The sequence below is a fragment of the Paramormyrops kingsleyae genome, chromosome 13 (assembly GCF_048594095.1).
Source record: "Paramormyrops kingsleyae isolate MSU_618 chromosome 13, PKINGS_0.4, whole genome shotgun sequence".
NCBI lineage: Eukaryota > Metazoa > Chordata > Actinopteri > Osteoglossiformes > Mormyridae > Paramormyrops > Paramormyrops kingsleyae.
This window is the reverse complement of record NC_132809.1, coordinates 23,673,787-23,817,965: the sequence shown is the minus strand read 5'-3', so window position 1 is coordinate 23,817,965 and position 144,179 is coordinate 23,673,787. Positions and strand designations below refer to the sequence as shown.

General features: G+C 43.8%; 1 protein-coding gene and 2 long non-coding RNA genes across 3 annotated transcripts; 2 read left to right on the top strand and 1 right to left on the bottom strand.

Moving 5' to 3' along the window:
* Positions 1–38,040: 38,040 nt before the first annotated feature.
* Positions 38,041–39,709, bottom strand: c2cd4a (C2 calcium dependent domain containing 4A). Its single transcript, XM_023811218.2, has 2 exons — positions 39,624–39,709; positions 38,041–39,475 (listed from the first exon to the last, which is right to left on the bottom strand). Exon 2 carries the CDS (start codon positions 39,442–39,444, stop codon positions 38,134–38,136), a length of 1,311 nt encoding a protein of 436 aa, XP_023666986.1. The 5' UTR covers positions 39,445–39,475; positions 39,624–39,709; the 3' UTR covers positions 38,041–38,133.
* A 16,882-nt stretch (positions 39,710–56,591) lies between these two features.
* Positions 56,592–143,413, top strand: LOC140578209 (uncharacterized). Its single transcript, XR_011982300.1, has 5 exons — positions 56,592–56,660; positions 57,185–57,319; positions 121,595–121,762; positions 134,806–135,061; positions 140,494–143,413. It is a non-coding gene; the product is annotated as an uncharacterized lncRNA (long non-coding RNA).
* LOC140578210 (uncharacterized) lies at positions 95,771–98,194 on the top strand. Its single transcript, XR_011982301.1, has 3 exons — positions 95,771–95,945; positions 96,995–97,115; positions 97,498–98,194. It is a non-coding gene; the product is annotated as an uncharacterized lncRNA (long non-coding RNA).
* Positions 143,414–144,179: the final 766 nt, after the last annotated feature.

The window sequence follows — 144,179 nt, the reverse complement described above, 5'->3', positions numbered from 1 at the left end:
GCCCCCATGCCGATAATAAGAAGGCTGGTGTGTCGAGCCCTGGTGGAATAGTCACATCTCTATTGGCCTCCAACTTAACCCCCCATGAATGCATCATGTGCACTGGATAGATGGCCTCTAGGTTCCCACTCGTGTGTGTGTGGATGTGCACACATATCATTGGTGAGCAAGATGGGATGTGCAAAAATAAACACTTCATTGTACATTTACAAATGGAAAATAAAGCAGCATTTCATTTATGTTAAGCAGCACCATGGTTTGTTTGTTGATAAAAAATAAAATTCCTTTGAATGTAAACATAATTATAGTTAACTTTAATTTGAGCAATTTAGATTTTAAACTAGTGCTAAAAATCACCCCACCCAGGGTGTCCCCTGCCTTGTGCCCTCTGCTTCCTGGGATGGGTTGCAGGTCTCGCCGTGACCCTGTACTACATGGGGTTATTGCAGATACACGGATGGTTCTTGTGGTCAGATTCATCAAGGCTTTTATAATATGAGCATTTCCATAAGCCAAAGCTATGAACATGGTACAGTAAATGACAGATGTTCTGCTGGTTTGCTAGTAAAATGACTTCATAGATTTATAGCGATTTGATGCTGACTCTTCATTACAAGGTGAACCACAAGCTTTTGTGTATCTTCCACAATGGCATTATACACTGATGTTGTATCTGTTCGCTGTTACAGTCACAATGTTAGGGAGCAACATGGAGGCCTACAGATATTTGGCTTAAAGGCAAATGTTTATTAATCAGAAATGTATTTCACGCTCAGTAAACACCAGCTTCTAAAAGATTTACTTTGCAAACATATTAAAATCTCCAATAGTGTTGCTTCTTTGATAGTTGCTACAGTAGCTATGGATGCTACTGTATGTTGCCTAGAGATTCATTTCTGTTGGAGTAAATGTTGGTGCATGACAGGCGGCATTTGGAAGCCTGGAGGCAGGGATACAAGATTTATGTAGTTATAAAATATACCTAAGAAGTGGTGAGAATCCATCCATCCATCCATCCATTTTGAACATGGTCATGCGGAACCTGAAGCCCATTGCTGGCAGCATAAAGACTGATTTATACCTCTTTGTTGGCGTAGACATGTACCCAACTCCATAGCCTATACCTCCCCACATATGTAATTGCACGTCGCAGCGATGCAGACCATAACAACTGTGATTGGTCTGCTTGGCAGCATGTCATTCCTCCTACACAAATGTTTTGTTGTTGTTTGTTTCCAGCTGGGGGGGGGAATTTAGTGTGGGACACGTTGTGTTTAGCTCATTTCCAGCCTGCTGCTTTACCACGGTTCACGCCAGGGCAGCATGATATCGGAAAACTTCAAATATCATGAAGTGCTTTTTCTGCAATAAAAAATGTGATATTTATGAAGCAAAAAACAGTTCAAGATAAATATATTTATCACAAACCTGTCTATGAGTGACTTAAATAGCGAGGATGAAAATGATTATGACTGACTTGGAAAGTGCATGCAGAAGCAGTGCCAGTAAACTTTAAACTGATTTTTAAACATATACTAGATAATCTTGAAAAGGAGCAAAATTGTTTTAGCAAAACTTAAACCCCCCCCGTGCTCAGCCAGCCCACGTTTTGGCGGCGTCATTGCAGAACAACACAGACACACCAGCACACAAGTATAAAAGCACATGACGGTGTAAGCCACTTGCGTAGGTGACGGTGTAAGCCACTTGCGTAGGTGACGGTGTAAACCACTTGCGTAGGTGACGGCGTAAGCCACTTGCGTAGGTGACGGCGTAAGCCACTTGCGTAGGTGACGGTGTAAGCCCTGCGTAGGTGACGGTGTAAACCACTTGCGTAGGTGACGGTGTAAGCCCTGCGTAGGTGACGGTGTAAGCCACTTGCGTAGGTGACGGTGTAAACCACTTGCGTAGGTGACGGTGTAAACCACTTGCGTAGGTGACGGTGTAAGCCCTGCGTAGGTGACGGTGTAAGCCACTTGCGTAGGTGACGGCGTAAGCCACTTGCGTAGGTGACGGTGTAAGCCCTGCGTAGGTGACGGTGTAAACCACTTGCGTAGGTGACGGCGTAAGCCACTTGCGTAGGTGACGGTGTAAGCCACTTGCGTAGGTGACGGTGTAAACCACTTGCGTAGGTGACGGTGTAAGCCCTGCGTAGGTGACGGTGTAAACCACTTGCGTAGGTGACGGTGTAAGCCCTGCGTAGGTGACGGTGTAAGCCACTTGCGTAGGTGACGGTGTAAACCACTTGCGTAGGTGACGGTGTAAACCACTTGCGTAGGTGACGGTGTAAGCCCTGCGTAGGTGACGGTGTAAGCCACTTGCGTAGGTGACGGCGTAAGCCACTTGCGTAGGTGACGGTGTAAGCCCTGCGTAGGTGACGGTGTAAACCACTTGCGTAGGTGACGGCGTAAGCCACTTGCGTAGGTGACGGTGTAAGCCACTTGCGTAGGTGACGGTGTAAACCACTTGCGTAGGTGACGGTGTAAGCCCTGCGTAGATGACGGTGTAAACCACTTGCGTAGGTGACGGCGTAAGCCACTTGCGTAGGTGACGGTGTAAACCACTTGCGTAGGTGACGGTGTAAGCCCTGCGTAGGTGACGGTGTAAGCCACTTGTGTAGGTGACGGTGTAAACCACTTGCGTAGGTGACGGTGTAAGCCCTGCGTAGGTGACGGCGTAAGCCACTTGCGTAGGTGACGGCGTAAGCCACTTGCGTAGGTGACGGCGTAAACCACTTGCGTAGGTGACGGTGTAAGCCCTGCGTAGGTGACGGTGTAAGCCACTTGCGTAGGTGACGGCGTAAGCCACTTGCGTAGGTGACGGTGTAAGCCCTGCGTAGGTGACGGTGTAAACCACTTGCGTAGGTGACGGCGTAAGCCACTTGCGTAGGTGACGGCGTAAGCCACTTGCGTAGGTGACGGTGTAAACCACTTGCGTAGGTGACGGTGTAAGCCCTGCGTAGATGACGGTGTAAGCCACTTGCGTAGGTGACGGTGTAAACCACTTGCGTAGGTGACGGTGTAAGCCCTGCGTAGGTGACGGTGTAAGCCACTTGCGTAGGTGACGGTGTAAACCACTTGCGTAGGTGACGGTGTAAGCCCTGCGTAGGTGACGGTGTAAGCCACTTGCGTAGGTGACGGTGTAAGCCCTGCGTAGGTGACGGTGTAAGCCACTTGCGTAGGTGACGGTGTAAGCCCTGCGTAGGTGACGGTGTAAACCACTTGCGTAGATGACGGTGTAAGCCCTGCGTAGGTGACGGTGTAAGCCACTTGCGTAGGTGACGGCGTAAGCCACTTGCGTAGGTGACGGTGTAAGCCCTGCGTAGGTGACGGTGTAAACCACTTGCGTAGATGACGGTGTAAGCCCTGCGTAGGTGACAGTGTAAACCACTTGCGTAGATGACGGTGTAAGCCCTGCGTAGGTGACGGTGTAAGCCACTTGCGTAGGTGACGGTGTAAGCCCTGCGTAGGTGACGGTGTAAACCACTTGCGTAGGTGACGGTGTAAGCCCTGCGTAGGTGACGGTGTAAACCACTTGCGTAGGTGACGGTGTAAGCCCTGCGTAGGTGACGGTGTAAGCCACTTGCGTAGGTGACGGTGTAAGCCACTTGCGTAGGTGACGGTGTAAGCCACTTGCGTAGGTGACGACGTAAGCTCTGCGTACAGTAGGCTCCACACAGAAGTATGAATGAGCCTTAAGAACTGGGGTACATCCTGGATTGTATGCCATTATAATTATGTAAATATAATTGTTTTAAAAAGCACTGTCAGGACCTCCATCATTTTAACCACAGGCCAGTTGTGGTTACATCCCATAACCTGTGAATCTGTACTTGATACGCTGGTGGAAGTCAGATGGATGAAAATGATCTGAAATTACCTGAATAAATGTAAAAATCACTGTTCCTATTACAGTAATAACAAAGCATCTTCTGATGGTTCCTTCTGATTGTCAGCCTATGCATGATTGTTTTAATTGTTTTGTAATTTAATTTAGTTTTATTATTTATTTTATTCATTTTACTTGTCTTATTGTATTTTCAATTAATTCCGCAGTGTTTATTATTGAGTTTCACTATACACACTTTCCAATTGTATTTGTTTTATATGTTGTGGTCTGTACTGCACTTTGGCCAGCTTTTGTTGTTTAAATGTGGTCTATAAATAAAGTAACTTGACTTTTGTATTCCATAGTCAATCTGTCAATATTTGTTTGCTGTTTGTTTTTCTCACGAGTTCCCATGACATGAACCTATGATTTATCAACACTACTTGCTGGACTTTATTGTAGTCTATATTATCTAGTTGGAGTCTGTCTCAGGTAGCACAGGGCACTAGGCTGGGGTCCACCCTGGATGAGATAGCAGGGTGATGTGAGAAATCCTTTGAAATATATTGCAGATTCCAAGTTATTTATATTTTTTTTAATGAAATGGGGTGGTCCCTGTTTTGTTTGTTTGTTTGGGGTGGTCTTCCTCCTGTAGATGTGCATTCTCCTGACTTCTCACAGAGGACCAACGTTCACCGAAGATATCAGCTGCATCTGCATAAGTACGTTAGTGTCTTATTTTCAAAACGATCTGTGGCATCAGCACACACTGACGAATATTATTCTAGCAAAAATCAAGCCACGTCAGGTTAGAAGATATTAGCAGTTGTGCATCGTATGCAGTCATCACCGCCCCAAGGAAACCGCTATTGGACAGCGCAGTGGTGATGAGGACAGACACCCCACGCCAAGTGAGACTCGCACTATTCTGGAAGTGTATTCTGGTCTGGGTCCCGTTGTGACAGGTTTATTCTGCAAAACTCAGGATGTCACATGCAGAATAGCAATACAAGCAAAACAGATCACACTTATCCACCTGAACCTCCTACACTAAACATCTCCATTTATGATTTACACATCCTTCAGAATGTGCAATGACACCCAGCTACACATTTAGCCCGTTCCTTTGCTTTTTCCACATAGGTAGAACTCTGAGAATAAAAAGGGGGCGGGTCCTTCGTCCGCAGTCACCTGACCCGCAGCGACCGCTCTAGGCGTGCTTGGTACCTGTGACCTTATCAACGACCAGGAGCTTAATCCCACCTCGTGCCTGGTGGACTGAAATGCACATGCAGTGCACCATAAATAAACACTGAATATCATACATAAAAAACCTCCAGTGGACAATGACATTTAAGATCGCCCAGTTACACCTGTTCAAGTACGACAGGTTATGAAAGCTACATCCACACAGTGCGTGTCGGACATATATTATTTACCCATCTCCCTCGAACAGCCAACGGGAAAAAAAAAACATGATCGCCGAACACTGGTGTTTCTTGTAAACAGGCAGAGGGTTATCTGGTAACATATATAGCTTCCTCTCTCCTCAACTTTCCTTTGGGGACTGTGAAGCGCAGGATTCAGCTGTGGGAAGGCACTATGCAAGAGGTCATCTTCAGAATCACAGGGAAAGGGGTTCGAGTCCATCTTCCGGACAGCGACCCGGGGAACACGTGGGATCCAAGCAGAATAAAACCTACATGAAGCTCACAGTGAAGAAAGAGGGGGATAGGAGAGGAATGCGGATAAGAGATGCTACAGCTCTTAGCTGGGGCTTCAGCAAACTCAGTTCACAGCTGTCAGGGAGAGAGGATGCAGGCTGAATTTTTAAGCGAGAAAAGCCCATCTGTCAGATGGGGACGTGTCACCAATGGAGTTGCAACGGGGAAAAAAATATGCACGCCAGAGCCTCTGTGACTCACCAAGATGCTTCTATTATTTCAATAATATTGTCACTCCATTCAAACCTCAAAATTACTGGCTGGGTCACCTGATGGAGTGCAGTCCCTGCTCAAACCAAGCGGCACGGCAGAAAGCTTACAAAAGCCATCTCTGATCCAATGAAAATATGAACTGCAGCTGTTTTTGTACAAGATGAGAAATATCATCGCCGCCCTTCAGATTGCCTACCCCGCCCACAGAGCAAAGATTAAGATCAAATTTTTTTTATTATTATTTTCATTTTAAAATACTAATACATTATTCAGCCCAACATAATTCTCTAAAACCAAAGTCACATTCTAGCCCACATTTTCAAATACATAGGTAAGGTACACTTTTATTTGCAATTTTCAAGACTGGATAAACTACACGTCCTATGGGAAGAGCTGACCAAACTGCGGTCGCTGAACTAAGACAAGATTTACATTCCTTCTTGCCAAGGGTGAGAGCTCATAAAGAAATGTGTTTGACCAGGGGGAGAGGCCTCCAAAACGCTTATAATGCCGAGGGAAACCACGTTAGTGTGTGTGTGAGACCATGAATTTACAATTCGAGTTTGTTTATCCATGAAAGTAAAACTTCGAATTTGATTTGTGTTTGATTAGCATCCAGTGACTGTCGGGATTTAACCTAGAACATGTTTGTGTAATTTGTTTGGGTGTTTTAAGCGATTTATGTCTGATCACTTGTGCTATTTTCAAATAGGGGTGCAGGATAAATGGCTATGTCACTGCCCCCTTTCTGCATTTCAATTGAACACCCCCCCCCGCCATTGACTTTCTGCTGGCACCAGCCTTGGTTAGAGCCAGGCTAAGCAGGACTGGTGAAAAGAAGCAAGAACACTGTAATCTTGGGAAGGATGTGCAAATAGAGACCCAGATGTGTCTGTCATTACTGATAACAATAAAGTTGAGCTGGATCATAAGAAATGGCACATCGCCCATGACTTGGCAGGACTCGATATCACCCAGCTTACCTCAGGTAAGCAGAGACAATTACAGTGGAATCGTTTACCCGCTAAGCAACCAAACCTGTTACATTCCAGACATGCAATCCCAGACAAAGACTAACCGCTTATCATTCGCTTATGTCAGGGGTGGGGCCTTAGGGCCACTGGTCAAAGTTGAAAGGTAATTGGCCCCTGGCGTGCCCTTTCCCCTGTCACTCATTGATTCAAAACATATCATTGGCTAAGGTAGGCCCCTCTGTATGAAATATGGCCTCTCTAATACCCCCCACCTTAACAAATCGTCGATTCACTAGAATAACTCCTGGCTTGCATGTTTGTCATCCTCTTCATATGGTCTTATAGCATACAAACATCATTCATTGTTTTTAAAATGCAACAGCCACATAAACAAGCATTATGGGAATAATTCAAATTTATGTTAGATGCTAGCTAAATGAAAAACACAGTTGGCTTTAGCCATGATAGTCCTGAAAAGGGGCAATTTTTCAATGTCGGGTGGGGGGTGTATTAATGAGCAGCAATCTGAGGCTATAACAGGTTTTGGTAGCTTTTATATAATCAACAAACAGATTAAAATGCTGAGCACTAGATGGCCACAATAATATTCCTTCAGCCATGTTTTGACAACCACAGGTTCTCATTTCCCTTGTTTACACAGACAGTATTGTCAGAAAGCATGTAGGCGAGGCGTTGGCGAGAACGGGAGGCTTTTAAAGAGCATGCGAACCGTGCAGCAGGACCTTCAGCTGTGACACAAACATGACTGTATTTCATTAATATGTCTTTGAACAGCGCACAGCGTTTGGGCCTGGGGCGTTTCTGGGGCCTAGTTTGGGGCATTTTCAGAGCAGCATCATATAGTGGCGAGTGTGATGCCTGACCACAGAGCTTTAAATCATTTTAATTGGAAATCCTGAACTTCAGGATGTCAGCACAACCATTTCCTGTATTTCCACAATCTTGACTGAGTCCATTTTCATAATCAGGCATTGAAAACAAGACTATAAAGTCATTCAGGTCATAGCAGTTACACGCCACACAGGATATGACGCTATAACATTGCTGTTACAGATAAGACTTTGCTCTAAAGTGATTGATAAACGTACGTTTTATGGTCAATATTATCTGCCATCCATCCTAATGCATGTCGTATGAGCATGCTCAAGAAACACTTGTATTAAATATTACATGATAGCCATTCAGAATTCAGCAAGCGGGCAAAGTCGTTAACCTCTGTGTGATATTACATTTTTGTTTGTTTTGCATTTCTTGAAAAGTAGGTTAATTACTAGGTAGCCTACTCACCAGATCTCCATGGCCGTGTTGCTAGATAATGTTCTTCCCTTTGTCAGATGCAATAAAACTCCCAAAATGCACAATACATATTGCTAAAAACTAATTGCCAAATGATGAGCAGTAATGACTTTCATTGCTTTTAGCGTTCAGTCCCTTTTAGGACCTTCAGCAGCCGTATTCACATATTCGCCGTATTGTTATTACTATTACACTGATACGACAGTGGACATACATATGGAAGTCCTCCAGAATGTCCTGTGAGTTTTCAGAATTCCCAGTGGTATGCTCATTGCGGCGATGCCCGAGTCCATGAGGGACATAACGGCTCACGGGGAATCTGAGGCACACCAGCGGAGGCGATCAGCACCACGCAGGTCACCAGTAACTGTGGTTTCCACACGGCTGGTAGGCCATAATTGCCCCAAGACCATCCTGGGAAGAAGGCAAGGAGGAAAGGGCAAGCCAGTTATGCACATGTGCTTGCTGTATGCGAATTCTGGAGTACGACAGCCCTGAAGGGACTGCTGCTTCCTGCCTGACCCCCTTTCTCTGTACTTTTCCCTCCCCCTTAATAAAGCACACATGGGGTATGCGTCTGCCCCCTGTGCCCCATTGCCCACCCCATTCCATCTTGTTGCAGGTTGCCCTCTTTTTCTTACCATCATTTCCAAGCGTTGTGATCAGCCTGGTCTTCATATACCAGAAAAACTTACTTCAGTATGGCCATTTGCAGTGTTGTTAGTGAGGCATTATGTGTGACTGTAATTCCACTACTTTTGGCGGTAATGAAATAATGAAACTAATTACCTTCTCAAATCAAACATCACAATTAAACAATTGGTAGTTGTTGCCTTTGTCTTGTATGAAAATATTCATAAACAAATGCAGCCCGTTCCCCCAATATTTTGTTTATGATCTAATGTCATCCGACCTTATGGTGGTGCAATGAATGGGTGATATTAGGTACAGTGATTTATACAATTTCACAATTCGCATTGTGTCTCGCATTGTGTAACAGCAGCAACACTAAAACCATATAACTACCCAGACAGCACACATGCATAGGCACGATGTCTCTGTGATGATTTAAAATCCATTAGCAAAGCATCTCTATGTCACAGAGACATCGCTACTGAATATTGATTCAACGTTCCCTCAATGTCTGTGCAATGTATTTCAACAGCAACAGGATGTGATGAGATCACTATGCAAAGATTAGCTTACTCCCCAAATAGGCTACATATACAGTACTATAGCAGAGGTGGGGAACCTGATCCATGGAGGGCCGGTGTGGGTGCTGGTTTTTGGGGTGGCCTCTCAGTCAGCCAGTAATAAAGCGGCGGCAGTTCCCACTGTGATTGGCTGACTGAGAGGCCATCCCAAAAACCTGCACCGGCTCTCTATGGAACAGGTTCCCCACCCCTGCTACAGTATATAGGGTAGATTTCTTCTGTTTATCCCACATACCGTTTCTAAATAAAACACAATCATTTAACAACATACAGATCTTAAACCAATGTCCTGGCAACCTATATGTGCTGTCTGGTTGTGTATGCATTAATAACAGATTTGAAATAATTAAAAAGTTAGCAATTACATTACTTTTATATGCAGTGATTGGTAATTTAATAAATTTGAATGAAATAACTACATTTAGTAACTGTAACTACTAATTTTCATTCTAAAAGGTCTTCATCAAACTTCATCAAAGTTGAGAGGTGTCAGTACTCTTCCAGACCAGATTCATTTTCCAGCTTTCAGGTCTATAAAGAACCTCAGAAAGCCACAATTTACAAAACATAAACTGAGTCAGAACAACAGCTGTGAGGCCATCTGCTCTGTTTCGTTACTACAGCAAGACACTATATGTACTAGTAATTTAGTGGGGGATAATCCACTAAAATGCTTTAATGCACATGTTAATTTGATACTAAGGTACTGATAATATACAATCTGATTCTTACACTTTTTAAATGCATCATAAATGGTCTATTCTGCTGTAACTACGACGCTGTTAGTGTTTGACGCTAACAATTTCACGCCGGGAACAATTGAGACTCTCCGCGATCCACCACTGATGTGAAAAAAAGAGGTGCATTGGAGTGAATGGAGCTGATGCAAATCTCTCTTTGCACCTGCTACGGAGTAGGGACTAAAAATGGGTTCTGGAACTGCCTCCAAGGAACTAAAATTTGGCCAAGTTCCTGCTGTGGAAGCGTGACAAAAGGTCCTGGTTCCTGAAAAAGGTTCCTGTGGTGAGAAAGTGACAAATAATTTATTAATTTATTATTACTTATTATAGTAGAAGCAGATGATTGGGTGGGTTTATGCAAAAAGTGGGTGGAAGAGAGAGTTAGCAACACGTAACATTAACCAGGAACAGCCTATTAATGGTAAATTCTGTTCTCATAGTGCTATTGCATCCAGCATTGTTGAATTGTAGAAAAAGGGCTTTGATGATTTTGTTTGTTTTTTGGTTTTTTTTTTGCACAGTGGCTGGAGTTAAATATTAGTTAAACAGAATATTGGAGCGTGTGATCTCCATAAACTCCCTAGGTTTGCAAGCTTTTCCTTGTTTCTTATTCTTAATAAACCAAACATTAAGCTTCCCACTGGTGTGGTCTTTGTGAAAATGTGTAAATGCAGTGTTTGAATATGATTACCTTACTTTATTTTTGCAATCTTTAGTTACAGTGAGATTTCTCCAGCTGACTTTTTTTTTTGTCTCCTCTACATGTTGCGGAAAACCGCACTTTATACTCCTTTCTCTGAGCGATTGGAGCATCGCAACACGGAGGAAAGGGCAACTGCTCAGCATGCGATGTTTGAGTTTATTAGTGATAAAGTGATTTGGATTATTTAGGTCCTCAGTTACCATAGGATTGCTGAAACTGCCACGAATGAAAGAAATGTTAGAACATTTAATCTGATTGGAATCCTGAAATGTTTCTTCCCTTTCCCTCCCTCTGAATATGTCAATGAACATTAGGATACGATTGCTTTTGACTACCATACAAGTTTAAGAACATTACTTAAAAAAATAATAATAATTCAAAGCAATAAACAGCAGCAGCTCGCTCTGTAGAACCAGACAAGCCTAAAATATGTCAGCCATGCAGGTAACCCTATAGCCATTAATAATACCAAATTTTACTTTTTATTAAACAAATTGATGTAACTACATACATATATAGGTGTGCTATATAAAAATTGTAAATCAATGCATTTATTGACTATTAATCACCAAAAATAGCTGTCCTGTCTCAGTTTATTTAATGCATTCAAATGGCCCGCCAAACACTTCCTGGAACTATTTGAAGTCTACATGAACCACGTGACGATCAAGCATTTTGAGCTTCCTGTGATGTGATTCACAATCTACACGGCTCTGGTTGGGCATAGGACCACCCACCCCGGCCCAGCCACAGCTACACCCCCGAAAGAGTGGCACCTGTTGAAACCCGTCTCCTTACCATAGCTTTCTCAAATGATAGTGGTGGGGGGGATAGGTTGTCTGAGAGACTCATGGAGATGCACCTATGCTTGCTTACAGCAGGTGGGTAGACGTCACCAAAACACTAAATTATGTATTGTGTTTTTCTGTTTGCAACATAAATGTTCGTGATTTGAACAGCAAAGCAATATTACATTATTTATGCAACTTTGTCAATGGCTACAATAATAGCCAGGACTGCTAAGCTAAGGATGAGTTAGCAAAGTCTAAATTACTGTGTTTTGGTACTTTAGCAACTTCATAATGTAACAGGTTATAATATAATTGGTTATGAACAGCTTTGTCATATTTATTTAGTTAGTTAGTTTTTCATGGTTAATTTCTTTAGCTTGATTTTGCCAATAAGCTAATGTTATTGAAAAATTTTGTCAATACATATAGTTCATTTTGCCATGCCATTATGCCTGGCTTCCACAGCAGTTCCGGAAACATTCAAACTGCTTTATGTAGATTGCCCATTGTTGCCCATTTGAGTGTATCGCCTGACGGGCTGGCATCCTGTCCTACTTGCCTTGCTTCCTGTGTTACCTGTGATGGCCCCCTTGCTCACCTTGAGTCTGTCCTGAACATGGGAATAAGTATTGACTGTGTGTGCTGTTTATTTCAATCTCTCTGACAATAAAAATACAGTCAGTGAGCTCCCCCAACTGTTTGACGCTGTCCCTGAACATTTCATATATTCTCTGTCAATGTAACTGTATTTACCTTGCAGTGCACATGTAATAAACATTATTTCAGAAAGAGGCCAGATATTTACCAGAAATATATGTTACGGTTAATCATAATGACTATGATTAGCAGATGTCTATAATTCGATGGTTGTTTCATATTTCTTCATATAGTGAGAAATTTTCTATGCTTGTTTACATTTACTGCCATACATCCAGAAAGTGATAAGGACATCACGTACATGGTTCCACCTACTTCATCACATTTTCTTCCTGTCAAACCACCCAGTAACCTTTTGATACACCCACTACTCCGTCCTGCAGAGACTAATATCTCGGCACAATTTGGGTTAAGAGCCTTACTCAAGGATCCAAATGTGAAATCAGTCTTTGGACCCCAGAGTCTAAACCGCCAAACTTCCAATCACGGGTACAAGGTCTAACCTACACAGCCACACATTGGCCCGATGGTACTGCAGAGGTACGATTGATTTGTTTATACAAAAGACAGAATTGTATCGAAACTTTACCTCCTGTCTGTGTGATCTGATTCGTCATAGACACAATCTGAATACTGAGCTGCAAGTTGAAACTCTTCTCTGTCTGAAAGAACAAAATGTGTCAGAGGGAAAAAAGTACTGCAGCCTCACTTTGCAGAATATCAGAGTAAAACACAGATCTGTGAGCAAGAGTCATGCTTGGAAAGATAAGCAAACAAGTTTACCAAGTACTGGCTCCAATGTTTGTCTTCTTGCTTGCTGTGTGTTGGAGACAGAAAGGTTGTTCGAGAATTCCTAATGCAAACGAGTGTTTAGCAAACATGCTTACCTAGGTTGGGTTTCCAGGGAACTTTAATGTTGGTTTTCACTGATAAAAGCAGCATGAATGGAAAGCATGGCTGATGTATTCTACTCTTGAGTGGTGTCTAATCTTCGGGTATCTAGAATCTTCATTGAAGAGGCTGAATTTGAATATCTGATGGAAATCCCTTTGTCTAATACTACTTTTGAGGCAATTGAAGGTCAAAAGGTTCTAAAATATCTTAGGACCCTTCTTCAGCTTACATGAAGAGAAGTAGATTATTGTTTGGGTCTATTCTGGGCTTCTATGCCTGCAATAGCTAAAGAGGCTTTCAGCTGAATTAAATGCATCATGTAGAGTTCCACACATGAATCTGATCCTGGCTGATTCTATAACCGTAACAATTAATTCAACACAGGTTACTGCATAATGATTATTTAATTCATTTCAATGAGAGTGCTTCACATGTTATGTCTTGCACTACATTACTTGCCATGAATATCCACAAGAAGTTAGTTCAGAGAGAACTAACAAAGAGACGCATCCTCATTATCTACCAGAATATAGACATGGATTCGATGTGAAATTTTTCACTAATCCACACTATACTTAAGCAGACAAACTGTAATCCACACTGATTTGTGTTACAAATAATGCTCCACAACACAGCTGTGTTACAGTGTAAAAGTTTTGCTAAATATACAAAGAATTGTGTTGTAAGTGACATGTGTTATACATGAATGATTTTCTATTAGAGCAATTTTAGACCAGTTTTTATCCAAATATAGTATGGGATATACTTGGCTTAGAGAAAACTCACTCTATATTGCTTAAACTGGCATAATAATTCCCTTGATTAGCACAATGACCCTGTTTACATTTGGTTTTAAAATGTGTCTTGGGCAATCGGATCACAAGTGGGTAAAGCTACATTACAAGTGTAAACGACCATCAAGATGTATTGTATTCCAATCAATCTAAATATTTTCCAAGGTGGTTTGGGACGCATTTGACCACATATATTTTGTAGTACGTCCTGATGCATTCCGACCAGGGACATCGCAATAACTGTACGTGAGGCCATTTTGGCCTTCTAGCAAAAGTGACGTAGGCAGTAACAGAATCTGAACACAAGTGGTCACACAGATGTAAATAGTAGAGTGTAAACAAGACCAATAAACCTGGACCTTTGATATACACTGTAAGGTCCACAGCAGAGAAATTTCTAATCATATATCCTGTACACAATGCGAGTCAATTGCTGGACACACATGCTAAAGGCAATTTAGACACACCAGAGACTACATACACAAAACAGAGGTTGGTTATGAAGCAACAGTGTTACCCACAACACCACCCATGCCTTATATAGTGCTGTGCCCAAAATGTATTCTGATGCTGCTGCGACTCAGGCATGATTGTTACTTTTTGTTTCCTGCAGGGGGAGCTGCTGCACTTGAAACATTGTCTGAAAACATGATTCATTTATCTTCCTGTGCACAAATAAAGATGTATCTTGGATCTAGTACCAGAATATTATATGGTGAAATAAAAGTCTGCATATAAATTGTAAGCTACTACTTTGCTATAAACTGGTTTTTATTGTTTTTAAGGCTCTATAATGCGATTTTATTACACTACAAATGAAATATGTTGTTGCTCCTAGGAAAAAAAACCATTATAAACTGAAAAAAGAAGGGCATCAGCAAATATCTGGGTCTTCACTAGTTTTAGGAATTGAGTTTTTGTGTCTGTGTGTCAAATTGTTCAATGCAGCCATGAAATACTTTGTTTTTAGAAGCGGCACTGCGTTTAACAATTAGATGGTCAGTGAATTCAAATGGAAGCAGTGCAGAATGGTTCAGCTCACAAACACGTTACAGGGGTTCAGTACGATAGACAGGCATGCTAACTGCCCCCTACAGAGAGGAGATAAGTGGCCGTGGTTTACTGTGTGCGTACTGTAGGTGCATGCATGTGTCCAGGCTATTCACCACTGTTTAGCATGTAGGCTCTAAAGTGGGTCAGTTGGTACATGTGCAGCCACGATGTGTCACTGGATCCAGTGAGCCAGCTGTAAATGAACCAGCTGGGCCTCAAGGCCTCTGTACACCCAACACCTCTATAAACCCAAGATATCCTGACTTAGATGTAGCACGACCTCCTGTCATCTTCACACACCTCCAGCTTGCTAAACTTATCCAACTCCACCCTAAAGAATCAAGCTGATAACTTAACAAATCTCAACAACATTAAAAACTATGATTTTAGAAATTAAAGGGTGAAAATGAAACATTATTTGACCTAAACAGCAACACTTAAGGACTAAAGAGTTACCACAAAACAGTGTTGCAAATATATATTTCTCCATTAAAGAAAGTAAAAACATGTTTATGATTTTTAAGAAAGCATAACTATACCTCCGTGATAAGACACAGAATTAAAGGCAGAGTTTTACTGTAATTGTTATATTATACTGAGCAGCTGTTTCATTAAAGATGTCTTCCTCCTTCCCTAAAAATATTTTTTTTCCCAATACAGCCAGCGTGCGTGCAAAAAAGCACCTGAAACTCTAGTTTATTTTGTAAATTTGATCTTGCAAGTGTAGCAAATAAAATATTTCTACCAAAAATGGTTTTGTGATGCTGGGAGTTCTATCAATCACGGAAGCATATCCCGAAGTTCAATCGATTTGCCATGTTTATCAAGTATAGCTTAAAAAGTTGACAGACAGGTCCCTTTCCCTAGAGCAAAGAGTGGCTGGTTAACATTTATTCAAGATGAGGTTTTATATGAGCAGAAATGTTCATATAGTGCATGAACAGCCAAGAGGAACCACAGGCAGACTCAGCAGTCCTGCTCACATAATAAAGGGCAGTTTCCTTTGGCTATATAAGGGTTAGACTACTTCATCTCCTTTGTAATAAAACCATCATCCACTTACTGTGCTTGTCCCATATTACTTTTATGGCCCGTTAATCCTGCACTTTACCTTATAGTCTGGTACAGAGAACGAGGAAATAGTTTGCAATCAGCCAGGGGTCATTATTAAATGCACACACAAAGCATCACATGACACTGTTAGCAAAGTTGCAAAGTCTGTCCACAATCCACTATAAGACAATACACACACAGCATCTGCAGTGAAAACATCATTTATTCTACCAGGGCTTAATTTAAGGCAGAAACAGAATCTCCCTTAACACAAAACTGGGCAGCGTGAACAAACTGCCTCATCATTACACTTTTCATGTAGTCAAAGCCCTTGATGGCATTTGATGCAAAAATTACAGTGTTTATATTATGCAGACAGCTTTAAGTAGCACACTCCATACTGGATTATTTTTCAGGTCTAGAAAAACACATTAAGGGACTGATTCTTTTTGAGGTATGAACCAGTCGGTTTCATCAAATGAAAGGAAAGGCTTCCAAGTTCACTGTAAGATTATATGAAATCAAAAACAGATGGTTCTCTGCATTACCAGTAGTGCAACATCTGGCAAATTGAAATGCAATGAAACTATCAGCAATTCTAATTTCCATTTCTCTTCCCATCTTTTCCACACTGGTGTAGGTAGAACGAAAGATAAGCAGGGTTTTTGAATATAATGAAAAAGGAACACTAACTCATGTGGGTGTCTCTAGATAAAAGAATCACCCAGATAAAAGGCAGAATTTCCATGGTTTCCCATGTAATTTGACTATGTTGTCATGGAGATGCAAGGGAACCCTTACGAGAGACCAATGGGAGACAATCCATCCTTTCATATGCTGATGACTTGCTCATTTGTGCTGACGCACTAAGCTAATAGTCTTTAAAATCCTGCTCTTTAATGTCTCAATCCTGCTTTGTGCTTACTATTAGGAAGGCTCATGTGAAAAGTAAGGTATATTTGATCCACAAATAAAAAGGCTCACGATTAAAGGCTGGAGAAACATTTTAAATCAATCATAGACAAATATAAATATTGATTCTTTGGGTCTAGTTACAATATCTCCTAAGGTTTTTCATTTTCGGTTTCAATTTATTTGCATAAAATGCACTTGCCAACACAGCTGCCCCAGAGCAGTTCATAGATATACATACAGTATACTGACAAACACAGAACACTACGGAAGCAGCAGAGGAGAGAAGCAAAGAACCCCTTAGGTTGAACTAGCATTGGAAAAACTCTCTGGGCGTCCAAGGTCGGCTGACTTTCCAGAACTCCTTGGCATGCTACCCAATGATCCAGTTAGGTGTCCAGACATCGGCAGGTGAGTAGGTGCTGTTCAGCTGGCCCAGTTCCAGTGCCTGCCATTCCAAGACTGAGGCCTTAACAAAGTTTGCAGCTCAGGAAATACTGAGGTAGGAACCTTGAAATCTGAGAATCAGGAACATTTTGAGGAATCATGATGGCGAACAGCAATACACTGGAGCAATATATTATAGCAATGAAACTGGAGCATAAATAGAATAACTGTAATTGGAGAAAGGAATCTGACCATATCCATAACAACAGAGATAAATGTGTTTGTTCTTAGCTTAGGTTTATTTTATAAAGTTGCAATCACACAGACCTGTTTCTTTTCAGATTCTGAAAACTTTTGGCCTCTTAATCAATGAATGTTACATTTACATATAGCTCCTTTCAAGACACCCAAAGTGCTTTACAGAGCCAATGGGAAGCCAGTTCAACCACCACCACTGTGTAGCCCCAACCTGGATGATGCAACGGCAGCCATTCTGCACCAGTAGGCTCACCACACTGTAGCTAAGGTGGTGAAGAGGCCTGATACGGTCACCAGTTAGATATAGAGGATGATTAGGCCACAGTGAGCAATTTAGCCAGGGCATCACATGCCACCCCTACTCTTGCCCAGGGATCTTCTATTTCCTCAGAGTGTCAGTTATACGTCTCATCTGAAGGACAGTAGAGTGTCTCTGTCATCGCACTGGGGCACTGGGATCCACACAGACCACAGGATGGGCTAACAAGTTGGGATATACTGTATGTTACCATGAACAACCAAAGCACCAGTGTCCAAAGGTGATATACAATGAATTGCAGAGCTTGAATCTGGGTTCTATGTGCAGAACACCAGCTACTTCAAGCCACAAAGGACAATTTAGAGATAATCGTGATAACAAAACACACAATGCAAACAAAGGGGAAACATATAAACTTCACACACTCAGAGCTCATTCAAACTCATTTGGAAAAACAACTTTAGATGTTTTAGGAATCACAAACTTTCAAGTGAGTAAATAGAGTAGAAGTTTTAGAGTGTAAAGTCTCTATATTATAAATGTATTTTTTTGCATTTTGGCCACAGTTGTGGCCAGGATTTTTTAAATATGGAGGTCAAAAGTGTGAGCCCTTCCTAAGTGCCCTGTAATGGATCGTGGTTATTGGAGTTGCAGAAAAAATACTGAAGCCCTGACCTCAGGGTCCTCAGTAGTAGGTGCAGACATGGTTTTCATCTGTTTGCTCCGAGTTTAGGTCTCCTGCCCCCCACCTGTCCCTTGACAAATACAACATAGAGCACATAAAAGTCCAGTATTCCAACCAAAGATGAATTCTAAGGTCTGAAGGTAAATCTTCCGTGTCACAGTATGGATGAGTGGCAGCCAAATCCCTTATTTACCTCCCTAGCTATTGTACAGTACAGTATGTGTTTGTTCTGTCCCACAACCATGTGATCTGATTTAAATTGCAATGGCTGGTACAGCACGTACAAAGCAGATCATTCGTCTCTGTATGCTAGTGCAGACCTTTTATAGTTCATTACAGAGATTATACATACCTCAGTTTACATCTATACCTGTTAAATATGTATAGATTTCAATAAATATGGTTTTAATATTGCGTCATAAGGAGCTCCTTTCTGCCCTGAAGACCTAGGCTTCTGAATGTCTTCCTGTAGTCCTTCTGGAGAGAAACCTGCAGGTACATGGAGAACCACAAGAATCTTTCTGTTTGTTCAGCATGAGCTGTTTGAGTAATGGTGACTGAGACAACATTACATAACATCCAGTTGCTCTATTAGCCCGGCCATCTGCATGCATCACACTTCATAAATTTAATAGGTGAGGTAGACCAAGGAGCTGAATGCCACCTCGGCTTTACAGGGGCCTTGAAACAACAGCCAGCAGACTATCCCAAGTAATGGACAATATTAGAGAGCCCAGGGCTGGCAGAAATCCTTGTGGGGACCCCAAGGTCCAGGGCCAATTTTAATCCCAGTCCAGCCCAGCCTAAACCCACAATGTACAGCCAAGAAATGTCATCCATCTCACCAAACACCTTACAGATCATTGTACGGGATTGGTTAACGTTATACAAAAAGAATGTGAGTCTTTGTGACTAAGCCCATTAAACTTTGAATGACCTTTTCTATGGATGTTGGGAGATCATGGCTATATTGGAGAGACAATCAGATGACAGGGATTATTTCCACCTCCCTCAGAAATTTCGGTATATTTCTTGACTCATTAATCCTTCTCCAACCTGTTGTATTCTTACTAGCTAGTATGCATATCCACCAATATTTTATACTTGCCCAGTACAGGGTCACTGTGAGCTTGGAGACTGCCACAGTAAATGGGGGCAGTGATGGCTTAATGGTTAGGGAAGTGCACTTGTAGTTGACAGGTTGTGGGTTTGGATCCCCGACCAGCAAGGCACCACTGAGGTACTGTGAGCAAGGTACCCTACCCACCCCCCCCCCCCACCCCCCAAAGCACTGCTCCCTGGGTGCTGAATTAGCTGCTCTCTGTTATGTCACATATGGGTTAAATGCAGAGTACACATTTCATTGTGGTGTGTCTACAATGGTAATTAATCACTAAGTTCTAAAAACAGGTCATGAGGTCACTGTGGAAAAGGTGCCAGTTCATTAGAGGCTGAATGTTCACACACACTAGGGCTGTCACTTTTTAACCGATGTGAAAAATTCAAATTCAAACTAATAATTAATCCATACGAATTTTAATCTGTCACTGTAGCCTAAAAGCACATTAGACCATTTGTTGTAATTGTGTTGTTTGCCATTTATGGAACCCCTAAAAGGTCAGGGTGGGAAAATATTTTTTGTGATCCCACTACATCTGGTGGCAAGGATAAACCTAAATAATACTGACATGTCCTGCAAAGTGTGCTTTAAGCATTAAACTGGGGGGGCAATGTACAGCATGTAACTTTACTGGAGTCATAGGTATTCAAATATATTCAGACAAATTGTGTGAAATTTGAAATTCATTTGAAATTAACTTGATTTTTTTTAAAAAAAGTGATAGCCCTACCACACACCATGAACAATATGGAGACTGTGTGTCTTAGGAATTCTATGCATGGAGCTGCAGAGGTGGGAACTGAAGCCCCAAACCAAACCCTAGGCAGACAGCAGGTTTATTTGGTCTTTGGGCTGATTCCAGCTGTGCTGTATCCCTGTACGGATTTCCTCTCTGGGATCTCCAGGGATCTCGTTCTCCTGGGAAGCCCCAACTGTTTTATATTCTTCTACAGCCCCAGGTGCATGAGGTGCTATTGCTGGCCACATCCTCCTACATATGATGCTGTCCAGTAATTTCCCTCGGAATATTAGCATTGAACATCTTAGAAAATTCTAACATCGTTTTTTCAGTCGCTCCCTCAGTAACTAACCAGTTTAATGTTTAAATGTCAAGGAGACACTTCTTCATTATGATAATGTGGCTGTTGAGTAAGACTCCAAATAGCTGGTCACACATCACTATCTAATTGCATAACTGAACTCTGTGCAGAGGTGTAGGTACATCATCAATCCATCCATCCAATCACCCATTGCCTGCTTTTCCTGGTCAGGGTCATGGGTAGGTACTTCATAATGAAATGTTTTTATTTCACCATTCAATATATTTAAAAGGCATATGTCATTTATTCAGTGTTAATTTTGGCAGCAAATTTTCATACTTTCATTCAAAGTCTTTTGACTAAAATGTAATTTAGTTTCAGTCATAATTTAGTCATCTAAATTTATTTTAGTTTTAGTCTAGTTTTAGTTGACTAAATATCGTAAGATTACAGTTGATTACAACTACAGTTGATTTAGTCGACTAAAATTAAAAGTGCAAAGTGTAATGTTTAAAGTTTCCCTTCGATTTCTGAAAGTCATTATGTTCACCAAGATGAAATGAAACCAATGTTAAGGAATGGTATTAAGGTCTGACTGTGCAGTACACAAAGACACACATTTCCCTCTTATTTGAAACACAAACATGTGTTTATTTACCCAGAAACTGAGTACTGTAAAATCAGTAGTGCCATTAGTGCAAAAATAAAATCACTTTAAAGAAAAAGTGCATAGGCTATAATGCCACCAGGCATGAATATTAAAATAGAAATATTAAAATAAATATTTGTAGATGTAGTTTATAGGTGATTTCATGTTCGTTGACGTTTCCACTTTTTAAGAACTGTATAAAGTAATGTTATTTGTTATATAAATCAACTCAGGGGAAAAAAAAATGTACGTTTAATTTTTATTTAGTTATCATCTTGTTTTAGCCTGAAAATAAAGGTCGTTGGCGATAACTATGACGAAAATTTTTCGTCAACAAAATGAACACTGCTTTTACAGTGTATCCCATGGGCCAGCATGAGGCTAGTGGAAAACTTGCTTGTGTCTTTAGAGAAGCTATTAGGAAAGTGTCAGCTGGTAGCTCCCACTGTGGTGCTTTGTGCCACTAGGCTAACCATAAAATGAATGAACCTCTTACAATTTACCAAAGGAGAATACTGACTGGAATGTATAAACTGAGGAATTAATTATAGGCACCTCATCAGGATTCAGCAGTAGATCCACATCTTATGGATTCCCAAAGTTCCTGTGAAATGCATACAACAAACAAAAATGCGCACATCGGTGTCAAATTATCAGCATTTTATCGTGTATTAACTGATAATTAGGACACAACAAAGCACAGAATATGCGCCTGTTTTTAGGACTAAGATAGCAAGTGATAGCTGTACACTTAGCATGTGCGTATATCTATAGATATACTCTGAAAGGCTCCAACGAAAGATAATAGCCATTGTGCTATTCAGTTTATTTTCATGGGTTCTTAGCCACAGTTCTGCACTCAAATGAGGTTAAGCTAGAGAAACACCTCACAGTTAACGTAAGTGACAAGGATACGTACAAATAAACAGCACTAAAGCTCCATCGTTTTCTTGTTGGAAAACCAGCTTAATACATAAAACATGGCACGTCTGTGGATGTACTTTGTTCTTTAAACGAGAAAAAATAAATAGGTAATATATACTGCATGGCACTATGGTTGCTATGTAGAGATTACGACAGTTTATCCCTATGTCCATGTTTGTTCCTGTTCTGCTGTCACAATCCCTGAAAATGTGCCTGGGCTTAAACACAGCGCACACAGATAAACCCTTATTTTTGATACATGATATATTTAGCAATAAATAACAACGCAGCTACCACAATTTGGTAGTAATTGCAGTTGCACAAATTCTGCTCTACGTTTTGTAATAATATACAGCATAATCAGAGGCGTTGCTAGGATCTTAAAATATCTAGGGCTTAGGTCAGAGACCTAATCTGTCTGATGGTTCTCAAACTGAGAGCATGGTTGTTAAAATATATGAGTTAAACAAATCATTCAAGGCTCATTCAGATTCATTCAAGACTTCAGCCTGAATGCCTCAGACTCATGACACATCTGAGAATAATCATATGTTCAACATAATAATGTGTTAATTAATGCATAGTAATAAGAACAGACTACCATAATTCAAAGAGGCCTTTATATTTCCTAAGTGTACCATTTTGGTTCCAAAGTATTAGATTTGAATTGTCCTCCATCTGCACCAACCAACACTGATAACATTTGTACAGTAAAAATTACCGAGGTTAACTAGGTTGAGAGTGATCAGGTTGTAATCATATCAACAGCTTAAATGTCATTTCAGCTCCCTTTGACTAACAGCTGGTTCGGATCTCGCGGTGAGACCCAAAAACCTTGCTCACACCTTAGGGTAAAAATGGGGTGTGTGTGGACTGGGAACGTGGAAACATAGGGGCCCCGCCTGTATTATATCATCACGACTTTTCCCAGTGGACACAATGTTCTCCTTAGGAAAATGTGTGAGAGAACGCGACGCTGATGAATAGCTGGAACATGCAGAGCAGGGCCATTATACAGTGTGTGACCCGTAGCTCACAGCTGGCAAATTGGTCCGCTAATTTACAGAGGAACCTTGTCATTTAATCATGACCGGAGCCCTGGCGAAACCTTAGGTGATAAAGTGTCCTGGATTCTCTGTGTTCAGAGCCAACACAAAGACTGGAGGCAAACACAGACAGCCGTCTGTAATTACATGACAGCTGTTCTCTGTGATGTTCCCCCTCCGTCCCCCTGATCTCCACAGATCCAGAGTCTGGCTGTCAGGAGGGGTCCATGTGTTGTCCAGTTCTGTCTGTCGATTTATTCCCTGTTTTGCCAGCAGGTGTCAGTAGTCATCCTGTTCTACTCCCTGTGTTCCCCTAAGTTTATCCGTTTATTTCCACCTGCGCAAAGCGTGACAAAAAGTGGTTCTCAGACTTTATCTGTTGTGACCCCCCAGTCTCCATATTGTTCATGGTGTTGTGACCCCCCAAGCAGTTCACATTTCATTGCCTACCCCTGGGCAGGGTTGCACATGACTTGTATGCAAGTACCCATTTGCCGTACGGAGCAATTGTCGTAGCAACGTAAATCTGTATTTATATTATGTGCATTTGCGCTACTATGACAAGAAATTACCAGGCATATTTTAACCTTTATGTGAATAATTTGTATTTCTTTCACGGTATAATGGTTAAAATGCACACATATTTATATAACAGACATTGGAAAAAAATGTCTGTACTGCTGTTCTGTTCTTGTATTTCTTACCTGGTTTGTTTAGACCCCTCTCAGTTTGTTTTGTTCCAGAGTATTTTGAGTTGAGTTTAAAAATAAAGTTCCCTGAGCTCAAAAGCTGCATCGTGGACCATCATCCATGCCCAGATGTAACACTGGCATGAGCTGCGCTGAGTTAGAGAGCTGATCAGTTTTCATAGAAAAGGAGATGTTCAGCACACAAGGTCTCATGCAGAAATTAATGTGATGCCAGCCGATGTTTAAGACCTAAGAGAAATGCCAAATAAGTACAAAAATATAAGGTTAAGCTCACAAGCTCTTCTTTAATTTGCTTGCCAAAAGCTTGCCAACATGGAGCAGCAATTTATCTTGTTCTTCATATGTTACATGCACTGGAAATTCATATCATGGGAAAGGGAACTTCTCTGATCAATACCTTTGTGCATGGTTCTCACTGACTGCTGCATAGTGCAAACCGGACATTCCCTATAAGCCGGTACCAATCATGCAGCAGGAACCGGAAAGTCTTTAGTCACGAAAATGAGGGCAATAAACCTAATATGAGAGTTTTAACTCAACGTCGGAAGAAATCTCAATTTCTGTATAACACTGTTTTAGTAACGATATACTTTCAGATATTCTGAGCAAATCCTTCTAGGTTAAACATCTGACCACATCTGCACCATAGACACAGAAAGAGGTGTGTATGGTCTGACAGTACCAGCTCCCGCTGGCAGGGGGAGTGCCAGTCAACACATCAGGCCAGGTAATGTGCAATTAGACAGAATGATTTAGTGCTGTACTGGTACCTGGCTGTTTGAAATGACAGTGTCCCAACCTGCAACACTAAGTGATGATGTAACTCTTAATCTGAGTGTCAGTAGTTTTTTGTTTTGTTATGCAAATACATATCCAATGATGAAATACGTCATTGCAAAGAACAATGTACTTTTTTATATTCACATTTACATTAGCCTAATCTTTTTTGAAGTTTAACAATTTATACAGGCCAGTATTAACAGAACAATTCAGACTATTACTACTATGGTCCACATTCATACCCTCTATGCTAACACTACCTGCAATATATGGTTGGAATAGTTATTGATCCGATAATCCCAAGCTTCTACAAAGACTCCAGAGTGAAAAAGGAAAGATGGGTTTGTATTTCTATATACTACACTGCATGCCGTCGATGGCTTTACGTCTGAATAATCTGAATGTACATTTTCACAGTGTAAATGATCACATGTACGGTCCCTCAGGGTCTTTGGTTATGATGATAGTACCAATTACGAGGACAAATAAAGTATGAGGAGTTCCTGTAAAAATAAAAACTGTTTTCGTGTAAGGAAATACAGTTAAGATCCCCGTGGGTTTCCTGCAAAAGTCCAAAGTCATAAATATAGTGTCACTAAATATTCATGTCCATAAATTGCCAATAGGCAATCATCTGACCCAGGGTGTGTCATTCTTGGAAATGGCTTCACACACTGTATCTGTGTGCTGGGTAAACAGTTATGGAAAATGGATGAATCTAGGATAGCAAATATTATTTTCTTCTGCTCAAGATATTCACCACGTGCAAACTCTTATTTTATTTTTTATTTTTATTTCTTTATAAGTAATACATCCCCGTGATTCCTGTTAACTGTGATAAATCATGATTTCAGAACCCACCTTAGTGTCCCTCGCATTAAACTTCTGCTCTGCAAATGTCATGGTGGTATAATAATACAGACAGAGATCTGCTCTCTCTGCATTTCTCTTCAATTTTTCACATAAAAAAAAACTTAAATTTCAAAGAATTTCATCCTTCTTTCTATTGCTGAAGGAGATTAAAAAAACAAATGAAGCAATGTATGCTTGCTCATGAAAGCACACATACATTTCCATGGAGCTCCTAAGAAACTTGTTGAGGATGATGATGATGGAAGAGGAAGGCACTGGTATTCGGCTCTACAATTAAGATAAGATGGATAAGGTAAGATCAACACAAAGAGCAGTGAAATGTCAATTAGCAGCATTCATTCAGCAGTACAATATATATAATATATACAGACGGGGTGATACATATAGACACGACTGTACACATAAATACACAATATTCAATGAAGCATGAGAATAGAAGTATATGCACAGTATTTGTGGAACAGTGCAAAAAGGTAACAGTGCAACATAATAAAGTGGTGCAAATAGCAAAATGAAATATGATTGGATCCAAGGATGCTATTGCACATTGGTCTGGGGGAGGTACATCATTTAGAAATAGAAGAGGTACGAGGGGAGGGGGGTAGTCGGACAACAGCTTTTTTTTTTAGCCTTGTATGGGAATGGGCGGTCTGACCAGTAGTGGCCTGATGGTTAGGGAAGCGCACTTATAATCAGAAGATTGCTGGTTTGAATCCCTGACCAGCAAGGTACTGCTCCCTGTGTGCTGAATTAGCTGCCCCCTGCTATGTCATGATGTCACATATGGGTTAAATGCAGACATATTACATCATTATGCACTGTGAGCTGTGGTGTGTCAACAATGACTAATCACTTCACCTTATCTTACCTATTTGCCTGATGGTAAAATCGCACATAAACGATACCTGAGGTGGGGTCAGTCTTTGGTGATGCCGAGGGCCTCCTTGTAGTAGCGGCTGACATTGTTTTCTTCCAGGTATGGCAGTTTCACACCATAGATGCACCATGTTGTCTTTACCACCCGCTGTAGGTTTATTCGCTTGACAGCAGGGCAACCAGAATGCCCACTGTAGTGCAGTAACTGAAGTCTGTGATCATTTCTTTTTAATTTTCATTGAGTGACAAGTTGTTGTCCACATACCATTTAAAGGCAAAAAGGTAGTCCGGAATGGTAAAATCAATTAAAATGCAACAAATCTAATAACTGGCCACCCCCCACTGCCTGTTTTGTTAGGATTTCTTAGCTTTTGTTAGTTTATGCATAAATATTACATGGAATTTCTGTTCACTTTATTGCATAAGTCAATCTAAGTCATAAGAATGACAGTCCTGGTATAATAATTACAGGAAAAAAACAATTGACCTCAGTCATATGTGTGGACTGGCATTTACCGTAATACTGCCACCATGCTCTAAGGTCATCATGCCCTTTACTGTTCTAGTATTGGTTATGATTTCGGAAGAGGGAGGGGCATGTCTGTCACCTGACCTTTGTTCCTGGAATGACTGGTGTGTTGTGGTGAGTTCCTGTTTGTTTCCTCTTCTGCTGAAAAGCCTTCTTTATGCTGGCGTTTGCTTTCACGTTTCCCGTCTTTCCCACCTCATATGTCATGTGATTATGCTCACTATTCTGATTGGAGCGATTCTCACACCATCCATCTTCTAGATTCCAACATCCTGTTTACCTCCATAAAGAAGGGGATCTCCATTGTAGGCTGCTGGTTCTGGCTGTGGTTCAACTGTCTTAGTTCCAGTATAAGGAGACGTCCAAAATATATTTGCCAAATAGAACTGACTGCAACGATTCAATATTTAGCAATCTGGGTTTGTCATTTGTTCCAGTCCATAAAGGGACACATAGACCAACTCTGTTTTTGCAAATACACCTTCATTTTTGTTTGGAGACTAGATGAGATAGGAAATTCTCATTTTAGTAAAATAAATGACATAATAAATAAAGAAATGTCTTGGGTGTTTCTGAAAATAGTTAACATCTGATCAAGCTCTCCGTCTGTAGACATGAATGTCCCTCATTGCAAGAACAACACGCATCAACAAGCAGCATTCAGGCACAAGCTGTTTATTTCCATGGCGCACTCCAAGGTATTAATGAGCGCACATCAGAATCCCTATTCAACACTTACCGCTTGGTAAACTGATATGGCTTGGAGGACCAATGGCAAGCCTTCTTTAATGTTTAATTACTCGCGTCAGCAACTCACTGGGGTTCTCCCAGTCAAGGAAAACACCCTTTTTCACAAGGTTTGTGCATGATAGGTATAAATGAAGAGAGGCATTTATTTGAGAAAAAGTCACATAATATTGATGTTTTTTTCACAAAACCTATTCATTCTACCCTAAATAGTTGTCATCCTATGACAAGCAAATGAATACTGTACTTAGCTCTTCTCTATTTGCTGTGTAGTTTTGGATGGCAGAAAGATGTATATATTACATTAACTGGAAAATATACTGTCTTCTGAGAAATGTTGTTCTTTTTATATATGAAAAAATATGTTTTGTTAAAATAAAATGTAATACTGTGAGATGGAGGCTGAGATGATGGAAAGGACTGTGCATATTCATTTAATCTGTTCCCCATGTATGTGCTATACGATTTAGTATTTTTTTATTATCCCTGCTTTAGAGTAATCGTGCTTAGACTCAGTTAATCCTTGTGCCATCAACATTATTCTCTAAGGGTTAGATTGAAAATGTTTAATATCTTATTATGTTTTGTTACTTATGTTACGTTGTGTTTGCTTTGTATAACAGATAATGTGTTTGGGCATTTGTTCCTTATCTATGGGTGTCCAGACAAAGCTTCAGAGAGTTCACTTAACAGAGAGGTGAGTGTAATGATGGTTAAGATAAGCATTCAGAACTGTTTTGCTTGGAAAGTGAAATAAAGAAAAGTCAGTGTATCTCCACTGTAGTCTGGCTCCCTTTATCCAGGACTCTGGAGGCTTGGGGGAGCATTGAATCAACAAAATATCAGTTACATTATTTTAAGCCCAGACCCTTCTTCCATGTCTTGTGTTTTCCTACCCCTTTCCTGACCAGACTGTTTCTTATACATAGGCTTTGCATGGCCCTATATAACATGAAGGACAGTTTACTGTGTAAAATTATATTGTATGAAAATTGCTCATGCTGTAATGATGAACAAGGCACCTTCCCTCTGCCATGTGAAAAACTGGTAGCCTGTTTTTGAAGAATACCTTTTTGGAACAATATGAATAAATACATAAAAGAGAATAGGCATGTTTTGTCCCTTCTTACACCTGCCATAAAGACAGCTTTCCCAGCAAGACAAACACATGGAGGCCTCTCACTCAGTGCCAAATTAAACTATGCATCAGGTTAGCAGAAGTGGGGATTACCTGAGCTTCATTCATGTCCATTTTGATTACTGTTGCCAGCCCTGGATGTCCTGCAGTTGCATCACAGCTGAGAAAAACCTATAATAATTGACACAATGTAGACAAGACATTAGACACTCTTATGTGTGTTTGTGCAGGTACACACAGTGGTTTTGTTTTGTTTGGAAAGTTTAGAATATATATTTTTTGTTAAATACTTATGAAATACTTATTATAAACTGGATACTTGGTCAGGACAACTAATCGCATAATAATGATTGAATTGTTATTAATGATTATCTCAGAGATAGCTTTGTTTCAGATACACCTTTGTACATAAATTTGGTCTGGATATACAGGGGGTCCTCGGGTTACAACGTCTTGACATACGATGTTTCAAGTTCACAATGCTCACTACCAAAATTCGGGTTACGTCACCGTCGTAGGAACGGAACTGTGCCGTAACCCAAGGACCTCCTGTAGAAGGAGAGTAACATTGAAACATTTCCTTCAGGTAATCCATGCATATCAATACAAAACTCCTGTATCTGCATTTCACCTCATCAGATGGTGGTGACGCAACCTGCTTGAGGCCATGTCGGCGCAGGTGCAGCTTGGGTACAGCTCAGATAATTTGCAATAGAAAAACGCCAGTTTGCAAGTTGGCTTGGGTACAGCTTGGTTCTTGGTGGCAGTGGAAAAGCACCATATGGTTCCCTAACCCTTCTTAGCATTCAGAGAGGGGATTAAATCTAATATTTAAAATGTATTTTTTCTTCTGCGAATAGTAATTTGGATAATCATGAAAACTGAAGCAGCAATCACCCATCCTCTGAGGCCACTGTCACTCTTGAAGCCTGACTCTGTTCTTTTTTGGTTTTCTATGGTATTCTGGCTCATGGCTCATGGCATGGTATTGGTATTCTACCAGCAATAGTAGGTCTAAGATCACCAGCCAGTTCTAAGCAAATAGGCTAGTCTGTGCTTATTGATATACTATTTCCTTCTGCCCACCAAGGAAAGTTAGACTACACTGTGACTTTAAATTTAAAAACGTCCCTCAGGGTGTTATTGTGTTTGAGTGCGTGTGGATGTACGTGATCCATGTTGGATTGGTGCACCACTGCCACACCCACTATTTCACTTCCAATAGGTCCCAGACTGCAACCCGGCCCAGGGTACGTGGTTGGAGGACTGATGTACAAAGCTATTCTTGGAAATTCTCGCCCTTTTTAGAATAGTCCAATCATTCTCAGAAATCTAGCTCCTGTGCATCACGATAAAAGGCATATCGTATGAGGATATACGTATCTACTCATGTGGTTCATTGGTTACAAATGCAAGTTTTGAATCAATATTTACAAAATTACGGAACAATTCTCAGTTTAAACTCTCCCAGTAGTTGATCACCTCTAGGGTTGTTAACAAGCCTCCAAGGTCCAGGTTAGTAAAGATGACCCCTATTCACATGAGGCTCAGTTTTTATTGAAAGTGCTGAGCATACAATAATCTCCAATTAGCAGATCTATAGCCTCCTTTATGCACATAATCTGTGACCAACACAGAGTGTAGAGGGCAGCAGCTGGTAGTGTTAAGAGCCGTGAGCTGCTCGTTTGTTGTTGTTTTGTATGTTTTCCTTTTCTCCTCCTTTTCTGTCATATTGCCAGGTGGATTATCAATGAGCCCAGCGTGAAGTTGTGTATAGAGGATCAAAAGTAAAACAAGCAATAAAAAGGCTGACCAACTGGCATTGAGGGGGCACTGCTGACATACAGTAGCAGTGATCTGTGATTCATGGGTGTAAATAAGCTCTGCTGACGTAGTTGTGCTCTGTGTTTCATGGGTATAAATTAACTCTGCTGACGTAGTTGTGCTCTGTGTTTCATGGGTATAAATTAACTCTGCTGACGTAGTTGTGCTCTGTGTTTTATGGGTATAAATGAACTCTGCTGACGTAGTTGTGCTCTGTGTTTCATGGGTATAAATGAACTCTGCTGACGTAGTTGTACTCTGTGTTTTATGGGTATAAATGAACTCTGCTGACGTAGTTGTGCTCTGTGTTTCATGGGTATAAATTAACTCTGCTGATGTAGTTGTACTCTGTGTTTTATGGGTATAAATGAACTCTGCTGTTGTAGCTGTACTCTGTGTTTCATGGGTATAAATGAACTCTGCTGACGTAGTTGTACTCTGTGTTTTATGGGTATAAATGAACAGCTTTCCCAGCAAGACAAACACATGGAGGCCTCTCACTCAGTGCCAAATTAAACTATGCATCAGGTTAGCAGAAGTGGGGATTACCTGAGCTTCATTCATGTCCATTTTGATTACTGTTGCCAGCCCTGGATGTCCTGCAGTTGCATCACAGCTGAGAAAAAGCTATAATAATTGACACAATGTGGACAAGACATTAGACACTCTTATGTGTGTTTGTGCAGGTACACACAGTGGTTTTGTTTTGTTTGGAAAGTTTAGAATATATATTTTTTGTTAAATACTTATGAAATACTTATTATAAACTGGATACTTGGTCAGGACAACTAATCGCATAATAATGATTGAATTGTTATTAATGATTATCTCAGAGATAGCTTTGTTTCAGATACACCTTTGTACATAAATTTGGTCTGGATATACAGGGGGTCCTCGGGTTACAACGTCTTGACATACGATGTTTCAAGTTCACAATGCTCACTACCAAAATTCGGGTTACGTCACCGTCGTAGGAACGGAACTGTGCCGTAACCCAAGGACCTCCTGTAGAAGGAGAGTAACATTGAAACATTTCCTTCAGGTAATCCATGCATATCAATACAAAACTCCTGTATCTGCATTTCACCTCATCAGATGGTGGTGACGCAACCTGCTTGAGGCCATGTCGGCGCAGGTGCAGCTTGGGTACAGCTCAGATAATTTGCAATAGAAAAACGCCAGTTTGCAAGTTGGCTTGGGTACAGCTTGGTTCTTGGTGGCAGTGGAAAAGCACCATATGGTTCCCTAACCCTTCTTAGCATTCAGAGAGGGGATTAAATCTAATATTTAAAATGTATTTTTTCTTCTGCGAATAGTAATTTGGATAATCATGAAAACTGAAGCAGCAATCACCCATCCTCTGAGGCCACTGTCACTCTTGAAGCCTGACTCTGTTCTTTTTTGGTTTTCTATGGTATTCTGGCTCATGGCTCATGGCATGGTATTGGTATTCTACCAGCAATAGTAGGTCTAAGATCACCAGCCAGTTCTAAGCAAATAGGCTAGTCTGTGCTTATTGATATACTATTTCCTTCTGCCCACCAAGGAAAGTTAGACTACACTGTGACTTTAAATTTAAAAACGTCCCTCAGGGTGTTATTGTGTTTGAGTGCGTGTGGATGTACGTGATCCATGTTGGATTGGTGCACCACTGCCACACCCACTATTTCACTTCCAATAGGTCCCAGACTGCAACCCGGCCCAGGGTACGTGGTTGGAGGACTGATGTACAAAGCTATTCTTGGAAATTCTCGCCCTTTTTAGAATAGTCCAATCATTCTCAGAAATCTAGCTCCTGTGCATCACGATAAAAGGCATATCGTATGAGGATATACGTATCTACTCATGTGGTTCATTGGTTACAAATGCAAGTTTTGAATCAATATTTACAAAATTACGGAACAATTCTCAGTTTAAACTCTCCCAGTAGTTGATCACCTCTAGGGTTGTTAACAAGCCTCCAAGGTCCAGGTTAGTAAAGATGACCCCTATTCACATGAGGCTCAGTTTTTATTGAAAGTGCTGAGCATACAATAATCTCCAATTAGCAGATCTATAGCCTCCTTTATGCACATAATCTGTGACCAACACAGAGTGTAGAGGGCAGCAGCTGGTAGTGTTAAGAGCCGTGAGCTGCTCGTTTGTTGTTGTTTTGTATGTTTTCCTTTTCTCCTCCTTTTCTGTCATATTGCCAGGTGGATTATCAATGAGCCCAGCGTGAAGTTGTGTATAGAGGATCAAAAGTAAAACAAGCAATAAAAAGGCTGACCAACTGGCATTGAGGGGGCACTGCTGACATACAGTAGCAGTGATCTGTGATTCATGGGTGTAAATAAGCTCTGCTGACGTAGTTGTGCTCTGTGTTTCATGGGTATAAATTAACTCTGCTGACGTAGTTGTGCTCTGTGTTTCATGGGTATAAATTAACTCTGCTGACGTAGTTGTGCTCTGTGTTTTATGGGTATAAATGAACTCTGCTGACGTAGTTGTGCTCTGTGTTTCATGGGTATAAATGAACTCTGCTGACGTAGTTGTACTCTGTGTTTTATGGGTATAAATGAACTCTGCTGACGTAGTTGTGCTCTGTGTTTCATGGGTATAAATTAACTCTGCTGATGTAGTTGTACTCTGTGTTTTATGGGTATAAATGAACTCTGCTGTTGTAGCTGTACTCTGTGTTTCATGGGTATAAATGAACTCTGCTGACGTAGTTGTACTCTGTGTTTTATGGGTATAAATGAACTCTGCTGACGTAGTTGTGCTCTGTGTTTTATGGGTATAAATTAACTCTGCTGACGTAGTTGTGCTCTGTGTTTCATGGGTATATATGTGTGTTTTGTATTTCATGGGTATAAATGAATGCTGCTGATATACTTGCGTGCTGTTTTATATTATGTTGAATTGTTGTCTTTTTCTTGAAATCTTTATTTTGTGAATCTGTTATAATACTCTATTGCCTTCATTCATAAAACTTACAAAGGAGCCTATTAGTTTGAATCCTATATTAAAGTATCTACCGAATGAGTTATTTTATTGAAAAAACCTTGTTGATTAAATGGTACTGCTGTCTAACTCAAAATGTTCCATTAACTATTCTAAATTAGCTAACGGAAGTCTTTTCCTGTGCTGAGAATACCACCTGCTTTTCTTGTTAAATGACCTGTGAAATTACTTCCACTGCACATGAAATTGTCCTTCATTAATTACTTTTGCATGTACAGTGCACGTCCTTGCAATCTGTACTTGGGCTTTTTCAGATTTTATTATTTTCACATGCAAACCCATTTGTTGCCTGTTATTACATCAAAACCTACGTGTATCACTTCTGCTGTCACCCCAAATGCATATTTTGTAGTTAATCGTTGCAATTTATCTTACAAGTAAAACGTTTTAAGTGCAGTCCATTTCAAATGCATTTCTGCCTTAAGTGAGAATTTATTCTGTCATTAATGGGTCATTTTGGCTATAATGTGTTATGCCTTTTACACTTTTGATGAATATTCATAGTCATGTACATAATGCTTTATGAATGCATTATTATTTACAATACGATGCCTTCGTAACTTAGCAGCAAATCATTCACTACTCATACAAATCATGAATAAATATAGTAGCTACTTGAGGTAAAAGATGTGCTATTATTCAGTAATGATGAACAAACAGAACATATGTATATCACTTTTTGCGTTATTCATTATTTGTTCCTTCAGTACGTTAACAGATACAGTAACATATATAGTAACTGCTTGAAATAAATGATTCATCATGATTCATTAATGAAGAATGATCATGTGATCGATATTTCACTTTTTGTGTTATTCATTATTTTTTCTCTCAGTACTTCACAAAGGTTTATTTATAGATTAATATATATAGTAATTAGCACAGTAGCAGATCACATTAACATAAAAATGACCATCCATCTTTTTATAACTACTCGTCTTATTCAGGGCTGCAGGGGGTCCAAACCTATGAGGAACCAAGCTGGAGACTCAAACCCGGGTCCCTGGAGTGTGAAGCAACAGCGCTAACCACTGCACCACCAAGCCACCTCATGAGCATTATTTCTCATTTGCACAAGTACATTGGAATTCTTCTCCACACCTTGTGGTGTGTCTGTGTGTGTGTGTGTGTGTGTGTGTGGGGGGGGGGGGGGGGTTCACACTACACGGTCAGCCAACACCCCTGGGGCTGGGGGTTAAGGGCCCAAGGTTAACCTCAAGGTTACACAGACGCATGACTGTTCTGCTGAACTCAGGCCTTAAACTGGCAATCCTCTGATCAGAGGCGCAGAAACGTAGTGTTGAGCTGAGCCACTCACTGCAACCTATTAATGAATTGAGACAGATCATTTATTTTAAGCAGTTACTGTATTTGGTTATTATGGCTGTTAATTCTATAAATCTTTGTGAACTACTGAAAGTACGAATAATGAGTTACACAAAAAATGCTATACTGATCTCATGTCTGTTCATCATTAATGAATTGTAGCGCTTTTTTTTCACAAGTAGTGACTATATTTGTTTATGATTTGTCCTTGAGTAGTAAATGATTTACTGCTAAGTTATTAAGGAACCTTATTGTAAAGTGTTATCATTATTTGTTATGAATGTGTTTATAAATGACTAGAAACATGGCCTTAAGTAAAGTGTTACCAAACTGTCATCAGAAGAGACCAAATTTATGGTCTGAATGTAGCACCTAATCCCTGTGAGAGCCCTCTCACACTCGCTCTGTATCACTCTCCCTAAAGGCCTGATTTATATCTTAATCAGTAACAAGCTGCTGATTACCCACCCTGAACATTTGCCCCCCACGCCATCTCACAGACAGACAGCACTGCTGTTTTGAGGCTTAATGTCTACTAAACTCTCCTCCCCTATTTGTCTTGTCTGAACTTATTGTTGCCCAGGCAACACGCCAGACTCTCTCATCCCAGATACATTTCTCCCACTGCAAAGAGAAAGTGAAATGCTATTGTTCCTGAGATCCCCTTAAAAGCTAGGGCTGAATTAGGAGGGCAGAGGCAGTGATAAATGTTACTTGGTCGACTCTGGCTCCAATGAAATTGGTTGCTGTTGCCCGGCAACTTCAGCGGCCGTCAAAATCAGACTGAGGGGTTTTATCTGTTTATGACGGGTGCGCTGAACAAATTTGCCCTTGCTGTTTGTTTTCTTAATGGCCTGGGATGGCCTCCAAGCCTATCGCACGAGAGCGTCACCCCTCTCAAAGTGGTCTGACCCCCCCCCCCGAAGGGGATTTTTGGTTTTACCACACAGCAAATCCAGGCAGAAACATACAGGGAATTTGGTTCGTGTAAAGAGTTATCTTTTGGCCGGAGAAGGTGCCCCCCCCCCCCCCACTCAGAAAGGACAGCTGTCTTATTTGCAGATGTTTATCAGTTAGACTCATCAGGAAACTTCAGTATTACATGTAGGGTAATTCATACATAAGCACTTTGTGTGTGTGTGTGTGTGCATTAGGTTTATATTACTTTGTGGGGACCAAATGACTCCCAAAATGTAATAAAAACCTGTCATTTTGACGTTGTGGGAACCAGTTTTTGGGATCTGTGAATGCAATCATCCTTCCATCCATCCATTTTCTGAAACTGCTTATCCATCTCAGGGTGAAAGGGGGTCCGGAGCCTATCCCAGAGGCGACAGGCACCAGGCAGGGAACAACCCAGGACTGGGCACCAGCCCATCACAGGACACACTCACACATCACACACTCACAGACCATTCACTCACACACCATTCATTCACACACCACACACTCACACATCATTCACTTACACACCACACACTCACACATCATTCACTCACACACCACACACTTACACACCAAACACTCACAGACCATTCACTCACACACCAAACACTCACAGACCATTCACTCACACACCATTCACTCACACACCATTCACTCACACACCACACACTCACACATCATTCACTCACCCAGCACTCACCCACACACACCTATGGGCCATTTGACAACCCCAAGTATCCTCAGCACGTTTTTGGACTGTGGGGGGAGACCGGAGTACCCGAAGGAAACCCCATGATGACACGGGGAGAACATGCAAACTCCATAAACATGGAACCCGGGTTCCAGAGAGGCAACAGTACTGTCCATTAATGAAGTACTCAATGTATTTTACTCAAAGTGCAGTCCAACACTGCTGGAGATACGTCCGCAGATGATCTGCATCGGCTGCCAAAACATTCACTTAGGTGCCCTTTGCTGCTGCTGCCGCACTGTACGTTTGAGTCATGGCAGTTCCCGGATGCTCTACTGTCCTCCACATTTGCGCATCTTGTCTAATTTATCCACGTGAGCAATGCTGTTTTTTCATAAGAGCACCTGTATTAGTCACTGACAAAAGAGAACCAACATTACGTCATAAGGAGACGTCATTGACCCCCCCTCGCTGGCTGTTATTTTCTCATTCATTACAAACCTGTTGAATAACATTAATAAAAATAATTAAAAAAAAAATACTGAAAAGCAGCCATTGTGGTTGTGCTGTAGGGTCCTCCCTTCACCCTTATTGTGAGCGTGATTTTAAACATACTGTGTATCTGCAGGCCTGCACTGTTTGGTTAATGATACACGGTGACGGCATAATTACGTTTGCTGTACACTGACATGATTTGAAATCCAAACAATTAGGGATTAAAACCGCGAGCTCATGTTTCACGTTGCCACGGTTATTTTTAATCTCGGCAAAGGTCAGGAGGAAACGGCGGCAAGTTAGGGACACTCACAGGTTTCCCGAACCCCACACCTGTCAGAATACAATTATATGTGATTCAGTGAGGGAAAGTGCCGTTGGGTAAGTAGCAGGAATCCTGCGTGAGCTCACCTTCAGGAAGGAGCATTCAGCTACGTCCTACCTGTTGTGTACCTACAAGGGCACTAAGCTCACAATGGTCCAAGCCTGCAAAAACAGGACTGTTGATAATTAACCCCCTCGATCGGTTGCTTAAATTGAAAAGTGTCCTTATGGTTAAATATTGATCCGTAAAATCCAATATTAGTGTAGCAATCATGTGACAGTGAGCTTTTTCACTATAGAAAATGTTGCTACATAAAATCAAAATTTGTTGCATGTCATTTAAAAAAAAAAAAACCTCACTGTGTTCCTATGCATCACAAACTTGTATAGCTGAGGTTATATTTAATTTTCTTGTTCCTTCACAACACGGTGTTTAGGAAACATAACACACATCAGCAGGATCTGCCTCCCTGTAATGTAACCCTATTAGAAACAGCATCATTAAACACAAACAGAGGAAATGAAAGTGTGTTTTACAGTTTATTGGAAAAATACATTTTGACAGTATAAAAATATAAATAAATTCTCATAGGTACGAGTGTGTGTTTTTAAATAGAACATTCCAGACTGTATATGATTACAGGGTCACGATGCTGGACAGGGGTATCTCACAGTGTCCCAGGGTATAGTCTCTTTTCATGGACATTTTATTGATCACCTTGAAGCGAAGGGACCTGCAGTAGAGGTCGTCTTCAGAAACGCCGTCGAAGAAGAATTCCTCATTGAAGATGGGGTTCCGGCTCTTCCGGATGACCGTGCTGCGCTGTTTTTGGACCCTCCCAGGCAGGAGAGAGAGGCTGACTGTACAGCTGATGCCTCGGGGGTTCACTGAGGGGGTGTACAGGCCCTCTGCGCTGATGAGGCGAACGCGGAACCGGCGGTTCTCAGCGCTGTATTCGGCGGACAGCCGGAGGGCACCATCCCGGCCCAGGGGGACGCGACTTTCTCTCAGTACTCGGTCCCTGTAGAGCTCCAACTCTGTGGGGAAGATGACAGGAGGAGCTAGGCTGAAGGTCTGGTCAACTGGGCCCTCCGACGCTCTCCGCAGGACGTTGGGGCTGTTGTCCGTGGAGCTACCCTCGTCAGTGGACAACGAGTCGTTGCGAAACGCAGCGGTCCTCCTAGGACCCCTGCACACCAGCTTCTCACGGCTCAGGGCCTTGAAGAGGGATCCCCGGGGACATGGTCGCACCAGGAGCGGGGAGCTGAAGGGGGACGACTCCGCTGAAGAGGTGGTGTCACTGTCCAGGGTGCCCTGCCTGCCCAGCATCAGTCCTCGGGGAGAGAGCTTGGAGGTCAGGCCACCGAGCCTGGCCAAGGAGCCTGTGGTGAGCAGCTTGACCTGGGACCTGCCTGCGGGGGGGGGCGTGAACGGGAGGCTGTAGATAGCTGGATCACTGTGGAACAGCGACTCCTTCCTCCTGGTGTGTGGGCTCTCTAGTAAGGTACAAAAGCCGTAACAGGTGTGTGCCTTTGGGAGATGAGGGAGTGAGAGGGCAGCCTGGCTCTGGGGGTCTGCGTTGGTGCTGTCCTCATCGCTGTACCCATTGTCCTGGGGAGCCTCATCCACAGCCTCCACCTGGATGATATGTGAGCTGAACACATCCCTCATTGGCAGGTCTCGTGGAGCCCTGCACTTAAGACCATAACCTGGCTTGACAGTGTCGCCCCCCCGCTCTTCATGCTGGGAGCTGATCTTCGGAGGTATGCAAAACTCAGGAATGGTGTCTGGGGTGATAACATTCGGACATAAGGGGGTCTTCTTGCCCTTTTCGGGAGACGGTCTCTCCCCAAACATGCCGTCACCCAGCTTGAAGCTGTACTCTGCTATGGAGAGCGACAGGTTTGTTCGTTCCACAGAGACGCGGATCTTCTCAAACACCCACATGGAAGCTGGACTGGGCCAAGACTCCAGAGATCTGTAAAATCAGTAAGAAATAAATGATAGGCACTTTCAAGACCACAAAGACAGGAAAAGAAGTTTCACAAAATAATTAAAAAAAATATTCAGAATTTAAAATATCCATCCATAAGGACGTGGGAAAACAAATGTTTAAGCAAACTTACCGTAATGGCTTACAGCAAATCCCGCACTCTGTCTGTATCTGGATTATAGCTGGTATTCTCTCCTCTTACTGGTCTGGCTCTTATGTGAGGTGGGAGGTGGGACAGACCATTTAAATACACCCCAGCTTGTGGGTGGGGGCACACAGGCCCTCCACACAGATCCTCCTTCTGCCCTGAGCTATTCATTGAACTGGATATGGCCAACTGAGAACTGGCACCCTCTGGTGGCAGAACCTGCGAATGCAATGGAAAAAAACTGGGAACTTCAATGGTAGATAGGCCTAAAAACATGGATAAGTGTGAAAAGGATGATTCAGATTTTCCATAGGGTCCCATTGTGGCTTGGTGGGAAGTTTAAATCAGTGTTAAATCCGAATTGAGGGGGATAAAAGCTTAAGGACCACCCATAAGAGAGAAAATATGTGCTTGGGGGGTCTCCCTTAATGACCATGTTAGGAGATTCAGTGCCACTCTAACTGGCACCAGCCCCCCCCCCCAAAAAAAACAGACTGCTTCAAAATAAATAAAAAAACATTTTTTATTATTATTTTCTTTCACTGTGCTTTTTGTTCCTTAAAATTCCATAATATTCTGTTTTTAAGATGTGAAAAGTTCAGTTAAGCATAAAGAGTCACATTCACCTGGTTGGTTGCAACAAAACCTTGGCTTGGATTTTTACTTTCCAGACCTGAACCTAAATATTTTTTTCTGCGCTGTCCTATTGAAGCAGTGATACTTAAAATGTACTACATTTCCCAGCTGTAAGCAGTATAACGCTATTCGACAGCTTCAGAGGGTGCAGGGACTGCCTATAAGAGACATGGTGCAAGCAGGCCCTTTAAAAATTAACGCAAATGAGCCGCATGTGGCTTGTGAGCCGCAGGTTGCTGACCCCTGACCTAGCACTACCCTCATCAACCTCTGAAAAAGAGGTTTTTCGGGGGTTGCGGGGGCGTTACAGAGCCCAAAGGGGATCCTGGACCATTTGTAAATGCCAAAAGTTGTTGTGACAGCAGTTTCCCCTACGTCCGTTTCATCCATAGTGACCCAGAAAGAGCCTGAAGTGAAATTCAACGGTGAGAACAGCTGGGCATTACCTAAAGCCTCCAAGGATTCTTCCACTCTTGGGGGAGGGTAAGCATCTTGGCACGTGACCTGGTCCAGCTTTCGGTAATCACAGCAGGAGCGTACACTGCCATCTTTTTTAATTACAATAACAGCTATGGAAACCCAAAGGCTGCAGCTCTCCCTGAGAGTTCCCTGGGACACAAGGTTCATCTTGAATTCTTAAAACACAGGAGGTGGCACCCTACGATGCCTCTGCGTAACAGGGGAAGCGCCACCTGGAGCAATGTTATGCGTGACACTAGAAACGTCCCCATAATCAGAGTCACCCTTTGAGAACATATCATAGTGCTTTGTTAGCAGATTCCTGAGCTTCTGGTACTGAGATGGCATGAGCTCCTCAAGATTTACCTGAACTGGAACTGGTAACTGCCTAGTGCTACACTTAGTGGCTTATGCCTGGTCCTGCTGCACAGCCCTGACATACAGGACTCCTTCTTTCTCCTCAAACTCCACAAGCTTTCTTGGGACAACTTCTTGTGGCCTTTAAACTGTGGCTGCTCTGGATCGGGGCATCAGCCTCACCCGTCTCTCACTGAAATTTAATACTCAAATTGGGATCTTGCCATCTGCTACCAAAGCAAGAACGTTGGCAACAAGGAGTCTGTAGGTTCAGGAGTGGCCTCAACCAACACCTGCCCTTTTGCTTTCAGAGGTAGTCGGCATCGGCCCTCTAAGTCCTGTTCACTGAACGGGGGGACAGTAACTGCTTGTCTCCTTGCCACTTTCACAAAGTACATCCTGTCTGCAGAACCCAAGGCTTCGGTCTCCATTTTAATGCTTGCTAACACTCTCTAGACTTCTCTAGGGGGAACCATATCTGTCCATCCTTCTTATAAACATGCACTTCTTTGGGAGTGTCTTCCCCAAGCACTCTATTTCGGCTTCCAAACAACCTAGAACTAGGATATCAAATATGTTTGCTGCAGTGTGTCGAACCCAGTTAGCCGAAGAGAGCTCCAGCTCTCCAAAGTGACTCTTAAAGTGTGATTCACTAATGATCGTCACTTCTGACCAAGTGTCCAGAAGGCAATTAGTCCTGATACCAGCTATCTTCACTTCTATAGCCAAACAATCTCCAAATGTACTTCCTCTTAGAGTTTTAGGGACATCATCCACGGTCCACCTGGCTGACTTCTAATCATGGGTTGGCCTGGATCTTCTTGCTCAGTGGTCTCTGGATTTCTTGCTGCAGCACTTGCTGCCTGGGCTGCTCCTTTGTGAAGGTAAGTTCCACTGGTGCTTCCTCTGTTCTGTAGGACAGGAAGCACCCCTACTGATTAGGCTTCTATTTCTGGGAGCTCGTCTGTACTCATGATGGCGACTCTGCCCTCCGGTGACTGACGCCGACCGGCCGACCATCGGCTGGACTACGGACCTTGCCAGCCGCCTCAGCCACCTCATTAAAGTCGCCACCATCCTGTCTTCCCTCCAACCATCAATAACTAGGACGTCTCTGTGCTGCCTTGGATCCTGTTCCTCAATGGCTTTTTCCCTATAATGAAACCGGTTTCCCTTCTACTGATCTGCATCAGTGTCCATCTGGTGGGTTCCATCACAATTTGCTTGCGTCAGCTTAGCAGACACAAACAGTTACCCTACTGTACATCACTTACCTGCACTGTTACAGCTCCGTCAAACATTCGATGTTGGAATGTATTATTAAGTGGGCATTCAATCTGTTTTCCCAGAAATTTTAACTGAATTAAGAGGCAACTTAAATCGTCGCATGAATGCTTGCAGCACATTGACCTGGGGAGAGGATGAATCGGAGAATTCCAGTTCATCCTGGCTTTCTTGGGTCATCAAATAGACTTTTACTGATTTATCCCATGCTATGGCAACAGACTTGCTGTTGGTAACCCAGTGAACTGTACATCCCCAAGGATCAAGGATATCATTATTGTCCCCAAGGGGCAAATTGTTGTACAGTCAGCAGTATCCACACACACACACACACACACACATCCATGCAGCACAGAACCGTAGCCCCATGAAGCATATGGAATAAGGCAGAGGACACCCACCACTGGACACACAATGAATAATTTAGAGGCTCTAATACATATAATGAGCATGTTTTTGGAGGGTAGGAACATATTTTAAAGTTTTTCCTGCTGTAACTGTGTAAATGCTGCCCCTGTGTGGATATAAGAGGAACAACCAGATCACAGACCTTACTGAGCACAGCCAGTATCAGTTAATAAACTACCCCATTCTTCATGGAAATGAAAGGTAACCATTTCATAGTTTTTGACCACTGAGCCTAGCGCCCTGATATTTATGCTGAAATTCAGATATTCATGGTTCTCTGTTCTTGTTTTAAAATGAAAGGGCATATGCAGGGGGGAAGATTACTGCACACAATTACAAAGGAACTTTATTGCATTTTTTTCTTTGCGATAGTAGGGTCAGACTGTCCCAGGAGCAATTGAATGTTAAGGGCTTCGCTGAAGGGCTCAATGGTGAAATCTCTCTGCCAAACCAAGGATTTGAACTGGCAACCTTCTGATTGCTTTGAACAAAAAAAAGGCACAGCATCCTAAGTTCTTAAACGCATTACACATTACATTTTAATTGATTAACATAAAAACAGGGCTGTTGATAATTAACTAGATTAATTAGATTATGTTCAACTACAGGTATGGAAAAAAAATCCCTTCACCTCTTAATTAATTAAATTAATTTCTTTCTTAAAAATGTATACACTTGCATTAAAAAATAGTTAATTATTTTGTTGGTCTGCATTACGAGCTGCAAAAATATATTTTTAGAAAACTAAACTTTTTACTAACTCTAATTGGCCTCAGCAAGTCTTTAGACTGTTGGGGGAAACTAGAGGAAATCCCATAACGACATGGGGAGAACATGCAAACTCCACACACATATGACCCAGGCGGAGACTTGAACCCAGGTCCCAGAGGTGTGAAGCAACAGTGCTAACCACTGCACCACCATGTCACCCCCTATCTCCTTTTTTTCAGAACAATTTTGCAAACTTGCATGCATCCATTTTCAAACAGCTAATGCAGTAGAGGGACAACTGGGGGTTGGGGGAGGATGGATTGTAACCCAGGCATCATAGGGCACCTGGGTCTGGATGCTAGTTTAGCACAAAATATGGGCAATTAAGAGACGCCAGGCTGGCTGCTTGGTTTTGGACTGCAGAGGAGAACTTGGAGGAAACAAGTGAAACATATGGAGAACATGAAACAATCAAAAGTCATCATGTGATGGGTGGGAACATCACAGGGAATTCCAGATATTCTATTGAAGAGTCTATGATAATATTCTTATTGACCAATCAGAGGCCTGGCTGGCAATGGCGGTCTTGGTGAATTTGGAAAAATGACAACTGGCGGAGGTGTCAAGGTGGAGACTGACGTCACAAGTGATTTGTTAACCATGCCATTTAATGAGTGGCCAAGTGATTTGTTAACCATGCCCCCCAGTTAATAGATGGCCACCCACGATCTCATCCCTGAGGTGTGGTGGGTGCGGCAATGTGCTGTGATCAGCGCAGACTCCTTACCCCCAGCCCCCCTCTCTCTCACGCACGCACACACATACACACACACACACACACACAACTGATAAGAGGTGATAGTGTCAGTATATTCGCGAATATCCTTGTACTTTTACCGTGATTAGCTATTCATCTGGGCTTATAATGGCAAACATGACCAGTGGACAGGTCTTCATTGCTGATTTCAGATCCAGTTCTAGTACAGTTTAATTCTGTTACAACAATTTGATCACAAAAATTAATTTACGCTTTAAGTTTAGGTTTTATTTCTGATTCAGACTGAAATTACTACCACAACCCTTTACACCACAAGAGGCCAGTGCAACCTAGTTAAACAACTGTATCCAAAACAATTCTGTCCATAATTGAGATAATTGAGCTACAGTATATAAGGGTTTATTTGTACTATTCTCTTTGTTTTATAATAATTATTTATAAAGACATCAAAACTATAAAATAACATATATGGAATTATGCACTGACCAAAAAAAAAAGAGTTTGTTGGAGGGGGGGATGGCAGCTCTCTGGGTTGGGAAGGTTGCTGGTTCAAGTCCCAAGGTCAGCAGAGTGACACCATCATTGGGCCTTTGAGAAAGACCCTTAACCCCAGTTGCTCTAGGGACTGGCTGATCCCACTGTTTCTCCGGCAGTTTTTGATGCTTTTCCAGCTGTCGTGGAGGAGGTCCCACATATGCTGAGCTCTAATTGGCCACTTTTCTTTCACTCTTTGGTCAAACTTGTCCAAAAAAATTTCTACTGTGTTTAGGTCAGCTGACCAGCTCATGTGATGCAGCACATGTAATTCAACACGCACGCGCGCACACACACACACACACACACTGTCACGGTTCGCGGGTGAGCGAGTAGGGAAGCAGGCGAGCAAGCCAGGACTTCAGGTAAAGCTGGGTTTAATGCACAAGACACGGACATCGACGGACAATACAATGACAAGTCTGGGGAAGACTGACTCAGACGAGGACTAAATACAAAAGACAAGCTAGACTTAATAGGACACAGGTGATCACAATAGGGCTGAACACGAGGTAACGAGGTGGGCGTGGCACACATCAGGAGCGGACGGAGCGGGGCGTGACATAACCCCCCCCCAAAGGCGCGCACACCGGGCGCGCCCGAGAGGAGGCGACGGACGAGACGGAACAGGACCTGGAAGACAAAAGCAAAAACATCAAGGAGACACCGGAAACAGGACAGAGACACAGAACAGAAACAAGGCCCAACAGAAAGACAGGACCTGACAAAGAACAGGAAACGCAGACAGGCAGACAGAGAAAGGAGACACAGAGGGGACAGAAAACGGAGGAACCACAGGGCGAGGAGCGAACACAGGAGACACCGAGGGACGAGGAGCAAAGACAGGAGGGAAAAAGGGACCAGAAGGGAACGAAGGAGACACAGAGGGCAGAGGAGCAGAGACAGGAGGCAGAAAGGGAAAGGGAGGAGGAGCAAGGGGAGCACGAGGGAGCCCAGGCGGGCGACAGGCAGCGGCCGGAGGGGCCGCAGGGGAGAGGGAGGAGGGAGCAGGAGGGGACCACCCAGGGGCCAAGGGAACGGGACGAGGGAGTGACGGAGGGGACACGGAGGGAGCAGGAGGGAACACCCGGGAAGGCAGGCAGGAGGGGGAAGCCGCGGCAGGCGGAGGCGCAGCCGGAGCCGGCGAAGGCGCCTTCCGACGCCCAGCCGGAGCAGGGGGGCCTGGAGGCGACCGACAAGGACCCGGAGGCGGGACCGAGGACCGGCACCGAGGATCCAGGGGGGGACCCGGAGGGGACCGCCGACCCCGAGCCGGAGGACCCGCAGGCAGCCACCGAGCCACAGCCAGGGGCCGAACGGGCGAGCCAGGGGGCAGGGCGGGCGGGACCCGGGCCCTACGCCTATGTCCCCGTCCCTTGCTGGAGACGGAGAGGCGGGGTCCTGGGGGGCGTCGGCCTTGCCGGGGTACTGGCGAGGGTGTCAGGGCCTCAGGCAGGGCCGCGGGCAGGACGGGAGAGGCGGCCTCAGGCAGGGCCGCGGGCATGACGGGAGAGGCGGCCTCAGACAGGGCCGCGGGCAGGACTGGAGGGGCGGCCTCAGACGGGGCCGCGGGCAGGTAGCCAGCAGGAGGCGCCTCGGCGGGCACCTCAGGAAAAGAGGAGGCAGCTGCAGGCGTGCGACCAGCAGGGGCCGCCTGGGCAGGTGCCTCGGGCGTCCGGTCAGCAGGGGGCGCCTCGGCGGGCGCCGCCAGCCCGCTACCAGCAGGGAGCGCCTCAGCGGGTGCCGCCATCACACGGCCAACAGGGGGCGCACCCGCAGCCACCTCAGGCAATTCGGGAGCCGGCAGGACAGGCGAGACAGGCAGGTCAAGAGCCGGCAGGACAGGCGAGACAGGCAGTTCAGGAGCCAGCAGGACAGGCGAGACAGGCAGTTCAGGAGCCAGCAGGACAGGCGAGACAGGCAGTTCCAGTGCCGGCAGGACGGGCGCCGCTGTCACGTGGTCAGCAGGGGGCGCCTCGGCGGGCGCCACCAGCACGCGGCCAGAAGGGGGCGCCTCGGCGGGCGCCACCAGCACGTGGCCAGCAGGGGGCGCCTCGGCGGGCGCCACCAGCACGCGGCCAGCAGGGGGCGCCTCGGCGGGCGCCACCAGCACGTGGCCAGCAGGGGGCGCCTCGGCGGGCTCGGCCTCCACGCGGCCGGCAGGGGGCGCCGCGGCGGTTAGTGCAGCAGGCAGAGCGGGGCCAGCCACAGGGACTGCAGGCAAACCAGGCAGGACAGGCGGGTCAAGCAGGACAGGCGGGACCGCTGGCAAAGCGGCAGTAGCTGCAGCAAGCGGTGCCGCGGGCAGAGCGGCAGAAGCTGCAGCAGGCAGGAAAGGCAGTGCCGCTGGCAAAGCGGCGGAAGCTGCAGCAGGCGGTGCCGCAGGCAGAGCGGCGGCAGCTGCAGCAGGGAGGACAGGCAGGACGGGCAGGTCGGGCGGTGCTGCTGGCTGATCGGCGGCGGCAGCAGGCAGCGCAGCCGCGGGCAGATCGGCGGCGGCAGCAGGCAGCGCAACCGTGGGCAGATCGGCGGCGGCAGCAGGCGGCGTGGCCGGCAGGTCCGGATCGGTCGGATCCGGAGGAGGCAGTGCGGCCGGTAGGTTCGGCACGGGCGGCAGGAGGGGCGCCGAGCGAGAAGGCGTGGTCCCTTTAAGGGCTTTGGGGAGCCGAGGAATGCCGTCTCTCATGGCGCGAATTCCGCCTAAACCCAGGCGCTCCGGCCGATAAAAATAAGCCTCCAGCGGAGGTGGCTTCTCCGCATGGAAGCCGGCCAGGCCAGCAGTAGCGATGTCGTCCCAGGCAGGGAGAAGAGAGCAGGCTCTTATGAAGAGCGTCGGGGCGGCGTTTGCCCCTTTTCCCCTTCGCCTCTTCTTTCGCCGTGCGGGACCGGTAGGAGGGGGCGGAGTTACCGCCGTGCAGGCGAGAGGCTGGAGCCGCTTCTCTCTTACCCGGCGGCCGAGCTGCTGCAGGAGGGAGCGTACTTCCGCCATGTTACGCTCCTCTGTTCGAGGGTTTACTCCCTGGAGGAGCTCCTCGCTCCGTTTGACCAGAGCGTAGCAGCCGGGATCCTCTTGGACCTCCGGCAGCTCTCGCCAAAACGCGACCTCATGCAGCAGGACGAGCCAGAGGTCCTCGCCCTGCTGCGTTGCGTTGTAAAGGAGACTTGTCATTCTGTCACGGTTCGCGGGTGAGCGAGTAGGGAAGCAGGCGAGCAAGCCAGGACTTCAGGTAAAGCTGGGTTTAATGCACAAGACACGGACATCGACGGACAATACAATGACAAGTCTGGGGAAGACTGACTCAGACGAGGACTAAATACAAAAGACAAGCTAGACTTAATAGGACACAGGTGATCACAATAGGGCTGAACACGAGGTAACGAGGTGGGCGTGGCACACATCAGGAGCGGACGGAGCGGGGCGTGACACACACATAATGTTCACATATTATTATTATTATCTTAAACATTACCTAATCATTTACAAAACCTGAATAAGACATTTAAAAGCCTGCAGTTCATGATGAACAAATCATTCACAAATTCTTAATAAGACATTTATAAGCATTTAGTTAAGAGCTAACTAATCATTTGCTGCATTAAAGTTAAAGAAAGTAGAAACCTATTTGCATAAATATTTAAACCTCTGTGCATGCTTCTGAGTTCCAGATTTAGGCAGATGCCAATGTATCCACAAATGATAGAGGTTACCTATTTGAACATAACTGATCAGAATTAGGTATTACCTATGATCGAGTGGTTAAAGCAAATATCTCCTACTGATATAAAATTACTTTCTAAGGGTCATTATCCAGGTTGTGAAATAAAATAGAAAATTTTGACTAAAGAGACAATGTGATTAAGATCAAAGCATCTGAGACCATTCCTCTTTACAGAATCTCTCCAAATCATACAGGGTCCTAGGCCCTCTCCTTAGTGGGGTTAAGGTCAGGGGACTGAGATGGCCATGGCAGTAGCTTGATTCTGTGGTCAGCTAACCATTTTTGTGTTGATATACATAATTTAAACCCCTTAAAAAAACATTGTAATATATACATAACTCACATACACACACACATACACAGGTTTGTAATTATATCTTTGTGGGGACTCTCCATTCATTTCTATTGGGAAAACTCTAATCCCAACTTAATACCAAGCCCTAACCATAGCCACAAGTATCCACACAAAATATGAGAGTTTTGACACTTTGGTTTTTCATTGCATTCACAGTTCTTTGTGGGGGTTAGAAAAATCAAAAGAAGGAGATCGCGGATTCAAGTAGCAGAAATGAATTTCCTTTCAGAGTGTCTGGGCTCAGCCTTAGAAATGGGGTGAGGAGCTCAGACATTCAGGAGGGGCTCACAGTAGAGCCACTGCTCCTCTGCATCGAAAGGAGCCAGTTGAGGTGGTTTGGGCATCTATCTAAGATACCTCCTGGATGACTGTCTGGGGAGGTGTTTTGGGCATGTCCAACTGGGAGGAGGCCCCGGGGCAGACCCAGGACACACTGAAGAGATAATTTCTCTCAGATGGGCTGGAAATGCGTTAATATTCCCCCAGAGGTGGTGGCTAGGGACCTCTGCTCAAGCTACTCCCTCCACAACTTGCAGAAAATGAAAAATCAATTAAATCAGAATTCACGATTCTGGAATGAAATCTCTAGTAGGGAAGGAGCCTGAGCTGGTGCACGAGGTTGTGAGGTTCCAACTAGATATAGTCGGGCTCACCTCAACGCACAGCTTGGGCTCTGGAACCAGTCTCCTTGAGGGGAGTTGGACCCTTTTCCACTCTGGAGTTGCTCGCGGGGAGAGGCGTCAAGCAGGGGTGGGCATACTTATTGCCCACTTGCTGGGTGCCAGTACATTGGGGTTTATCGCAGTGGACGAGAGGGTAGACTCCCTTCCCCTTCTGGTAAGGGGACGGGTCCTGACTGAGTCTTTGGAAGGGGTGCTGGAGGGCGCTCCTCCTGGGGACTCTCTTGTTCTGCTGGGGGACTTCAATGCTCATGTGGGCAATGACAGTGAGACCTGGAGGGCCATAATTGGGAGGAACGGCCCTATCGAGTGGTGTTTTGTTATTGGACTTCTGTGCTTGTCACGGACTGTCCGTAATGAACACCATGTTCAAACATAAGGGTGTCCATATGTGCACTTGGCACCAGGACACCCTAGGCTGCAGTTCGATGATCAACTTTGTGGTCGAGTCACCGAACTTGCGGCCACATGTATTGCACACTCGGGTGAGGAGAGGGGTGGAGTTGTCAACCGATCACCACCTGGTGGTGGGTTGGCTCCACTGGTGGGGGAGGAAGCCAGTCAGGCCTGGATGGCCCAAGCGTATAGTGAGGGTCTGCTAGGAACGTCTGGCAGAATCCCCTGTCAGAAGAAGCTTCAACTCCTACCTCCGGCAGAACTTCGCCCATGTCCCAGGACCAGAGCTGTGGCCGTAAGGCGGTCGATGCCTGTCACGGCGGTAATCCCTGAACCCACTGGTGGACAACGGCGGTGATGGATGCTGTCAAGCTGAAGAAGGAGTCCTATCAGGCCTTTTTGGCCTGTGGGACTCCAGAGGCAGCTGATGAGTGGGGTGGGGGGCAAGTGGAACGAGGCTTCGGCGGTCGCTGAAGCAAAAACTCAGTTGTGGAAGGAGTTTGGCAAGGCCATGGAGAACGACTTCCGCATGGCTTCGCGAAGATTCTGCTCCACCGTCTGGTGGCTCAGTGTGGGAAAGTGGTGCAGCATCAAACTGTTTATAGTAGGGATGAGGTGCTGCTGACCACAGCTCAAGACGTTGTGAGTCAATGGAAGGAATACTTCAAAGACCTCCTCAATCCCACCGACAAGCCTTCCAATGAGGAAGCAGAGTCTGGGGACTTTGGAGTGGACTCCCCTATCTCTGGGGCGGAGGTCGCCTCGGTGCCCCTTGGTGGCCGGGGCCCCGGGGTTAGATGATATCTGCCCAGAGTTCCTCAAGGCTCTGGTTGTTGCAGGGCTGTCTTGGTTGACACGCATCTGCAGCATTGCGTGGACTTCGGGGGCAGTGCCTCTGGATTGGCAGACCGGGCTGGTGGTCGCCCTCTTCAAGGGGGACCGGAGGGTGTATTCCAACAATAGGGGATCATACTCCTCAGCCTCCCTGTTAAGGTCTATTCGGGGGTCCTGGAGAGGAGGGTCCGCCAGATTATCGAACCTCAGATTCAGGAGGAGCAGTGTGGTTTTCACCCTGGCTGTGGAACAGTGGACCAGCTCTATAGTCTCGGCAGGGCCCTGGAGGGTGCGTGGGAGTTTGCCTAACCAGTCTACATGTGCTTTGTGGACTTGGAGAAGGCATTCGACCGTGTCCCTCGGGGAGTCCTGTGTGGAGTGCTCTGGGAGTATGGGGTGCCGGGCTTCCTTATAAGGGCTGTTCGGTCCCTGTACGACCGGTGTCGGAGCTTGATCCACATTATTGGCAGTAAGTTGGACTCGTTTCTGGTGAGGGTTGGACTCCGCCAGGGCTGCCCTTTGTCACAGATTCTGTTCACAACTTTTATGGACAGAATTTCTAGGCGCAGTCAGGGCGTTGAGGGTGTCTGGTTTGGTGACCTCAGTATTATGACAAAGAGACACCAGAGACGGAAACACAAGACCCAGGAACACAAAAGGGGACAACGGAGGGACAACACCAGGGGGCACACAGGGACCAGAAGGGAACAAAGGCACAGGGGGACGAAGAGCAAACACCGGGGGCACAAAGGCAAGGGGCAAAAAGGCACAAGGCAGGGGGAAAAGGGGAGCCAGAGGGAACCCTGGAAGGTGAGAGGCGGAAGCTGCAGGGGCAGCAGGCGACCATGAGGCCAGAGCAGGAGGGACCCTCAGCGAGTGCAAGGAGGGAGCAGGAGGGAACGTCGGAGGGGGCGAGGAGGAAGGCAGAGGGACCAACGTAGGTGGCAAAGAGGAAGGTGAAGGGGACACTGGCGGAGGGGAGGAGGGAACAGAAGCTGTGGCAGGCGAAGGTGTAGCCAATGCCGGCCAAGGTATAGGCAACCGAGGAGTGGCAGATGGGGGACCCGCAGGCAACCGACGAGGTGCCAAGGGCAGTATCGCAGCTGGCCGACAAAGCGCCGCAGGCGGGACCGCAGGCAATCACTGAGCCGAAGCCAGGGGGACCCGCAGGCAACCACTGAGCTGGAGCCAGGGGGACTGAAGGCAAGCCAGGGGGCAGAGTGGGCGGTACCAGACCCCGGCGCTGGTGTCCTCTCCCTTTCTGGGAGACCGAGAGGCGGGAGCCTGGCCGGGATCTGCCACGCTGGGCTGGTGGCTGGGGTACTCCACCGGAGGGGTCCAATGGGGCCATCAGGGAAATCTTCGAGGGGTCCCACTCGAGCTCCTCCTCCACCAAGGGGGAAGGAGCGGTGGTCCTATAGTCCGGGACCTCTTCTGGGACAGGAACTGGGGCTATGGGAGCTGGGGGCATGGGAGCAGGATCCGGGATCAGGGGCCTCCTCGGGGACAGTGGCTGGGGGCACGAGAGCAGAGTCTGGGAGATCAAGGGCAGGGACTAGAACGGGTGGAGCAGGAATTTCAGGGGGCAGAGCAGGAACCCCCGGCATAGGAGCCTCAGGGGCAGAGCAGGAACCACCAGCACAGGAACCTCGGGGGGCAGAGCAGGAATTGGCGGCACAGGAACCTCAGGTGGCGCAGCAGGAACCGCTGGCACAGGAACTACGGGGGACGGAGTTGGGCTTTGCGCCATGACAGCGGGCGCCACCCGTTTGAGGAACCTGGAGACCCGCAGGATGGCATCCCGAATGGACCTGGCCCCATTTACAGCCAGGCACGTCCCCAAAAATGGGCAAGCTGCCAGTGCTGGCAGCGAAGCGGCAGGCAGACAAGCTTCGGGCGTCTGCTCGGGCGAAGTGGCAGCAGTGACGTCAGGCACGATCACTGCCGGATCAAGAATCAGGAGGAATTCTTCCCAATACACAGCAGGGCAGGCAGTGGAGACTGAGACGGCCCCTAGGAAGACCTCCGGCGTCTCCTGTCTTCTGCTTTTTCTTTTTCCCTGCTGTCGGGGGCACTTCGGCAGCTCAGACAGTGGACCCTAGGAGAGTCCACTGTCTAGGGCTACCTGCTGCATATTCGCCTCCGCCACCCCTCTTCTGAGCCGCTGTAAGTTTTTGCGCACCTCTTTCGCATGGTGTGCATCCTCGAATGGGGACATATGCTCCAGCATATCCCTGGTATGAGCAGCCAGAGCGAGAGCCGCGGGGACCTCCTGGACCTCAGGCTGTTGCAGCTAATAGATTACCTCATTAGTGAGGTCCAAGTATTCCGCCTTGCTAAGGTGAGGCGTCTTGTTCATCTTGTTCGGGGCAGATGAGGGGAGGATCAGACGAGCGGGGCATGACAATTCCAATTAATTCCAAAATAAATCAAATAAAAGCATACCCATATTACAAAGGTCAAACATGAAATGCAATGAAAAAATCCGTTAAAATAATATGAACAGGAAGACATTTTTATATTTTGTTTAGTCACAGTCTACTTTGAAAGTTTATTATTAATAAGCAAAGACAAGTTATTTGTGCAGAACATTTCACATGGATGCTATTGAAAGAATTTTACGGAGATCAAATAAATACAGAATAACATTATACAGTAAGAATGACACGCGAATTCAACCTAGAAGGCTCCCCTTTGGCTATATGGATTGACCCAGGAACAATGAACGATGAACGCGGTGTAAAGCAACAGCATAAACCACTGTACCACTGTGCCACTATATTAGCCACTTGTAACATTTACATAACTTATGCATTTAGTCAGTTTGTTTCCCCAGTCCGGTCATTGTATTGTCCGTCTGCGTTTTGCCTGCCTTACCTGTAATTAAACCCCATATTCCCCGATACCCTGACGTCTGCACCTTTGTCTCCGTTCCGTCCCTGCTCGGCACAACAATATTATTATGATTAAACATATTAATGGTTAATTATTAATATTAAATTAATGAATAAGAAATCTTTATTTTTAAATGTATTTTATTATATAATAATGATTACTGTTACTGTGTATCATTGTCTAGATGTGCCAATTATTGCGCCAATAGTTCATCACTTATGTTAAATGAAAGGGCTTACAAGCTCCATTTAGGGCTATTTGTGTTTAAATTTTTTAAGATATTGCTGAGTGTTTAAAGCGCTTAAATTGTTTTAGTCATTTTCCTTTCAAATGTTGTTGTGAATTATTTGCATATGTGATACAAATGAAGCAGTTTTGTCTTATATTGGAAAAAGGTAAATCCTTTAGTTTGTTATTAGGCCTGTTACTTTATCATTTGACTGACTTACCATTATGTGAGTGGTTATCATACAGTATATTTAAGACTTCAGAATATTTTGTTGAGTCTTTTGTTTGGTTTCACAGTTGTTTTGTGTCTTGTTAAGGCACTGGTGGGTTTAAGTATGGGTGACATGGGCAGCTGGCCTGGGTGGCATCTTGCCGGTGGTGGCACAGGGCATCCGCACAAAAAAGTTTTGTGGTGACGTTTGCGTGATCGGTTTTCTATTGCTGATTTTTATGGCATGTTATTGAGATTACGAGAGGGGGCAGGGGTGGGTTGACCACAGGTAAAATCAGTAAAATTAGTAAAATCAGTTTTAAATTTATCATTATTTATTTACATTATTCCAAAATTCTTAATAAAAGTGACAGTGTAGAGTGGTGTTTTTTTTGGCTGGGGGTGGCTTGGGGGGGAGGCGGGGAGGTTTGCACAGGACTCCACACGAGCTAGAAACACCATTGTGTTAAGCAGTACAAAAAATGTTGCTGTTATGTTTGGCCATTTGAGGACGTGTGTTTGTGATGGAACAGGCTGATACATAACAAAATATGTGAAATGTATTTTTGTTTTTTAAATACAAAATACTGTAGTTTATTTTGATACTTTGCTGGATGGCTGTATTTTGTAGTTTATTTTGATACACTTACAAATATGATATTTTATATCAAAATACATTTTCTTGTATTTTTACCCATCTCTGGAAGCTGTTCCAGGCATGACCCCCTGGATGGTGGCCCCGGGGCAGACCCAGGACATGCTGGTGGGGCTGTACCTCCCAGCTGACTGGAGAAGGTCTGGGGATCCTCCAGAAGGAGCTAGTTTGTTAGCTAAGGAAAGGATGGCTGGAGACCCTCACTGGGAAGAGTTTTGCAAAGAAGACAATGTATTAAAAATTCAAATAGCATTTTTAACCAGTCTACATTTTCTGTTGATTTACATACCAGTAGCAACTCATTGGGGGCAATGTTGACATTTAACTGATATTATTACAATTTAAAATGATATTCAGGGTGGGAGTCCAGTCAAAGTCAGCAGCGTGCCAGGAGAAAGCTTGAAACAGCTGTGTGGGATGGTGTGATATGACTGATCTCCCAGAATGCCGTGGGAAAGCAATGGAACGTGGTCCAACCCAATGTTGTTCAATTGCCACCCACCCAGTTTATAGTTTACAAATGGTGCTGTTCAGAACCTGTCAAAAGAACAACTGATTATTGCATTATATATTATTAAATAATCAAAACTAAGAATACATTTCATTTCATTCCCGCTTTACATTTGACATAGCAGCTGAAATGTTTCTAAGAAGCAGTGATGGTCTGAGGATGAAGGAAAAGTGATGAAACCCCTGTGCACCTTGAGCGCTATACTTGGTCAACCTTCAGACCCATGGATGAGCTAGCTCAGTTATTCAACTCACGGTCCTCGAGGTCCAAGCACTGCTGGTTTTCCAGCCTTCCTTTACCTGTCAGTCAGGTGTGAAGCCTCTGACCAATCAGAATCAGTAATTATTAAACAACTACCTGGGAGAACTGAAAACACGGCCTGGATTTGGAATCGAGGTCCAGAGTTGAAGAACCCTGAGCTAGCTGCTATTTTAGCCCCCTCAGCCTGACATCATGTACAGCAGGACTACGGCTTGGCCAGTCTTCCTAATTTATTAAATCTCACATCAGTTATCTAATTCATATTACTGTGACCTGCTCCGTTGATATTATCTTCATAAGGCCACCTATCTGACTGCAACAGTGATCAACTAAGCAGGCTTAATCCAAAAATACAATTTGAACATCAGGCATACATACATTGTAAGACACTCATAAAACACTGTACAATGTTTTGAGACACAAATTCATCTTGTCAAGTGTTGACTGCCAGAGGAAACCACAGAACCCGCAAGAAAAGTATGGAACATAGGGAGGATATATATGTATATTACACACACACAGACACAGGTGGTGCGATTCGACCCCTAAAACTGAGGTCATTATGCCATCCAGTCCTAAATTACCTTAGACGTATAAGTCAGTTCTGAAAATATTTTAAGGGGTTGGTACCTAATGGGAATGCTGGTAGGGGGTCTGGTTGTAAAATATTGTACACCCAGGGCGACTAAGGTATAGCGAGCATCTAAGGACTAGGAGACTTGTTCGCTGGAAGAGAACACGCTCTTTAGTGTAGTCCTTGGATTGTAATACTCAACGAGCACCGAAACCATATACTGTATATATATTTATACACATACACGAACGCTCGCAAGGAATGCCGGTGTTCTGTCAAGTTGAGCTACTTTGTCGAGGTAGGCTACCGTAGTGCTAATCGATAGCCCTAACCCTAACTCTTACCTAACCCCCCAAAAAACCCTAAAACCCTTCCTTTAACCCTAACCCTAACCCATAAAACCTAACCCTAATCCCAAAACGGTGAAACTGCACATGCGCAGAAAGGCTCGATAGCACGTCTCGATAGGTAGCTCAACTCGTCAGAACACCGGCGCTACAATGCGTTATTGACCAGCACACTGACTACGTCCGATGGTAACATGTTTTATTGGGATAAATGTTTTATTGGTTCAATCAATGAACATGCTACACATAGCCATGCATACAGCACCGATAAAATAACATACGAACCTTAAGTTACGTATTAAAATTTTAAGTACGGTGTCTCATAGTGAACAAAAGCAATAAGGTTAATTAATACAACTTGGTGATCTACCCTGGTATTGCCAGTATTCATATGGTTATTGTTTAAAATAAAAGTACAGTATGTTCATGTTCCTATAACCTGTACTTCAAACCATGCATAACGTGTATGAGTGTGTATCCAATGTTACAATGCCCTGGAGTATAAAAAGGCAATTATTTCTTATATTATGTTTTCCCTACAAGACTATACTTGGACAAGCGGTTGAAAGACACACGGACATTATCTGCCCAGTGTAAAAACAAAAAAAGAAATTCGAAGCAGACATGCCCTTCGCGCCTAAATGTTATTTCAGCGAACTACAGTAAGCAGTAGTCTGTGAGTTATGACGCATATTCCTGTTTTTGCGACGCAGATATATGTCGTCACGCACAAACCCTCCCTAACACTGTTAGGTCGAGGGTATTTCCATAAGGAGGGGTTGGACTCCAGAGAGGCAGGGCTGGAGCTGGGGTTGCTCACTTGCGGTGAAGCGGCAGCATGCTCACAGGTAGGAATTCTAGTTATCTTTACGGTGCATGTGATGTCTGAATTGCGGAAAGTCACTTTGAACTCAACCGCTTGTGCTACAATATTGCCCAGATGCTCGCGTCACGGCTTTGGTTTAAATTCAGGCATTTATAAATTGTAGATTTCAGCTGTCGATGGTTTGATTGGTACTTCAGCATAGGTGCGTGGGTTTTTTGTGTGCGTGGTGAAGAAGACTGGTTTCTATCTAAAATATTTTTTTCCGCAAAAGTATAATGGCACGTTTGTTCCGGAAAATGTTACTCGTGGACGTATTTACCGTTAATGAAAATATCGGAACAAACTTGGGAAAAATAAACCCCCGGGAGGTAAATAAAAGATAAGGCTATCTTCTTAATTGCTAGTAAAGTCTTTTAACCGATTGCTTGGGTTGAACAGTGGATGACAGTTTGCAATAATATACATGAGATAAGAGGTGATACTGGATGACTTAATTCTCCGCTTTCTGTTACCCATTAAATCAAAATCCCATCAGTCAGTTTGAACCCATTATTGTGCATATTTGCTTTTTCCTAATAAAGTTGAGCAGTCATTATGTGATAGTTAAGTGTTCATAATGGGAATTAAAATCCGCCATATTTTAATGTATTGTGGCTGTTCAGTCACATACTGTATTATATTTTACTATAAACTTTGCATATTAAGCTATATGCCCATGTCTATAAAAATACATGCATAATATATATGACAGTGCATTTAATGTCTCCGTGTATTTTTTCCCAGTCTGTTTTTTTCCCCCGAAAGACGGACTTTATGTGGATTTGTACTTACCGGACTTTTTATAGGAAAGCGAAAATTTTTATAGGGAAAAATGCAGAAAATTTGCCGGGATCTTCTGGGAGCTTTCGATTATATCGATTGGACGTTAAATATGCAATACTTATATATTATTTATGGAAGTTATTATAGCTCTAAACAAATAGCACCGAAACAGTAACGGTAAGTAAAATTAAAGTACAGGAACGCCCGTGGTGAGTTAGACCGTCAGCCTGAGCTTTGAAGGGTGCTGTGGATGTACGGAGTCCCTCTCTTCCCTTAATCTATATGCAGAAATATGCGCCGTTTCTTCGGAAGGAAACGAGCCGATCGAGCGAGGAAGCCGTGAGATTGTGACTCCTGTCAGGGAGCGGGGAAGGCGGCTGACATCGCTGTTCCTGCCCGGCGGAGTCGCCGCAGCTCTAACGCCTGTTTTACTGTGAATCAGGGATGCTGACCGACCGCGCCGCTTCCGGGGGTTTTCGCCGGTCTTCTAACCTCAACTGCCTATATTACTGCTTAAGAGTTATAGGTATTATCGTAGGATTATGTTTTTATTTGGATTCGCTACTTAGTAGATAAAGTTTTTCCTAACAAAGTCAGCTAAAGTAAATAAGTATATCTATAATCAGAAACCGATATGCTTTGTCCAAGAAGTACCAATGTGCTTTAACAGATGATTAATGTATGATTAATGGACACAACTGTATAGCTATAGTATTCCCCCGATTTATACACAGAAATAATCAAGATGTATGTTTGAATGGGAATAATAGGGCACAAGCAGTGCAATGCCGTGGTTTCGTGAACTAATTTGGTTGTTTCATTCTTAATAAAATACATATTTTTTATTTTCAATTTAATTTTAAACAGGTTATTGAAGTCCATCTTGTTATATAAAGAGAACTTTTTGGTTAAAATCGTAGGCCTATTAATCACCTATACTAAAAGGGCAGGAAATATTAAATATAACCCATTAATATATTCATAGCATCAGTGCTGCATACAGTAGTTATGGGCCTGCGTACATACAGTAGCTCGCTGATGATGCGCGACTCTGCTATTGCCTAACAGTATTAACTAATGGAAAAACTCAGATTAAATTCGGTTGTTTTAATGTATGTATTTATGCATTTGTGTATTTAGGTGTAGCTGATTGGCTTATAGAACTGGGTTAGCCATTGACCTGGCCTTGTTGATGGTCAGACAGAATGATGCAGGTGGGCGTGTGACACGAAGAGACGCATTTTTGAATTAGCTCGGCCAGTTGATCGTTATAGTGGTTTTTATGTCAGCACGGGCCATCTATAATGCATCACACAGGAGATGGAAGTTCCTCTAGGAACTCTTTCAGCCTGGAATATAATATTTTAGCAGCACGTAAAGAGCTCGAAATGGAGGAGGGCAGGCGTTAAAAAAGGACGTTTATTGAATTGTGCGGTATTTATTGATTCAGCATGTAGGCTCATAGCTCTTCTCAGCATTGCTCTGTTATTACATTGCATCGTTTACTTTCTCAATAGAGGCTTTTATTCGGACTCACGCTGCTTGCCGTTGTCCGCTGACGTGAGGTAATGAAGCGGAAAGCGTTGCGCATTTTCCCCCGAAGTCTGCAGGTTTTGATCAGACGGGCCGCGCCTCACGCCGTGCTGTCATTCGCATCAGTTATGCATGTTGCACAAACGCCGCTGGTTTGCACTTAAATCGCTGTACGTTATTCTTGGAACAGAAATACTAACAAGAGCACTTGTCGGAGTTTCATTCTCACGTACCTCGGGTGTTTCCTTCGCCTCAGCCTCCTGAACACAGAGGTCCTTTCGTGTGTCCCAGTGCTCTTGGAGGAAGGTTGGATCTCTTGATGTGGTCTCTGAGGGCCATCGGGTGTGAGGTGAGGCTACAGACCATTACCTGGATAACCACTCAACACTGTCCTGGAGCCACCTTGGAGCTTAACCCCCAAGCGAGGCTGACATCCATGGAAGCCATTAGAACAATCAGAGTCCTCTATTGGGTTTAGATTAGTGGGTGTAAATACACTGCTTCACAAGCGGAAATTGCTTGTAAATGAAGAATGTTAAACCACGAGACCCCTTTTATTAGAGTTTTTTTTCTGGTGTAAATCCATGGTTATTTATTCATAATTACACAAACTTTTAAAATGTTTTTTCCCCCACATTTCCAAGTGAGCATGCGGAAATGTATGTTAACAACTGGAAAATAACATCCCTCTCTCTGAATTCAGACATCAGTTTGCAAAAAACTGAAGTTGGCTTAACGCACCAGTGTTAAGGTTGCTAGGTGGTGATGTCATACGTAATTTATGCAGCAAACTGCAAAAATGCAACGAACCAATGACAAAATTTTTATTACAAATTATTATCAGCCTTATCGATGAGTTGTCGCAGAAGTATCAGAAGTGTCTTGTGACATGCTTTGGGTGCAGTGTGGGTCCTCTGCCACCAGGGGGTGAACTTCTTGAAAGGTCAGTGGAGAACAGATGTGCTAGTGCAGCGATTCTCAGCTCATGGATCACAACCCAAATTTGGGTTGCAGCAAGTTCTGAAAGGGTCACGAGGCAGAGTTGAAAATGTAGCATTTTAGAACCAGCTAGCTCCTATCCTGATCCACAATCAGATTTTCCAGCCCCAATACTAGAATTAATCTATATAAACATGTATTAGATCTGCAACTACATAGTTCAAAACTAGTGAACACTCAACCAATCCGTGAAGCCAAACCACAGATGCTTAATTTAAAATTCACTCGCACATCCAATCAGATTTGTGCAATAGGCATTGATTGGCTTAAATTGCAGAGTCCACTGTGTGCTTGATCATAGTGTTAATTTAGACCTATACTTGATATAGGGTCAGAACTGAGCTGGCATGGTAACAATTGGGTCACGGTGCAAAAAAGGTTGAGAACCACTGGATCATGGTGAGGCAGGACATCAGAGTGTGGGGGAAAAAATGTGTACTTGGGTCTAGACCTCAGCTCCAGACTGGATATGAGAGCAGGGCTGTACAGTGGCCATGCTTTTGGGCCATTACAGAGGCCTTCCCAGGAAGCTTGGGACATGAGACAATCTGGACTGGATACCAGCAAATCAAACCATCTTACTCATTCATATGCCACTGTGTATCATTTAGAAACATGCATTCATCTAGGCATGTGGTTTTAGACAGCCAGAGGATACTGGGGAACCCGGAGGAAACCCATGTAAACATCGATGGGGCACGCAAGCTACATACAGAACGCAAGCTACATACAGAGACGTTGATGCTCTACAGTGACACCTGCTGGGCCGCCTCGCTTTATCGTGTTTTTAGGAAAAGAGGGAATTTTCTACATGCCACATTGAATGAGGTTTGGTGTTCTGGTTGTGATACCCCTACTTGTGTATTTTGTTGAAATCGGGCCGTAATGGGGATGGTCTTCTGCTGTTTGGCTGATTAGCCCCCAGAGACCCTCCTCTGAGTTAGTTAGCAGACGGCTTCGGTCATTGTGGCACCCCGCTGGAGCTGACGGCGGCCAGGCACTCGCAAGGGAATGACGGCCGATCAATGTGACCGCTACCTGAAACCAGACAGCATCCAGCTATTTGTTAATTCACCCAAGAATTCGTCGTTCATTGATTAATGAGTGGGACCCTAGGTGTCACCTGGTTGTGAGGCTGTGGGGGGCCGATGTGGCCATCGCCCCCTAGCTGTGCTGGCTTTCAGAGCACAGGTCACTGCTGGACTCTCGTCTTGTGCTTGAAATGAAGCTTAAGGTAAATAAGAATAAAATTCATCCACTCATGCCATTGGTGCCAGACTGACTGGAAGATGCTGCAGTTTCCTGACTTTTTTGTTCATTGTAGCTTGCTTATTAATGGTATGCTTCAAATATGAAAATATGAAAATGTCATTAAAGGTATAATTACCATAATTCCTTCATTTAAAATCCATCTTCCAACCACTTAACCAGCATACAGTCATATGCGCGCGCGCACACACACACACACACACACACACACACACAGCTTGCCAAGCCCTGGAGGTTAAAGTTCACTTAAGGTTGATTCAGTGCCACATTGAAGTTTTGAGTGATTTTGGTCCTTTAGGTAGCAAATAAATAAAAATACAAGAAGCTAAACGTTATTATGTGCGTAACTTTGCAAAGCTTTGTCCTAATTACTGTACATATCACAGAGTTTAATCTAGCCTGTGAAGGAAGTTCAGAGTTTTGTTTTAGGAATTTGTTGGCGTTGTGCATCAGGTACATCTGAATGTAAGAGTAAATATTTAAAGTAATATTTAAATATTCATATGAATGAAGCATGTAACGTGTAACAGTTTCCCCAGTGGTGCAGTTTCAAAATATTGACAAAACCAGAGGTTTTTAACCTTTCGTGTAGCAGAGACCCCACCCCCACCAACTGAACACAGTAGATTTAGGGACCCCTACTGTATAAAACTAATAACTAAGGACAGCAGTGAGGTGTAATATATCCAAACGAGGGGGGAGGGGGGTCTCAATGAATAATTGCACTATGAACAGGGGAGCGTCCACCATAAATATATCTCTACCGGAATTGTGGAGGGGGGGGGGGTTTCCTCGTGAACATTTTTCCCATTGCATGCATGTTATTATTTTAAGAAGCTGTTCTTTGGACCCTCAGGGGGGTCACAGATCCTCATCCCCAAGCCCCTTACCTGTATAGATCGATATGTTTATATAGTGATTTTTGTCTTTTTTTTTTGGTTTCAAATTGTGACTCGAAGAAGAATCTTTATTGTCACTGCACATTGAGCAGTGAAATGTCATTTAGCAGTATAGGTACAATATGTACAGACAGGGACAATAAATGTGGAGTCAGACATGGATACACATAGGAATTTACGAAGAAGCATGAGAGCAGAGATGTATGTACAGTGGCCAGGCTGCAGCTGGGGTTAGGTGAGCAGTGACTGTTGGGGCCGAGTAACACTGTAATTTGAGTGGAGTAATTCTGTTTTCGGTGCACTGTGCAGCCTGCCGTGACAGGACAGCGCTCGTCGTCCAAGACCGACTCCTTGTAGTGCCCCAATGTACTGTACACGTACTGTATATAAGTAAATGAAAAAATGAAATTAACATAATTGATCCTATTTCTAAATAGTTTAATGTGAGCTACTCAGTGGCTCCCTGTGAGCTATAGGAGGCGAGCACTGGTGACCACTGTGCGAACGGCATCTCTCGCTTTTAGCTGTGAATTCTGGGAATCTCTGCCATTTCAGACCCAAAGCTCTTCTATCGTTTGCGACCAGGAAGGAATGCTATTGGTCTCTATTAAAGATTTTTTTTTCTCACACTGTTCTCTCATTTAAGTATCAAAATACTGCATGTGTTACCGCAATTAAAGAAATAATATCACATTATGACTTAACGTGCTGCATTAACATGTTATTTTTAGGTTGAGCTGTAAAATTTAATCATGACATACCCTGTTAAGTCCTTTGTCATACCAATGTGCTCACTCGTGCCTTATATAAAATTCCACAAGGTTATGGTTTAGGTACATTTCTGAATGAAACAGCCTATATAGTAAATGCATGTCACAAGGTCGGCTTGAGCAAAGGCAGTGTTACTTACAGTACAGGTGTTGTTACACGCCGTTGGTATTTTAGGAAAAAAGTTAGACCCAGGTAACATTATATTGGGTATTATCAAGATCAACAAATTGCAAGTCATTTCCTTTTAAAAATGTTGTTTTCCCTAAGTTTTCAGTTTTCAAAAGCTTATTTGAAGGGATGCCTTGAGATTCCATCCTTTAGCCGAAGCTGTCCTTTGTAGGGAAGGGACCCAGATCTCCCTGTCTGGACTTGAATCTGCTTCATGGGTGCATTCATAAAGATTATATTATTATAGACACTGCATCACATTGAGCGTGCTTACTTGAAGAATTTTTTTTCTCTCCACTCGAGATGGTAAATCTCCCATGACTGGAGTTCCTTGGGATGCGATTGGTCTTGGTTGTGGTTTCTGTGGACCTGTCAGGAGTCGGGAAATACGGCTGTGCTCGGGGACGGCAGTGTTCTGGGACAGAGCTGAAAAACACTCTGGGGTTCTGTCTTTATGCTCTGTACTCGGGATTAACTTTGAGAAGGAAAGGTGAACGTGGAGAGGGATTTAAGAATCTCCGGATTTAAGGATCTCTCCCTCTGGTAAAATGTCAGACGCAGCTGGACTGGACAGGAGCTCAGCAGCCCAGACAAACTCAGACGGAGTCTGATGAAGTGTGTTTGAAAAGAAGGCTCACAGTACCTGCTATTGTAATGTTGTTTCTGAGTAAATCCCACCGTTTTTTCATTTCACATTAAATAACATTGAATAAAAGTAGGTCCTGGCAGGTGAAAATTAGCCTAGGTTACATTTAATAGCTCTAAATGTTTCTTTTTAATACCAAATAATGACACACAATTCTGAGTCGTTATCTTTAGTTTTTGAGAGTAACCCCTGACCTGATGAATGGGGACCTCACTTTCATTTCCTTGGCGGTTTTCCGCCATTTATTGGGAGTTTTCTTATGAATCTCATGAAAAACGTAGCTTTTCAAGCTTTATTTTGGTACCTAGTTAAGTGGGGTTTTCTGTTGGCTTCTACGAAAAAATATTTTTGTTTGAGTCATTGCATTTCAGTAGATAATCCAAACGTGGGTTTTTAAAGATAATGACAAGGCATAGGTTGGCAGAAAGTGTAAGGAATACACAAAAGTGTAAAATATTTTCATGGGCAAATTTTTTTTAAATGTGACATTTCTGGGCAGAGAAATCATATGTGGAATCTGAAGCGTTTTGGCCTGTTCATTATACTTGTTACACCGGTACCTATTAAATGGTGTTTGGTTGAGGGTGGTCACTGCCCGACCTACCCAGGCAGATTATTGAATTCTGATATGTTGGTCCATCAAACATAGTTTTTTAATTATTATTATTCCCCTCATAGGTTTTGGTGGCACTGCAGTGTGTAGTTGCTGTGGCGATCTGCTCACCAGCGACCTTTCGTTACGCTGGTGTCTGATCCCGGTAACGGAAGATGCCAGGGAGGCTCGCTGCCGTCAGCCGAAGCCTGATTGGGAGAAGGATCCCCGAGAGCATGTTACAGTGCAGATCGGGGCCGTCCGTGTTCCTGTCGGCATTCGTTTGTTTGAATACGGCCCACGTTGTATCTCATATTTAATTCCCCTTGATGCTTTGATATGAAGATTAGTGTACTCTTTTCTTTTTTTTTCAAACAATGAAAGAGAATATTAAATGTTATTAACATATCATATTCTTAATGACACTTAAGTGCTGTGAATACACTTTGAGGTTGCATTTATAGCTTGGTACACTTTTTTTTTTTTTCTCCCCTTCACCACACCACTTTTTAAAGTTTGAACTGTGTTCCAAAATAACTTCCGTCCCATCCAGGGTGTCCCCCCCTGCCCAGTGCCCAGTGCTTCCTGGGAGCAGCTGCAGGCTCACTGTGGCTCTGCACTGGGAAAATGGTCGGGGAAAATGGAAATTCTAAAATAGCTCTAAATGCCCCCCCCTGCACTCCACAGAACAGACTCTAGTTTCCTGTTGTGTACAATGCTGTGGTGTTGAGGTGCCCAGTACCATGTATGTACAATGTTCATGTCAAGTCAGCTTAGTTGATGCCTCTACTAGATCTTCACCACACATCGAGGTTGATGTACACGTCCACGCCAGTGCTTAGACAGGATGCACTGCTGTTTTTGAATTCATTTAGCTGATTACACTCTTTATTAATGTATGCGGCTTTTATCAGAGCAGCTCTGATCGACTTAAAGCGACAGTCCTTGTGCGTGGCGTGTCAGGCTTCAGGTCTGAAACTTCCACCATACCTGTTGTTCGTGTCTCTTCTCCATCGGTCGCCATATTCTGCTTCTTTCCCTCGGGCTGACACCTGAAGAACGTGGATCGTTAATAAAACCGCAGCGGCTTGGGTGAGGAGGGAGAGGATGCTGTTGGCTCTGGCCTGAAACATGACGCAGGAGTATGACTTTATTGGATAGTGCTCCAGTGCAGCTAATGGTTTCAGGCGGGAATGCAGATGTTCGTCTTTTTACTCTGACTTTAACCTTGGACACTGTTTTTTTTCTTAGTATATGATTTATAGAAAGTGAATTGACTTTTCTCGTTAAGGGAAATCCGGGTCATTTTTATCTTTGTTTATCTGTTTACCTGTGCTGGGATTCGAGAGCTGCAGTTTTCATTCTCGTCCTCCGTGTTACACTGCTCGTGTAAAGACATGCCTTCTATTCACAGTACTTGGAATATTTCCATCCCTTATCTACTTGCATTCAGGGGTCAGGGGGTCATAGCGTCTGGTTTTTGCAGGTGAATGCCAGATCCAGTCTGCAGTTGCCGTCGGATGTTATGGTGTCGGGCGATTCTTGGAGTGCCCTGATATCTACCCCCTCCAGTTCCGACTTCCCCTTTCTCCAAGAGGCAGCCTGCAGAATTTACACTCTGCCTGGCCTTTCGTTCTTCAGATCATCCTCTGAAGCTATGCCGACCATACTGAGTCTACCCTCATGCTCTTTGTATCCGAAGGACAGTCTCTTCTTACTGTTTGACATAGTACCAGAGTGCCTTCATCATTACTTACCATCATTCTCATAAGACAAATTTAATAAAGGCAAATTATGTCCTGAATGTGAAAGGAGAGATTTTCCCAGTGCTTCTCTCAGCTGCGTGCTGATGCAGTCTCTGAGAAGGTGGATGATTATCAGAACATAATTAAGACCAATATAAACCTGGCGTTTGGCATGATTACACAGCAGCTTTTGGAAGCAGGGTTGCAGTGGGAGGGTGGGGCTGTGTCAGGGATGGGGATGTGGTAGGAGGGTGGGGCTGTGTCAGGGATGGGGATGTGTCAGGGGTGGGGATGTGGTAGGAGGGTGGGGCTGTGTCAGGGATGGGGATGTGTCAGGGATGGGGATATGGTAGGAGGGTGGGGCTGTGTCAGGGATGGGGATGTGGTAGGAGGGTGGGGCTGTGTCAGGGATGGGGATGTGGTAGGAGGGTGGGGCCATGATGAGGGTGGAGCTGCCAGAGGAGGGTGGGGCAGTAGCAGGGATGGGGGTGTGACAGGAAGGTGGGGCCTAAATAGGGGGTGTGGCCATGGAAGTGGGTGGGGTTGTAACAGAAAGGCCGGCCGTCAGTTCTGAAATCCACTGCAGCAGCATGACCAACCAGGTCATGGTCCTTAGTCTGACAGCACCTTAGATGTGGAGTAGTGAGTTAGAGCCAAAGAATTATAGAGCTGTCTGCAAGGAGACAGAATGTGTACCATCTCAGGTAGGAAAAATGGATTTTATTTATTTTTCTCATCTCCAGAAATGTTTTTGCTGCACAGCTGGGATTTACTGTTGGACTGTAATGCTGTCAGCGTTAGATTTACGATTGGTCAAATTGAAGTGTACTGTTTGATGATTATGCCACATGTCCTACTTTGAAGCTTCTGCTGGACCGTGACCTTGAAGAATGTCCTTGTTTAACCTGATTTCCATCAGTTACTTTTAATACTTAGGGTTATGGTAAAAGTAAACTGATTCGGACCCGCTGAAGCCTGTTTAGTGTTTCTCTTTGTGGAGGTGAGGCGCCGTCCAGGTCCTGCTGGGATCGGGCACCTGCGACCTTGATGTGGAGCACGCTGGTGTCCCGAACCCGGAGCCCACCTGCATCTTAGCAGGATGTTCGGAGATGTTATTTCTGTGAGCGACCAGCCCATTTTAGCATCATCTAAGCAGGGGTTCAGATCCGCTTCAGGATGACGTACCTCAGTTTTCGGTTCCTCGATATTTAATTATGTATGTTTTAAAGTATTTTGCCTGAGAGATTAAATGTTTGTTTCTTTGTGTTTGGTGTATTTTAGAAAAGAACAGAATATTCTGAAAAATTAAACATTGAAATAAATATGCACATTTACCCACAAGGGACATTTAAAGGGGGCGGCGATTTTGCCTCACACTTCCAGGACTGGGGGCTGCAATCCCGCCCTCAGCTCTCTCCGTGTGCCATTTGCGTTTTGCCTGTCCGCTGATGTGGGTTTTCTCCAGATACTCCTACTTATCCATATTGTGTGTCCGTATGTTCACTGGCCAGGTGGCGAGGTAGTTGTTTCATTATTACATTATGATGATGTTCATTGCCAGCCTCTCGGCCAGTGATGGGGGAGAGCTGCCCCCCCACGCAGGATGGTGACGCGAGAGCTCTGCTCACAATAGAGGTCTTACCAGGAGAAAGCGCTGAGTTCTGGGGGCTGCAGGGGACGAGGCCGCAGAGCACAAACTCTGGAGATAACCTGATTTTCTGGCATTGCTGAATCCCTGACCAGGATAAGCGGACAGATGATAGATGGACGGAGTGAGGACTGGTATCAGATGTTGTGCCACTAAGCATTTTGGCGACCAGCGGACCACGTGCGGCCCTGTGCGTCCTCAGGGTCGAAACGCTAGCTGGCGTGGTCACGTTGTTGTTTTTGTTTTTCCTGTACCCCATAGAGAAGTTTTCCATCAGCCTAAAGACAAACGCAAATGCAGTGCAGTTGTTGTGTGGGTTTTGGGGCTGTCATTCTGGGGGCTGGGCAGCTCTAATCCCCAGGATAATAGGCTCTGTGTGTCCTGGGGTCTCTCGCTGCCGTATGGCCAGCTTATGGCCCGCAGCTGGGCTCCATGCAGCCAGTTCCGGGCTGTTCTCTCACGGTCCTGCGCTTCCAGATGTGGCGGCACGTCGTGCGTGCAGTGCTCGAGTCTGCCGGCCGCTCGCGGCTGACGCACAGCTGGGCTTCGCTCGGCACATGTGCCAGAATCCCCGGGGGGGGGGGGGGCTAGGATCAGGCAGGCGGGTCTGCTTGACTGACCCGCCCCCCTAGGGGTCTCGCCACCTTGGCAGAGCCGGGAAGGAGGCGGGGGGGGGGGGGGAGGCAGATGTGTGCCAGCTGGAGGGGATTAGCAGAGTTTACCGCTGCTCGTGTATCACAGCTCTGGGGAGGCAAATTGAGTTTTGCTTTTTAATTAATTTCGGGGGACGATTGTGGCGGCCCGCTTCTACGGCCCCGGTGAGGCCTCTGCTTGCAGTGGCTTCCTCAGGCCTGACATTTACAGGGAAATGCTTGTGGCGCCTTTTTGGGTCTCACCTTAGCTCAGACACATGCTGGAAGGAAGGACATTACTACCTCTATGTTGTAGTAGATGGTTTAATTTTTATTCTTAATAAAAAGAAACTGGAGTGAGCTTGTGTCAGTCTGAAGACACAACCTGTTTATTCAGAATTTTAAAAATGTTCAGCTTAAGTAGCAGAAAAAAAACAGAAAGAGACTGAATCCTGACAGAGAGAAATCTGGCAGGGTGTCCCATTGGCTTTGAGCAAACAGTCACATGACCTGGGGATCTGATGTGCAAATAGGTGTATGGGGATAATAGAGTGGATTGAAAATTTAGGTTTCTATTTTGGCATCTTTCTAGGCAGAGAGAAAAGCAGGACAGTATATATATTATAAGATTGACTAAACTGATTGGGAAAATGACGTAGACAAAACGAATTAATTTGCTGGTCACTGGGAATCTGTGCACTGGATGAGTGGCGATCTAGAAGCACCAATCCCAGAGGCTAGATGTATGAAATTCTGGAAGCCCTCATCCCAAAAGCTGGATTTATTGCTTTCAGGAAACCCCCGTGCCGGAAGCTGGGTGTGTGGCATTCCAGAAGCCCCCGTGCCGGAAGCTATGTGTGTAGCATTCCGGTAACCCCCGTGCCGGAAGCTGGGTGTGAGGCATTCCGGAAACCCCCGTGCCGGATGCTGGGTGTGTGGCATTCCGGAAACCCCCGTGCCGGAAGCTGGGTATATGGTATTTCCTGCCTTTAAAAAGAGTCATCCCTTTCTCCTGTAAGGATGTCAAGTCTGGCATTAGATAACACTCTTCTTTTATAATCTGGTGCATAATTTTGTAGGATGATCTCGATGAAAGGTGATTCTCCCCATTGGTATCATCTTTGAGAACATTCCCGTTAACTTTGAAGTTATTTCTGACGCACTGGATGTTCCTGGCTGCTGCTTCCTTGTGGATTTCGTTCCAAGAACTGTGGAATAGCAGGACGTGCCCACAGCGAGGGCAGATCCTCGTCCTCGCTGCCTCTGGCAGATGGGAGATCCCACCCAGCAGCGAGCCAGCATCCGCCGGGGGTCCAGTAATATCTGTGAGGAGCTTGGACCCGGATCAGGTGTGATAGCGGCTCCCTAGAAAGTCTCCCTCTCACACCTCAGCATATTTTTGTCACTCCAGATCAGAGACGAGCGCATTTAATTCCTTCTAAGCACGTTTGTCTGATGAGGACTGTTACCCCTAATTTACCGCTGCAGGCAAGGGTTGTAGTTTGAAGTTAATTAAGAAATGAGTGGTTAAGTAAATTTTAAGAGGGGTCAACAGTGCAGGCTGTTATCCTGAATGCTCTCACAACAGAGGCAAGCAAAAGTCCTTCAGGATTTACTGAAATTATGCAATAATTGGATGCGGTCCCCCATGCCACGCCGCAATTTCATTTTCTTTTTTTTAACTTCCCTTCTCTGTGGTGTCACCGGACTGCTTTCCAAACATGCTTCAGACTGGGCCGTCCACATCTGGCCCCCAGATGTAATGGGGCAGCCTCGCGTAACGCAGGGCAGCATATTAAAGTCTGAGTCATTTCCTGAGCTTAAAAGCTGGAGCTTATTCTGTCGCATTTCAGTGTGCGCTCTGCAGCCCCGTCTGAGCCAACAGTGACAAGTGCTTCTGAGTAATGCACTGGCGTTACTGGGTTTAATAGTGTGTACTGGGCAACTTGTTTTGGTCTGTACTACTATGTGTCTGTGTGTGTGTGCGTGAGAGAGAGAGAGAAGCCCACATTAACTCTGCCTCCTCTGCCTTCTGAAGACTGCGATCTTGAGTCACGAACACAAAACCTCAAAACTATAACGGAAGTTGCAAGGTGCATCCTTTTATATGAAGGTGAAACCTGCAGCACCTATTGCTGCCACATCAGGCACCTAGAAACGTTTAACATCAGATGCCTTCTTGGCATCAGTTGGATGGACCGCATCCCCTACATCGACATCCTTGAACGCACCAGTACCCCCAGCATGGAGGCTGCATGGGCCCAGACACCGCTCCGCTGGGTGGGCCATGTCATCCGCAGACCTGGGGCTCGTTTGCCGTGACAGGTGCTTCAGGGCCGGCTTCCGGCTTCCAAAAGGAGAGCAGGAAGTCAAACCATGCGTTACAAAGACCAGCCGAAAGTCACGCCGAAGAAATGTAATGTCAAGCCTGGGGACTTCGAGGAGGTAGCAGCCGGAGGTGGGTTCGTTTTTTATTTTTGATAATTTTTATGTTTTTGATTTTTTAAATTCTCACTTTTTGTGCTTGCTGGGCCCTTGTTCGTGCTCTTTCCGTACCACCCAGCAAGCATCTGACTAGCAATGGAAGAAATACAGCCAAAGCTCGCAAATGTCTCCTAATTACACGTATGACTAATATTTTCACAACTTTGGGTCAGGTTCAGCTTTTAGATTTACTGGTACTTTTCGGGCCGAGTCAGGTTTGCTCCCTAGGTCTCAGGTACAGGCAGAGCTTTAATTTCAGGTCCGTACAGGACTCCAGTTGCGGCTGACAGACATGCACGGCTCGCTTGTGCCAACAAAGGGTCAGTCATCTAGAGGAATCATCTGTCACTGAAGAATCAATCTGCGTGGCCTGTGAGCGCGGCTCCGCGGGCCGCAGCGGCCGCCTCTGTCAGACTCGCACCTCGCACCTGCTGGGAAGGCTCGTCATCCTCGTTTGCGATGGGGTGCGAACCAGCGAAGCTTGTTGGGTATTAAGTGTCTCCTGGACAGGATGGGTGTGCCTGAGACCTGTTTGTGTATCATTCGGTGTGAATCTGTTTGTTAGTGTTTATGTGAAGCCTGAAGCCTGTTGTTTTGACCTTGTGGGGACATGTGTTCAGGCTCCACAAGAGGAAACTCAGTTTTATAAGAATCCAGTTTTATACTGCAATCAAAAAACTAAAAATGCCAAAAGTCTTGTACTTGTCTTGTGTTTGATTACTCGAGGTTAAGGTCAGGGCTGGGTTGTGGTTAAGGTTGTCATTGTTTGGATTAGGATTTTTCCCCATAGAAATGAATTGAGAGTCCCAACAAAGATATGAATATTTGGTAACACTTTACATTAACTCCACCTTCATCAGGTATTCATTATGCATTCATAGAAAATTCAGTGCACCCTCATAATGCATGAATAGAACATTCATAACAGCATGAAAGTATACCTTAAGATCCTAACATACCTTAATAGCTAGTTATAGCTATATGATTACAGTATATGATTTATATGATTATAATGTTTATTGTCATATGTTTGTTATTAATGTATATTAAAGCTGTTAAGGCAGGGGTCTCCAACTCCGGTCCTGGTTTTCTATCCTACCTGGCTTCTGATGAGCCACAGCTGTTCCTGGTATTTACCTGAGAACAGGTGCGGCTCATCAGAAGCCAGGTAGGATAGAAAACCTACTGGACGGTAGCTCTCCAGGACCGGAGTTGGAGACCCCTGTGTTAAGGTGTGTTATAATGCTAAGACAGGGGTCTCCAACGCCAGTCCTGGATATCCCCAGTCCTGCACACTTTTGGGCTTCCCTTCATTTAACACACCGGATTCTATCTCTCTGCTAATTACCACCTATTTCCTCAGTTGAATCAGGTTTGGTGGAACAGGGAAAGAACTTAGCTGCTCAGGACCGGCGTTGTTAAACCTCCTGTGTTAAGGTGCACTTACATGCTGCTTAGGAATGTTCTAAGAATGCACTGTAAATGCATTATGAAGGTGCAGTTAAAGTGTGACCGAATATATAATGTGTGTGCGTGTTTGTCTTGGCCGTGCTGACTTTGTGCCAGTTAGAAACCGCAGTGTTTTTCCAGAAGCACACTAAAAGGCACAGTCTGCATTTGCATAATTTCACATTTCGTTTTGGAGCAGTGGGTCAGACTTGTGCCTGAGGTTAAATGGACGTCTGAACCCTCACTAACGAGCGGATGGCGCCTTTCAGTGTTTAAGTAAATCTAAATCTAAGTCGTGCTTGGAGTCATAAGGGAAGAATCGCGCGTGTCGAGAGGCAGGGTCTGCGCTTTGGGCCCCAGAAAGGCTGGTCTGCTCGCTCTCGGCCGGCTCCCCGCCTGCGCTGGCGGTCTGCGGGTCTCCGTGTTAATGAGCCACACGGAGACACCCGTAGGGACGGCGCTAATGGAGAAACTCGCCATCCTCCCACCCTGCGAAATGGTGGATGAGTCTCGCGTCGTGTCCATATGGAGAGTTCAGCTAAGTCACTGTCTTGGTTGGAGGAAGAGCTGTCCTCCTGTTTTACGCATCTGGGGTGGGGTGCAGAGGGGCGAACATCACGGGCTCCCCAGTCCCCCTGTAAGGTTCAGCCTTACAGCCGAAGCCTCGTTCTGGGAATGGCTGAGCTCAAAGATGTCGGCCGGAGGTTTGCTGCCCTTGGAGACCAACACTCGCCATATTTCCATTTCCTCACATTTCAACTGGGGAGAAAACGGATCCTCAGTGTCATTCGGGTTCCGTTTTTACATTTTCAGTTCATTGCAGCATTTGGTTTAAAAGTTTTCTAAATCTTTCCTTCTATGGCTTTCCGTTTGCTTCCTAGTCACCTTTCATTACTTTAATACTTCATTAATAATTTTAATAATAATGTTGCTTTTTTGTTTTTCCTTCCATAGACAGTGTTGGTTTCTAAGGAAACAGAATTGATCCCCCTTTGTGACTGGATACATCGTCTTATATATACAGTACAGTCAGCAAGAGTGTTTTGGTTACTTTTACTGTTGTGCACTTGCTGAAGATTTATCAGAAGAAGGAGGGTAATGTAGGATGTTCTGCAGTAGGGGAAATCATGTCATGATTCCTTGTGGCACTTTGCATTTACAGGCAGTCCCTGGGTTATGGATGAGATCCATTCCCTGTCTGTCTTTAAGTCAAATTTGTAAGTCAGAACAGGAACATACAGTCATCAGTTAGTCAAATGTCTGTCTTAGTGTCTAGTATATATTTTAACTTTCTATGCATATAAAACACTTAAACACTTCCAAATACACAAAAATATCTTGAACATAATAATACAGTACATAATAATAGTAATACAAAAATATCAGATGTAACTACATATGCCATTATACTGCAGCTCGAGCCGACGGACCACTGAAGCCATGCAGTGTTTTCACGAACGTCACAAAGTAGCGCATGTATTCATTATCATGAACCATTGTATTTAACCAGAATTTTTAATATAATAGGCTTTATGGCAGTTCATTCACAAGTCATTAATAACCCACGGACTGCCTGTACTAGTGATGACGTAACAGGTAGGGCCAGATATTTATACTTTATATGATGTTTGTTTATCAGTGAGGATGTTAAATATTGTATAGTACAGACACTCCTCACTTAACATCCAGCCTGTTTACTGGCCACCCGGACCTATGACCGGCTCTCCAACCAATCAGTGCTGTACGCTGTATGAGAACTTTGGTCGTGGAAACGGCAGAGTGGCCTCTCAGTATCGAGCATCTCATCCTGCATCATTTAAAAATATGCAAAATGTTATACAGTATATGGTGCAAAGTGACATTGAAACAATATCTAAAGATGGCTGACACAAACCCACTACCAGTACAGTATGCCTGAAATATCAGTAAAGGGAGGCTCCTTGCTTATCGACCAATTCGCTTAACAACCTCGTCGTAGGAGCGGACCTTGGCTGTTAAATGAGGAGCGTCTGTATTTACTTCTGCTGTTATAATTCACCTTAGAGTGAACCTGGCAAATGCAAAGGCCACATGCCTTTAAAATTAATTACTGTCACTTAGATGCTACCATGGTGTTGATAGTCTTACTTTAAAGTGGAAAACGGTATTTTCTGCAAAAAACCAGTTGCAGTCCTGCTTATACCTGTTTGTTTAGGTGACAAACTTCATGTTGCAAGAAGGACAAAATCAACCACCCGGAAGCAGTATTCTTGGTAAGAAATATTGTTCTAATTTCAAAACTGACAGCTGTACATCATTTTGACTTTAAACTGTCTTGTATACTTAAATATTTTAGCTAGAATCTTTTTTCCCTTTTATTTGCAATTCAAGTGCTGCTGTAGGTCGTTAATTATTTAAATTTGATATCACTCATTAAAATGCGCGTCTCAGAAATACAGTTTTACTTAAGCATCCAGGAGGCAAGAATTCGTGTGGGGGGGGGGGGGGGTGCTTTAAGTGACTCAAATGTCTGAATTTAATCTTTCTGAGAAGCCGGTACTGAGAGGGTCCTCGTTCTGTAGATGCCTCTGCTTTGTCTAACACAAGTTTTTTCTGGTCACTGTAAAACAATCTAAACTGCACTTTCACTGTATTTTTTCCATGAAGTGAATAAGGCCTTTAACATACAGATATATTCTGCGACAATCACTACAGCTGGGACACTGAACGGAGTCACGTGACCTGGGGACAGGCCACAGGGAACAGGTTTACTGGGGGCCCTGGGTGGGGACAGGGGTCCAAATAAAATAAGAGGTGCTGGCGTGGGAGGCAGAAGCAGCAGGTGGGGGTGTACACGGAAATTAATTTTAGGTGAGGGTCACAGAGAGACTAAAGCCAATCGGAAAACAGTCGTTACCACCTAACGCCCTAGGATTGCACTAGGATTGGGCAATTAATCAAATTTTAATTTCTGCTTTGGCTTCCAACGATTATCAAAACAAAATAATCAAGGTAACAATGCTTATTGTGCCGCATTTCGTTTCACTGTGAGGCTCCTATTTTGTCTTATGTTATAAATCCTGTGTAACCCTTTCAAGCCACTCTTTGATTCTCAGTTGAAATACATCTTTATACTTAGGAAATCCATTGTTAGAAAGACACTTTTTTTTTTTATTCAATAAACGCACAATATTTCCACAGTCAGTGAGTAATCATGTTAAATAATCGTAATCTCAATATTGACCAAAATAGTTTTAATTGATTATACCCCCTCGAATATTCATTTCTAGCTACAGGTATGGTGTACACAATATGTAAATCACACAGATTTCTGTTTTCAACTGTGAGATCTTCATGTGCGTATTATTGTTAAAAGCTGTACCCATTCTGGATGGTCTTAAAGATGAAATCTGACTTGTATTTATTGTCTTTCTCATTTTGCCGTTTGCTAAATATTGGAAGCCACTAACACACGATCAACAGATAGGCATACTCAACACAAACTGTGCTGTCTATAGTCCTCAGTCACGTGACTGGCTGGGAAACCTGGAGGGCAAAAACCCTTCCAACATGGCGGACAACAGTGAGCACTCCATAGACCTGCAGCAGAGGTCAGTTAATTTTCCGTCTGTTACAAGAAAGGAATATTCATATCACCTATCAACAGAAAAAAACAAAGATATGAGAACAAACTGCAACTTTTGGGCACTTACGATCCCCTCACAGCACCCACCTCTTTGGCCGATGTCTACAAACACTATATGGACAAAAGTATTGGGACACCCCTCTTAATCATTGAATTCAGGTGTTTCATTCAGACCCATTGCCACAGATGTGTAAAATCAAGCACCTAGCCATGCAGTCAGGTTTACAAACGTGTGAAAGAATGGGATGTTCTGAAGAGTTCAGTGAATTCAAGCATGGTACTGACATAGGATGCCACCTTTGCAATAAGTCAGTTTTGTGAAATTTCTTCCCTGCTAGATATTCCATGGTCCACTGTAAGTGGTATCATTGCAAAGTGGCAGAGTGTAGGAACAAGAGAAGCTCAGACACGAAGAGTCAGACCACATAAAGTAACAGAGCGGGGTCGCTGAGATGCATTGTACCCAAAAGTCACCTACAGAGTCTATCTACAGAGTTCCAAACTTCCCCTGAAAATAACCATTAACCCCAGCGTAAACACTGTGCCGGGAGTTTCATGGAATGGAGTTCCATGACTGGGCAGTTGCATGCAAGCCTCTCATCACCCCTGGACTCTGGAGCAGTGGAAATGTGTTCTGTGGAGTGACAAATCACACTTCCGGCAGTCTGATGGAACAGTTTCAGTTTGGCGGATGCCAGAAGAACATTACTTGCTTGACTGCATTGTGCCAACTATAAAGTTGGTGGAGGAGGTATAGTATGGGGTCGTTTGTCAGGGGCTGGGCTAGGCCCCTTAGTTCCAGTGAAAGAAATTCCTAATGTTTCAGCATATCAGTGGACAGTTCTATGGTTCTAACTTTGTGGGAGCAATTTGGGGAAGGTCCTTTTCTGTTCCAGCATGACTGTGCAAGGAAGGTCCAGAAACACATGGTTGGGTGAGTTTGGTGTGGAAGAACTTGACTGGCCTGCACAGACCCCTGACCTCAACCCCATCAGACACCTTTGGGATGACCTCGAACGGAGAGTGCGAACCAGGCCATCACATCCAGCATCAGTGTTTGATCTCACAAATGCCCTTTTGGATGAATGGGCAAAAATTCCCACAGACACACCCAAAATCTTGTGGAAAGCCTTCCCAGAAGAGTGGCAGCTGTTATAGCTGCAAAGGGGGACCAACTCCATACTGAAGCCTATGGATTTAGAATGGGATGCCAGAAAAGTTGGGCACGTGCCCCAATACTTTTGCCTGTATATCTTGGGGAGAATCCCTCCTCTTACACTGCATTCAGCATGAAAGCTTACAAAAGCACAGACAGTTATACATCTGTTTATGTCCAACATATTACATTAAATGCTTTAATAATTTTTTTTTGCTTTTCTGCATTGGAAAATTTGATAGCCGGTATACTTTTATTTAATATTGCCAGTGTCGACAGTGAAACTTGGCAGGACTTATTAGCAGAATAACGTTACACCATTTTTTTTATTCTGTGGAAAACGAAAGATCGATCTGCTGTCCAGTTTTAATAATGAATTATATACATGTCGTTGGTCAAATAAAATAAATAAAAGGCTTCTGTTTGATCTGTCAGTCCCCCCCAACAATAACTAGCAAAACGACTTGTTTGGCTTCCATTGTTTTGGGGGGGGGGGGGGGGGGGGGGTAGTTTTCATTTAGTTTAAATTTACATATTAAGTTTACCCTACATGCTTTCTGTCTCCCATGCTCATTTAGCATAAAGGCCCCAGTTCCTGTTGTCTGGTGTGAGAGCAATACACAAAAGTAGCCAGGAGCTACAAAACTGCCCAGGAACTCGGAACCAGGACCAGGTTCCTGAATTTTGGTGTGAAACTCCCTTTGACAATAATGATGACACTCTATGGAAATTCCCCCGTTACCCATCTCATCTTGCTTTCCATGACACACAAACACATATTTAGGTGAGAGCAAGCTTGCCAATGACAGACGGCCACCTGCAGCAGCACCCATGAAGCTGGGGGTTAAGGGTCTTGCTTAAGGGTCCACAGACATGACTATTCTGCCAAGGCTGGGCTCAAACTGGCGACCTTCTGATCACGGGCACTGAGGCTTAGCCCACGAGCCACACACTGGCTGCCTTTGATGGTTGTCATTCTTTCATCCCCTCCCTGGAATGGATGCATGTCTAATAGCACGAACACACAATCTCTTCCTGTTTGATTTTTCTTTCTCGGAGGGGATTCTGTAGAAGCATAACCCAGGCATGTCTCTACATCAGTATATGTAACATCACATCCAATTGAACATCAACTATTTGGCATTTTGGCCAAACAAATGTGGTAAAAAAAACAAGTGGTGGCCATCGTATATGTGTGTGTGTGTGTGTGTGTGTGTGTGTGTGTATTACAGTAAAAAGAGCTCTCTTATTGGCAGTTGTGTATCAGAACTGAAAAAATGTGGATCGGCCCATCACTAATAATAATTTTGCATACATAATTTTAGTAAGTGACTTTGGGCTTGAATCCCACCTCTGTGGAGATTGCATGTACTCTATCTTCTTTAGTTTCCTCCCATGGTCACCAAACTTTTTGAAACTGAGAGCTACTTCACGGGTACCGAGTGATACGAAGGGCTACCAGTTTAAGTTTAGGTCCTATTCTTCGTGTATAATAAACATGTTTTAAATGCTTTTTTTTTAAAGATATTGTAATTTTCAAATCTATGTAAATGCAAATGTGATTAAAGAAGAATAGCAACAGGATAAAATTAAATTTTAGACGCTGCTCACTGGTGAGTTGTGCAATTTTTTTTAGAACAGGTCTGCGGGCGACTCATGCGGTCCTTGGGGGCATCCTGATGCCCGCGGGCACCATGTTGGTGACTCCTGGTCTAAAGACATGTCATCAGGCTGATTGGCATATCCCCCCCCCCACCCATCATCCTGAGCCGGATAAGCGGTTGGGAGATGGATGGATTTTAGGAGTTTTAGAAGTTTGTTACCCTTGTTCAGGCATGTCCCTCCTGACTGTGTCCTTATACCGTAACTGCTAACAAAAGCACACTATGGTAATATGTCAATAAATTTGGTCCCATGTGGCACATTTTTGCAAACAAAGCAAAGGGGGTGGGGGGGGGGATGCAGCTGAAATCAGGAAAAATACAATTTTCCTTGATCTCTCCATCAAAGGCCACCAGGTAATTCCACAGGGGAATGGTGCTTGGAAATATACACACAACAGAGCTGAACTTTGATATCCCCTTACTTTACTGGGATTGCAGTGATATTGCTGTATAATCGAGGTCATTACTAGCGTATTTTCTTAAACCTCATTTCTTTCTGGGCTTTCGGTTTCTCTGTTAGACTTTTTGTGTTTCTGGGACCTGGAATTTTCCATACACATTTATAGTCGAAGTTCACACCTTAAAATTACAGAAAAAAAAATCTCAAAGGAAGGAAAACCCCACAGCATATTTCCTGCAGTTGTACTGTAAACTTCATGTTGAGAATAATCCCAGACTTTGTAAGTGTGTCCCCCGTCACTGGAGCGAATTGTCAAAGCCTGAACACATGATTTTTATGACGTTTCTAGGAAACATTGAAGAGCTGCAGTTTGCTGACTGCTTAGCTGTGTTACTGAAGATTAGTCAGCCAGCAGTGAAGCATAATTAAGCCAGAGCGGGAATAAGCAGGAAATGTCTCTGTGTGAATTAATTCGCAGAGTCTGTCTCGAGAACCATTTGATGCATGTCTGATTGGGAGGGAGGCATGCTTTCTTATTTATTTTTAATAAATGTATTAATTTCTCTGATCCTGATGGTGTTAGATGAGAATAGTAGCATTCACAGCATCTCTATGGATCATTGTGAACAAGATTAAAAATGCGTTTCTGGTCTTTCCTTAATAGAACCTTCCCTGGCTGCAAAATTCAAATAATTCCAAACCGCGTTCGTATATCGAGTACCCAACCGCCTGGAACTCACAAGGCAGGGGGTGTTATTTATGCTGTCTTAGTTTCATGGTGAACACAGTAGTATAGGAATGAATAGGAATGTCTGAATGACCTATGAGATGACTGACTTAACCTTGTCAGCCACCAAATGTAAATCAAATTTTCATATCACATTTAATGCCTTGTAAACCAATCAATTTAGTTGAAAACCAGCCTGTATTTTGACTGTTGTGTCTGAACCTCTCTGTGCAAAGTGACATCATCTCCGGTAGGGATCACTGCCTCTAACAGAATTCTTGTGCATATTTGAGGGTAACAAGCATTCGATTGGTGCTGGACTTCACCGTGTTCTTCAAACTGCCGTTATGACCTTCTCTCCTACAGTAGCTAGAAGCGCTTGACTTTCTGTTCATAAATCCCGGGGGTTAGCATGTTAGCCTGACATGATCGGGAACCCAAGGTGAAGCGAGAGACTTGAAGATTAACACACTCCCCCAACACCAACTGGTTTCCTGTAAACTGATGAAGGGGGGGGGAGAAACCAGCCACAATCTCCATTCTCTTTAATGAGATTATCAAAATGTGCCTAATTAATTCTCCAGCTCTCTACTGTTGCATCATCTGTTGTGCTTTTCTTTGATTTACTTTTGAAAGTCGCGTTGTAAGTGTCCTTCAGTAAAATTAAATTTGAAATAGAACGCCATCGGAACAGTGAAGTATGAGATGAAGCGACTTTCGGGGACCTGCTGCCGTGGGCCAGTGAGGTGGTGGCTGAGCGGGGGCCACGTCTCACACGCCTCCCCAGCCTCGTAACGTCCAGCTGGCCCTAATTAACTCATCCTGCCATTCATATGATGAACAGCTGTGTTAAAAAAAATGTTATAGGCAGGCATAGGCAAAGTTTTCCATTTCTCACAGTTAGGTCCTTTTCAATCACACTTATGCCAGAACATGAACTGGAATCACTGTGTTTAAACTGGTAATTCCTTCCAGGCCACGTCTAAAGCTGCTCCCTAGAATAACTTAGTAAAGCTTCAGCTTTGTCGGATACACTGACGCACCAGCTGGGCACTTTCACCTTTCACTTGAGCGCTTTCCCTTTGTGCTGCTGAAATGGGACTATCGATGACTGTGCATATTAGAGCCATCTTTCTGTAATAACTCTGGTCATAGTCAGTCCTTTGGGCAGCTCCGTTTTGCATTCCTCCTATGATGGACAGCTTTGGGAGCAGATCTCTGTACAGTCAGGAAAGACTCTCTGGCTCCTTTCCACAGTGTGTGTAATACCTGCAGCATCACAGGGCAGGATGCCCAGAGTGCTACAGTACATTAATCACTCCTGGGCAGCTTGGTGCCAGGGCACTGCAGAGCGGGGATGCCTGGAGATGGAGGACCTGCAGGTACTCCAAAGTGGACTGTATGCACACCTGGTCTGGTGGACCCAACCCACTCTGCGGCAGCCGACTTCCTGCCGAGAACCGAATCGCTATCCAAGGGAACCAATCGGAAGTTCTCCTTGATTCCGCAGGATGACTTCACTGTTGTAGCGGGCTGGTCTGTTTACAGCGAGGCTCTTTTTTTCTGGGCAGTTGGTAAGTTTGGAAAGAGACTCGGGGGAGAAGACTCTGATTCTCAACCCACAGACCTGACTGTTGGTGTGCAGCCTCGTTAGCTTGCCCACTCGAGACGAGAAATGTGCACCAGTTACTGTGCTGTCATGTTTAAGTAACAATTGCTCATTCTTAAGTGAGTAGAATATGGCTGGGCAACATGACCTAAAATCAGTATTGTGATGTCTTTAACATTTACCTCGATAACGATAAATTCACATTATAATTTTTTTTTTACCCTGAACGATTTAGAATATAATCGCAGTTCCCTGAAAATTAAGGCCTTGTACTGTACCACAGCTTTGGTAAATTCTGGTCCCGAGATGTCACGTGGTTGTTGGCTATTTTCACATAACCGCACGGGTATCTCCGGCAGTCTAATAACAGCTCTATATTAATGCATTCTAATGTTTTATTAAACATGCTAATATAAAAACCTGTGACTTTTTACTCCTAAATAAGCAGTCATTCGAAATGCAAGCACCTGTCTGTTTACAGTTTACATGGTAACTTAACAGACTTGCCTGTTGAGTAGCCTGACCAGATGTTCTATCCTTATAGGGGCTGTATTTTTACGAGCACATTTGAACTTTAATAAATGCTTATTGAAATAATGTTCTTCTAAAAAATGAATCGTGACTAGTTTATTCAATTTTTTTTTTGTTCATTAGCCACGGTATGAAGCGGGATAAACCACTTTGAGCTGTGTGGTTAAATGAAAATAATTAACGACAACTTGGTGTATCGTGGCCCAACGCAAAGCTAACCACCCCCCCTCGCTGTGGTATATCCCTTATGTATTACGCAACATGAGCATGTTCTTCGCTGTGAAGTATTTAATGGCCTCAGTTATCTTGAATGAATGTTTCATACTGAATGGCATTACTAAATGCTTGCATCACAAACAGCTGCTTAGTGGAATTAATTTGGCTATGGGTACAATTATCAGTTTCTCTCTCTCAGCCACATCGCTGTGTGGAATATGTTGCTTTTATGTTGGCGTAGCTTTATATCTGGCACACACCCGGCATGCCGATCTGGGTTTGAGGGCAAAGAGTACAACCTGGATGATGTGGAAGCACGTGGCTGAATATGGCATATGGGTGTTGTAGTTTTTAAGGGGACAGTGAATGCCATGGAATGGGAGGATGAAAGCGAATAGTAGGGGAAGTAATTACATAGAATACTTATACATCACAGCAAAATTAGGTCAGTAAGCACCATTTCTCATCAGCACTGATAAATTCTCTCTATACCCTTCAGCCCTACTGTACAGTGTGGTTGGTAGCCGAGGTGGAAAGTCCAGGTTCAGAAAGTACAAATCCAGACCAAGATTTTGATTCAACCAACCACTTGAGTATAAAGAGTCAGACTCCCAGAGTACTCAACTGATCGGTTGGAACAAAATCTTGGTCTGGATTTGTACTTTCTGGACCCAAACTTTCCACCTCTGGGAAACCAGATATTATGACCATGGAGGATGTCTGATAGGGTTCCCTCAAAATCTGCCACATCTCAAAAGTTGTTTTCACCTGTGAGTGAGCTGGCAAATTGACGAAGAGCATCAATAGTGAGGAATTACCAGAAAGGAAAGGTAGCACCGACACCTGTAATTCAGGCTTCCCCTGCGCATCTGATCAGTGTTACACCTGAAAGTGATTCCTAGCAAAAAGTCTCAGGCAAGCTTTAACAGGGAACTACAGTCGTGATGCAGAGTCCCCACAGAACACTATGAATTGGCAAGAGCTACGTCCTGTCATGCAAGTCAAGGTTGCCATTTAAAAAGCGCTGCTGTGAGCCATTCTCTGGGCTGTTGCCACCACCGTCTCTCCGATGTCCTCCGGTAGGTATTTTCCCTTCATCTCCATGCCGGTTTCATCGGCTGGCATCTGTCCGAATCCATGGTGCAGTGCATCTGTTTCCTGAAACGCTTCAGCGTTACAATCAAAGCATCCTGTTGGCGAGTATTTGTTAATTTAAAAATTGATGAATTGGGTGCAGAAGTGTCTGGTTAATGCCTCTCTCTCTCCCCCTTCGCCACTTACTGATGAGTAACTTACTAATGAGTAACGTATAACGTGAATCAATTAATCTGTTATTTCCGTGGTTGTCTATGGTCCCTTAACAAGGAGAGATTAACAGGCAGAGTTATCCATTACTGTGGTACTTACTTGAGGATTTATAATTTTTAATTAGCTGATTAGTCTAATTAATCTGGCTGTAATATACTTTCACGGTATTTATAATATGGGTTTCCTGCCAAAAAAGCACTTTGAATTTGCAGTTTGAGTGTGACCGCTGTTCTCGGGCTTTGGGAGAGTCTGAATCAGCAGTTGCATTAAGCTCTGCAGCAGTGCTGTATTCTAAAGGGAGCCACTGTCCGTCTCTGTAACACTGTACACAGGCCACATGCTCCTGGGCCCCTGGGTCACTGGGATCTTTCAAGCTACTTTTAGGTTATTTTTTTTATTGCTCACATGCAGTCATGCTCTGTCAGGGTCGGTGCCACCTGACCCATCCCCTGTGTCTTATCCCCGTTTGGGCCACAGACATTGGCGGTCATCCTGCTTTTCCCCTCGCTGTCTTTTTAGCCCTAGCAGGCCTTCCCTGCTCCCCAGGTCGCCGATTCGCTCAGTGGGTTGACTGTGCGGCTTTGAGACTGCAACCCACCCCCCCCCCCGGGTCATGGATTCAAGGCTGGCTAGAGACCAGCCTCATCTGTTTCTTCAGTTTTTCTTTTTTTTCCCTGTTTGTTATTGACCCTTCATAATCCTTTTATTTTGTGTTGTGTTCTATTTTGTTATTAAACCCATTTTGTCTGCTATGGGAGGTATTTTCTGCAAAAAATAAAATTAAAATGAAAATGATAAAAAGAAAATACAATCTCCACTTTGCCATTTACTTCCCAAAGTCTGTGCGTAAAAATCCTGCACAAATTAAAATTAAAATGAAATAGCACTATTTGCATTTTAATTTTCCACTCATGTATGAGTCAGATGTGAAAAATTGAAAAATAAAATTAAAAACCCTTTTTGTCTTTTCATTTTCCAATTTGACTTTTCATTTCCTACTTTGGCTTTTCATTTTCAAGTTCGCTACATGCAAATATATGTTAATCGGAGCTGGGCGGTGGGCGGAGCTACTGATCACTGCTGCGCTTCTCAGTGTGTTTGCCAATTCCTTTCTTCTTGTGTTTCTTGCCCGTGTCGATATGCCGCATCGCGATATACTCAATACTACAACATACGGTGAAATGCTTGCTCTGCAGACCTGCTACTGTAAGTCTCACGCATTTTGGGGGAGTCTTATACACTTGAAATGATTCTCCCACATTCCTGCAAGCCCTTTGTTTTCTTGCACATGCATGCTTAAGTTTTGCCCTAAAAAAAATTGTTTTGCAGTTTTAATTAATTTCTGTATCATGGCTACAAAGTATCATCTACCAGTTGAAATCAGCAGAAAAAAAAATGGCCTGAAATCAACCAGCTTCAAACAAAAATCTTCAGAAGTAGAAAATATTTGGAAATTTCAGAAGCTCCAGCATGGCCACCTCCAAAAAGCCAATTCAACCAGCCCCCCCGCAAACTGGCACAACTCCCTTGGCAGGTCTGGTTCTGCCAGATTCACCGACTGCAATATAAAATAGGGAAAATATAAAAAGAAATATACAGAATGTAATAAAGTATGCTAAACATAAAAATATAAAATACCAAAGCAAAAAAAAAAAACAAACAATAAGATAAAAAAACAATAACGCCGCAGTGTGATATGTTGCAAGAGGATTTACATTTGGTTTTATGTGCAGAACCTTACGGAAATGCATGCATACGGACATGGTGGTTAAATGCAGATTTCCAGTTCTCTAGTTCTCTGGTTTCAAGTTATTGACCTGGTGATGTTAACTACTGTATGAAAACAGATTAAAACTAGCGTTTACAAAAACAGCAAAAGAAAAATATACAAATTTAGTTCATACTGGTAAGAGATTTTAGTGAAAAGCTCTGATCACTCTCGACCAACATTCTGAAATTGCCCAACCTGAAACAATGCAAAACAAACTACACTGATATGGAAAGGTGAGCTCTGTGCTTAAGAAAAGGCTATTTACCTTCTGTCTAATGTGCTACTTGTATAGTCTAAAGTGTGTTTAATTATGAGGAGACAGAAGTTGTGGACCAGATGGTTTGAAGGACTCACTTGGGATTGTGAAGCCACAGTCCATATTACACTATGGTGAAAATGTTAAAGACGTGTTTAATAATCAAGCCTGTGGTGCTGGTTTAGAAGTGGAGGTTTTCCTATTTGACATAATTTTACAGCGATGTAAATTGAGGGGAAACATTGGTAGTAATTATGCAATGCACAAGTACCATGACAGCTGAGAACAGCCCCCTAATTGTGACAGTAGGTAAATGTTTAGAATGACAGTATGTGTTGGGAATTGTAGTCCTCAGGAAAGGCTGAACAGCTGTGTTAAGGTGACCCAGCTCCTGAAGAGAACTACAGAAGGATCTATGTTGTTGGCCTTTAGCATCTGGGTGTTACATGAGGTAGAGGGGTGGAGTGAAGGTGAAGCGGGTATTGAACTCTCTCTCTGTCTCTCTCTCTCATATACTGATGGTGCCAAGGTATTAGAGGCCCAAATCCTGTGGTAAATAGCTTGTGTGTGTGTTTGTGTGCCTATGTCACCAAATATGTATCTAGGGACAGTTACTGATGTAATGCTGTCACTGTAGGGACCCTAGACAATGTAGTACCAGGTACAGTGCAAACTGTGCTGCTTTAATACTGATAATTGCCTTTTTGTCGCCTACTTGTTATTTAAGGCACAGCCGTATCTTGGCAGCTTAAAAAACAGCTCAGATCAGATCCTTTCCAGTCCTTGGACCGCAGTGTGAGACTCTGGGAATATCTTAGAGACTCTTTAGCCCTGGGGCACTTCTAGGTCGACCTGGGGTGAAAGATTCTGCAGGAGGTTCCCATTTCAATAGGAGCATGACAGACGTGGACTGCGAAACCCTTTCATGTTGTTCGTCCAGACCTAAGACAGTGTGAACATTCCTTTGATCAAGGTCACATTTCCTGTGTATGTTTTTAAATTGGCTTTTAAGATGTGATCTGTTGAATTATACTGAGTGACAAACTGAAACTTTTTGTCTGGGTTTTATCTGTTATGTCTGGTTATTGCTTGCTGCAATTTTAATACATATATGACCTTGCTTTCACCTGCGTCTGTGTCTGTGTGTCTCGGGGAGAGCAGGATGATGTAGGCGAAAGAAGAATTTCCCCATTAATGAAATGTCATCATCATGAAATCTGTTTATGGAGTGGGTACAGATTAGTGTGAATATCTGAATATATTATAACATTTGAAGTTGTTCGAATTCGAGATGCTGATGAATGAAGTCCTTGATCCTCTTGTCAGAATAGTACCTGCAGACCATTGTTTCCATGGCATTTAAAGATGGGGACTTAGCTACTTAATCACTTCAAATAAACAAATAGTGTCCAATCTGTTATTATCACCCCTAATTAGCCTTAAGCCTTGTAATCACATATTTACATCTTCACATTTGACTGACATTTTGTGCAGGATGTACCCCAGCCTTTTGCCCTGAGCTACCTGGTATAGGCTCCCCCCCCCCCCCCCCCCCTCCAACACTGACCAGGATTAATGGTGAGAGGCCGCACGAACGATCCCCACATTGAATTAATGAATACACATCTTTCACTGAAATACCTGCTGTTGTGAATCAAAGTGATGTTTGTGCCGTCTGGTGTCTCTGTGCAGAAGAAGGGAAAACAAACGGGAAGGGGGGGGCGGTCCTGGGGGGGGGGTAGAGTAAATCAATCCAGAAACTCCTCTCCAGAAACAGTGATGGCTTCTTCAGCACGGTAATTGCAGGCAGACTCCCAATCAGCATAGAGGTGATCTCTCAGGCGTTCAATAGGTATTGGATGATGAAGCAAAGGCAACTTTTTAAATTGTCCCCGTTTTAATTAGGGACTAGCTCTTTGATCGCATTCCTTTTGTTTACCTCACATGTCGATGAAAACGAACTTTCTAGTGCAAATGAAGAAGGTGGTATTTCATGTGATAGTTGTAGCTTTTTTTAGGTTTATAGAAAAATGTCATTCCCTTTATTGCTGTGGTTGCTGTACACTCATGGAAAATAATAATTACACTTTATTGATCTCTCATGGGGAAATTCTCTTTTTGCCTATCCATCTTGCATTCCACGTCACTCATGTAGGTGAGAACTGCGGGTTAAGAGCCTTACCCAAGGGCCCACCGACATGTGACTGTTCCGCCAAGGCTGGGCTTGAATCAGCGACCTTCCAATCACAGGCATAAAGGCTTAGCCCACTGTGCCACACTCCTTTTTTTCAGTGTCGCAGTAAAATAGAAAATTACACTGGAATTTTGTCCCTTCCAGAACATTCAGCCAAAATGCACACACCTGCAGAGTATAGAGAGCAGGGGCCCAGTTTGCACTCGCAGTCATGGAGACAGGAGGGGACAGCGGTACGGGACATGTGACTTGTGTTTGTGAAAATGTGCATGTTGAGTGAAACGTTGCATCTCCAGTAGAATTACACCGTTGAAGACGAGCCGCGGTGAGCCATCAGGGAGTGTCTGGAAGCGGGTACTGCATGTAGGATCACGTCCGTGCAATAGTGACCGCGTGCATCCTGCTTTCCCATGAAGCCTCTGCATGCAGTGGAGTTTGAACAGTACTTTGCATTTGATTCCTGAGATCTGTCGGCATGCCCACCCCCCCCCAACACTTCCCGCTCTGTTACTGTCACAACATGTTTTATTGCAGCGTGTGTTTTATAAACAGTAATCTGTGCTTTATTAGGCATGATTCCCTTTGTTATTCTGTATTTTTTTTTCCGGCTGTGCACTTCTGCAGATATTCTGCAGAGGTTTATCAGAGAATTTCTCACTAAAACTACTGCTAAACGCTTCTCTTGCTGGATTTAACTATTTGTTTCCTGGCTTGTATCGTCCCTTCTGTAATATATAAGATGCATTTTGCTATAAAAATTATCTAAGCTGTTAACACAGGTCATTGCAACCACAGGCGTAATGGTAGTTTCTTTTAAAAAGAAGTTGGATTACCTCAGCCCTAATGATGGTCCATTAAAAAACAAAATCCCTGAACCAATCAGATTCCAGGATTTATCCTCCACAGTTTAGCTTTATTGGCCCAGCTGCAGGGACTGGCCAGTCAATGAATCATTTACCAGTGCAGGTGAGCAACATAACTCTCCACTAGGAGGTGCTAAAATTCATTTATTTTATAGCATTAGGCCAATCTCTTTATGCATACATAAGAAACATGAAAGAAAACAGTGATTATTCCTTTATTTGCTAATATAAGGGGCTAATATCCCAAACCCAAAGCATAATTCATTGAAAATTTCCCATCAGTGCTCTGAGTATCCTGAGGTACTAGTTTCATATTTGAAAGGAAACAAAATGTAGTTGCTTAATGTGTGTTTTTTTCTGTAACAACCTGTTTTGAGTTCCCTGCCGTTGGTCAGCCAGAAATGACCTTGCTGTGAGAAGCTTGTGTTAGTTTCCCCCAACACAATAATCAGCACAGTGTTGGGTAGTAACCTGTCAAGTTAGCATTAAAGGTGCTTAATTTGAAGACAATGAGTTAGTATTGTAATGCTGTCTGTTTTGTATATTTCCCTTTGTTTTAAGAGTGCAAACATGCATATAAATTCTTGCCTGTGTTTCTCCTTATTTGCAAGCCTTTGTTCTCTCCTGCAGTCAGACAAGTTTACATTCAGTCCATAAATCGTTTTGTGGGATTTTACACATATACAAGTCTGGTGCATCTTTTGAGACATTTCACTCAAATGTTTACTGTTCTCTAATTTTTGGGGGAAAGCAAGGCAGTTATTTAGGTAGAAACCTGAAATGTATGAATTTATGTTCTATATTTTTCGGGAAAGCCTATAGAGAGAAGCTTGGAACTGGTACCAGTCCAAACTGTTGTTGCCACGGAAACCTGTGGAGCTGGATTATAGAACAGCCTGTATAGGATGGTGTAGGAGCATCCTTAGGGTGGCGCGGTCTGCGACCGGCAGCTCTCAGGACCTGTCTGCTTGTATGCGAGAGAGAAACCCTGGTACTGTACTTTTGCAATAAATTCCAACTTACCGATCATTTCACTTTTTTAATGTTTGTTAAATGACATCGATTTTTGTAGCAATATCCTAAATGGTACTCAGTTTATCTGTTTTTAATGACATGTTTTTCACATAAAATGAGAATTTCAATTTAAGAAAATGTAATAAAATATATAATGTATATAATATAAACTGTAGGAAAGCCAGGTGCAGACATATTTGTGCTCGTAAAGCAGCAACGGCACTGTACATTATGGGAATTATTCCATAACAGTGATGATCATTAGAAACATTGTGCGTCAGGTTCATATAACCCTGTGTGATTCTTCTTTACCACACTGCCTGTCACTTTACTGCAAAAACTAAACTCTTTGATGCCCTTCCCACCGGATTCCCGATTCTCAGTCGAAAGCTAAACAAACAGCTTGCTACAGTCATTCACTGACGCACGTTTATGAAGCAACGCAAATGATTAAAAATATGTCTTGTTGTCAAAACCGAGTTTGCTCTTCCTTATTCTTTAACTGATTGTATTGAGTGTTTTTTCCCTCCCCATGGCTATATCTCGAGAGGTTGGTCACTCCAGAGTCCCTGTGAGATTCTCTGGCGTCTGCCTGAGACCAGCGGCTTGATGATGTTGAATCCAGCTGTTTCAGCTCTTGCCCCTTAAATCCCCTTATATAGATAAGTTGGCTGAGGTCTCTGACCGACACACTCTGCCTCTTCTCTGGGGAATATATATATTTTTTCCTCCATCTTTTCTCTACCTTGCCTTCTTTGTCCTCCATTACTGTTAAGCAAGGTTTTTAACCACTTAGAAAACAAATATGAAATGTACTTCAATATGCACTCAGCAAGGCAACAGCCCCTAATTGTGAACGCCAAGCCAGAGATGTGAGGAGAGTAGATCTTTCAGATAAGCTCTATGCCTGTGACATCACTGAGTGTCATTTTACCTGGGCTGTTACCGTGGAAACACATGTAAACACTAGACACTAACAATAAGAATACGATTTTCCTTGAGTAATTCATGTCTTTTTCTCTAAGCAGTTCAATTGTTATTGAGGAGCCCCTTTTAAGGCAGTCAGATGATGAAAATATGGATGCATTGGCTGCCACATTTTTGTCTGAAATATCTACACCCTAAAATGCAGGATAGGTGTGCAGACACTGTAGAGAAAAGGACCTGCAGAGGTAGGGAGCAGATGCAAGGGCAAACAGGAAGTAATGTACCAGATGAACTGAATATCGGGTATCTGGTCCATTAAAACAAAGGGTACATGGATTCAAAGCCAGCAGACCGCAGACTTAATTTCTCCTCTAACTCCCATCCAGTTCACCACTCGAATTGCGTGGGTCTTAACCAGTCCCCCATACAGTATATGCACCTGTACTCCTAGTTGATATGAGCAGCCTCAGTTGTAGCAAGGTCAGAGTTTGGGTATTGACGTCCTGCAAAGGCAAACTCCTCACCCTAAGGATCTGTGCATGTAACCGTTTGCTCGAGTCCAGCTGTGACTCTTTTTTTTCCACCTTTATCAAGATGCCCTGGGCGCTTTGAAGTTGAGCCACGGAATCTGTTTGCCACGGTGCCCTCAGTGGACAGGAGTTTCCTGACGTGTTCCAGTAGTACGTTCATGTATGAAATGGCCAACCCGCTGCATTTGACATTGCAGATGATAGGCTGACAGATGGCAGGCTTTGATTGAGGAGCAGGCATACAGTCTAAGCGCCACTGCCGTCATCGGGTGTTTGGTGTCGTCACCGTGCAAAGTGGCAGGTTGAAATGAGCCCAGCAAAATCAAACTGTAAGGAATGGTTGTTGTCTCCCAGAGGACATTTTGTGCTGGGGGGAGGGGTCAGGAAATCTGATTATGGGCCCCACAATATTAATATCTTGTTGTATTATAAAGATTTAGTGGCAGGAAATGCAAGTTTGCGCATGAATTTACATGTAATATCTACTATATGTATATCATACTGTATATGGATTGTCATCATTTAAAGCCAAATTGCTTCCCTGCTAGTACATGTTTTATACTGCTGTAGTTAACCTCCGTTATTTCACCCCTGCCCCCTTTTCTGCGAGAGCCTCTGCCTTTTCCAGGCTGCAATTGTACGTAAGAAATCGTTCTTAATGACTTGCCTGATTAAATAAAGGTTAACAAAAAACAGGGAGCAAACAGCAGGGGCAACAAACCAAAACGATGTGGATATTTGCATTCAGCAGTCTTTCAGTGACAGAACTGTAAACAAATTGCACGCAATATGAATCAAGACAAATTCCAATGAAAGTTTATAACATTTTAACTAAAATTGCAATCTAAATAGTTTGTAATGAACATCTGATGTAAGTCTTTCGATTACGGCCACCAGTAACGACTGGATTAATCTATGGATTAATCAATCTTTTTACCAATTGGTCGATTAATCTAAAACGATTAATTTTCCTACAGAAAATCAAATCGACGGTTTAACTGTTATTGCAGCGCTTCAGATAATGGATGCCGAATTTTTGCCACTATACAGACATTATTTTCGCCCACAATTCAATAAGCAGCATAGTAGTATGTCTAAAATATTAATGAGATGCATATTTCGATGCCCAAAAGGTAGTAATTAAGCTGTATATAAATTCGGCGTGTCCTTATGCTTATTAAATTTGGTTAGTGGAGCACACCACAAGCGATTGTTTTGGTAAATCATGGAAGCAATAAGCACTGAAATCGCCCAGTAGCCACAGCATCCTTTAAAAGAGGAGATATTGTGGTTAAACTAGGTAGAAAGACATTGGTGGTGTGACGGTACTCTTTGTAGATTATTAATATATTATTATATTTGTTAAAAAATACAAGGACAAAAGATATTAAAATGCTATCTGTGTCAATGGAAATTTATAAATATGAATAAGACAGGTGGTTTTGTCTATCTGGCGGCCCATCCCATCATCCAGAATTTCGCCTGTGTGGTTTGTCTTCAGGCACTCGTACATAACACTGGAGCCGATGTGGTATGCCATCGAGCGTTACAGTGTTCAAACCACCATTTTGTTTTGTGATAATTAGAACGGCTCCCATAATTACGCAGTGATATTGAAGAAAAACATTTGTTATAATGAAGTGAAAGGTCATTTCATAAAAAATAATTTTTTTTAAACCATGTGTGGATTTAAAATATCGATGACGACGCATTTTCAGCGTCGACGTCATCTATTACGTCGACTCATCGCGGCAGCCCGAGTTTCGTCACTAAAAAGATAAACTCGAGATCAGAAGGGGCCCCTAGAGATCGGGGCCCTGGGTTTTCCGCATGGTTAGCATGGGTAAAATGACAGGAGATCTACTGGAACCATTTAAAATTTTCTATTCCATGTGTGTTTGGGGACAGTTTCTCCAACCATTTTAAGCTTTCAACAATTACTTATACAGTTCTTCCCAAGATCTTTTACTGTTTAAAATATTGCACTAGTTTTATGTAGCCACAAGGACTTTTATTAGTGTTTTTAAAGTTTTGGCACTCTCTTTGAACAGATGGATTCTTAACAATATATTTTTTTTTCCAAGAACTGACTTTGGCCTTATGTAGAAAATGGACTAAATGCACAAAACTGCTCAGAATAGTAATAAATTATTTATGAACTTAATGTATGAGCAAGAATTCAACGATAAAGATTAAACACGACAGCGAAGATTAAACTCTCTTTTCATCTTTCCACTCTTTGTCATGTTTGTCATGTTTATTAGTATTTAATGTTAATTTTAAGGTTGTATGCAGCATTCTGGGCTTCCATTGTCATTTTGATGCTAGGATCTATTTTTCAAGTCAATCCTGGGAGGGGAAAAGCAAAAAAAAATGTGTGTTAAATAATAACCCACAGGCTCCGTTTGCTGTTAGTTGTGTAAATGTTGCATAGATACTTGTGCAGAAAATAAAGATATAACCCTAGGATTATATTCCTTTCTTTAGACCACAATGTTGTTCTTATACCAATATTTTTTTCCATGATATATTATTTTGTGTTGTTTAAGACTCATGAAATCACAGGGGACTGACTTCGAGCTACTGGCCTGAGGTCTCAGCTCTACGCAACCTAGAAAACTGATGGCCTTATCGTAGGGCGTGTAGGACATGAGTATGCACTGTGCACGTACATTGCCTTACAAAACCTGGACAGAGGTGTTGACCATTCAACAATACTGACCTTCTAGTTTTGCAGTGACTTATGTGTAGTTTTTGTGTGAGTGTTTTTGGACTTGTCGTGCCGGGACATGAATATTCAGCTTGAAAGTAGACGTCTTTCTTCTCCAGTGTGGTGTTATTTTGGTGATGTGCTGTGTGTTTTATTTGTACTAAGCCTAGCACTTTCCCAGAAGGTATGTGACAGATCTCCAGGCCTGACATAATTTTGTTTTCTGAGATCTCTTTCTCATTCTGCTGATAACTGTCCTTCTCAGCTGACGGCATGATTTCATCAAACAGACTGGTCTTGTGTCTGTCGTACCAGACTTTTTTTTTTCCATTTTGGATTTAGCTGTGGTCCCAGGCTTCCAGCGATGTTTACAGTCTTGCCAGTCTTTATATAATCTTTAGCTTTTTTGCCTTTTTTCATAGTTCGTTCCCCATATAGTACCTTGGTCTTCAGTTCTGCTACCTGGCTAATCAGCATTATCTGTTTATGCAGGTAATCAGAGCTGGATTCTAAATCTGTCCTGGTAGAGCTTATTCTTGTGGTGATCTATCAGAAAAGCAGAACCTACCCAATACAGGTTCGTATGGATGTATATTTAAAAATAATTACATTTTATATTTATGTTCTATACTCACTTGTCCTGTGCAAGATTGTGAGGGTCTAGAGCCTATCCCAGAAGCTACAGACGCAAGTTACCCAGGACACAGCGCCAGTCACACATACCACACACATACCATTCACACCTATGGACAATTTGGCAACCCCAGTTCATCTTAGCATGTTTTGCACCGTGGGGAGAACCCAGAGGAAATCCCACGACAGCACTGGGAGAACCTGCAAACGCTACACTCGAACCCTGGTCCCAGAGGTGCTAACCACTGCACCACCAGTGCCACCGTCAATACAGATATGAAGGCAACTATATACTTTCATAAATTTTGTAATTACAGAGCTTCTTGTTTGTGAAAAATAATTCCATTAACACTTTAATTTAAGACTGCTGAATGGCAGACAACCCGTGGGGGTGAATACTTTCTGACGCCACTTTACATGAGTGATCTGGCACAGTGGTGCATCTCAGTAATATTCACTGTAACATTTTCACTTCCATTTCAGTCATACTCTGTGCTGCCCTGTCAAACTTTTGCAAGTGTGATTGTTATGCTCGTTCACTTTCATGTACAATATTATATTTAATAATGCAGAAAAGATGACATTTAAAAATACAAAGGAAAACCTCTAATGTGAATTTCAGCTTTGAACACATTAGGGACAGTTGCCGCCTTTTTCTTAGTGTTTATTTTCCCTGGAATGCTGAATAGATGCTGTGTGTTCAGTCAGGCTTGGAGAGGAGCTCTGCTTCTCATCTCACCAGAGACCAGCGAACCAGGGGCTTTTCTGAACCCGACATTGTTATCAGGAAACACTATCTGAGCTGTAATGCTTAGAGAAGGAGGGAGGGACATGTGCTGGCTTTTTTTCTGGAAAAGGTACAGTAGGAGCAAACATGATAATAAGGAGTATAATGGGGGGGGAGGGGGGGTAATTCACGCTAAGCCCCACCACTATCTCTTGAACAGTTCACTCTATATTTCTTCCATCCTGGAGCCTGAGGATGTCTGTTGCTTCACAGCTGAGCCCTGCCAGCTCTGCCGTCCTCTGTCCAGGTCCCTCTCTCTGCCGACCTCTGTCTAGGTCCCTCTCCCTGCTGGCTATGCTACACTCTGTCCAGGTCCCTCTCTCTGCTGGGTCTCCAATCCTCTGTCTAGGTCCCTCTCCCTGCTGGCTATGCTACACTCTGTCCAGGTCCCTCTCTCTGCTGGGTCTCCAATCCTCTGTCTAGGTCCCTCTCCCTGCTGGCTATGCTACACTCTGTCCAGGTCCCTCTCTCTGCCATCCTCTGTCCAGGTCCCACTCCCTACTGGCTCTGCCATCCTCTGTCCAGGTCCCACTCCCTGCCGGGTCTCCAATCCTCTGTCTAGGTCCCTCACCCTGCCAGCACGACAGCTGGCTCCTTACCCCAGTCGTTCATCATTAATTAAGAGGGAGATTGAGATACAGATTTAAAAAAATAACAAAAAAGAATCTGATCTGCTCATGGCTGCCTCTCAGCACCTTGTCAGGTCTTCTGATCAAAGGTCACAGCATCACGGATCTCCTCCTACTGAAGGACATGTGGAGATCGTCAAGGGTTTCATCTCCCACTGGCAGCATTCAGGCTGGAAAGACGCTACCTCCTGTCTGAGGAGATAATGATGTTTAAAAGTGCACTGTCTGTCTTGTAATTTTATTATCCTGTTTTCTTCTTCGTTTCCATGGGTTACCACACATTATACGGTACATCACAAACTGTCCTTCTACTGATAATAGTGTGCTTTTATACCAGAAAACAAATCATTTAATTCATTGACTTGTTCTGCCAGAATCCATATTCTAGCCTAGCTAACATTATAACTTAAGAAAGGGATATGTGTTAAAATATTTTTGGCTGTTAAATTGGGACTCTAACTCGCTGATGCTGCTATCGTAACGTTCCCAGATCGCACCTGCAGAAAGATAAAAACAGGATCTGAAATATAGATGATCAAAGATGAGAGACGCAGAATAAGATGAGGAAATACAGAAGGGTTCTGGCTGGGATGTGGGAAGACAACTGACAGGTGTGTAAAGAAACATCCACAAATGGGGAGCTTCGGTGTTTAAGTATCACTGCTTGATGTGTATGAGCTGAATCCAACATGGTTTAGTGGAAGACGAAAGAACTGGGAATGCAGTGGATGGCCAGCCACTTGTCCAGCTGGTTAATACTGGGAAGGAAGGGGATGATATCAATTCCCTGTACCCAGTCTTAGACGTAAACATGACAAAAGGCTGGGAAATAATAGCATGATAATAAATGATCAGCAGTAAATTATACATTTTATTATGATTATTCTCATTACTGTTATTGTCGTTAATAACAACATCAATAATAATGATGATAATTCATGCATTCATTGTGTTGTCTTTTTTTTGTCCATTTCCATATTGTTAAATTGAAAGAAGGAAAAGGTGCTGGAACCCCTAGAAGTCAGCTGTTGCGGATCCCATGTCCTGGAAATGACTGCAGAATTGACGATAGACCAGCTAAGGAGGAGAAGCTTGGAAATCAGTAATTAAGCAAATCCGACATCTTAACTAGCTTAGAGGATGGAATGGAATTATGGAGATGCTGACTCCCCTTCCAATAGCAAAACTCAGCCTTCGGCAGCCGTATGCGGAATCGACGCAGGAGCCGCCCCGTAACCAAAAAACCGGGTCTTTGGACCCCTGGTGTGCGGGACTACGTGTTACTGTCGAGTTATAAGCTGATCTGTTGAAGGACGCAGCTCATGTCTGTGTTCTCATGGGGAAGAAACAACCCTGCTGGATCAGGTGTCGTATTCCTGGCTTTTTGGACCTGCATGGGGATGGGTGCCAAGGAGACGTGATTGTACAGAAATACTGCCCGTATGTGCAGAAGATCCTTGCGCTAAACTACTTCTCAGCAGCAGTGAGGTATTCGAAACGGCATCCTCTCTCTGAGACTCTGTAAAGTCTGTAGGAAATTTAGGTGCACTCTTAAGTTTGTATTTTAAAGAGAAATAATTTTCCTCACTGAAATTTTCTGGAAGCTAACAGTCCTTTCTGTTCTCAAAAAAAAAATTTTTTGGGATGACCTCTCAATCAGGCAATAATAAAGCTGTGATTTCAACTGTTATTAGCTGACTCAGAAATGATCAGGTTCCTCACCCTGGCTAAGACGCTGCAGTACCCATTCACTGTGTACTGTATGTCCCAGTAACTACGTAGGGGTCCCTGGGGGGGGAGGCACCTTAAGCAATCAAGGAGAACATTCTAGCTTGTGGAGCACTCCTAGAATTATCTGACCACCCCCATGATGTCATATTTTCGTTTAGACACGCGGCCAATTGAATTTTTCTAGCTAAATCCAGAAATCCTGCTCTGTGGTGTTTTGTGGTAGTAATTAGCAGGACGCTGAAGGGACAAGGCGCGGCAAATTGAGCGTGGCGAGATAGTGCTCTGGGTTGGTGCAGACACGGCCAAGGGCTGACCAGAGACGAGGAGTCATGCCTCATTAAGCACTCGAATGGCATGTCTCGTTGCTGTCGCCATCGCCTCCTGCTGGAGCACCATGTTACTACTCCGTTCAGCTAAGGCAATGTTTCCCAACCCGGTCCTTGGGGACCCCCAGACAGTCCACATTTTTTCTCCTTCCCAGCTTCCAACCAATCAAGAACTCAGAATACCTGGCGTGGGTATGTTTGGGAGCCGGGAGAAAACAAAAATATGGACTGTCTGGGATCCCTGAGGACTGGGTTGGGAAACACTGAGCTAAGGCATTTATCACAGGATGTGTAACTGCCGCACCATGGTAGGGAAGTTATAGGTCGTGCAGGGAAGTTGACGAAATTCTTACCTATACAGCACATCTGCTATATACGTAAGAAGCTTTACTCAGCCTGCAAGTACACAGTAAGGATACACTGCACACTAAGCATTTCACACAGCGTCTTGGAAAGAAGTACAGCTATAATGGGGTGGTTGTTGGTTAAGAGCATTTCTTGCCACCGCATGGGAGGTACAGTACAGTTCAGGCAGGTGGTAGAACTGTGGGGAAAGTGGACAGAGCAGAGAGCCTCAAAGCCCACAAGAGAATGACGTTAGGATGGGATGGTGAGTAATGGGGGCGTTATGTGCATAATGCACAGTGAGTTGGAGATGATGTGTTACAGACACACGTGGGTTAGACCACCTGGACCGGTAATGATGAAGGGCCTGGTTTTTATGGACATTTGGAAAGCGGGGTTATGGGACATGCAGGGAAGGGCCAGTTCCTGGGGTTCTGACATGACGGGATAGGGAGGGGGTAGCAGGCCTAAAACCTCGACAAAAGATGTGAGGTTTAGGAAATTTACCTGGCAGCGACCAGGATAATCAGATGCCATTTGGCCAAACTGTCAGCATACGATTGGCATCAAAGGAGATGACCGGTTCCTGTAAGGAGTGGAAGTGTGGGGTTAGCAGGAGAACACAGAGCCTGTAAGGACACGCGCAGATGCCCAGGTGGGACCTTTGTGGTTCCATATCAGTAGAGCCCTAGGGATAGTGCTGCGTGATATGGACCAGGAAAGTGTTGTCAGGTCAGGATAAGTCAGATTGAGGAGCTCGTACTGGTACAGCAGTGCCCAACACACAACGAAACAGGATCCCGGTTGGCTTCTCCCCCAGGCCGACATGCGGTGCAGTCCCACCCTCTGGAAAAGGCCATCTAACTGCCTCAGCCAGATGTTACATTGCCGTCCCCTTGGCCTGGTCCAGCCGCTCAGGTCCTCAGCTATCAGGATCCTGCAAGCCGGATCACATACAGGGAAATAATAATAATAATTGATACTTTATTAATCCCCGTGGGGAAATTGTCTTTACGCCTCCCTCAATTTGCTCTTTGCCGAGTAAGTTGTCCGCGAAGGTCAGCCACCTGTAGCGGCGCCCAGGGAGCTGGGGGTTAAGGGCCTTGCTCAAGGACCCCCAGACATGCTTAACGCACCACATGTCTTGTTCTGAAAATATGTTGATATACCGTAAACGTTCAATGTACTGCTCAGGCCTAATTGGGAATTAGATAAATCTGTTCAAGTTACGGATGAAAGTGCATCTGTGGAGGAGGGGGGTCATTATGGAGCAAAAAGATATAGGAACATTACAGTTTGTAAAGGTGAAGAAGAAGAATCCAGCAGGTATTACTTATGGGTCAAAGTGCCAGTTCTTTGAAATAACGAGTATTACAGATCAATTGCTTAGTCTCTTATAAAGGGTGGGGGGGTTTGCTGGTGTCCAGAGCTGTGGAATGGAAGCAGTGGCAGCCAACAAGGTGAGTGAGGACAAGAGAGATCCTGTGTGAGAAGAGAGCCGGGCTTCTGGCATGCAGTGTGCGTGTCGAGTAGGAAGCCACCTGCAAACATGGAGGACAAGCCAATGAAATAGACCATCAGTACTAAAGGCGTGTAGATGGAGTGTCAAGTGAAGTCAACGATGTTTCTGCTTCCAGGGAAACGTCCGCGCTTACTCCAGGTGGGTAGGAGTTGCTGACCTAGAGGAGACTTATGAGACATGTTCTTTACATTGTTAGCCTCAGCGTGTAACTTTAGATTCCTCCAAACCAATTTTCTGCATGTCTATCCAAGAATAACAAGCCAGCCTTACTTGCGCTGCTATAATCTACGCCACCCTTGGCACTTCTCGGATGCAGGCCACTTCCTAATTTAAGCCGTGTGAGTCCCCGTGACTGGGTCGGGCAGACACACTCGTCTCTCCCAGTGCGTTTTGTGTGTCAGCGTGATGCGCTCTAATAAGACAGCAACTTTTTGATTGCTTTCGTACAACCAGAATTTTTTTTTTTCATCCCGCCATTGAACTCTGGTTTTTTCTATTCGCAATGATTCCTTGCGGTTTGCAGAATCATTTTAAATTAACACTTCAAACAAATGAATGCCGGCAAGCTCCGTTACTATGGGATTATGGCTGGTGGTTTCCATAGAGAAGACCAAGAACAAGGGCTGATTTTCTGCCTGTCCAATAGAAGCATGTGATTAATGCCTTGTCTCTGCTGTCATAAGGTAGATCTTGTGTTCACTTTATTAATAATGATGTCGCTCACGAGAATGTTCTAAGTAGCAAATTCTGGCTTTTAGCATATCTAATTTATTCAGCTACAGTGCAGTATTTGTAGACAGTATTAAAATATTAGAATTTGTCCGCATTAAAGAAATGTGCTGTATCATCACCTAGTGAGAGTGTTGAATCAATAAACTGAATTTAGAGTTTTTAAATGAATTTAGGGCAATGCCAGCGGCCCTTTCCTCATATGGCTCATTAAGGCTTCTAGGACGTTTGCTCATGCTGTAGACAGAATTGCTTCTGCTGTTGTTTTTAGCAAGTAGCTGTATGGCTGAGCCTGGGAATCCGCCTGAGCCCAGGCAGATGTTTCAGTAGACCACCTGGCCAAGCTGTCATGACTGTGTTTGAGGCCTCGCAGGTGGCCTTCCCTTAACCGGCCATATTGCAGCATCAAAAACGTTGTCTGTCTCTGCAGCGGATGGCGGCACAATAAGGCATAACCCTAAAGACCTGGGTGTCAAAGAAAAGCGACACCAAAATCATCTGTGTTTAAAGCCAAGATTGTCTCCCGGTTTCTCTTTGGCCGTGACTTAGAAGGACAGCCCTCGACCTCTCCCCAGGTCCCCAAGAACGAGGAATGTATCGGACCATCTCCTATGTGACTCATCCTAGTTCTACCACAGCTGATAACTTTGGAAAGTTTAAACCTTATGCCAGCACTTTGTATAATTTCAGGAAGGTTCCGAATTATTATTATGCAGTCCTGGGTTGCTCTTTACCTCTGGGTTGCAATTATCAATACCATAAGATTATTAAAAGCATGTCAGTAGAACTTGCCTGAATCTCAAACCATATGACCCGGTGTCCATCCTAAACTCTAACATGACACGTAAAATGCAGAAATGCAGAAGAGGTAGAAATGTGGTGACTACTTACAAAATATGGGCAGTTATGATTCTGGTAACATTAGTTATTCATAGGATAACGGTTCATTTTGTAAGGAACAAATGCTTGATGTGCTGTGCACTTTGGCCAGCAAATCTGTGTTTCTAAATGTCATTGGGTTGCAAGTAATAGGCACAACTCTGTCCTGTGTTCCTATATTTTACATTAGAGATGGGCATTTGAGGTAGAATTACTATTAGAATTGTGACAGTCATTATTAAAATAATATTCAGTTAACCCCCCTCCACCCCACCCAACACAAACATATATGGAGTATCAAAATATTTATTTATTTCCATGCCAAATGAAATATTACTCATTGCTGCAAAATGACAATGTAAAGCATTAAGAAGTAGCTTGTATGCATTAAACTGAAATTAAGTTGAAGAGAGAGCTCAAGTGCTGTAACATACAGTACTGTTAAATAGCCTGCATCTCCGGCAGTTACGGCGAATGGCAGTTTCTGTATTTTTAACAATGCAATCATAGCAGCACATCTCTGGATTATAAGTGAGACATCACTCATTGCTGCAAAAGGATACCCCATCCATCCATCCTTCTATCCATCCATTCATCCATTTCCTGTACAGTCAGTCCTGCTACAATGCGACTAATGCATTCCTGAGAAACCTCAGGTTCACTAAAATCATGTACTTAAATAAACATATCCACTGGGAGAAATAGGGTTCAGGGAATGTGACTTCAAAACTTCGTAACTTATGCTAAACAAAAAATGAATTCAATAATAAAAACAGTGATACAAGTGACCAAGAATGTAATTATATGCGTTTTAAATGAGAAATGATAATAATGCATTAGTAAATTATATCATAAACATCTCCTGTGAGTCTCATGACAATTGGATAGTAACCACTTAAGCCTTGAAACTAGAAGTAGACAATATTAGAAAATGAATCACATTGCATAAAATAATACGATATTTATAAAACAATTGAAACAATTTACCCAAAATAAATTATAACCAAGCAGAACTTGATATTATCTACCAAAAGAGTCTTTATGGGGAAAGACAAGTCAGTAGTTCACATTCTGTTTAGCACACCATCAAATTCCTTCTGGTTCACTAAAAGCACACTTATTTAAAACTCATTTAAAATTTTATTAAGAATGAATTTCACAGAACATGAATTACAATACATAGAAAATTATTAGCTGTATAATCAGATTCTCTGACATGTGTTGCTCCAAGTTGTGCCAACAGACACAAAGCAGTGCTTTTGATCAAAATCATCTCTATGAAATCCAACATATGTTAGATGGGTCTGGCAGCAGAACACTGAGGTTCTCCACTAGGGGGAGCTCCACTGTGGGGCCTGAAATCACATGACCTTCACTGTGTGACCGAAAATCACATGACCTCTACATCATGATGCTGCTGAAGAGAACTAAGCAATTGCTGTTCGAATTTTGTTTCATTTTCAATTATGAAGATGGATATTTCTCAAAATAGCTTAAGCTACATGAAGGTGAGAATTTCACACCAAAATAGCAGATTTAAAATAGACTATTAATGTCTGTTCTTGTAGATTTAAATGAGATTATTAACACCCGTTCCCAATGTTGCAGTAATATCACCTAAAAAAGCAAATATATATTTTAAAATGGACTATTAAACTCGGTTCTCAATGTTGCACTAATGTCATATCCAGCACTGTGGAGATCATGTGATTCCTGAAGTTTGCATTACATCATGCCCGGCCCCCGGAGTGGAGATCATGTGATTCCTGAAGTTTGCATTACGTCATGCCCGGCCCCGGAGTGGAGGTCAAGTGATTTTAATCCCCACAGCTCCACTGTGGGGATTAAAATCCCCCTAGTGGAGTTCGCCCAGTATTCTGCAGCCAGACCCTCTTGAAATATTTCCATACAGCAGAAGACAGATGTGAGCAGTTCTTGTTTGGGTTTCTCCTTCCCACTCATTAATTTACTCACAAACATGCCACACTAGCCTGAGTGAGCGAGGACATAAATGATTATAACTTAGGCACAAACAGCAGTGGTAAACTTCTGAATGAATAAACCTCAAACTTATTAGAGAATGGATAAATCACAGCTAATTATATTGCAGCAAAATAATATTTATTATTCGAATTTAAGTTTTGTTTTTTGTTTTTTCCAATTTTATACACGACTGAGGTAGGTTTCTACCAGCTTTGCATTCTGGGAGGTAGTAATGTTTGGCCACTCCTCTTGACAGGTTTGCTCAGACAGCAGTTGAGGACTGTTGTTTCAGAGCATGCCACAGATCCTTGACGGGGTTGAGGTCAGAACGTCGATTGTGCCACTACAGCGAATTCACAGTTCTCTGCAAAACTGAATCAGGTTCCCTTGCAGTATGTTCCCATATTCCCTTCAATTCTGAGATGATCATCAGTCCCAGCTAACAGGAAGTATCCCCACAGCTGGATTCTGCCATACTGACCACACTTCGCTATGGGGATGGGGTCTTCAGGGGTGTGGGCTGTGTTACTTTTGCATGACGCAAACCTCTTTGATTAAAAATCCCAGTCTTGGTCTCACCGGCCCACTGCACCTTCCCTTACATCTCCTTAGCCTCTCCTTCTTCTTGAGGCTCTGAGTTTTGAGGGATGCCCTTTTCCAGGCAGTGACCGGGGGTTTGATGCTCTTCCACTTCTGTTTTTCCACACAATTCTAAATATCAGTATAAAAACTAGAAATAAATATGTCAGTCCCTACGTATACCTAGAGTGACACGTTTTGCGGTTTTAGTATTCTTTCTGCTTGTTCCACTGATGTTTACCTGATATTTCTTGTGTTATGTCAAATATCCTACTAGAAATAAGAGAACAATCATCATTAATGGGTGTGTTAAAAAGGATTGAGGTAAGCTTAAGAAATGTGTTACAATTCACTTGTTTTCCAGAGTAACATTCAACTATTTGGAAAAACTCGACAATGCAGCAGGCAGTATTTTGGTCCCGACATTGCTGGATATGAGACCTTTTTCTGTACCTTCACCCAGCGGCACCATATGAAGGTCTGACCCTGCACTCATCCCCAAGTTTGCTCTTGCCGGTATGTGTGTTGGTGTCTTAGAGGAGAGCAAGGGGGGATATGCAAAAACGAAACAATTCCTATGTTCCTGTGCACATAGTTGTACAAAATGGCAAATATAGCATTTTCTCGTTTCGTTTCACATACTATAGTGAAGGGTGTGAAGGAGTCTTAGTAGTTATAGCCGCTATTTTCCAAAAATGACCCTTCATTGACAGCCTGTGGGGTTCAGAAGCAGTGTTACAGAGAGCTCTACAGTTGCTTTTTTTTAATTTTCAAGGGCATCTTTGTAGCTTTTATTTGGGTGGTGTTTTTGTCCATTATCATGATTTTCCTTCAGATTCGCTTCCAGAAAAATAATCCTGAAGTTTATTCAGTAAAGAGAGGGCAAAGTCTGGTGCTTAACCAGAATGGTTAGGTAGGTAGATAGGTAGGTAGTTGACTTGGTTAGTTTACTCAATCGCAAAGGAAATGTTGGATATAAATAGGTTTCCGTGTTAGGGAAACTTTATTATCCCGTTAAAATATTGTGCATTATTTTTTTTTTTACTTCTGATATCTTCAGACCTCATTAATTTTGCCATTAAATATCTATTTGAGTGTGTAACTGCAATAAAATACACTGGAGAAAGTTGTATCTGTAGTGTTTGTAAACATTTGAAACCTTTGAACATTTAAAAGCTTTTTCAGGGTGCAAATACTTTTTCTGTGTATGAAAACAGCAGTTCCAGGGCATGAGAGGGTAAGAGAAATGCATGTGCAGATTTGTTCATACTTAGAGCTTTGGTCTGAGGTCAGACCTGCCTTAAATTACTGAGTACAAGATCGTTCTGCTGAGTTTAGAAAGGATATCGGTGCTTTAGTGTGAAATCGGCGAGGCGGGAATGTTTCACGGCCCGCAATTGTTCCTGTACAAGCTGCACTAAATCCCTACAGCCTGTGCTGTACAGAAGAAGCAGAGAGGGATGTCATGTTAGGGTTTAGGGTGGATTCAGAGTTGTGTTTTTTGTGATTCAGGCTAGTTCTACTGACATTATTACACTAAGAATCTAAGGCCCTGTTTACCCTTGGCTTTAAAATGCGCCGCGGGTGATCAGCTCTCAAGTCGTATTGTGATCCAATCTCAAAGCACTTACCGAGGTGGTCTGGGATGCATTTGACCACATATATTTTGTAGTGTAAATGCTAATATGTCCTGATGTGTCATCGACAAGGACGTCACAATGTACATGGGGCAATTTGACCTTCTAGCGAAAGTGACGAAGGCAGTAACGACATCTGAACACAAGTGGGCAGCTGGACACCTTGGAGACGCGTGACAGACACAGGTGGAAACGGCGATGTGTCTCAGCTGTCCACTTGTAACCTGATCGCCCAAGACACCTTTTAAAACCAATTTAAACAAGGCCTAAAAGCTCCAGGACTCAGGCTAAGGCGATGCTATATATCAGAATTTTAGACAATAACTGCTGGACATTATAGTGTTTCATTATAGAAAGGTGGTGAATTATTTAAAATAAACCAAGTCTCATTAACTGTAACCCTGTGATGTGTGTGCATACTGTGGTGGGTTGTATATTAGGCAACATGAAGGGCTGTGTGTGTGTGTGTGTGTGTGTGTGTGTGTGTGTGTGTGTGTGTATTAGGTTTATATTACTTTGTGGGGACCAAATGTCCCTCATAATGTAAAAAAAACCTGTTTCTTGAGGATGTGGCTTCTCCGCCTTTGTATATCGACAGCAAGGTAATCAAATCGATGGCGACTGGGAGGCTCTGAATAGGGATTGACAGGTGGGCACCGCCCTCGTGCTGCGGGGGGGGGGGGGGGGGGGGAAACACATTGGGGAAGCCGGGCAGCCGTTATGTGGGTTGCCAGATGGGTCGGGACTCCCCCTACATCCTTTCCATCGTAGCAGCTTAAGTCACACAAATCACCTCCTGCAGGTTAACAGTGTAAAGTGTCATTTGAAGTCAGACATTATTTTTGTGTGTTACAAATTAGTAAAAAATTTAACTGTGTCGTACTGAAACTGTTAAAATTTCATGCATTTTTATATCATAATATCTGGACAGTTATTGCCTTGCCTTTCATTTAGTCTATAAATCTACTACACTGGGAGATGTATTATAACCATATAAAGTATGATGAGCTGTCCTGTCTGTGAATAAGTATTTATAACGTTGGTTAATGTACATAGACCAAGTGATTGAGCATGCAGTCTATCTGTTGGGTGCCCTGAGAAATATCCAGATAAGCCTTACTGTAATGTGTTTTGTTAATCATAATTTTATTACACCTGATTTGCATAGAATGTATTAAAAATGGCCGCGCAGAGCTGGGAGCTCGTTCTGTAGTAGCACATTTAATCACCGGATGTGTTTATATGCAGATTCTGTCGTGCTGACACTGTCCCCCTACTGGTCAGACATGGAATTACACACCTTTGCTGCTAAACTGGGTCTCCCATTTATGCCATAAGTTCATCATCACGTCAATTTCTACACGTCTATAGGCAGAAGCGCGACGCACTTCTCTGGGTGCAGCAAGCGGGGATGGATGTGCGCCAGCCAGGCGCATATTTGCTGAGCGCCGGCCGTGAGTCTGGCAGAATGAGCTGGGCAGGCGTCCCGCTGAGCGCGGCGAGCGTCTGTGGGAGGCACCTGCGTGCCCCCCCTGTGGCTGACCTTCAGCTGCTCTGCTGCTCACTTCCTGTCCCTGATATATGGGGCAGCAGGATAGCCTGCGGAGTTTGTACAGCCACTCCTGGGGGAGCAGGGTCACACACACACACACACACACACACATACACATATACATACCACCTTCAGCTCAGTCTTGGGGGGGGGGGGGCACGAACCCCAGGGAAGAGGTGCGATATGCTCATGCAGACGCAGGCCTCAACGCCCCCTGCTCCCATGTGACCGCCGGAGAAAGCTGATGAGGACACACTGTGCCAAAAGCCTCACTATGCTTCACCTTTAAGTTCCCTCCCCCTGTCACACCTGTGCGCGCTTCATGCCGTTCCCGTTCAGTCACTTATTTCCCCAAGTATCACCTGAAATGGACAGCTATTCCTAATATACACTCTCTTTTCATTTTCTCCGATGACTCTTCTCCTTTCTCCGGAAATCAATGTACCGGTCGGCTCCTGGTACCTTTGGGGCCCGCGTCCTCTTCGGTGTGGTTTTGGCTCCTTCTTCTCCCGCCTCCCTGCCCTGTGGCCTGAGCGCTGGGCCCCTGGTGGTGCAGCCATCTGTGCAGTTAGCTGAAGAGCGATGGGCCCAGCAGTAGAGGACCTGCTTTCACTTCCTCTGGACCATTAAGCACAGCTGTCAGTAAAGGCGCCAGACGTCTGAATAGCTGAGGGAGGCTTTATTGTCATTTATGACTTGATTTTGTTACATCTTAAAAGACAGACTCTTTGTACTGTACCTGACATGAAATGTTTTCTTAGGCCTAACACTATCCTTAGCCAGTGACAGGGTGGTTTCTTGGGACGAACTCTGTCTTTAGCCTATGAAACTGTACTTTGTAGGAAACAGTGCTTTGGTACACATAACTGTCTTTAGTCAACTGGACAAACCCTGTGTTTTATAAGGACTAACCTTTTCTTTAGCCAATGGCACGGTGCTTTGTTACAACTAACACTGTCTTTAGCCAATACATGGCTTTGTTATTAAAGACACCGGCAGTGTGTCTCTTGTGCCTGCTGTAAGGGTTATGGGCAAACCTGGGTTTGAACAGGGTGAAACTGCTCTTTGCTATGTAGGGGTATCGGTTACCACAAACGGGCTTTAAAAATATCTAATGTAAACTGCAACATGTGTTATATCTGAGAAGTCATTTGAAACCCATTCAGAAACAACAGTTGAAAAAATACCCAAAATTACTTATGTACTGGTTCTGTGGAGTTTAATGTCACCTTGATTGCATTATTTTTTTTAATTAGTTTTTTTTGCTTCATTTTCATCAATGAACAGTAAAAATGAGGGCTGATAATCTTTCGTCATAGTATCCATGATTCCATATGTGGAGTGTCTCTTAAAATCAGCGCACATGGACAGAATTGAAGTGAAGTCATCGTCCAACACATTTGATAGACTGGACATCCAGTCAGTCAGTGTTTTTCGTATCTGACAGCTGAATTCATTTTATTATTAAGGCTGAAAAAAATTTCTGCGAATGAGACCATTATGGACCCATTTTCCATGTGTTTATGATATGATTATGTGGGAGGGGGTGGTTCAGGTTGAAATCAGTCCCAAAACCCTGAATGTTCACTAATCTGTTTCGTATTCAGCCTTGAAACATGGGCTTTCTGTTTGGTTTGCTTTATGGACACAGCCTCCTGGGTTTTCTGTTTATCTGTGTGTCACCCTCATAAACCTGCTCCTTGTTACCAAGGGCTCATTCCATGTGAATGTTCATCACCATGACACTTGAATTCATTGTTACCCATTGAAGCAGCAAGAGACTGTTATTGGACTCTGAGGTACCTGGGCAGTTATGGAATGAACAATGATGAAAATGCAACAGATGCATGCAAACAGCTAACAGTGGACAAAATTACTCCATTTTTTTTCAAGTACTCCAAATAGGCACTTCAAAAATACTTTTAAGCTACTCATCATAATTGTCTAAATGGATTGTAGTCTGTTCGTATTTTTCGTATGATATACAGTATCAATCAAAAGTTTGGACATGCTAAGCTGCGTACGAAGGAGACTGATGTTGTCACATCACATGACCAGGCCACCTGAACTAAACAAAGCATAATTGGTTTTGGAGTTTGACAAGGAGTGAAGGAAAAGCAGCCAAAGAGTATATGTGGGATCTCCTTCAGGACAGCAGGAAAAGCATCACAGGAGGCCACCTCATGAAATTGGCGTAGAGGAGAAAGTAGGGTCACTCAGTCCCTGGAGCAAATGGGGTCCACTTTGGAGTCCATTTCAGGAAACCCTGTATCAACCAGTGGTGAGTTAGCGGTGAGCACGCTGCGGACAGGGACGGATTAAGGTGTACAGAGGCCCCTAGGCTACAGTAGTCTGTGGGCCCCCCAACCCCACCCCCCTCAGAGCCAATGGGGGCCCCCTTGCAGGCTGGCACACGTGGGGCCCCTAGGCTTAAGCCATATCTAGCCTGTGCGTTAATCCGCCCCTGGCTACGGAAGTGGCTCTCCATGTATTAATCTGGCAGCGGGTGATGATACAGCTCTAATATGACTGTCTGAAGTGGTTATTGTGTAGTGGCATCAACAGGTATGAATTTTTAGTAAAAAAAAAAAAAATGTAGCTAAGTCATATTTATGATGACAAAAATATAAATTGATTCTTAAGTTTGATCTTAATGTATACCATTATTCTGATACATTTTCTTATTCAGAGGACAGAATATGAATATGAAAAATACTGATTGTGTATAAGTTACTCCTCCTGTCCCAGCTGTGAGGAGGCTGTTCCTCTCTCCACTGCTAAGAAGTTGCTCCTCCTGTCCCAGCTGTGAAGAGGCTGTTCCCCTCTCCTCTGTGTAGGGGTTACTCCTCCTGTCACAGCTGTGAGGAGGCTGTTACTCTCTTCACTGCATAGGAGTTACTCTTCCTGTCCCAGCTGTAAGGAGGCAGTTCCTCTCCCCACTGCAAAGAAGTTGCTCCTCCTGTCCCAGCTGTGAGGAGGATGTTCCCCTCTCCACTGTGTCAGAGTTACTCCTCCTGTCACAGTTGTAAGAAGGCTATTCCCCTCTCCTCTGTGTAGGAGTTACTCCTCCTGTCACAGCTGTGAGGAGGCTGTTTCCCTCTCCACTGTGTAAGAGTTACTCCTCCTGTCCCAGCTGTGAGGAGGATGTTTCCCTCTCCACTGCATAGGAGTCACACCTGCTGTCCCAGCTGTGAGAAAGCTGTTCCCCTCTCCACTGCAAAGAAGTTGCACCTCCTGCCCCAGCTGTGAGTAGGCTATTCCCCACTCCACTGTGTAGAAGTTATTCTTCCTGTCCCTGGTGTGAGGAGGCTGTTCCCCTCTCGACTACGTAGAAGTTACTCCTCCTGTCCCAGCTCTGTTAAGGCTGTTACTCTCTCCACTGCATATGAGTTACTCCTCCTGTCCCAGCTCTGTGAAGGCTGTTCCTCTCTCCACTGCATATGAGTTACTCCTCCTGTCCCAGCTCTGTGAAGGCTGTTCCTCTCTCCACTGCATATGAGTTACTCCTCCTGTCCCAGCTCTGTGAAGGCTGTTACTCTCTCCACTGCATATGAGTTACTCCTCCTGTCCCAGCTCTGTGAAGGCTGTTCCTCTCTCCACTGCATATGAGTTACTCCTCCTGTCCCAGCTCTGTGAAGGCTGTTACTCTCTCCACTGCATATGAGTTACTCCTCCTGTCCCAGCTCTGTGAAGGCTGTTCCTCTCTCCACTGCATATGAGTTACTCCTCCTGTCCCAGCTCTGTGAAGGCTGTTCCTCTTTCTCAGTGTGAGGTGTTCATGTCTGAAAGGCTTGTCACCGACTTCCTTTTCATCTTCTGTCTTTTAAGGACTGCTTTGTCCTTTAAAGCTGCCAGTAGCTGCATTTCACCAGTCCAGCTGTTTCCCAGGGCAGTCTGGTACAGCTGCTTGGTCTCTCCTCATGGCACCTGGATGGTTTCCTGTGGTCTTGTTGTGCCAGGATGTCCTCTTAGCTCCTGCCGTGCTCTCACTTCCCAGGATGAACATACTGACTTTGCAGTATCCGAATGTTTAATTTATGTTTTTTAACCCTTTACTGCCACAGTACTGACATCACCCCATCGCAGTCTATACTCTTCAGCATCTTCCCTTCATTTTCTATACTCCATTTTAATGTCTGTACTGTACCTTTATATCAGTACTTCACCTTCACGCTGTCTGTACTGCGCCTCCTTCTCTAAACTGTACATACACTGCAATCTCTGGCTATTTGTGTCCTCTGAACCTGTACGAAAATAGAACAGGTTCAGTACAGACCTCCACTGTCTGTTCTGTCCTACCACTGCATTGTCTGTGCCTCTGTCTCTGCACCCCCAGAGTATCTTTTCTCTATACAGAGGTGCCGCTGGAATCTCTCTTCTGTATCAAAAACACGACATTATTCTTTATTTCATTAATGCACATATATTTCTGTCTCCCGCATGATGTTTGTCTTATTCTCTGAGAGTGAGACAGTGATCCCTCACGCTGAACCAAGTCTCCTCTCCATTCTGCTTCTGTTTTTTGCCTTATTCCTTATTCTCCCTGCTGTCACTCTGGGATCCTGTCACTTTAGAAAGAGTCTGCTGTTAAATATTAATCAGGACAAGAGTGTGTGCATTTGATTCACACTTGTCAAAAAGATGTATGTGATGCATGCGTAAATAATTTTGCTCCCGTACAAGATGCAGGCCAGCAGTTGTGACAAACTACGAAAGTGATCTTGTAATCCTGCTGTTTTTCCCAGAGGAACATGAAATATCATCATGGCAGTGTTTAAACACCCCCGTGTTTGTAGCCTTATTGATTTTCAAAAATATTCTTACAGTGCTTAATTGCCTGTAACTAGAATATTGAATTTTTACATATGTATGGGAAAATTTCTGTGTTCTACAAAAGGCTCTTGTCATTCAGTGCATTGAGTCTGTTCTTCTACATCGTTACAGCAGATCAGGTCTCCAGTCACTTTTAACAAGGCCTGGTGAAAGGTTGCTTTCTCAAGAAGATGAACCTATTAAGTAGTTTACCAGACCACTTAGTAAGGTAATTTAAAGCTACCACAGTCGGAACTCTCGAAAATATTTTATAAAGCTTTTAATGTTGTTCGACTAGTTCGTGTTTCTTGTTTGTTTGTCTCTCGGAGGAAAATAATCTCACTCCAAATCTGCTAAAATATAAAGCAGCAAAAGACAGCAGCGTGTTCATGGAGGCAGCCGTGTTTGTTCCGAGATGCGGGAGATTGTCGGACGTGATCTCACTCACCTCGCAATTCCCGAGTTCCGAGAGATAATCGAACGCACCAATATTGAGAGGATCATTGGGTTTGGGGAATCCAGCTTCCTATCCTGTTGTGACCTCACCCACGACGCAGGTGTAGGCCCGGTCCTGCAGGACGGCCCCCACCGTCAGGCAGGTGGGAGTGTAAACACTGTCTGAATGGCAGTGAAAGATTAATTTTAATTTATCTTCAAAGTGATAGCGTTCCTGATGAAATTCATTGACATACAGACATACAGAATACTGGACATTTACTGGGTTTTGGAAGCTTAGAATATTGAACGTGAGATATTCCCTGGTCTCTGGCTATATGACAGACTATAATGACATTAATATTACCCTGTAACTGGGGGCAGCATGTGGCTCAGTGGGCTAAGCCTGTGCGCCTGTAATCAGAAGGTCGCTAGTTCAAACCCAGCTTTAGCATATCTGCGGGTCCTTGAGCAAGGCCCTTCACCCCCAGCTCCTTGGATGCCCCAACAGGTGGCTGCTCTTCATAGACAATTCACTCTACAAATAAACAGCAAGTTGAGGGAGGCGTAAAGACAATTTCCCCACATAGATCAATAAAGTATCAATTATTATTAACTGAAATATGACCTGGTTTTGGCTGTAAAGAGGTTCCTTCCAAGACAGATATCGGTCAGGTAGGGTCTGAAAAGACGATGAAGTGGACAGTTTTTTTTAGTTCTATTTCAGAGGTATAAACTATGTCTTAGATTCATCCTATCAAGTCTGCATCAATTTAAATTCACTTGCCTTCTAGATTTCAAAAGAAAAATTTTTCCACAATTTACTTTGAATTAATAGGCATGATATGAGCAATCAAAGTATTTTACAGTCAATTATATTGTTCATTAATGCTCTGATGTTGTGCTTGATATCTAAACTGAAGGCCTTTGTAAAATCAATCAATCAATCTTTGTATAGCACGGTTTGAACCACATAGTTTCATAATGCTCTACACACATTTTAAAAGAAGATGAAAACACAAGAAATTAAAAATATACACAAAAGAAATAATAAAATATGTGCATAAAATAAATGAATAAAATGACATATCACATGATGAAAAGATCGGTTTTCAGCTGAGTTTTGAATGTACTAAGACATTCAGTAGCTCTCAGGTTCAGAGTTCCAGAGCTTGGGATCATAGTGACTAAAACCTCCTTCCTCCCTCCTCAGCTGCATGTTAATGCTCTGCCAGTGGCATTCTGGACCTGGTGTAGATTTGAAATCTACTTCAAACAATGAAACAAAGGCACAAATTCATTTTTGTCACTGTCAACAAATGATATGGAGTGTGCAGTTTTGCAGTCATCGCTGATATATACAGTTTTGATGTGTGTCTTTTTATAACTGACTATATCAGAAACTGTGGGGAAATGACAGACCTGAAGACATGAAGTCTGATTCGACCCCTTAGAACTCACACCCAAGTGCCAAGCCTCTGTTTTGACTACAGTATACTGTAGCTGGGTGTCACAGTGATGTATTGATACATTGCAGGGTTCTGGCCATGTAGGTGTAGCGTTGCATGGGTTAGCCCCAGGTACCTGAGTTTTCCTGAGTCCAAATGCGGGTTTGACAGATCTCTATGTGTGTAAAATGTATGTCAGGTTGAGGTCTGTGATGGACCGTCCTCTCCATTCCTAAATCTTCCCAGGCTGCAACTGAAGCCTCCATCTTAGGTTCCCAGACGTGGGCGGAATATCAGCTGTGGGAGGCAGTTGGGCCAGTGATATTTATCCATCTCTGAATTATACCTTGATGCAGAAAACAAGGCCAGCTTTATGTCTCATTGATGTTCTGACTACAGTGGAAAGGTTGCAAATTTTAAAAAGGATCATTTGTACCTGGGCATTTTTTCAGAGAATCGTAGGTTCCATTACTTATTAACTAGTAAAAAGATGCAGAGATAGCTGTATAGCAGATGTGACTGTGCTTTGTTGATATTTCCATAGAGCTCCAGGTTTTTCATCAGAATATGTTGTACAAAACTGAACTCCATTCCATTTCTGTTGTTTTTGTGGAGCTTGTTTTTATATCTGCCATAAAACAACAGTCAAGGACCATTATAAAACCCAGACCCTTAACTTCTGCAGGCTCATCAGGGCAGACATATCTGCAGTGTTAACTGATTTCAGCGGCAGGGCAGCTGGGAGACCTGGGCTGACAGAGGTCATGGCACTGCCCCCCTGTGGAAGTGCAGATGGTGGCAGAACTGGAATCACCATTCCGGGAGTCCAGTCTTTTCTCACAATTTAACAGCATGCAGTTTAGGTGATTGTGTGGGGTCAGTGTGATTTTCCCTTAGAGCTTGTGCACTTTATGAAGAAAAGTGCTGGGACACCTGGCCATTACACCTACAGGAACTTTTATGACATCCCATTCTAAATCCATAGGCACCAATATGGAGGTGGTCCCACCTCTGCAGCTATAACAGCTGCCACTCTTCTGGGAAGACTTTCCACAGTGTGTCTGTAGGAGTTTTTGCTCATTCATTGTGAGGTCAGGCACTGATATTGGATGTGAAAGCCTGGCTCACAATCTCCATTCTAGTTCACCCCAAAGGTGTTAGTTGGGGTTGAGGTCTGGGCTCCATGTGAGCCAGTCAAATTCTTCCACATCAAACTCACCCAATCATCTGTTTATGGACCTTGTTTTGTGCACTGGGGCACAGTCATGCTGGAACAGAAAATGGCCTTCCCTAAACCGTTCTTACACAGTTGGAAGTGTAGAATTCTTTTGGTATGCTGAAGCATTGAGAGTTCCCTTCACTGAAACTAAGGGGCCCAACCCAACCCCTGACAAACATCCCCATTCCATCTCTCCAAAACTTTACAGTTGGCACAATGCAGGCAGGCAGGTAGGTAACGTTCTCCTGACATCCACCAAACCCAGACTCATCCATCAGACTGCCAGACAGAGAAGTGTGATTCGTCACTCCACAGAACACGTTTCCACTGCTCCATACTTTAATGGTGGTGTGCTTTACACCACTCCATCAGAGGCTTGGAGTTGCACTTGGTGATGTGAGGCTTGCATGCAGCTGCTCAGCTATGGAAGTCCATTCCATGAAGCTCCCGACGCTGTTTTTGTGGTTGGGTAAATGCCAGAGGAAGTTTGGAACTTTGGAACTGAGCAGAGTGTTGGCCACTGTTATGCACTATGCACCTCAGCACTCCACAGCCTCCCTCTGTTACTCTGCGTGGTCTCCCACTTTGTGGCTGAGTTTCTGTTATTTCTAAAACAAGTTGCACTTTGCAATAATACCACTTACAGTTGACCGTGGAATATCTAGCAGGGACGATACTGCAAAGGTGGCATCCTATGATAGTACCGCACTAAAATTCATTGAACTCTTCAGAACAGCCCATTCGTTCACAAATGTTTGTAAACCTGAATGCATAGCTAGGTGCTTGAGTGGCAATGGGTCTGAATGAAGCACCTGAATTCAATGATTGAGAGGGGTGTCCCAATACTTTTGTCTATATAGTGTATTTGCAGTGGTAACATTTCAGGGGCAGGGCAGATGGGAGACCTGAACTGATATAGGTCACTGCAGTACCCCCCTGTGGACTCTCGTGGAAGTGCGGATGGTGGTCTCATTTTTTTTGCAGTTTAACAGCATGCAGTTTGGGTGATTGTATAGGGTCAGTGCGATTTGCCCTTAGAGAGAGTATGTGTGTGAATGAGCTGAAAGAGTGAGTTACCTTTAGAGGTAATGAGACTCAGCTTTATTATGTTTAGTCGTCTTTACTGTGGACCTCTGAATAGTACTTTCCATAGCTTCACATCTACTGTATGCAGTAGACGTTTTAGTGTCCTGTGCTTTTGGTGCATTGTGTCTTGTGGGAGTGGGGGAATACCGTGGCTATACAGTATGTACGAATCTCGCAGTTGCTATGTGTTTTCCAGCCCTATCCATACATACAGCTTACAGGCTCCTTCTGGCTTTGAATTTGTGACACAGTTGGATATGAAGTCTAGTGTTACTGGCAGAATGTGTGTGTTCCCCAGCTGAGTCAGCTAAGAACATCGACAGAGACTCTGAAGACCCTCATGACACAGTGAGGAGTTTTCTAGGCTCATCTGCCATCCCAGCGTGTGGTTAGCTTTATCTGAAGTGTTTTAATATCGGTGCAAGGAAAGTCAGGATACTTACTGCCTGTAATATTAAAACCGCTGATTTTTAATATATGACTACAAGCGACTTGGCAGCAGGAGTTGGAACACCAACATAAGCCCAAATTTTCCTGCAGAGGACGATGCTTATTGGACGGTAATGGGATGTTCGGCTGAGAGACGCACATACTGTACTGGGAGCTGGGAGGGAGCAAAAACGTGGACCGTTTGCGGCTCCCCGAGGATCAGCTTAAGAAACACTGCGCTAAGGAGCTTCTATGTCTGGATGAAGGTGTGAAACTTTTCTTTATCTGGAATGAAAGTAAAGGCTTGTTCCTAGTCATTGCATGATAGAATCAAGGCAGAAGCAGCCTTTGAGCTTAAAGACATATTTAGAGGCTTAGCTGAGGCTGTAATGCTAAGTGACTTACAGTGTAACCTAGTTATGAAGCTTTTCGTTGAGTGTTTTACAGAAGGAGCTCAGGTTAAGTGTTTTTTTGAGGCTGCCGCAGCTCCTGTACCATCAACCTTCAGGCTGTGGGCTATGGAGGACCTGCCCTCTGGGTGTTAATGCTCCCCTGCGTTTTACGCTAGAGTCTGCATCCATGTTGCATGTTGGGCTGCTTTCCGTAACACGTCTCCTTAATGCGTTAAGGTTTCCGAGTTGGGTGGGTTGTGGTAAAGTCATTAATTATTTATAATGAACTAGCTTTCAGTGTGGTGGCATGGTGGTGCAGTGGTTAGCACTGTTGCCTCACGCCACTAGGACCAGGGTTCAAGTCTCCACTTCTGGCGCTATGCGTGAGTAGTTTGCATGTTCTCCTTGTGTTGTCATTGGGTTTCCTCCAGGTACTCTGGTTCCCCACACAGTCCAAAGACATGCTGTGGTGAATCTGAGATGCTACATTGCCCCTAGGTGTGGAACGTAAGTGTGCCCAGTCCTGGGTTGTTCCCTGCTTTGTGCCTGTAGCCTCTAGGATAGGTTCCAGACCCCCCGTGACCCTGAATGGGATAAGAAGTTACAGAAAATGGATGGGTGGACAGCTTTCAGATTCTTTGTAAACGTAGGTGTCCTGTAAACTGAAGCCACGTGCCAGGCACTGCTGGCACGTTATGTTTCTCAAACTGGACCTCGGGGATCCCCATACAGTCTGGCAAGGGTGCTATGGAGGGAACAAAACCGTAGACCGTCTGGGGGTCCTGAGGACTGGGTTGAGAAGTACTGAGCTAATGGGAGAGTGGTTCTTCCTGAGGTGGGGCATCCGCCGTCATTTTTAATAAGCCGGCATCATAGTAAGTGACACCCCCACCCAGGCAGCCACAAGCTGCCACTTCCTGATGGCAAGGCAGCGTCTCTGGCCTGCTCACATGGGCCACACAAGGGCGGAGGAGGAGGCGGAGGTGGAGGTGCTCCTCCTGGCAGGAAACAATCAGGAAATATAGTCGTCACAATTTACTTTCCATGCATTGACTGCAGCTTCAGTGCTGTGATGACTTACTCACCGTTTGATGTGATGTATGTCCCCCTCAACTTCATTTTTAGCTAAAGGAACCAAACTAGTAATGCAGTATTCATTCAGCAATGAAAACAAAATGATTTCTTGTTCATTTCCGTTACGTTTCCAGTTCTATAATGCACGATGCAATGGTAAGGTGACTCCCACAGTCATGAGTCCAAAACCACTGAACCTGGTGAGAATGGCAGGTAAATTCATTTACGTTACTAATGTGATGGGATTCATACATTCTCGGCCTTGGGAAGGCTCAAGTGTTAGAAATAGCCATTTATATATATATATACCTGTATATATATATATATATATATATATATATAGAGAGAGAGAGAGAGAGAGAGAGAGGTTTATAGTTATATATTTGTGGGGACTCTCCATTCATTTCTATGGGGAAAGTTCTAATCACATTATGACGACCTTAACCCCTACCCAGCCCTAACCTTAACCATAAGGCATTTTAAGTTTTTTGATTGCATTCACAGATCTTTGTGGGGACCTGAAAAATGCTCCCCACAGCATCAAAAAACAGGTTTTTATTACATTGTGGGGAGTATTTGGTCCCCACAATGTAATATAAACATAATCCATACACACAGACATTCTGAAATTACCTTTGAATTTTTGGAACGAGCGGTTGGGTGAAAGTGTCTCAAGAGCCCCTAGGCTGAGAGATTCCCGACACCTCGTGTTTAGCTGCTTCATGTCAACGAGACAGAGGCTCAACTCCAGCTTTGATGGGGTTCCCTGCTCTGTCAGCGTGGTCCACTGCCCACGCCTCTCAAACCGCCCAATCTGCTCGATTTCCACAGATAATACTACAATGTATTTAATTGCTACGGGATACTTTCCATGGTTTGTTGTTGATTGAGAGTAGCTTGTACTGTATATACAGATGTTGTATTTGTCATATAAACACTGATTTTTACCATTTACTATGGTAAGTAAAGATGGCCATGGAGCCGCAGTTCCTGCCCTGAAGGCCAAGAATGTAGGTCTTGGAAGAGAGTATGCTTCTAGAAGGCAGCAGTACTGTGGCGAATCACAGCTGCCGGTCTATGCACAGGTGTTTATCCATTGTGTGTCTCTAAGCAACACTGCATATGTATCCCAGAGCAACTCAGCATCTGGTTAGTGCCAGAGAGACAAGCGATTCAGGGCCCTGCAGTATCTCGCCCTCTACTATTCAAGCCATGGGGAGGCCATCTTATGCTCAGGCCACTGTCATCAGCCAGTGTATCTCCCAAAGGGGTAGAGACACTGACCCTCAGGACGGAGCCCAATTTTCACTTTCCAGAGCCGGACTTCATAAGAAAACAGAGCATCTCCCCAGCCATGCCACCTCACCATCTGTTCTGCTCTGAAACCCCCCAGATTTATAATCACTCCATCTCAGATCCTACTTACCATCTACGGGCTTCTATTGGAATCTCTGTTGGCAAACAGAGACCTGTAATGATCAAACAATATTCAAGAACACTGCTGCAGAAGTATTTGCTTTTATTCAAAGAGATCTTTGTGGTCTAAGGCATTGGGTCACTACTGTAAGACATTCAGATGAGTCAGCCCTTCTGAACGAACACACAATCATGAGAATCTGTTCCTGATCGGGTCCAACAAGTGTCTCATTACCTAGGATTAGTGCCATTATGTCAGCAAAGTCCTGCTTTATGGGACCAGTAAAATGAGTTGCTGCTTATTACATCATAAACTGTCCCTTTCAGCTATAAACCATCAGCTCATTGAGGATAGGAGTGTGGGCGTCGCCGTCTCGGGAAGGACAGTCAGGTGATCACGGATGTTTGTCCTGATTCACTCCATCTTCTACCTCCACTAAAGAATGCATAGATTTGTTAATATTTCTCTGTCGCTTCCTTGCTACTGATGTATCCTAAAGCATATAACCAGAAGTACTTTCTCTTTCTTCTGGTTGCAGATGCACCTCTTCTGTTCTTTGTTCTTCCACTCTTTGTTGTACTGATCCCATCATTTACCAGTTCCTGTAAACCCTGACAGGGGAACCCTGATGGCCCATAAACCTCTCACTCCCTGCCTTTTATCCAGGGTCAGGTCATTCATCCGCAGCGGAGTAATTCTCACATCCACTCTTCAGTTTCCTTTTGTGGTAGGATTACGTTTATGCAATACTAACTGGAACAGATAGTTTACATATAAGATTGTGTGAACTTCAAGGCTTTTTGGATTAACTTTTAATGCCCCTTTCAGCTTGTGTGAGTGCAAGCAGCCCTGGGTCAAGGACGTCCAACTTACAGACAGCCCAAACTTACGAATAGACTGCCATACTGCCTATTATATTACAAATTCAGGTTAAATACAATGGTTGGTAATAATGAATGCACACACTACTTTGTGAAGCTCGTGAAAACATTGTGGCTTCAGTGGTTCATCAACTGGAGGTTCAGTACAGTACCATAGGTAGTTACTTTTATTTTTACTGTATTATTATTACTATTATTTTTATTATTCTGATTATGTTTAAGATGTTTTAGTGTATTTGGAAGTGTTTAAGTGTTTTACCTGCATAGAAAGGTAAAATATATACTACATACCAAGACAAACATTTGACTAACTGACATTAAATAGGAGCCACATGTCCTTTTTTGACTTACCTACAAATTCGACTAAAAGGCAGATTTAGGGATCGGATCTTGTTCGTAACCTGGGGACTGTCTGTATATGATTGAGTTTGCCATTTGGCTTATTGACACCATAGATACTTCTATCAGATCAGATGAAAACCTATATACTGTAGGATCACTGTCAAACTTGATGCTGTCCAAGTAGGAGGCCCTTCTGTAAAACCCCTGGGCAGAGATGGGCTCTGACATGCTCTCATCTCTCTTACATCTTCTTCCCTTCCCTTCTCCCCCAGTGAGAACCAGGAAATTGGACCCAGGGCCAGAGACAGATGTTGAGAGCTCATCTAGAGTGGCTAATCTGCTCGTCGGAGTCACGGCCAGCAAGGGGGAGTCCACAAGGGTACAGACATCGGGAACTGCACTGATTCACACACTGCCCAAAGGATGACGCTCGCCAGCAGGTATCCATTTCTCAGACATGCATTGTTTACTAGTCAGATGTAAAGGTTCATTGAAGAATGTGAGTATTATTTGCTTCCCTGAATTAGGAGGCGAAGTACTCATTACTGAAATCACTGCGTATTCAGTTTCACTTGAACATAGAACTGCAAAATTCTAGTCCCTAGGCACCACAGTCCTGCAAGGTTCAATTATTGACTGATTTAAATATGAAACATGAGTATATGTCCCAGTCGTAGTTTGGGCACATCAATGAATGATGGAGAAAACGGTCCCTCAGTCATTGATGAGAGATGTCCATATACAGCATAGACGACCTGTGCTCAGGTGTGACCAGACTGATGTATACAGTGTAGAAAACCTCTACTTAGGTTTGTAAATGTAGAGCATTATTCCCTTGGTTTTCACACAGAGAAAAATCCAAGCAAACCAAAATGCCCACTACAATCCACATGAGAACGTTCACTCCGCTTATTGGTCAGATGTGTCTGTGGCAGGAGCAAGAAAGTAAATACAGGAAGAAGATCCCGTGATCTAGACTGTTGCATATTTCTGTGCAGTTTAACACAGAGCAACAGCAGAGATAGCATTTGTTCATAGCTGTGGTAATGATCTGGGCAAAATACCATCGGCAGAATGCTGAAATCACTTTAAGGGCACGTCTCGAAAATGCTGCACTGCTTCAGACTACGGACATATTGAGCATGTACAGTATGACGTGCTAACCATCAGAGTGTTAAAGTAACGAAAGATGTGTTTTGAGGTTGGATCACGTTCCCACCACAAACGAACTGCACAGAGTTCATTTGGTAGTATATGGAGACCACCACCTCTCAAGGGTTTCGGTGCAGTTGTTTTGGTCTACACTTGAGTACAATTACTGCATTCACACCTGCCCAAACGAATCGCACCAAGGGGGAATTTGAACCAAAGTTAAGGCTGGGCGATCTTCCCAAAAAACATATTGCAATCTTTATGACATAATCGCGGACCATGATCTGAATTGCAGTCTTTCTTCCCAATTTTGAAATAAACTGTCAAGAATACACAGACTCAAACAAACCTGAGGATTATCTGTTAGCACCGTTTAATATACAGTATTACATTAGGTATGTCAGATGCTTCCTTTTAAGGTGGTTGTATAGATCTGTCGTATTACCTGCAGAAGTGCTGACTATGGCCTGACAGAGTTTACAGGTAACTTTGCTTTGTGAAATATCTGACTGTGCATGCCCAACCTGTACCTTGCACATCTGCGCATGCACAGTATTACACTTTACGGCATATTTTATGACGATGCCCCATTTCTACCACTTGGCTTCATAACATATTTATGATCAAACCTGGGGTCCTTCTCAGGCTGTGGGTGTTTCTCAATACCAGGAATGCAAAGATCGTACCTTTGGTCTTGGCAAGACGGGTCTTGCCAACTTGCTATCCAAGAACAAACTTGGAGCGCAATGAATCATGGGAGTAAAGTGCATTGGCAAGGATGCAACCAAATGTATCCTTGATATTTAGGAACTGGTCTTCAGCAATGGAAGATAACGTAAAACGGGTACATGAGAACACATGGTCAAGTACGCATATTGAGTAAAACCCTGTTTCTGAATTCAGGGTCTGTGTCCTTCTAAGGCTGCATTCAAAGACCAAATGTGTCACAGTGGTGTGACAAGGCTGTCTCATTTCAGGGGCTCCTTCAAATGCGATCTAGAAATGCTTCCTTCTTTTCCCACACCACTTAAAGGATCCACCCGATGGATCCTTCGCAAGCCAAGATATGCCAAGATTCATTCCTACCGATTCATCTTCCATTGCTGAAGTACAGTTATATTACTAAGAACAGAAGTGCAGAGGACAGGTAACATCCCCGGATGTCGTTACTCCCCCACTCCAAATTCTCATGTTGCATCAGTTGCATTCTCGCTAAACGAGAACAATCCCATGATTCCTTGTGTCCCAAGTTCATTCTTTGGAGGCAAGTTGGCAAAACTGCTTTTGCCAAGATGACAGGTAGAGTCTTTGCTTCTTGGTATTGAGAAAGATGCCTGATCCCGATAATATTTCTTTTCACTACATCTGATTAATTTTACGGACTGCTTCAGCGCAATCTCCACCAGCCCAGAGTGGGATATGAAGCCAGATATTCTGATTTTGGATTCTTCAAGTTCTCTGTCTGTTTAATGAAAGTTCTGCATAGCACCTGCACTTGTGCCTAAGTGCGTGTTTTTGGGTCTCGTTAGGTATTTCAGTCACTATGGGGTGGCCATATATGTCTCTTCAGGTCATAATGAACCAGAGCTGTAAGGATGCCGAAATACCTTGTTGCCGGCTAGCAGCAAATTCACAGTTCAATGTGAGCTATCGCCATGGTCGGAATGGTGGGTGAGGAAGTGTGGTACGGATTGGGTAGTGAAAAGCGTTATTACTGGCCATCGAAGTTTTATGTGAAGTCTGTAAGTATTAGTAGTAGGACAAAAAGATTATAATCTCTATGATACATATGAAAAGCAGACGTGGACGTCTTCAAGATGGATCATAATATAAAATTGTCAGATGGCTCACCCCTAACCAGAATCAGATTTAACCAGAAAGAAGAGTGCAGGTGTGAAAACACCCCAACTGGGCATAACAGACCAAATGCAGAGACGGCAAACAGGACACTGTTTCTCTCTCCGTAGTGACCTGTTCAGTTATTTTGCGCTAGATCTTATCATTTTCTGAAGGATTACAGTGATGAGGCCCAGAGGGAACGTCTTCTATCCGTTGTTTGGCTAAGACACTATTCCACTCCCTGACATCACTCTTTGGTGACCCCTGTAGTCGCTGGGGTGCCTATGGTGCTGTCAGTGTAATTGGGAAAACAGCGCTGTGCCTCACAGTCAGGAGATTGAAGAGAAACAGGAGGCTGACAGAAAACGTGCTGAAGGAGCTGTATTGCAGTCCTCAAACGTCCGTACCTGGTGTGGATGCTGCAGGGTGTAGGGGAAGACCTGGGGTAGTATGATTCAGAAATCAGACTGGAATATTCTGGGGGAGGAAAGGGGGGGGGGGGCATTTAGGCATGTTTATGGATATTCTGTGACTGGGCAGATGTTGCTGGTCTATGACAAATAAACCACATTGTTGCTGCCCTCATCAACAGAACATGAGAAATCAGCCTAGATCGTTTCCCTAGCAACTGCCACAAAGAATGTTGTTCCTCCTGTGCAGAAATAGGCCGCATATCAGCACCAGGCCCGGTACCATACAGTCTGACAATGGAGATGGAGAGATCTGCGCAACAGCCAGAGGTATATGGTTGTAAGGAATTATGCAGAGTTTGTTTTACTCTCCGATTTCAGCTCTATCTTCTCATTCCCTGTTCAGTCCAACCACATCACATCGCCCTTCAAAGTGAATGCAGTTTCCTCCTCATAGGATTAAAAATAATACTTTTGAACTGTTTCCGAATCCAGAGAAATGGTAGCTTTTTAAGTGCCACATAAGATACACTATATTGCCAAAAGTATAGGGACACCTGCCTTTACACACACATGAACTTTAATGACATTCCATTCTTAATACATAGGCTTTAATATGGAGCTGGCCCACCCTTTGCAGTTATAACAGCTTCATCTCTTCTGGGAAGGCTGTCCACAAGTTTTAGGAGAGTGTTTTGGGAATTTCTGATCATTCTTCCAGGAGAGCATTTGTGAGGTCAGGCACTGATGTGGGATGAGAAGGCCTGGCTCGCAGGCTCCGCTCTAATTCATCCCAAAGGTGTTCTCTCGGGTTGAGGTCAGGGCTCTGCAGGCCAGTCATGTTCCTCCACACCCGACTCGCTCATCCTTGTCCTTATGGACCTAGTGTTCAGTCATGTTGGAACAGGAAGGGGCCATCCACAAACTGTTCCCATAAAGTTGGGAGCATGAAATTCTCCAAAATGGCTTCAAATGCTGCAGCATTAAGAGTTCCTTTCACTGGAACTATGGGGCCAAGCACAACTGGCGAAGTGTGATTCGTCACTCCAGAGAACACATCTCCACTGCCCTAGACTACAGTGGCAGTGTGCTTTACACCACTGCATCCAATGCTTTGCAGCACAGTTGGTGATGTAAGGCTTGGATTTAGCTGCTCAGCCATGGAAACCCATTCCATGAAGGTCTCTACGCACTGTTCTTGATCTAATCTGAAGGCCACATGAAGTTTGGAGGTCTGTAGCTATTGACTCTGCAGACAGTTGGCGACTTCTGCACACTGTGCGCCTCAGCATGCACTCTCACCACTGCATGGCTGAGTTGCTGTTGTTCCCAATTGCTCCCACTATATTATAACAGCCCTTACAGTTGACTGTAGACTATCTAGCAGGGGAGACATTTCACAAACTGACTTACTGTACAGGTGGCATCCTATGACAGCACCACACCTAAATTCATTGAACTTTTCAGAACAGCCCATTCTTTTACAAATGTTTGTAAACCTGGCTGCATGGCTAGGTGCTTGATTTTATACGCCTGTGGCAATGGAACTGAATGAAACTCCTGAGAGCGACCCATTCTTTCACAAATGTTTGTAGAAGCGGTCTTCTACAATACATAGACACCTGTGTCTATGGAATTGATTGGAACACCTGAATTCTTTGATTTCGAGGGGCGTCCCAATACTTTTGGCAATACAGTGTAATTCGGTAACACTTTACTTGATGGGGCACCAATACTTAGTAATAACTCAGTTACTACTGAAGTACAAATCATGAACAAATCATGAACAAATATAGTCGCTACTTGAGAAAACATGCGTCATGATTCGTATGTGCAGCTTTGTCCAAATAAATGGTGATTGAAATTTAGGTATCTACAGTGGGAATTTACTGGTTCAGTATTTTAGCACTGTAAAAAATCAGCCCCTGACTATAATTTGTCACGTATTTGTGCCCAGAATGCATCGGTTCCTGTTTTTGACCTTTTGAGTAAAACCTTCCTCAGCTCTTGCCATTGTTTTTTTTCCCATATTCACAACTCAAAGTTCATGTGTAAGTTTATTGTGTGCTGTAAGTGTGCACCATCTGCTTCCACCCTCTGTCCATCTGCTTGTGTTACTCTCCTGCCAGTCATGTCTGTTGGGGTTAATGCACATCGCTGTTCTTGTAGCGGTGATGTCAAATCACAGCTCTCTGGTGGTTTCGCCATAACTTTTGATAGTTCATAACGTGAGTCCCGCTCTCACTCTGCCCTGGGGTGGGGCACATTGGAGTCCTGAACATTTAGCTACAGTGTTGAGCACCTTTTCATGGGATACCAAGAAAACTTCCCAGAAACCTTGTATAGGTGACAATCTGGGACCTATTTTGAGACAGATTACACCAAAACTGAAGCAGCGTTGTTTGATGGCACATGAACGGATCTGGTGAAGCTGATTACACTGAAACAGGTCGTACAAAGTTGGGCTGATAATGAAGGCTTTTGGAAATGTGGGGAGAGTTTGTAGGGGGGGCTAGAGATTGTAGTGGTTGGGGGGTGAGGGAGGAGTAGGGATTAAATGGGGGGGGAATACATTATTGCTGGTTTTCTTTATTTCCATGTGGCCTTAATTGGCCCAAATGCATTCCTGTTATTTTGAGCGTTACTGAAAGGCATTTGTTGGAAAGGAAACTCTTTGTAACATACAGACAGAAAGCAATTGGTCCCTGTGCCTTATTTTAGTGTCAAGGGCAATCTGCGGGTCTTTCTTGGTGTATCACTTCCTACAGGACAGATGTTGGCATTTCGTTTTAATTTCTTTCCTCTCCACAAAACACCCACCCACAGGGCTCAGGATGACTTTCACGTTTCTCTTTCAGGATAGCGGCCGTGTTTTTTTAATTATTTCTGGTAGCATTTTTGCCTCTGCAGTAGTTTGCAACCTTTATAGAGCAGGACCTGTGGGGTTTTAGGCTTGTGCCAAAAAGATACGAGTTTGCTGTCCACTGTGGCTGTGCCAGTGGTCTGGTGGCCTGTCACGGGGTCACCGTGCGTCATTGTTTCTCTGAATGCTCACCTGCCAGATGTCCGCAGTTGGGTCCAAATCCTCTGTCTTTCCTCTGTTCTGCTGTAGTTCTCCTTCTCCACTCTTATACTATTAATATAGCTGCTTGGCACTTCAGAGTTTTTAGCACTAGGTAGTTTTGGCCACTGTGGCCTTGTCAAATTATAATGTAATTTAAAAAGGTTAGCATCTCTGTTCTGGTGAATTACTGAGACCATTTCTCTCAGTTCCTTAGCTGCAAAATCAAATTCCTGAAGAAATGTGATAGTGAGATTTTCCATGCTCCGTACCAACACCAGAACTCACCGTTGAACATTGACTGAGGAGCCAGATTGGGTTTGGAACGATGATATTTGCATTATCTTTTTAGCCTGCGTGAGCAGCACCACACATCTTAAGGAGAGAATTGCTTTTGTTGTCCTTTTGTAAGATCTTCACCGATAAGCACACAGATGAGTAACTGGTTTTTATTCAGAGTACGGGGCTACAGAAATGGATACTGGCGAGATTGACTCAACAGCGCTGGCTGACAAGAAGAAGGGGTAAAACTAAGTAGCAGCATTTTGGCAAGTACTGAAAATACTCAGCCGGGACCTAGGATGAGGGAACAGGTCCAGTGGAATCCATTACGTTTTCTCATGCCAGCCCCACAATCCTCGTGGTCTGTCAGAATCGGGTGGATCCGGTAGGTATGAAACTCATCCCACGGTGCTGTGAGTCACAAGCTGTTTTGACCCATGCATGCAGAACGCAGACACCTCACAGGTTATGAAACACCTAGACGCTTTTCAGCCATATTTATATTGACTGCCTGCGGTCCTGGGTAATGCCAGGCCCATTGTAATTCGCGGAAAAATGTGCCCAAGGGGTGGAACAAGGAATGGATCAGTACCATGACATAGCAAACAAAAGTAATCAACCTGGGTGCCCTTACAATTTCGGAAAGACTGTTTGTTGGCAGGGAAGGCTTGTATGCTCAATGACTTTGACAAATAGTGTTGAATCTAGTGACTGTATTTATATTGCAGATTTCAGCCTTATCATTTTACTAGCAATGACTTTACTAATATTTAAAACTTTTGGATTTTTTTTTCTTTTTACCTTAAAGGTGTTTGTGTCTTTAGACATTTAGTTTTGTGTGACCCTGTCAGATATTGGATTATTGATTCCATTCCTGTGTCAATGCAGTTCACAGCAATAGTCTATATCATAACAATGCATATAGAAAAAAGTCAAAAGTTTTAAAATGCACCAAACATCCACAAGCTTTTATCTGCATGCATTAACAGTGACTGATTTAAAGGCTTTGTTGCCATAGCAACACCAAACCGCCAAAGGCCTTGGCATATAATAAAGTTTGTAATGAAGTGACACCCACCTAACAGGCTCAAAATTCAAATGAAACCTATAAGAAACATTAGCGCCTCCTACAGGTAGTGAAACATGATGGCATCAGCTGCGTGGGTCACAAGTAGCCTGTGTGTACTGAGGCCCTGAGGGGGAGTCGGAGTATTGATGCTGTGATTAACAGCATAATGAAAAAGAGAAGAAGCCGGGGAATACCGCCTCTGTGATTAACACTGGTGGAGGAGTTGGGGAATACCGCCTCTGTGATTAACACTGGTGGAGGAGTTGGGGAATACCGCCTCTGTGATTAACACTGGTGGAGGAGTTGGGGAATACCGCCTCTGTGATTAACACTGGTGGAGGAGTCGGGGAATACCACCTCTGTGATTAACACTGGTGGAGGAGTTGGGGAATACCGCCTCTGTGATTAACACTGGTGGAGGAGTCGGGGAATACCGCCTCTGTGATTAACACTGGTGGAGGAGTTGGGGAATACAGCCTCTGTGATTAACACTAGTGGAAGAGTTGGGGAATACAGCCTCTGTGATTAACACTGATGGAGGAGTTGGGGAATACCGCCTCTTTGATTAACACTGGTGGAGGAGTTGGGGAATACCGCCTCTGTGATTAACACTGGTGGAGGAGTTGGGGAATACCGCCTCTGTGATTAACACTGGTGGAGGAGTTGGGGAATACCGGTGCTGTGATTAACACTGGTGGAGGAGTTGGGGAATACAGCCTCTGTGATTAACACTGATGGAGGAGTTGGGGAATACCACCTCTGTGATTAACACTAGTGGAGGAGTTGGGGAATACAGCCTCTGTGATTAACACTGGTGGAGGAGTTGGGGAATACCACCTCTGTGATTAACACTAGTGGAGGAGTTGGGGAATACAGCCTCTGTGATTAACACTGGTGGAGGAGTTGGGGAATACCGCCTCTGTGATTAACACTGGTGGAGGAGTTGGGGAATACCACCTCTGTGATTAACACTAGTGGAAGAGTTGGGGAATACCGCCTCTGTGATTAACACGGGTGGGGGAGTTGGGGAATACCACCTCTGTGATTAACACTAGTGGAGGAGTTTGGGAATACAGCTTCTGTGATTAACACTGGTGGAGGAGTTGGGGAATACCGGTGCTGTGATATACACTGGTGGAGGAGTTGGGGAATACCACCTCTGTGATTAACACTGGTGGAGGAGTTGGGGAATACAGCCTCTGTGATTAACACTGGTGGAGGAGTTGGGGAATACCACCTCTGTGATTAACACTGGTGGAGGAGTTGGGGAATACCACCTCTGTGATTAACACTAGTGGAGGAGTTTGGGAATACAGCTTCTGTGATTAACACTGGTGGAGGAGTTGGGGAATACCGGTGCTGTGATTAACACTGGTGGAGGAGTTGGGGAATACAGCCTCTGTGATTAACACTGATGGAGGAGTTGGGGAATACCGGTGCTGTGATTTACACTGGTGGAGGAGTTGGGGAATACCACCTCTGTGATTAACACTGGTGGAGGAGTTGGGGAATACAGCCTCTGTGATTAACACTGGTGGAGGAGTTGGGGAATACCACCTCTGTGATTAACACTGGTGGAGGAGTTGGGGAATACCACCTCTGTGATTAACACTAGTGGAGGAGTTGGGGAATACAGCCTCTGTGATTAACACTGGTGGAGGAGTTGGGGAATACCGCCTCTGTGATTAACACTGGTGGAGGAGTTGGGGAATACAGCCTCTGTGATTAACACTGGTGGAGGAGTTGGGGAATACCGGTGCTGTGATTTACACTGGTGGAGGAGTTGGGGAATACCACCTCTGTGATTAACACTGGTGGAGGAGTTGGGGAATATAGCCTCTGTGATTAACACTGGTGGAGGAGTTGGGGAATACCTCCTCTGTGATTAACACTGGTGGAGGAGTTGGGGAATACCACCTCTGTGATTAACACTAGTGGAGGAGTTGGGGAATACCGGTGCTGTGATTAACACTGGTGGAGGAGTTGGGGAATACCGCCTCTGTGATTAACACGGGTGGGGGAGTTGGGGAATACTGCCACTGTAATTAACATAAGTAGAGGAACTGGGGAATACAGCCGCTGTGATGGGTAGAGGACCTGGGGAATACCACCAGTATTATTAATATGGGTGGAGGAGTTGGGGAATGTAATGCTATAATCAACATGGATGAGGGAGTTTGAGAATACAAATGCTGTGATTAACATGGCAAGAAGGAGCTGGGGAATGTAGATGCTATAATTAACATAGGTGGAGGAGTTAGGGAATACCGGTGCTGTGATTAACACAGGTGGATGACTTGGGGGGTGCAGACGTTGTGACTAACATGAGTAGAGGAGTTGGAGAGTAGCCACTGTGATTAACATGAGTGCAGGAGTTTGGGAATAGAGACACTGTGATTAACATGGGTGGAGGAGTTGGGGATTACCGCCATTGTGATTAACATGGGTGGAGCAGATGGGGATTACCGCCATTGTGATTAACATGGGTGGAGCAGATGGGGATTACCGCCATTGTGATTAACATGGGTGGAGCAGATGGGGATTACCGCCATTGTGATTAACATGGGTGGAGCAGATGGGGATTACCGCCATTGTGATTAACATGGGTGGAGGAGTTGGGGGATGCAGTCACCTTGATTAACACATGAAGAGGAGGAGGAACATTCAGATACTGACATTAAAAACAGAAGGAGCTTTTCAAAAAAGTTCTCACCTACCTAAGAACAACTTTAGCGTTAATGTATTTTCTGTTTTTCACTGTAAACCTGTACTTCTGTTTCGGCTGGGGTTAAGTTGTAAGAGTTTGTTTTTGTGTGTAATAATAATAGCACCACAGAAACTACTGGGCTGAAGAGGAGGCGTGATGACCCGGGGTTAGTGTGGGGAATATAAGATAATGTCTTCCATAGCAGGATGATCATTTATTGTGATGGTGATCATTACAGCAGGAGATTTTATAACACACTGGTCTGCTCTTTCATTTTTTTGTTTACATGTGTGCCCTGTCTGTGCCTGATAACAAGCAGAACAAAATGCTCCAATTCTGACAAATCCACATTTCAACAGGCCAATTTGTAATTATTATCATTTTTTAATAAACTCAGTTTTATGAAGCCTGCCTTTTTCCATAAATCTTTTCTACACACAACAGGTGCTCTGGGTAACCTGGATTAACTAATCATTTACCTAACCTGCCTAAGGTCTGTGTTGGTTAACTGATTAACATGAACCATGTATTGAGAAAGTGGGTGAGAGACAGGAGCAAAGCTAAGATTATATAAGAGATGCAGGCTCGCCGTGACTCATTGTGGAGGTTCCTTGTGAGAATCTTTTGAAAATGTTTCTGGTAATCATGTATATATATATATATATATTGTGCGCTTGTCATTCGCCTTTATCATTTAAGTCTGGTGTTTCTAAGTTTTATCTTGTCACTGATTTCGTGATTCTTACTTTGATCGAACGTAAATCAGTGAGTTAATCTTATGGCTCGTGTTGGACATCAGTACATTACGGACAATGCTAAGCTTTGAATGGGAATCGTGTGAAGCTGCTGTTTGCGTTTTGCTTTGTGATGCAGTGTGGCAGATGGTGAACTTTTTGCTCTAAGTGTCAGTCACACTGTGGTCACCAGCCCACAGCTGCTGAGCCGCTGTTGCTATCATCTTTGTTCAAAGCGTTTTACATGTCGTCTACTCTTCTGATTTATGAAGTAAGTCGCGGTTTTCTAGCTACTGTATACTACCTGACTCCTTTCTTCAAACAACTCAGGGAATTGTTTTGCTTTCCTAGTATTGTCAGTTTCACTACAATAATGAAATATGATTGATTATTCAATCCCACAATGCTGACCAGGATAACTGGATGGATGGATGATTATCCAGTGTGGGCAGGGAAATGACTCGGTGGACTATGCTGTGCTCTGCCACCTCCTGGGGGTTTGATGGCTCTGCGTGTGCAGTTTGCCTGTTCTCCACACGTTCTCCACACGTTCTCCACACGTTCTCCACACATCCTTCTGGATACTCCATTTCCCTCACACAGTGCAAAAACATGCTTCTCCAAATTAACCTTGGTGTACAAATTATGTGAGCATGCAACCTGAAATGGTTTAGTGCCCCATCCAGAGGGCGCCCTGCCTAGTGACCTGTTTCCTGAAATAGGTTCTGGGGTCACCATAACTCTGTGATGGATGGATGGATGGATGGATGCCTTTAGGTCATAACATCACTGCAATTGATGATCTGATCTAATCCAGTGTCTGCCTGGACTAGCGCCAGTGCCCTTCCTTTATAGACTGAGTGTGCAGCAGGACCCACTGTAATGGCAGGACTCTCATGGGACCTGTCAGATATCTTCATCCCCACATCTCACTCTTCAAATAATAATGCTGTCTAGAGTAAAAGAGGTCTCCTTTCTTACAGGTTCGGTGTTGAAGAGGCCCCTTTGCAGGATGTGGTTTAATGGAGAAACAGCCTTATTTTTTATGTTGTGACTTTAATAATCTTGCTCTCTTTCATCTTTTATCGGTAAAAAAATCTTTATTGCAGTCTACAAACAATAACATCCAGTTTGACATCTGCTGGAGGCATCACAATGCAAAGTGCCTTTTCTTATGAAATTATAGCAAAAATACTGTACTTTAAATCAATCAAATTAATTTTAATTTATCTAGCTGGTGCTTTTATCCAAAATGACATACATGTGAGGCAGGTAATACATCACAAGTGCAATGCTGCCAAGGAGCCAGCTTGTATACAAGTGCAGGTGGGTTTGTCTTCCAACAAACGTCCAGTAGCAAGTGCCATGCAAAGCATCATTAGGATGTAGCGTGTTTTGGTGGGTATCAGTATTGCCCCATAGCTCCGGAGTTGAGGTTCAAACTATGCCCTGTGTGTGTTGCGTTTGCATGTTCCTCCAAAAACATGCACTTAGCTGATTTTGCATCTCTGAATTCCCCATAGGCTGTGAATGAGAACCTTAACATCACCTAGCATTTTTTCTAAGGTGTTGCTGTGCCCACTAGTACTTGGATTAATATGGTTTGTGTTCAGAAGCAATATTTAAGTCTGTATTTGCTTTTTGCTTACATTTGGGGCAGAAGTGACTGAGATAAACGGAAAAAGGGGGAAGGTGTTTATTGGTTTTTCATAAAAGCAGACAGTAGAAGCTTCCTGCTAGGTGACCTACCACGCCAGTATCTCTACAGCTTAACAGGACCCCTGCTGCCACCGTCACCCCCACTAAGTTCTCCCTCAGCCTCCTCATCACTTTCTGGCCCTTAGAGTCCGTCTCCACTGACGTGTTGTGCCAATGTCACCCCGCTGGTAAAGTAAGCCTCCCCCTCATGCAAGTGACACTGGGGATGGTGGCCGAAGTCACCTCTCTGCCGAGCACTCCAGAGGTGCTGGAGGATTACGTCACCCTTGGGATGCAGGTCTTGGAGGCCATCGTAGAGTGAGTTCACAGTATGGGGGTGATCAGGACATGGTCGACTCCACAATTGTGGGGATGTTGTGTCTGTTCACGAGTCCTGTTAGACTGTTGGGGAGTAGCTTCTACACTCCCCACCCCCCATTGCCCTCGTAATGGTACATTCCTGCTCTTGTTATCAGGAATGGTGGCACATAAACCTTAATTGCTTGGTTCATTACTTTGTTTTTCTTGCAGTTTCCAGCGAGTCCTTATCGGCATCCTCTCCGGGCCCCGCTCCACCACAGGAACAATAACCAGCACTAAACCCAATTCCAACTGGGCCGTGCACAATTAAAAGGGCCCCGATAGCCAGAGTGACATCTCAGGCATGTGGGCTTCAGCGGAGGAGCTCTCCCGTCTGTCATGGGGTGTTCCCATGGTGACGCTCGTGAGCATCGCAACAAGCAGCTCTGTGGGGCAATGGCTTCAGCGGCACATCTTAGCCATAAAGGTATGGATTTCTCTGCCTCTCTTTTCCCCCCATGCACTGACGTTTGCAAAGCTTCTTCTTATTGGTTCTTCTGCTTCCTGACTGTTTTACACAACATCCAGCAACTGCTATCTAAACATCATGTAAATTTTCTCAGCCAACTGACTGGGTATTCCACACATGACTGGAGAAATCAACAATATTTTTAATGTATTTTACACTTCACCAAATATCACTTTCTTTAGGAAGAAAAATGTGTAATCGTTAATCACTGCTTACTTTACAGAATTAAATGAATGATATATTGCCATTTTAACTTTTTGGGTCACCACTTATGATTCTAGAATTTTTTAAGGGGGGGGAGGCATAAAGTGACTGTAATTCATACACAGAGGCCAACCTTATTAGCCAATGATATGTTTTGAATCAGTGATTGATGGGAGGGGACGCCACGTGGGCCAATCAACATTTAGCCAGTGGCCCTGTGGCCCCTCCTCTGTATCCGCCCCTGCCAAGTCCTGCCATTTACTATTGGATAATGTAGTTTTCCATGCTTGTGCTGCCGCTTTCTCTACAGTAACCCCCTGCATCTCCCTCCCCGCCGCTCACTCTGATATGGCAGCACGTTTTAGCACACTGGCTCGTTCATGCAGATCATGTCTCAAGCAGAGAGGGGGTGGGGAAGGCGAGTTCTAGGGCGATACAGACCTCCCCAGGGTTTGATAAAATCTGCTGAGTATCATCTCATCTCTTTTTCAGCTGTCCTGGTTTACGGGCACCTTAAGGTCTATGAAGACTCGAGCTTATCCAGGAAGTTGGATGTCTTGTATCATCTCTATCCTAAAATTGAACCGATAAAAGCAGAACCGGAGATTTAGGGTATTTTTATCAGATAGGACACCCCCAGATGAACTGTATGAACCCTTGTGATTAGGTCTGCATGCAAACACCTGTTCCTAGATCACAGTGTGCTGTGTGTGTGAGGGGGTGGTCTTCTGCCTGGTTAAAAGACTCCCTGTATGTGCATGAGGTGTGTGTGTGTGTGTGTGTGTGTGCGCGTCCAGTGGAAGCGAAGGCTTACACAGTGTGCTCTCCCCCATTCAAAGGGCTCAATAGGAACACAGGTAGAGCTCTGGCCCAAAATATACCCCCCCCCCCATAAAATTACCATCATATCATCCATTCATCAAGTCACCCAGTGAGAAGCAGGTCAGACCAGACATCTCTCCCTACAGCTGTGGACTCTTTGATTTGCAAGTAGTCCCAGTTCAGCTCAGAGTCATGTTCTGCATATCCTGGGGTTTGCCCCATAGCTACAGCCCCCACTGGAACCTGACCAGATAGCTTCCACGAGATGCCTGAACCACCTCAACTGATGCTTCTCAATCCGAAGGAGTAGCTGTTTTATTTCGCGGTCCCTCCAGATCTTGAAACTCCTCACCCTGTCATGGAGCATCTGGAGTCCCTGCAGAGGACACTTAATTTTTACCTGCTTGTAATCACACCCTTGTCCCTTCAAGACCAGAATAAGGGTGCAGACTGACCAGTAGTCCATAAGCCTCATTGAACGGCTGTACCTCCTCACCCTGGACCAGCTCACTGGCCATCAAACCAATTCAGCCAGTCAATCTCATGTTCCTTCTCACTGTCAATCATGTGCAAGATCTCAAGCTCTTAAAATCCTAAACTACAAGTAGACATTCCCCCCTCACCCAAAAAGAGGAAGTCATTGTTTTCCACCAGAGTTCCAAGGCCTTGAATTTAGAGGTGCTGATTCTCTTCCCCATCACATTGCTCTCAGACTTTCAGACATGTGTTGGAGGTCCCAGACAGATGAAGTCAAAAGAACCCAGGCGTCATCCTTAATTAGCAGGGACATCACCTCCAGTCCCCCGTCATGGACACCATTTCAGGCTGTGCCTTGGTATCCTGTTGAAAATCACAAACAGAAGTGGAGACCAGATGCACCCTTGCTGGAGACAAACACCTACTCAAAACCACCTTGTCTGTGTGCCAAGTATGTGGACACCGGCCTTATTACATTCACACAGGGATCGAACAGCAGCCAGTGTGCTGCAGGAACGTGGCTGCTATAGTCTTCTAAGGCATGCAGAATATGCCATTTTCAACTCCAAGAAGCACATGTGAGCATATTCCCTTGAACATTACTGTAGGAAGAATTTAGTAAGCCTGTTTGCTCTGAAAACAACACAATTTAACTTCAGAATACACAGAGATGAACAGTAACAATAAAAAGTAAGAATGATTTCTTTTGGACTCCAAAACATTACTGATATCGTTGGATGGCTAGAAGGACATCATTTCGGACCGCAAGCCTCTCTTTTTGGGGCTAAATCAGCCATTTCATGTACTTACTAAATTTCCCCACTAGCACCACCTAATCATATAATTGAATTAGTTTTAAAAAGTCGATGAGGTATCGATTAGCTATATGAGGTGTGTAAGTGCTTGAGTCAGCAAAGACATGGGCATATTGGACGGGTGCTGCAAGTACTGGGGTAAGTTTAAGAGGTTTTGAAATGGTTAAGCTGAGACACTTTGACAGATATATCATAGTTTTGTAAAGTTGTACATTTTTATTCTATATGTAACTATATAGCTCTATTGAATGACTCTATTGATGATTTGTAAATAAAGTGATATAATTAGAATAAAGTGATGTAATCAGCATGCGCTGATTACAGCACGTTGCCACTCCCACCACAAGCCAAACCACCTCAGGGATGAGAACCTGTGTGCAGCCGTGCAGCAGGTGATACCTCAGCACCACACTAATCCAATCCTGCGACCAACCCCCAAATCTTCCCTGTAAATTGGAGAACCTCCTTTCAGGACTGGATGTACATTAACGTCAAACCCGATTATTAATTTTATCATTTTGTTTAATGAAATACTTGAATGTTTTAGCTGAAATTTAGGTTTCCTCTTTACTTGGTTCAAGATGAGATGCATTATCCTGGGCAGCTTGTCTCATATGGAGAGTGACACACACACACACACACACACACACACGAGCACGTGCATACAGTCAACCCTCCTCACACTCACTTGGCCATCTTTGTCATATCTGACACTTCATCCTGGATGTCTCGTGTTTTTATCTGAAGGAGTTGTGTGTGATTAGTCACCGTGTGGGGAAGGTCTGGGCAGGTCACAGATGCATGTATCACAGCACAGATCAGACTTACAGAAGCTTGTCATTTCAGGGATATATCAGATACTGGGAAAATGGGGGTGAGATTCCTCAACAAGAAGACTTGTGAATCGAACTGAATTGTGAATTGGGTGCATCGTTTCAAACCTAATCTCCGCCAGGCTCTGACAGTTTCTTCTACCTCCTGTCCTCCCCTACACCTCATCTCCTCACACCTGTCCTCCCCTACACCTCATCTCCTCACACCTGTCCTCCCCTACACCTCATCTCCTCCCACCTGTTCTCCCCTACACCTCATCTCCTCACACCTGTCCTCCCCTACACCTCATCATCTCCCACCTGTCCTCCCCTACACCTCATCTCCTCACACCTGTCCTCCCCTACACCTCATCTCCTCACACCTGTCCTACCCTACACCTCATCTCCTCACACCTGTCCTCCCCTACACCTCATCTCCTCCCACCTGTCCTCCCCTACACCTCATCTCCTCACATCTGTCCTCCCCTACACCTCATCTCCTCCCACCTGTCCTCTCCTACACCTCATCTCCTCACACCTGTCCTCCCCTACACCTTATCTTCTTCCTTCTGTCCTCCCCTACACCTCATCTCCTCACACCTGTCCTCCCCTACACCTCATCTCCTCACACCTGTCCTCCCCTACACCTCATCTCCTCCCACCTGTCCTCCCCTACACCTCATCTCCTCATATCTGTCCTCCCCTACACCTCATCTCCTCCCACCTGTCCTCCCCTACACCTCATCTCCTCACACCTGTCCTCCCCTACACCTTATCTTCTTCCTTCTGTCCTCCCCTACACCTCATCTCCTCACACCTGTCCTCCCCTACACCTTATCTTCTTCCTTCTGTCCTCCCCTACACCTAATGTTCTCACACCTGTCCTCCTCTACACTTCATCTTCTTCCTTTTGTCCTCCCCTAAATCTCATCTTCTCCCACCTGTCCTCCAGTACACCTCATCTCTTCACACCTGTCCTCCTCTACACCTTATCTTCTCATCTTCTCTGCTGTCCACCTTGCCTCTGGAGTACCTGTCCCTCCCTTTTCTTTCTCACCTAATAGCCCCTCTGTCACACTTCTCCGTCAGTTCTGCATACCTCTGAAGGATAATTGTGACCTGGAAGCCTCTTCTCCGCAGGGCTCTGTCTGATATGTTTGATATATTAGGTTGTTATTCACACCAACTATATATCAAACATATTGCTACAGCGTCCCGCCCTGTCTGCAAATGTATTTCTGGGAGGGATTTCCTGGTCAGGGGACTTCCGTCTGGCCATTAGATGTTTCAGTGTGTTTTTGCTCTTTGTGGCTAATCTCTGAGGTGCTTTGTAAAGACTGTTAAATATGAGTTATTATATTAGCACAGCATTCTGGCAGTAGTTCTTGAATTTAGGTTAACATTTCTCTCCACAAGAGGGCGCCTTTGTATCCTATTGCTCCAGAGAAGTCCCATTCATTGTTCTGTTGTATAGTACAACAATCTATCCATTCATCTATCCATCCATCCATTTTCCTTCCAACTGCTTATCCAGTACAGAGTTGTGAAGGTGCAGGGTACACCCTGGATGTGATGCCAGTCTATCACACATGCACACCCCCACCCACAGAATTAAACACTATGTGCAGATGCCTGATAACTGTGTGTCATTAGACTGTGGGAGGAAACCGGAGTACCTGGAGGAATCCCATATGCACACGGAGAGAACTTCCAAATGACTCCAGCACCAAGAGAGGGGGTGGAGAAGACATAGTAATAATACTCATATTTTGCTCTAACATATTTTTAATTGGGTCTGCTACTAAATATTTTGTCTGTGTTTTCAACCATTGTTTTAATTTTGAAACTGTGACCCTGAAGTCTCTCTCAAGTGTTATAAATCACATAAATATTCCATGGCTGCACTGTATGTATGCATAAAGATCAAGAGGAACATCAACATCATGAAGCATTTTGGAATTCAGAGCTGAGATTGTTTCCCCATTCAGAGTTGTGTGACCTTTAACTGATTCTCAACAGAAAGCCACATCTACAAGATGCTTTATGATGAATGATAATCCACACAATTAAGCTGCCTGTGCTATTGGTATTCCACTATAGAATTTATTATCATTTTATTACCATATTTATAACAGATCCCATAATTCTTTGATGGGTAGATGTAGATATTAGCTTGTTGTGGTTCATTTTTACCAGCTGTGTGACTTTCAGCAAGCAGGTGAGAACCTTCATTGTTTACCAAAGGCCTTACCTTCTGCAGGACTTCTTTGTCTCGGGGTCAAGGTTCCCTGAGGAGCCACACCTGTGAGGCAGAGCTCATCTCCTCCAAGCAGCTGGTCTCAGCATCCTAGCCACTGGGGGCCCTACAGGAACATCTCAACATGTCTGTGGACTGCAAGAAGCTAAGTACGTTTTAATGTGATATAAAACTTGATGGCTGAATTAACTCAAGGGAAGGTTCTATTGGCTTAGAACAGAAATAGTTTCTACATTTACATTTATTTACCAGATGCTTTTATTCAAAGCAACATAGAATTGAGAAAGACAGTCCCTTGGGCTTAAAGGACTTGTTCAGGGACCCAGCGGTAAAATCACTCTGCTAACTACGGGATTCGAACCAACAACCCTACAGTCTAATTCAAAGACCCACACACCATGCTATGATGATTACAGGCACACAAGACTTTTCTTAGATAAAATGTCTCTAATTTTTTAATTGAAGCAAGCCAAAATGCCAGACTAACAGGAAACAGTGATGCACAACTCAAGCTTCATGTTAACCTGTGAAGAGTTATAGAAGAGAAATTGTCTAATGCCTGCTTGTTCAGTCGGACAGCGTTTTGTGTAACAGTAGAGGCCTTGTGGTTTGGACAGGAATCAAAGGCTACCTTGCAGACAGGCTGAAAAATATTTTTAAGTTCAATGAAGATGGTGCCTTTGCAGAGCCAGGAGAACAATGGTTTACTTTCAAGGTGACTGTGATAAAAGGCACATGGATTTAAAAGTAATTAGTTATTTCCTCCATATTAGTTCAGCTCTTTCAAAAGAACCCAAGTGTAACAGTGTGAGAGATTGGCCTCTCACCCACTTATAATGACATATTAATCAAAGGTTATAAGTTTATAATATCAGTTAATTAAAAATATTTCTGTTTAAATTGCATATACATGTTTCAAAACTGTGTTCTGCCTAACTTTTCTGTTCAGTACTACATTTTGCTAGTTTTGTTTCCATCCCTGACATCACGGTGGGATTGTCCGCTTGCTGGGGCCAAAGCTGACAGGCCTCCTGTCCCCCTGGAGCCCTGCGTCCCACCTGGAAGGAGAAGCTTCATTTTCTCGTTAATCACAATGTTCAGAGGAGAATGGTGAGGCTCGTTAAAGCTAACAGCAAGGCCGCAAGTGCAGAATCAACAGCTCAGTACAACCTGGTACTAGTGCACATCAAGCATGTGTAATTTAAACCGGGTTCCTTTTTGCACTACTTTGCCATATTAGTGAAATCTACCCACGTTATGCTCCTGCATGACCTTGCTGGGTGTTTAGTGTGAGGGACTGTGAAAGCCTTCTAATCTGGTTAGCTTTAATTTGCAAGACCCATGCAGTAATTAACTATCGTCCATGTTGAACTGACAGACTTTATCAGGGCCAATTTCGGGTCTGCAATGTTGAAAATGTAGAATACTGATGGGAAACTTTAGCACAAGCTGGACAGGTCCTGAAACAGTTTCCATTTAGCTTGTGCTAGTCACTGGGAGACCTGGCCCTAACAGGATTAGCATTTAGCCTAACTAGACCCAGGGGATCCAGGTCTGAACTGCTCAAGATAGTATTAGTATTTAGCTCATGCTAGTAATCGTGAGCCCCAGGTCTGACCTGTTCCTAACAGATTAGCATTTAGCTTATGCTAGTTCCTGGGGCACCAGGTCTGACCTGGTCCTAACAGGATTAGCGTTTATCTTATGCTAGTACCAGAGGTACCAGATCTGACCTGGTCCTAATGGGATTAGCATTTAGCGTATGCTAGTACCAGGGGCACCAGGTCTGACCTGGTTCTAACGGGATTAGCATTTAGCTCATGTAGTACCAGGTGCTTCTGGGACCTTGTGTTTTTGGAGGTGGATCAGCTGTTTACCCCAGAATCTCAATCTGATCCTTTGCTTCGATCTGTCCCTGCATTCACTTGCTACCTTCCAAATATGTATTCTGCCAAATTGGACAGGATCCCAAGTGGGACCAGTTTTCCTTGAGTAACCTTAGGCTTTCATAATCCTGCATGCAGTGGTGGTATTGGAAGTATGTAATAGGAATAAATAAATATACCGTGTATTTTAATTGGCGGTTTGTATGCTCTTCCTTTATCAGACTAATTAATTAGCTGAAATATATTCCAAAGTGTTTCTGTGTGTATTGTTAGACTCAGCATATTTTTTAATTTCCCTGAAAATAAAGGCATTACTGTACATTCTATTCTATTTCTTAGTAAAATGCTGCATTCTTAGGACAAGCAGCTGTCACTGTGCTGTTCGTGAGAAACTGTACTGTTGTGTATACCAATCTGGAAAACTGTCTAGCTAAAGCACAGAGTATGATGTTGTGTGGTGGTTAACAAGTAATTTACTAACCAGGTAATAATTTCTTCAAGGGCCAAACCATTAGCTGTGTTTTGTCCATTTTGCCAGCAGGTGTCACAGTTGTGCTTTGAGAAAAAAAACCCCGACAATTTCATTTTGTAAACTACGGGATGTACTGCCATGCCATAACACTATAAAATATGTGGTGGTTCATATTTTTCCCCTGGATGACAAACAGTAGTTTCATTGCTAATTGAGAGCAGCTTGAATGAATTAAAGTTTTTTTCTGTGTACAGGTTGTGCTCAGTAGGGGGTGCTATCATAATACTAATCACAATATGAAGCACAAAGAAAGCAACTTCAACAAAACACAGAAAACATTTTTTTCTGTACTGAATTGTATTTATTGATTACAGTTATTTAAAAATCTGCCTGGACTGTTGAAGCTGAGGTAGAATAATAACAAATGTGAGACAAAAACTGAGATATAATAAAAGGCTTATAAAATATAAAAAAAACGCTTCCACATAGACAAACTGTCAACAGAGAATGTCAGCTAAAATGTAAAAAAAAAAATTATTAAAAAATAAAAACACTTTTACACAGATTGTGGTGTTTCCTTACGAATACATAACATTAATACATTGTGGGTTGGAAGAAAGTGTATTTGTATAGTCAGGGCATATTTCAGACATTTTGCACATTCCTCATGTAAGAACCCTAACAACAGCAGCAGTATGCCAGGGATGTGCCCTATCTAATCCCAGTGACTCTCAGGACATTGTTAAATGCTGCACTGCGGTTGAACTTTCTAAGAATGTGAGATGAATGGCTGAATGGCTTCACATTTTCCTGAATTCCAGACCTGAACCCAGTTTAATCCATTCAGTCTTGTAAAGACTCAAAACAGTGCTCTCTCCTCGAGTTCCTGTGAGTTGATGTTGTCACATGTACAAATAGGAGGCTGTGGGAGATCTTTATACATCAGTCTGGTGGTAAATCCACCTTTTCAATGTAAAGTCACAGCATAGTGTTACATTTCTGTCCTTAGCCATTTGCCAAACTAACCCTAAACCTAACCCAGCCATACTAATGTAAGTCCATAGGCTTCTACTTATACCTGCAAGCTAACTGGTTAGCTTAAACAAAGCTGCCCATAATAATCCATCTTTTCATCTCTATTCTCCCTTCTTCGATTGACAGCCCCTAAACCAAGCCATCCGAAACTTGTGGACCATTTAGAGTCTACGTGGATGAATTCTCCTTCATTTATTTCTGTTTTGCCAGACTTTCTTGATGAGGCCTGGGAAGAATTCCAATACCTCTTTTTCCGTCTCCCCTGCATTTTCAGCCTTGTAAGGGAAAATCTGTAT

What these genes read in the sequence shown, in the direction of transcription:
- c2cd4a (XM_023811218.2), bottom strand. Translation starts at nt 39,444, where the DNA reads ATGTGGGTGTTTGAGAAGATCCGCGTCTCTGTGGAACGAACAAACCTG.